At 42.5% G+C, this 142,361-nt stretch overlaps 3 protein-coding genes across 5 annotated transcripts; all 3 read left to right on the forward strand.

Moving 5' to 3' along the window:
- Positions 1-18,518: 18,518 nt before the first annotated feature.
- Positions 18,519-76,139, forward strand: SMG1 (SMG1 nonsense mediated mRNA decay associated PI3K related kinase). Its single transcript, XM_062503849.1, has 63 exons — positions 18,519-18,607; positions 27,425-27,588; positions 30,534-30,689; positions 33,233-33,369; positions 35,598-35,656; positions 36,287-36,500; positions 37,251-37,376; positions 37,470-37,542; positions 38,189-38,286; positions 39,747-39,920; positions 40,885-41,109; positions 41,215-41,316; positions 41,734-42,003; positions 42,561-42,691; positions 43,391-43,552; positions 44,021-44,139; positions 44,558-44,645; positions 44,728-44,829; positions 45,390-45,530; positions 45,822-46,021; positions 46,258-46,454; positions 47,131-47,298; positions 48,075-48,229; positions 48,616-48,761; positions 49,411-49,612; positions 50,554-50,663; positions 51,045-51,192; positions 51,553-51,712; positions 52,336-52,456; positions 53,087-53,335; positions 53,614-53,898; positions 54,228-54,372; positions 54,642-54,780; positions 55,053-55,283; positions 55,382-55,559; positions 56,156-56,317; positions 56,594-56,811; positions 56,982-57,136; positions 58,042-58,264; positions 59,214-59,460; positions 60,042-60,271; positions 60,812-61,060; positions 61,440-61,578; positions 61,666-61,775; positions 62,370-62,588; positions 63,002-63,192; positions 63,788-63,960; positions 64,338-64,617; positions 65,342-65,614; positions 65,731-65,965; positions 67,427-67,653; positions 68,331-68,481; positions 68,574-68,763; positions 68,999-69,468; positions 70,476-70,613; positions 71,453-71,605; positions 71,939-72,118; positions 72,335-72,562; positions 72,988-73,199; positions 73,396-73,502; positions 73,828-74,007; positions 74,123-74,229; positions 74,888-76,139. Exons 1-63 carry the CDS (start codon positions 18,519-18,521, stop codon positions 74,963-74,965), a joined length of 10,989 nt encoding a protein of 3,662 aa, XP_062359833.1. The 3' UTR covers positions 74,966-76,139.
- A 5,131-nt stretch (positions 76,140-81,270) lies between these two features.
- Positions 81,271-87,695, forward strand: ARL6IP1 (ADP ribosylation factor like GTPase 6 interacting protein 1). 3 transcript variants are annotated; one of them, XM_062503225.1, is made up of 7 exons: positions 81,271-81,330; positions 82,843-82,976; positions 84,595-84,714; positions 85,554-85,671; positions 86,318-86,402; positions 86,619-86,768; positions 86,870-87,695. In XM_062503225.1, exons 1-6 carry the CDS (start codon positions 81,295-81,297, stop codon positions 86,735-86,737), a joined length of 612 nt encoding a protein of 203 aa, XP_062359209.1. In that variant the 5' UTR covers positions 81,271-81,294; the 3' UTR covers positions 86,738-86,768; positions 86,870-87,695. The 3 variants fall into 3 exon arrangements, with proteins under 3 accessions (XP_062359209.1, XP_062359208.1, XP_062359210.1); XM_062503224.1 differs by having other exon boundaries at positions 86,619-87,695; XM_062503226.1 differs by having other exon boundaries at positions 84,595-84,711; positions 86,619-87,695.
- A 555-nt stretch (positions 87,696-88,250) lies between these two features.
- On the forward strand, positions 88,251-92,583 carry RPS15A (ribosomal protein S15a). The gene is made up of 5 exons (XM_062503227.1): positions 88,251-88,283; positions 89,357-89,494; positions 89,643-89,722; positions 91,173-91,258; positions 92,448-92,583. The coding sequence occupies exons 2-5, from the start codon at positions 89,362-89,364 to the stop codon at positions 92,539-92,541; spliced, it is 393 nt and encodes a 130-aa protein (XP_062359211.1). The 5' UTR covers positions 88,251-88,283; positions 89,357-89,361; the 3' UTR covers positions 92,542-92,583.
- The last annotated feature ends 49,778 nt before the right edge of the window (positions 92,584-142,361 follow it).

A 142,361-nucleotide genomic window follows, 5' to 3' on the forward strand; every position in this document is an offset into this window, starting at 1 on the left:
TGTGCCCATTGGGTGCACATGGGAATAGGCCCGATGGATGCACATGGGAACAGGTCTGACAGATGGATGCACACGGGAACGAGCCCGATGGATGCACACGTGTGGAGATTTCCTGCGGGTTCCTCCCAGTGAACCTCACAGCTCCCAGTGGTGAGGGGCAGGGGTTTCTGCCCCAGGTGCTGATGCCTCCTGTCTGTATCAGTGACAACCCTCCGGAAGGTTCCTGCATGCCCTGCCCTGCACTCACCCCTTGGCAAGCAGACCTTTCTCTCTGGCTTTGCTCTGTTTTGGAACAGACATCAAAAAAGGGCTTGGGCTCAAAACACGCCCCTGTGGAAATCCTGAATCCACAGCCGAGGAAACACAGTGCAATAAACCTTGGCAGGATGCTTTGTTTACTCTTTGGTGAGCCATTTTACTTTCAGATGATCTGTTTTCTCTGACATAATGTAGAATTGCATGTGTCTAAAGTTGCCTACCAGGATTGCTGGTGTCTGAGAGGGGATTTATGTTTGTCGTAAAGTCAGTGATACCCTCAGTTAGAATTAGCGTTCTCAGAAGACAAAAGCAACTATTTTCTTGAATTCAAAACTCTGGTACTTAAATTGCATCTGCTTACACTGATCAAATCAGATTGCTGAGATACAGATAAGTCTGTAAATACATTAAGCTGAAGAAAGATTTATTTTAAGTCTCCATGCCCTGGCAAGCTCCTTTTTAAAGCAAGAAAATCCTGAAATTAATTACTGTAGGTACAAATACAATACACACACAGGACTTTAAGGGAGTGGTTTCCAAAATGGCAGGACCCAAGCTGATGCACAATTGTAAGCATGTCCCATAATCTGATAAATCTGAAAAATTAGGCTGAGGCTGTTCGTGAATTTTGGGGCACATCCTATTCCTGTCTGCTCAGCACCCTCCAGGACATGCTGCACCTCCTGTTCCTGCACATGCATCCCCTCATCATGTGTGACCAGACATGTGAGGGAGTGTGTCCAAGCTGGAGAGTGGTGATGCAGAGCCACAGGGCTTTGAGCACAGGCAAAGGAGGTTCTGGGAAAAGGAAGGAAGCAAGGGTGTGCAGGGAGGGCTGTTGGAGTGGGAAACTCTTTGATCTGGGCAGCTGAGGGAGGACTGGAGGTCTAGAAGCTCCTTGACAGCCCACTGCCTGGTTATCAGGGAGGGGTGTGTTACTGCAAGGACAGAAGCTATTTCAGGAGGATGCTGCTTGTGAGACAGAAAGTCTCTATCAGACACTGGGGCTGGAACACTGATGGCAGGGAAGGGTTTCTGCTCTGTGTCAGAAGCTGCCAGGAGGAGTCCAGCAGCATCTGAACCAGAGACTGGATTTCTGCTCAAGGGTAATGATCGCTGATTATCACACCCTGTTTAGTCTGGAGTAAGTTATCCTGCTGTGTTTTACACCCAGGATCCCATCTGGAGCATCTTCACACCCCTCCCAGGCTGTGGGTAGGGGATAAGAGGTGTGAGCACTATCATTCAGAATGAAAGCCCTCTGTGCATACCTGTAGTCTTATTGATTTAGCATAAAGGGCAGAAATTAAATATCATTTCAGCCTTATTTGCCAGCTTGGTCCCCAGATCATACATTTTTAGAAAGCCATCCTACCTTCTTTCTGTAAGTGAGAGTTATAGGCGGCCACTGTTGGTAAGTTACAGAACCACAGAATCACAGAATCACTGGGTTGGAAGAGACTTTCAAGATCATCAAGTCCAACCCATGCCCCAACACCTCAACTAGACCATGGCACCGAGTGCCATATCCAGTCTTTTCCTAAACACATCCAGGGATGGTGACTCCACCACCTCCCCAGGCAGACCATTCCAGTACTTTATTATTTTTCATGTGAAAAACTTTTTCCTAATATCCAATCTATATTTCCCTTGGTGCAGCTTGAGACTGTGTCCTCTGATTCTGTCGGTGCTGCCTGGAGAAAGAGACCAACCCCACCTGACCACAACCACTTTTCATAGAGTTGTAGAGAGTCACCTCTGAGTCTCCTTTTCTCCAGGATAAACATCCCCAGCTCCCTCAGCCGTTCCTCACAGGGTTTGTGTTCCAGACCCCTCACCAGCCTTGTTCCCTCCTCTGGATGTGCTCCAGCATCTCAATCTCCTTCCTAAACTGAGGGGACAGAACTGGACACAGCACTCGAGGTGTGCCCTCACCAGTGCTGAGTACAGGGGAAGAATGACCTCCCTGCTCCTGCTGGCCACACTATTCCTGGTACAGGCCAGGAGCTATTGGCCTTCTTGGCCACCAGGGCACACTGCTGGCTCATGTTCAGTCATCTGTTCACCAGTACCCCCAGGTCCCTTTCTGTCTGGGTGGTGTCCAGCCACACTGTCCCCAGTCTATAACACTGGAGGGGGTTATTGTGGCCAAAATGCAGGACTTGGCACTTGGACTTATTAAACTTCAGTGTCAGCCAAAAATTAAGTAGTGTGTGAGAATGGGGCAGTCATGCGTTTCCTGCAGTTGATGGTGACACCAAGGATCTTCCCAGTAACTCGTGCTACTACCCAGCTTGCTGGCAAGTTAGCACAGAGCTCAAACAGTCTGAGGAATAGTAAAATCCATTGCTACACAAGTAATACACAAAGAGGCATTTTTGCTTTGGTTATGTTTGGCACCCTGGAGTTGTCTTTAATCACATTAAGATGAAATGGCAATTTCTGAGCTACTGTCTGTAGTGTCAGCCAGTGTCCTGGCTGAATCAACCCAGTGTATGCCCGACTGCACAGGCATGCCCTGAGGCAGTGCTGGAAAGGTAATCCCTTGTCTTTTTTCTCCTGTTTGTCACACTAGCACTTGTGCCCATATTGATTATCTTCAGCCATTCTGCAATGCTAAAGTGTGCAGGTAAAGCCCCTTCCTCTATCCTTGTGAGATACTGAGAGTACGGCTTTGTGTGCTTTCCTTCAAAACAGCTAAAATCATGAACATGTGCCTTTGCCTACCCAACCCCTCTCTGGGCCTTTTGATGTGTTTAATGAAACACTTTCTGTATTCAAATTCCAGATGCTTCTAGCACTGCCACTTGCTGCCAGCTGCTGCTGACCTAGGTTTGCTCCAGCTGGATCTGGACCTTGAGGGCTTTTTCTATACTGTAAAATAAATTTAAAATAAGAAATAAGGTTTACGTGGTTTAGGACAAGGCTTTAACCTACTACTTGTTTGCTTAAGGCTCTTCACTTTGGAAAGCATGTCAGGAATGGGAAAGGAAATTTGTCACACATTTAGTAATGTTGCATATAGAAAGGTAAATGCCAAGTGTACATATGCCATTTTATAAATAAATGCTGGCAAGGAAAGGCGATTTCTACTCAATTATGTGCCCTTTTGGATGTAAATGTTATGTATATGTGGTAATATTTGGCCATCTGCTGCTGACAGCAAGAATTGCACGGGCATGGCAGGAGGGAGCCCCTTCACACTGGCTCCTGCAGGAGCTGTAGCCAGGAGGGGGGACGCGGGGGACCCCAACACTCTGAGAGGTGCTCCACATGGTGGGAGGGAGCTGACAGCCTCATCTGGGCTTCCTGACATCTAAAGAAACCTACATCCAGGTTGGAGCTCACCATCTTGTTCTGTAATTGTATCTGTGAGTGGCAACCAGCGGCTGCCCCTGGCAAGCTCTCCAGGCTACGGGGAAAGTTTGTGTCTTTCAGTGGCTGGAGGTGTTTGTAGGAATGCAATTGCCTGATGTCTGTGACCTACAGGGTCATGGACCACACCCAGGAGCAAAACCAGGGCACAATGCCTGGGCCAGAGAGGAAAAGGAGAGGTGTGAGGAGAAAGAAGGGGAAATGAAAAAAGCACACAGTGTGGGAAAGGTCTAAATTAAAAGAAGGTGGGAAAGTTGGTATTGTGCTTTGCAAAAACAATTCTGTAAGGGCACGTGATTTTGCAGCGTGCCCAAAGGAAGGCACTCAGGTGAGCTCTGACAATATCTGAGTGTCTGATCCTCCTCCCATCAGAGGGAGCTCTCAGAAGCTCATCCCTGGCATCCCACTGAGGTGGTGTTTTAGGTGGTTAAAATAGAGGGCATGGATTTTAAACCCACACAAACATAGTGAGTCAGCGAAGGTTTCTAGAAGAGAGATAAAAAAGTAGCACAGACATTTTCTTTTGATCTTTCCTAAACATGTTTGTTGCATCTCTTTCTGCTCAATTAACCATGAATTTTCCCAGCACAGCCAGAGTTCTACCCTGCAAGCCCATGCTCAACACAGGCAGCTGAATTGTTGATCTGTATCCACCTGTATCAACCTGAGTCTCCAATGTGTGTTGTGAGCTGGGAGATGTCCCATAGCTAGAGCTATTGGGTAAGAGGTGACAAATGCATTGCAGGGATGCTGAATCAATGGAGGTCAATAGCAGTGGAGTCCCCTGGCTGCCAGTGCCAAGACCCTCCAGCATGCAGAACAGTCCTCAGGGTGTGCTTGCTGCTGCTCTGGTCTTCCTGGGGGAGAAGGGTAAATTTTCATCTGTCAAAAGTTATCACCTGAAACCCCCAGCCCCTGGTTCAGCCCTGCAGTCATTCTACTGCTGCAATGGATTTGTGTCAGGTAGGGACCTTGACTGCATCTCTAAAAAAGATGCATTTTTAAAATTTACTTTCAGCTGTCATCACTTTGAAAATCACTTCTATATGTGACAGGAAACGTACTGATTCACTTCTGCTCATTTGCTTTCCAACTCAGTTTTTTAATTCACATTTCTCACCTGAAACCGTTCAAGTCTGTGCTCTCTCTGTGACAGGGCACATCCTCACACTCAACAGTTTTGGGCTACATTTTGGACAAGAGATGTATGCCACAAAGCTTTGCTTTTTATAAAGACCTAAACAATTTGCAAAATCTAGACCCAGCTGCTGTTTTGAACAAATGAAGCCCAGACTTGCAGAGCTTGAGTACAGTGTTGTCACTGTTTTGTTGCAGCGCTAGATTTTTGTTTCAGTTCAGGGTGAAAAATAGACCTTCAGGAATTGGCAGAGGTGTCCTGTAGAAGGGTAAGGTATTTTTCTTAGAGGTATGGGGACAAATTCCCTGTTCCAGGGCCCTGTAGGGGAGTACCTTCCTTTGACCAAAAATCCTGCGCAATTAATTTTCACCCTGCTAAGTGAAAAACTTTGTGCTTACTCTTATCTCAGTCCTTAATTGTAAGTGAAAATCTTTCCACACATGGCTGAGATCTGTCTAGAATAGCAATTGTACTCAAATTTCCTCTCTTATTTGATAGTTTAATAATATCCTAAGTAGCATTTAATGCTACTCTTACTCTTGCCACATCTGGTACAAAACGAATATTGATCCCTTACAAAGCTGGAGACTGGGATATTCATGAACACTTTCTTTTATGCTGAGTTTGATGTTATTATATTTAGGATTACTCTTTCAAATCTGTTTCTATTAAAGAAAAAACCCAAACCTCTGAGAAGCAAAGGAAGGAGAAAAGAAAACTTCACGTTAGTGTTCCCAATGTTCACCCTCTTGCCCTGCTTACCTGAAGTCAGCTGAGACATAGAGCCCCTACCACTGTGTCAGCCTGGGCCATATTCACCTTTATGTATGGAATTCCCTAACTTCAGGGAGAATATTTGACCTCTAAGGGGCCTGAGCCACTCCCAGAGCCTGGCATGGTAGAGTTGCACTCTGTGTGTTTGCCTTGAGAATCTGCTGAGCTGTATTTCAGGCTGTTATTCCCTGCTCCAGAACTGGCTGTGTTGCAGCAAAAGATACCCCAGCATGGTGACCTGCAAGGCTGGACCAAAGCAGACACAGAATCATGTCTTGCCACAAGACATAAGTGGTATATCTTCATGGTATTACTCACACAATGTGAGCAAGATCTATGTCTGGACATCTGAAGACTGTCAGCTTTGCCCACATGCATAAAAGGCATTAAGGAAACCTCCCTGGTTATTTTAGATGTGTTGTGTTTTCTGGGCCTGACCCCATGTGTGGGGCTGTGTTCTCACACCAAGTGTTCTGAGCTCTCTTCAAGCCCTGTGGATTTAATTGGCTTCCTAGGCAGGCACCTCACACCACGGTCTGTCTTGTTGGCAGCCTTGGAGATATTTTGTCATTGTTCTTTATCACTTGGCACACAAGTGTCTGCACACAGTGTCCAGAGTAGCCAGGTCCAAGTGACTGATAACATCGTGGTCTCGGGAATAAAAACTTCCTCAGGGAGTAGGGCAGTGTGTGCAGCTTTGGGCTAAGTACAATAAAAATCTGCTGTTTTGTGTAGAAAATGAAAAATATGCTCAGAAAGATTACAGGGAGTAATAAGCTGACTGCTAGCAGAAAATGTGCTGGGTGAGCTCAAAGTCAGTGTGGCTGTACTTCATTCTGTTCCAGCAGTCACACGTGTAGGATGAGCCCAGCTCTCAGCAAATGGATCCTTGTGCCTTGGTGGCCCTTTCCCTCTCTCAGGGGTGAACTGTGGTCCAGAAGGACCTGCCAGGATTGAGCAGCAGCTGACCTAAGGGAAGGGATGGCTCCTCAGCAAGCCTTCTGTCTGAGGAACCTGTCACTTCAGGACTAGAGCATGCTGAGCCCCAGGTACTCATTGTAGTTTCCCTTTTCCTTCTTCTTCTTTCTTTACTTTTTTAAAAGCTGAATGCTGGCAGCAAACTGTAAAGTCCTCTCTGCTGACATTGCTGCAGGAGAATTCACGGGCTTTTCCTGGTTTCCAGGGAATATTGCAAACCCCAAGGCAAGGAAGAGTCAACAAGGAGGCAGGGAGGAGGAACATGGCCAGAGCTATTCAATGGTCCTGGGAGATTTGCATCTGTCAGCTAATAAATGCAGTAGGATAACAATGGAATTAATTTTAAATCACCTAAACAATCAAAGAGCAATTACTTCATTTAATTATAAGCAAGAGGAGGGAAACAATAGGATTTAATTTCAATAATACCTCTGCTAACTCAACTATGATTTTAATTTAATTTAAAGTGACAGATTTTCCTGTGTTGCAATATTTGCCTGAAAATACCATGCTTTACCTTCACCATACAATCAATAAACCATTGTATGGAGTTTGCTTAATATTCAGCACCTGATTGAAAAAGAAAACGGGGCCCAACACTTTGTTTTAAAATTCCATTCCCATGTCTGTGCAGCAATATCTGTTATGGGTGCCAAAATTGGCTGGGAGAACCCAGCACTAAACTGAATGATTACCTGCTTGTTTGGGTGTTACTTAATTAAGAATATTTTTTAGATTCCCCCCCTAAGTACTGTAGTTCCTCTACAGAGCACACAGACATCTCAGGATCTCCCTGAAGGGGCTGAGAACTCAACAAGATGTGAGGGGAGTCTTCCAGTAGTCTAAGGCTGGAGTAATGTATCAAAATCTGGGTGAATAGAAAGAGACATGAGAGCAGAAGTAACAACTGGATTTGTTGGCTGCAGGCAAGCTGGTGAGTGGCACAGCTGGAGAAATTTTGGCTTGCTGTCTCCTGCTTTTTGCCTTTGTAGCTGCAGGTTTTTCGGTTGCTGGGTTTTTTGCTCATATTTTTAGCATTATTCCAGTTTGATAGCATTTCATTTTGTTGCTGTAAGAACTGCACAGAAATTGTCATGAGGGAATTTATTCTATCTTTGTGAGTATATTTGCACTGCATGAAATAAAGAAGGCCTGAGGCAAGCCATTGAAGAACAAGGAAAAGACAAAATATTGACTCAACAATTCAGTGAGCATCACTCTGCCCACTGTGCTGAGCAAGACATGGGTCCTACAAGAGAAATCTCCTGATCATGTTATTAAAGAACATCTGAAAGGCAAAGAGATGGGAGAACCAGAGGCAGCTGCATGGCCTAGAAGAAGAGTGATAATTTTTAAATACTTGACTTCACAGCATATGAATATATAAAATTCATACATGATTCATATAGGTATGTATATGAACTGATATACCCAGACATATACTTCTAACTCATGTAAATCATTGTTAATGGTTTAATTTATTCTTGTCTTAGTGCTTGTTGCTTTTATTAAGATCGGCTCCTTCTGATGTCCTGAGTCACTTCAGAGAGAAGAACATGAGGATCCAGCTTTAGCTCCTCCAGGCAGCTCTCTCTCCAGTCCCATGCCTGGCTTGTTGTCAAGGAGACACATCTCTGGCATACATCTTCTCAGTGGTTTCTCCTCTTAGTATGCTCTTCCATTGCTATGGAGACTATCACAAACTCATTTAGCAACTCCCCAGTGCCCCACGAGGAATGTGTATTTCATAACTCACTCCTCAGAACAAGGAGTGCTGTTTAATTTTTGGCTGCTCACCTGCATGTCCAGCCTGGCTATGCCAGGGACTCTGTGCTGAGCCCTCATGAGCTGACACAGCATGGCTCTAAGGGCAGGGCTACACAAAAGTGTCTTCAGTGGGGACTGTTTGGAAGCTGAGACAAGCTTTGCATGTGGGAAGTAGCCAAATTCTTGCCCTGGCTACTTGGCATGGCTCTCCAAGTCCAAACCCCTCTCATTCTCCAGGTCTCCAGCTGGCATTCTGCTGAGTTCTGAACACAGGTGAAACCAAGAAAAATGCGTAACTCTAATAGTACAAAGGAGAGGGAAAATGAACCACTGTGCTGGCCTTCGTTCCAGGGCATAGGAGAGGGAATAGAGCAGCAGGGCTAGCAGGGTGCAGGGAAGCAGGGAGAGAGGATCTGTGGCTGGGTTTGATCAGCTCCAAGCTGACCAGCTTGTCAGCCTCCTGCTGCTGCAGATGGGCTGCAGCTCCTCAGGGCAACACCTGAGTTTGTGTCAGTCAAGCAGTGGCACTCTGGCCCCTAGAGAGCTGTGGGGCAGCAGCCCAGGAGACAGCAGCAGCCCAGCAGTAGAAGTGGCACCAGCAGCCTGGTGGAGCCCAAGTGTGTGCACTCAAACCACTTTGGCCAGCACAGAAGTATAGGCTTTATTGAGAAAACCATAAAGACATAAGAGAAGTTATCACTCAGTATTTACAACAGCTGCTGTACAGGAAAGTAGCCACTGCTGGCTGAAGGGTCTGCAGCAGAGGGTTTAAGCACACCAGAGTATCTTCCTTCTGAGACACAAGGGAGAAGGATCCTTGCAAAATGGTCCAGCAGGAACTTAATACCATGGAAAGGGCCCTTCCAAAATGGATACGAGTCAGCAGGCAAAAAGAAATAGGGCAGCCACAGAGCTGCAATAGAGCAGCTATAAAACAATCAAGTCCCATGTTCAAAGTGGGAACTAGAGCTCTGTGGGTCATGCTGAGATGGCAGCTGAAGCTGCAGTTCCCAGCTCCCTGCCCCGTTTCCCCACTGCAGTGCACAATCTGACATAATAACCGAATCCTCCACCCCAGTTTGCATTAATATGTCAGGCTATGCCCTGCAGTACCTCAGGAGCACCTAGGCTGTCATTTGGCTGCTGGGGCAGGAAGGCCATAGCAGGGCTCTGAGATGGGGACAGTGACTCCGTTACCTTCCCTGTGTAACTCGGAGTCCATCTGTACCCAGAAATCTGTAAGTAGCCAGACAGTCTCCAAATCTCTACCTTAGTGCTACACAGGGCCATAAATATTCAACAGCTAGAACTAGGAACAGCTGAACCCAGCTAATAGAATATAATTAAATAAATAGATAAAATTAAATAATTAATTAATTCAGTAAATTAACAAAAATGTACAAATTTACATGTTTTACTAAGGCACATGATTTCTAATGAAGTAGGGTTTGGGAAATCCAAAGGATTCACACATACCCTGTCACTTATGCAAATCACTCTCTGTTCACTGATTTATAACATCAGTTGGCTGCACATGAAATTGCTTTAAAATGCTGATGTGCATCTCCCTGGTATGTATTGGGCTGTTTCCATGTGCTGCACTGTGGCTGGCTCAGCACAACCCAGAGCTGGGCTGGTGTAGGATATGCACCCCAAAACCCCCCTCTGCATTAGAGCCAGCACACTGCAGCCAACACACAGGCAGTGGAGAAGGAAAAGAGGAGGGAAATGCATTAGAAATCTACCCTGAGCAGTTCATTTCAGTGTGTCTCAGCAGTGATGTGTTGTTTTGTAATTTGCTTCAGTGCCATTTTTAATCTTGTGAAGTTCAAAAGGTAAAAGATGTATTTCACTCAAACTCAGATTTGTTGTTTTCAACTCAGATCCCAGATTTGAAGGAAGTAGACTATGTTGATCCAGTTAGTATTCATAGAAATGTATGTATGATGCATGTACCCACCAGACATGGGATTGCATTTCATAAGGGTATCTGTACCCAAACAGCAATTCCATGTGCAGCTCTGGTTCATATGGATGCATTTCTCAGAGGCACTTTTTTGTCTCATCATGGGCTTTCTTCTGAGTGTTTAAAGGCTTGACTTGTTCTTCACCTGTGTGTTGGTGAAAGCTTACAGACAGGATTTATGGATTTGCAAAGATGTCATTAAGGGGTTGGTGGACTGGGTCTGCATGCTTGGAGCTAAATTCCATTTATCTGGAGAGTTAACTAATGGCATATCAGACATAGAATAAATGCAGGGCAGCTTCTAGTGTCAGTGTTTAACAAAAACATCTGAATGAATGAGCTGAGAGAACAAAACATCGACTGTTTTTATATTCAGTGAGCAGAAATAATAAGAAAAATCACCATGATTAAGCACTATCTTTGTGCATCAGTGATTATTGCAAGGTTAATTTTATTCATTCTGAAGTATCGCCATGTCTGTAAGACTGTGGAACAACAAGTTCAAGAAACTGAAAGAACCAAATAATTGCAAATCATATGTTGAAAACAACCTAATTAATATCTCAAATAAGAATTTAAAGGAATTTATGTGAAAGAAAACAGTAAATTCATGTAACATTTCTAGCTGAATGAAAGGTTGATCATGTTTGTTAAGAGGGCTGTAATGCTCTGAGTGTATTGGCTGCACGAGCTGTGGGTAAGGAGAATGGTGGTGCTACAGGGAACTGGGAAAAAGTGTAGCATAAATGTGGTCAAGGAAAATAATGAAAAAGACAAGGAGAGAGATGTGCTCTGTTTAAGGCCTCATTCTGCTTCAGATGATGAAGCTCTTCTATAGCAGAATTATTAGACAGTAATATGTCATGTTATGCTTCAAGATGCCAACCTGATCAAGGTCTGACTATTCTAAATATAAGAAAAATGTATTTTCTCTCTAGAAAACTTTGAGATATACTGCAGTTTAGAGAATATGTTTTCATGTGAGAAATCACAAGTACTGGGGACTAAGAAGTATGACAAAATAAAAATTTGAAAAAAAATGCCAGTAAAGCTTGATCAGATCTGCTTCCTTTCTTTTGCTTATTTCTGAGTAAATCCTTGGAGTTTTCACTGTAAGCATGCAAAAAAAAAAAAAAAAAAGGAATTAAAAGAACTTTATGAAGGCTGAAAAGAGCAAAACTTGAAAATCAGAGAAGAAGTTAGAAATTGGGTTGATTGGGAATAATGTGTGCTTTTCATGCACAAAGCCATATGCTATTTTTTCACCCTGGCCTGGAGATGAGTCAAAGCTGCTTTTGAAGGAAGCTGTGGTTTGTAAGGCTGTTGTTAGAGAAGCTGCAAATTGTAGTGATTTATACAGGGCACTACAGGGAGATGATTTGGTGGTTACAATGCATGTATGTTATTTAGGAAATCAGATTCTCTTTTACATAATGCTAGACAGCTCTCCCACACCAAGCTTTTCATAGGCTCAAAGGAATGCTGAGTCCTTGCACTGCGTGTATCTGGCAGTAAAAGGCAATTTATCCTCCTTTGATTCAGATTGAATTGTGTCATTATTCAGACATGGACACAGGCTTTCTCACAAAAATAACATGCAATAACAACTATGCAGGTGAGATTTCAACCAAGCAGTGCCTGGGGCCTCAATTCCCCTTGTGGAGACTTAGAGAACCCTCCTGGTTCTACTCTATCTAGTGGCAGTGACTGCTGTCACAGGGATGCCTGTCTTCTGCAGTGCCCTTCATGCCAAAGAACCAGAGAGATGGCTGTTGCTCCCTGTTTTTACCCCAATTTTATCCTCATCCCACAAGTCTATCCAACTCAATTTGTTTTCTGCTGTTGAGTATTTTCCCACCCTCTTAGCATATAATCATGCAAGCATCCAGAGATGTGAAAGATTTTGTCTTTTTAGCCGGTTTTGTATGAAAGCAGAGCTTACATGGTCCCTTGGCTAGCAGATGAGTCATGGATCTACTAGGAATTACTTTTGGTCCCATTGCCAGCTTTGTGGTTGGACACCTCAACTTGTGAGTTTCCATAAAAATGCCCTTCAGAAGGGCTGTGAGAGACCCTGAGTGGTGCTTGAAAAATGTGTGCAAAATTAACAGATAATTTGGTTTTACAGCACACATAAAATTAGTCCCACAGAACACTGCCTGGGTCAGAGCACTGAACTCTGAGAGATAAGGACCTGCTGCTAAATCTCTCTTTCTGGACTCATGGCTTCTCTCTTTCATGCTCTGTTACTGTGTTTTTTTCTCATAAAGGCTGGTTATCGAGCTGTCTCACGAAGTATGACTCAAGTGACATCTCTGCTGATCTCATCAAAGTCTTTTCCAGAGGCTTCAAGGAAAGACGGAGAGATAAGGACTTGGTAATGCTGAGATCTGGAACACATTAAAAAAACAGGTAGGAAAATAAGCCTTGAAAAAGCAATTAAAATTAGAGAAGATTAAAGGATAAATACCTTGGGGGAGTTTACCGTGTGTTTCACTTCTATTTGTACTGCACCTTTTAGACCAATTTTTCTTTTCATTTTCATAGCACTCCACTATCAGCAGAAGCACCAAACTGAGCTAAATTAACAAGTTGGATTCATTATGCCATTCAAACAAATTTCCCTGGGCTTATTATGCCTAAAGGCTTAATACTTTCCTGGCAGTCTCTTTCAAATTACCCTTTCAACAAACATGACATAAACTTGGGTCTGCAGAGCATGAAAATTTATGTGCGAGAGCAGTTATTTTAACAGGTGGAAATTCTCAGATTCACCAGAAAGGTGAAGCATCAAGTACACCATTATTTTTTCAAAAGGGCTTCACGGCATAATAGTCTTGTACTATTGGCATCCGTGGTGAGAGATAACTGCTTCTTGCTGCAACTCTGCCTTTCTCTGCAGTGCAGCACAGTGCACGCCAGCTCTGCTCCACCACTGTGCAGCATTTCGTAACGTGCTCATGAGCCCCGATTCAGCTTTTCCGTCTTGCAGGGTGCAGCACTTCTCAGGCTCCTACCCAGGCTCTCAGGAATAATGCAAGCAGCACAAATCTCCCCACAGCTGCCTGAACAGCCAACTCTTGCAGCGCCATGAACTGATCTGCAGCCATGCTTGGCTTGCAGGTAACAACACACCTCAGGCAGGACAGCACTGTCTCACTGAGCAGAGGAGAGGGAGCTGCTGCTCGTGGAGCACCTTGCAGTTGGTGTGAGTAAAAGCGTGCTTGATTCTCAGCCAGCTCTGTCTACACATCAGAGGTTCAGCTGCTCCACGAAGTTTGATTTTCTGAGACATTGAAAGATTTTTGTAACTGAGTTGTTACAACTCTGTCAATTTAACTATGTAACACACTGTAGGCAGACTGTGAGTCTCCTCTAAGGAGCTCTGTGCGGATCCCAGAACTCAGAAAAGGATTGATTGCTGCAGTTCCCACTCTCGTGAGAGCAGCATGGACACGGGTTACCTCACCATTTTTCACCTTGGCTGAAATTTAACAGATATGACTGCTTGTATCAGCAAAAAAATTACTCTCCTACTATTTTTTCCTTGGACTTTCAGGACCTAATTATTTCAAGACATGAAACTGGTTTGGCTTATGTATTTGTCGGGTTTTTGAAATTATTGCAACACCTACTCGTTTAGAAACCTGTCACTTAAATGGAAGTGCTCAGTTTGTATGTTATATATGAATGTTGTTGGTAATATGTAAATAACATCTAGGACATTTAAGGAAGTATACACTTAATAAACAGAAAAACATACTGTTACTAAACCGAATATGAAGAAACAGCTTATACACACAAACAAGGACTAATGTAGCTCACAATGTAATAATTATATGACAGAATGGTGTCTGTGACAGGAACTCAGATATTTACTCACATACTATACATAATGCTAGGAGATGTACATCTCACCTAGGATATGTAAAAGATGTAAGAATCATAAGGAAATTCAGAAGAGCAAATTTAAAAAAAAATAATGTTTTATATTTGTTGCTCTGTTGTAGAGGAATACTGTTCAGGAAAATATATCCTCTAAAAGACCTTGAGGAAATGGAGCAGATGGTTGCATGTGCTATCCCACTTAAATTCAAAGTAGCTTTATAAATACTCAGAAAAAACAAAACTATGTTTCCTTGGCTTTTTATGCACATAAAAGAACGTAAAAAAATATTTTCATTGGTATTCAAATTGTAATTCCAAAACAAAAGATTGACTGTTTTACATTAGAATGATTTTCAATGGTTCAATATGCATTGTTATTAGAATTATTTGTGCACTGGATTTCTGTATCAATACACCTCATAGGATAAGGAAAAATTCCAGCTTGGGATGAGACAAAGTATGTCTCAAGAGGGGCTGTAGGATTTGTTGCTGACAGACAGTGTCGCTGCTGGGCAGAGACCTCGGTAGGTCCTTGTACCTGCCCACGTTTTTAATGAAGAACACAGTGGGAGTGCTGGGGGAGCTCCTGGGCACTCGTGGGGGCTGTGCCTGAGCTGTGAGTACAGCGTGTTCCTGACACCCCATGCTCTCAGTGCCTGCACAGATTGGCCACGCATCACATGTGCTCTGAGGCTGCTATGCCCAGAAATTAGTCTGTGGGGCCATTCAACTGAAAATTTGGTTGATTATTGATAGAAACTGGACTCTGCCATCAAAACAGTAGAACTGGCAGGTACAGAGACCAACTCCACTAGGAATCCTTTCTAATTTTTAGGAGGCACAGATTTCAGAATCTCGGTGACTCGTACTTCTCTAGTTTAATACTGTTTTGCTCCTTGGCTTCTGTCCTATTTTGACAAGAGGAAATGGCATCTCTTTCCCTCTCATGGTTGGTGATTGTTTATCTCTCAATCTGTAGCTTTATTATGGATCAGAGGGAGCCAAGGGCCAGGAGTGACTTGCAATCCTCAGCACATGGTGGTTTCTTCAGACACACTGTTTAGTAAGGAAATAAATTAGCAATGGGTAAAAGACACAATATGGTGCTTACCACCCTATTTCGGCATATTAAATACATACAATCTGCACTACATTCCAGCTAAAAATAACACTCAGATTAATGCAGCTTTCCTTGATATATTCAGTCAAGAAATCATTAGCATTATTTATAAAGCAGGAAAAGTGTGGTTCTCAGTGTCTGTCACTCCAGAATTGTGCATTAGGATGGATGTGGGCAGTTTGATGGAGTGGTCTGAGCATACACCCAGGAGTGACACAGGGCACGTCTCTCCACAAGTGTCATCAATTCTTTCTGAAATTCAATGCAGGTATTTTAAGTACATATATTTATATTTTGCGAGGGTCCATATTTAAACACTATTTTTTAGTGAGACTTCAGAATGTACAGCTCCTACTGATGTCTGTGCTGGCTACTCAGTACTCAAGTTCCAAATTTGAGGACTGAAATTTAGAAGGCAGTTTTGAAAATCCTGGCCTCAGCTTCCCTTGGTTTCTTAATTCCTAGTGTGATATCTGAATGGCCTTATCCATCTTTGGCTGATTTAAATCTGCTACTGAGAAAATGCTATAGGAATAATTATTGCTCTATCTCATAAATCTTGATGAGCTTTTTAACTAATACCTTTAATACTATTTAAATTTCACAATATAATAATGTTTGTAGAAACAAATCTAGAATATCTTTTATTTTGGCTGCTATATAATATTTTACAGTGTTAAGGCTGTGCGCAAAAGCAGTTGAAAGAGCTGAACATCACTGATCTATTTTACAAATGGAGACAACTGCACTCTGAAGAGGGATCTGCATTAGACCACACAGACTGCAGCAAATTCACCACTAGAATGCAGGATTTCTGATACAGAATTTACTCTACTGAACACTACACCAGTGGTTCTTAAACTCTTGGCGGAGGCAGGCAGTTTTTGGTCATAGTAGCCAAGTTGCTTTCTCACCTCCCCTTGTGCAATTAATTTGCAGTGCCGTTAAAAATACATTGCAACTATTACCTTGTCCCTCAAGTGATACTTGTTACCACTGGGATGCTACTCAGTAATGAAACGGAAAGAATCACCTGCAGCATCACTGGGGCAGGGAATCTGCTAGTCTCAATCGGGAAGGGTCAGCAAATTTGCAGCAGCTATTGTTGCTATACTTACAGAAAATAATTATTGTGTAATTCTGGATGTCCATCTCAATTATAAAGGATGAGAAAAAAAATCTGTTATGGCTCATGGGGCTGATTGGTTTTGCAAAACTAATTCACTTAAGATACGCAAATATACATCAGAAACTCAGACTGATGGGTGGGAGTCATTGCATGAAAGTGGCATTTTATTGTAATGAAGCCTTGTAGTACAATTTTGTTTTCTTTTTGTCCTGAAATTAATTTTGAAATCTCTGTGTCTTGCAGGCATTGGTAACTGACTTCAAGGCGACAGGACAGGATGAGGGCTGCCCAGCAGAGTCCGAGGGAGGCAGCAGGATGCCATCTGTCTGAGTGAGGACTCCAACAGAACCGTGGCATATTAGGAGGATTTCTAATATGGAAATAGGCACGGGAGAATTTCAGAAGTCTCCTCAGGTCTTGCACTGGTCTCAAGCCTTGGATACTGCAATTAAAAAGAGATTTAATGTACTCATGTCTCTGCTGAATATCTGACCAAACTATTTTGATTTTTCATGACTAAGGAATATTCTGCTGTCAGGAATTTGACTTAACAGATCAGCTAATGTAAGTTTCCAGGTCTTGCAGGGGAAATAGAAATATGCTAGAGACTGTGCACACACCATTTTTTGGGGGGGAAATGTCATTAGAATATCTCACAAATGGAGGCGACCTTTTTTCTCTCCTCAGAGTTGTCTGCATAACTGGTAACAGAAAAGCTTTGCCAACAGCACACATCAAATGCCCTTGCAGCAAGTGTAAAGACAGCTTTGGAGGATAGCATGGATAACCATGGAGATACATGAAACGCATCCAGGCTTACAAAGACACTAGTTTGCTTATGAAATCCATTTTAGAAGCTTCCTGTGAGGAAAATGGGGAAACCTTAGGGATTCAGTTAGTGTTTAATGTGGGCCTGGTCAGATTTCTGCTGATGGCTGCTGAACATCAGCCTCCCTGTCACTCATGCACCGGCAATGTGTCCTAATGGGGAGAAGCGTGAGGATAGGGATGCTCCATTCGGAGGGACACAGCTCCCTGCAGATTCCAGCGAGGCGTGGGGCAGCGCAGACAGACCCGTGCAGAGGGAAGGGGGAAGATGGCAGCAGAGCAGAGTCCGCCCTCCAGTCCCGCTCAGCTCCTGACAGCCCCGGCTGCCTCCGGGGCTCAAGGGCCCCAGGATCCACTCACGCCTTGGAAACTTCGGCCGCGCAGCTCCGGGGGCCGAGGCTTCCCTCAGGGCTCGGGGTCCGGGATCCCCCGGCTCCCCTCAGGGCTCGGGGTCCGGGATCCCCCGGCTCCCCTCAGGGCTCGGGGTCCCCCGGCTCCCGACGTGGGGCTCCTCAGGGTGCCAAGGCGTCCTCGGGGCCCGGGATACCCTTATCCTCAGGATGGGAGGACATCGTCTTAAGCTGTGCCCAGGGAAGATTTAAATTGGATATTAGGAAGGATTAGACGCTGAAATGGGCTGCTCAGGGAGACGGTGGAGTCACCGTCCCCGGAGGTGTTTAAAGGAAGACCGGACGTGGCACTCGGTGTCATGGTACAGTTGACGTGGTGGTGTTCGCAGAGAGGTTGGACTCGATGATCTCAGAGGTCTCTTCCAGCCCCAGGGATTCCGCCATCCCTTCACCCTGGTGGCGTTGGGACGCCCTGGCCGCCCTCTCGCACAGGCTCCCCGGGCAGCTGAGGGTCTGTCACCGACTCCCCCGCAGGGCCGGCACCTGACGCCCCTCTCACCGCCCGGGTCGGCGCCGCCGCCGGCCGGCCGCTCCCGGGGGAGTCGCTGGCGGCGAGCAGCGGGGACCCCCCCCGGGCGGGGATCCCGTCCCGCGGCTGCCGGAGGCGGAGCCGCCGCCCCCGCGCCCCGTGCCCGCCCTCCCGGCGTGCCCCGCGGAGGGGCGGGCGGCTCATGTCCGCCATCCCGGCGTGCCGCGCGCCCGGGCAGCAGCCGGAGCAGCCGCGGCGGCCGCGTCCCCTCCCTGCGCTGTGAGACAGCAGCACCGCCTGCGGAGCGCGAGTGAGGAGCCGCCGCCCGCGCCTCTCCCCCCGCGTCCTCCTGCTCCTGCTGCTCCTCCGCCCTGTCCCGCGCCGCTGCCCGGCCGGCCATGCCGTCTCGGGCAAGGTAATGAGCCGCAGAGCCCCGGGGTCTCGGCTGAGCGGCACCGGCAGCAGGCAGCACTACCACCCGCGGGGCTGGAATGACTGGCAACCCAGGTGGGCAGGGCTGGGGCCGGGGGCGCGGGGTCGGGGCTGTGGGAGCGGGGCGGGCGGCTCGGCCGGGCCCCGCCGCCGGGCCTGGGGCAGCGGGGCGGCGGCGGATCCACTTCCTGGCGGCCGGGCCTAGCGCGGGAGGGCGGGCGGGCCCAGGCGGCGGGACGGGGCCGCGTCTGCCGGCGCTCGGCGGGGTGGGAGCGCGCCGAGCTCCCCCCGGAGCCCGCTCCCGCGGCCTGTAACGCGGGCGGCCGGTGGCCGGTGTGGGGCTGCGGGCAGCGCGTCCCTCCCTGGTGGCCGCGGGGGAGCGGGTGTGGGCTCGGGTCCCGTATCTTCAGCCTGTTTTTCAGCTGGAACACAGCCAGGGAAGAACTGAGGCTGCAGGAGTACTCGTAGTTTTTTTGAGGGTTAGCATCGTACTATATATGTTTATTTTGTTGGATTTTTTATTTATTTTTTTTTTTTTAAATCTGAGGAGAATAGTTATTCTATATAAGCTCACACCCAAGCCTACTTAAAATGTGTTGTAAGGCTTTGGATGTGTTTGCATCTGGCACTTTTTAGTGAAATTCAGACTCTGTTGACTTTTGTAAGATGTAGAGAGGTTATTTCAAGTCTTAATTATTTCTAATGTATCTCATGCCAATGTATTTGCTTTATTGCTCAGCTTTGCTGTTTTCAGCATCAGAATTGTAATGTAGAAATCCTAAATAAACTTGGAGTTTAATAGATGTTTTAAAAAATACGTGGATTTGAGGCTTTTTAAAAGTGTTTTTGGAAGTTTAACACAACATGGGTCACTACTTACAAACTTTCTAGTAGAGAACAGAGTGACACATGCTTGGGAATATATTTACTGACAGGTGATGGTCCCAGTCTCATTCAGTTTGGACTAGAAAAACTGGGTGGATGTGAAGGTCGCTTTAACATTTATTGTGAAAGAAGCTTTCATTTTGCTTTTGCTTGAACAGCCAGCAGCGCAGCCTTTATGGCCAGTGCTTGAGGCTGTTCAATTCTTAATGATGTATGGACCATGGTTATTTAAATTCTAATTTATTCTGTGATTGAAATCCTTGGTCACATAGTTTACTGTTTTTTTCCTCACTCAACTTATGAACCTCATTGGTGACATTTTCTTAGAGCATCTAGGGTTTTTTTGGGAGAGAATTGAGAAGACTGGTCTCTTACTCCTTACCTACTTCTTCACTTCTGTTTTCTGGGCTGCAGTCTGTATTTCTGGGCCCTAACTTGTGACCTTTCCACCTGGAAAAAATTGGATGTGTCTTTGCAGTGGATGACTTCTGTAAATGCATTTTGGTTGGATATATGAATTTGTCATGAGTTCTATCTTTTAATCTAAAAAATGCATCTTATGAGGGTTGGGAAGCTGATTTTATCCAATGTAGTATTGCCTGCAGGGATTCAGTAGTGTTAGGAGTGAAAGTAAGAATGTAGCTGCAGAAATGTTTTCCTGGTAATAAGGCAGGTTTAAGAAGTTACCTGCATGTGTGGTTCTGGTGTATTCCCTGTAGTCTCGTGCCTCTTTAGCTCTCCAGTACAGCTGTGTGACCTGGGTTGCTACAATAAGTGTCCACAAAGTCACAGCAGTGCCAAAGCTCTGAGAGCACCAGAGAAAGTGTGGCAGCCTAAGAGAGCCTCAGCATGGATAGGGCTGTTTCCATCTGTTTCCATCACACTGTGTGATCAAGAGCTTCTGCTAAGAAGAACCCAACACCTCTACACTGTCCTGACACTTTTCAGAATTTATCTTTATCCTTTCCTTTAAATATTACTTTTTTTAATGGTGGGGGCTACCAGGAATCAGAAACATTCACACAGTCCCAAACGCAGCACATTTTCATTTGCATGCAGTGCTCCATTTTTTAACATGTCAGAAAGTTTGATGATGGGAAACCCGAGTCTACACTATGAATTTAAGGATAGTGCAGAGATTAAATCAGTCTGATTGTGTTAACTGATTTTTAAAAGTGATTAACATGCACGGTTGAAAGGAGATCTGTTACATAAAATTGACAGTCTGTCTTTCTTTCATAATTTGAAATACGATCTTGGACAAACCCCACAACACAAAAATAGCCACATACTCTTTCCTTCCCCTTTCTGCTGGCTGTTAGTTTCATTTACTTCAGGTGATACTGCCGGTAAATGCTTTCTTGCAGGGCGTGGAAGAGGTGAAGGAAGTGGCCCAAGTAGGGAAAGCCGTAGTAACTGTAGTTGTTACAAGTTCCTAAAGGCAAAAAAAGGAACTGCTAATACATGGGTGTACCATCAGATGGATTGTTTTCAAATGCACCTTTTTTTGTGTGTAAAAGTGATTAGATTGATTTTCATTAGTAGGTCCAGATTCCTCTTGGTTTTTAGTAATGCTAATCAGCACTGGGGCTTGTGGTGAAGAGAATGTGAAACTGAAAGTTGGATTGCAGAGTTTTTTTTAAGGAAAAGTAATTTTTAATTAAAGTTAGATTTTTTTTTTGTGTGTGTGTGGATGCAGTCATACATCAGATGCAAATGGACTGCTGTTCTAGCAGTGTGTGTGTACAGATAGAGCTGTCTGTTTGTTACAGAGGGAGAAGTTGTCCTGATGTATAGAGGCATATTAGTTTGTGCACTGCCATGTACCAGACTCAATTAATAGCAACTCAAAAACTTTGTAGGCAGATGTTGGATGGATGTGACAGAGAACAGTGAAGGGTTTTTTAAGAAGGCTTGATAAGATCTTGTTACCCCTTCTCCTAATCTTTGCAGCTGTCTAGACCTTTGCTTCTTGCTTCCTTTTCTTGTTGTTTAACAGATCTCACTGCATTTTCCCTGTTACAACTCTGGGGCAAAAAAAAAAACATTTCACTGCTCAGTCCTTGTGTGTGAAGAGAGTTAATTTGTTAGCATGCTGAGGGCTAATTAAGTACTGCCCTTTGGGAGGAAATGCAGGAGTGTGAGTGCAGGGTAGCAGGTTAGCAAGAGCAGAATGCACCATGGCATTCTTAGGTGAAAATGTGAAAAGGAAGGTAAGATTTTAATTAACAGCACCTCTCTCTCTCCTATCATAAAGGTAGGTTAGCAGGGGATGATGTGAAAAAGTGTAAAAAAAAAATCTTTCACCTCTGAGCAAATTTCCAGAAGTGTCCTATTAGGTTTTAGTACTGAAGTAATGAAAATGGTGTATGTCCTCCTCCTGTAACGTAAGTCAGTGTTATGGGTTACTAATTTCTGTTAGCATGGTGCTTGCCAGACCAAGTTACTGCCTGGTCCTCATGGATCTAGACTTGATGAGGCAGGACAGTAAAATATGGTCTCCTTCCAGGTGTCTTGTGACCTAAGCAGGAGAGCATATTGTCTGGAAGTTTGTAACTGAGGACAAGTAAGTACCCTGACTTTAATTCAGACAGATTGGGAGATATTGGCAGGGAGCAAGGAAACCTATTAGACCAAATGGCCCAGGAAAGTGCTGTTCAGAGCAATGCTTTTCAAATGGCTGTGAAGGGCAGAGGCATGTCTTTTGCAGAAAGCAAGCACTCGCTGTGGAAATTGTCTGATCATAATGCTGGATCCAGGCAGTGAATGACAAACAGGTGATAGCAGGTGCTGTGTAGAAGGAAAGTTGAAACAGAGACTTTCTTTTGTGCTTGCATGTACAACAAGGTACCTGTAAAATGTTTATTAGAAATAGGCTGAAACCTTGGTTTGCACAGGTGAGAAACCTGTAAGTTGGCAACGTAGAGGTGTTTGAGGATATTGCTGTGATCACCTAAGAACGGGTGTGGAGTCACATAGGGTGAAAGTGGGTAAGACTTCTGTCTCTTCAGGAGTAGCTTAGAGAGAGGAGACCAAGGACAGATTGGAAGGGAGAGAGAAAAGTAGTCAGTGATGTTGAAGGCAGCTTAAAGAATGAGACGTAGGATCAGTTGTAAGGTGCCATTGTGAAAACATCAATGGAAACCTTGGGTAGAGATTCAAAGGACTGCATGTGGGAGATGCTGAACAGAAATGGTTTCAGTTCTGGAGCTGCAGCCATAACTCTTGATCTCCTTTTCCATTTGTGTTAAACATGCTGATAAGCTTGGGGAGGTGTGAGATCAAAGAGATTTTTGGGGTTTTGGTGTAATGGAGGAGCTGAAATTTGTAGTGTAAAAACCTTTGTTTTTAATGTGAAGACAGAGCAGAATGAGATGTGAGAAAAATTAAAGAAAATGGAAGTGTGTCAATGGGAAGCAGAAGAAACTTGGAGTGCAGATCATTTTCCATACAAGAGCAGTCATACTAAATCAAACCAAGGGTCTAGCTAGCCTAGCATCCTGTACCCCAAAATGTCTGTTGGAATGTACCTGTGGAAAAAGAGGAGGATGTGTATATGTGATACCTTTCCCTGTCATTCCCTTCTAATAATGCCCATTGTGGAACAGAATGAAACTGGTGAGCTACTGTCTAAGCAGGGAGTAACACAGAATCAAGAAGTGATTTAAAATGCTACTGTGATGGCAGGAAGATGTCCAGCAATGAAGATTGCAGAACTGCAGTAGGAAGATAGTTAATTAGTTATTTAATGAATGGAAAACACAGCCACTTGTATTTTCTCAACACAGGAGAAGAAGCAAAAGTAGGCTTTGGGGTGGGCTCAGCCAGGCTGTGGCTTGACAGGCTGGACCAAGTGATGAGAAGATCATGGCAGAAGGAAGCTCTGCATGCCAGCAGCAGAACAGTCAAAAACATAGTGGAAAGCTGTTAATTTGGGTGAATGCAGTGACTCTTACGTCTTAAATATTTTACTGATAAAGAATTCCAGTAATGAAGAATTTATCTGCGTTAGAGCAAATAAACTTGGTAAGTAGAGAAAATAAGCAACTAAAATCAACTGACTTGAACAGTAATAGAGCTCACACAGTAGAGTTGTCTTGGAGTAAATCTTTCATGTAGGTCCTGTACTTGGAAATAAAATCAAATAGAGTAATTAAGTGACTTTTGTCTCAAAATAATGTCCATATGGCAGGGTTGAGGGTTGTTCTGTAAAAGCTGCACATAATGAATAGTATACACCAGATTATGGCAAGTTTCTTGGACAAAAATTCTTAAGGCTTCCATGTAACTAAAGTAACAATATCTTTTTGATTAATCTATTTTTCTTTTTTTCTAGATAAAGATTTTGGTTTTTAAACTGGCTGCTCTCAGCCATGCTCTCTTCAGTCAGACAAATTGGCTAGTCAAATAATACTCATACTTTTGATGGAATGAGATAGACTTATTTTTGAAACACCTGTTTCCTTTTGTATGCCAAAAGAAAATACGCAGTCTTTTTGGAGAGGGAGGACACACTAGTGGCCATTTCTGCTTATTTAGGTGCGTGAACTATTTTCTTTTTTTTGATGGCCCAAAGGCAGGTTTAAAATCACCCTGCAGAAAACTGAATGCTCTATCTTCTGTTTGAATGGTATTGCTAAAACAGTGTCTGCAGCCAGTTGGTGGTGATGGGCAATCTTCCACCAGAACCAGACACAGATGAAAACTCTCAGGTGAGCTCTTGAAGTACTTTGCTTAGTCTCAATCTGTGAGCTTTTCAGGTAGAAGTAATACAGTGTGGTCTCTCATAAAGTGCCAAAAAGCTTTGGAAGCTACAGTATAAGCTAATCATAGTCATGTTCATCCTTGCAATTTCCCATTTTGACTTTGTCTAGTACAGCATTTGTATTTTTACTGCTGTTTACCTGTTGCTAACATTGTACATTGGGACTCTCTTAATATATGGTGTTTGTTAGGTCTGTGGCAGTGTCAATGTATATAACTTAAATTTGTTGTTACGTTAGATAATACTGAGCATTAGGTCTGTCATGTAACCTGCCACCTGCTAGGTGCAATTTAAGTGGAAATACCACCATGTGAGCAGGAACGGTGCCCTCCTGAAATGCAGGGATGAGCTGAGGTAACCAGCAGTACAGTTCTGCCCATTGCCCAGTGGAATGGCTGGAGGGAGGCTGAAAAAGTAATTATTTGTAAGAATTTGGCAAGTATCTGAACACAGAGTGCCTGCCTCTGAGTTCTGAGGAGCTGTCTTTCAAAATCATAACCACATCCTGACATGAGAAATGGTGTCTTTCAGAAATGGATTTGGAAATTCAGTGTCTTTGCCTGTGTAGGCTGTGAGTGTGCACAGCAGTGCCCACGTGTCTGGGTTCCTGGGTCAGGGAGCACAGGGGCAGGTGACATGTGCTGGGGTCACAGCCCCAGCTCTTGATGAGCCCATGCCCCAAGTTCCCAGAGTGGTGTTGTAGGAGCCTACAGAACAGCTCTGAAATTCCCTTCCCACCTAAAAGTGGTGTGTGTCACTGGGCAGCTGGAAGTGCACAGGTCCATCAGGTCTTTGGCTGCTTCTGCTGTGCATCTCCTGGTGAGCTCCTTCCCATCTGAAATCCTCTTTCCAAGCAATATGGGCCATAGCAGTCAGCTGGGTCACAGGACATCAGAATCTTTCTAGGATATTTTTTGTCTCTGATACATAAAGATACCCAGGAGTTTCTATCCTATCTAAGCAACACATTTATTATAGTTGAAACAATGTTGTTAAGTGGGCATTATTGTCTCTTAAATTGATATATCGGACAACAGTTACTGAAATTTGACTTGCCTTTTACTTGGTGATAAAGTGTGAGGAGGTTAGCTTGCAGATAGTTGTTCCAGAAGCCAGAATGAAGTGAGTGTGTGGGTTTTCCCTGGGAAACAATAGGCTCATGTATTTTACCACAATGGAAGATTTTACAAAGCATTCAAAGGATGTCCTGTGGGACGTGGGGTTAGCTGAGAACATGTGGAGCCCTTCACTTGATAGGGATACACAGAGCAGTGTTAAAAATTGTACATTTATTCAGCTTTTCTTCAGACACAGGAATTTCAGCCTTAATGGCTGACAATTGGAGATGATTCAGTTTACAGCACGTTGCCTTAAAAAAACCTATGCCCTTTGGGAAGGTAAATATAAGTACTTAAATTTGCCAGCTGAAAATTTGTCAGCCTGTTTCATTGGTAGGCAAACATAATTGTTCAAAGTCAGCTGGGAGGGAGCAGGGGTCAAATCTGGGGTCTCTGTGTAAGTCTGGAAATTTGCACATGATTTGGGCACATTTAAAGTTGATACCATGTGAAGGGACAGTGTAGAACTTACCTGTTCAGCATAGCTTAGGTGAATAATGATGGCATGATTGTATAAAGATTTTTACAATCCTAAATAACTGTCATGAATAAGAGTAGCATACCCTATTTTTTAAATAGTCCAAGAAAGTGCCCAACAAAGCAGTAGATGTGATGGCACAGTGAATACTGAATGAGGAAAAGTGTCTTGCTGTCTGTGTCTAAAAATGAACTTGCTTTCTGTGCAAAAGGGAATAATACCTGCCAAGCAAATCTAATATCAGCTTGCACTGTGAGAACAGGGAAAAAACATAATTTTCTTATTGTTCCAATTTGATAATATAATGTCTTTTAACATTCTCAGAAGAATAAAACATGTCTCTAATTTCAGTTGGTTTTGCAAGTGTCAGGGCTCATGGTGTTCCTCTTCCACTTGTACTGAAGCCGAGCTGTACTGGACACTAGGAGGCCTTTAGTACTGCTTAAGCAACAACTGCTTATCAAAAAGCTTACCTGTGTTTTTCCCTTTTGGCCTTGAGATGTATTTTACTCCATTTTCCCCAAATTTGTCTACTGATTCTAATCAGAGCGTTCTCTTGAAAAAGAAAAATTAAAGACTTTTTCTTTAAAAGCATGTGGTGTTTATCCTTAACACAAATTGTAGTTAATTTACAGGAATGATCTGTCCTCTTTTTTGTTAAATTATCAAAGGAGCTATCCAAAACTAAGCAAAAATAGTAGCTCATTAGAGTTTGTGTAGGGAAAACTTGCTGTAAATAATCTGAATAATCTGATTCCAAATACACTTGAACTGAGCAAAATTCTGCTGATTCTCCCTTTGGATGGGTATTGCTTTATTTGTTTTAATGTCAACCCCCCATCATTGCATGTAAGAGTGCATTTGAAGTGATTGGTTGTGTTTACATTCTGAAGTCTCATGCACACAAGTTTTTTAAAGTCCTGTATTTTTTAAAATTAAACCACTTATAGGGAGAAGAGTTGATTTTGTAATTTTAATATTTTTTTCTTAAAAGTTTTGTCTGGGCTATATCAGTTTTCTGATGAGAGTGGTTTAAACCTAATGCAGATTTTTTTTTAACTTGCCTTTCTGCAGACTTTTACACTGAACGTTCACAGCTCCTAATTTACCTTTCAGCTTTTTCACAGTAAAGCCTGCTTCACTGCTTTGCAGTTGTTATTTGTAAAACCTTAGGATGTGATTTTTGGGCTAATCATCAGTTACATTCTTCCATCTAATAAGAGGGTTTATGAAGGCCCGTGGCAGATTACATAACTATTCATCTGTGATTAGTGATGACTTTCACAAGTAGTAGGCACTGTATCATCCAACTTCGGTACATACCTGGACCTAGTTGCATTTTATTTGTCACCACTGGAAAGTAATTTTTACCTTGTATAGACATCCAACTGAAAGGAGACTTGAGAAGGACGTCTGAAAAGGCACTGGCACACTAGAATGCATTTCCTTTGCATGTTGCTGTGATAATTAGTCAGTTGCCATCCCAGTGTGAATTTAAGGTCACTTTTTAAGCAACAGGTTAGACAACTTTTTTGACACAGGGAAACACATTTGGGATTGTCATTTAAATATGTTGCATTTGTAAGTGAATGTGAATCGCACTCCTGTTATATCCCTACATAAAAAAAATATTTTTCTCTTTGTAGAACTGACAGTGCATCAGCTGACCAGGACAATTTAAAATATTCTTCATCCAGAGATCGGGGCAGTTCTGCCTCCTATGGATTACAACCCTCAAATTCAGCTGTGGTGTCTCGGCAAAGACATGATGATATCAGAGTCCACACTGACATACAGAATGAAGAAAAAGGTACACAGATTGCTTTTCATGTATGCTTATAAGGGGACAGTTAGAGAAAGGCAGTAAATTGAAACGGTGGAGAAAATTTTATTTTGATTTTTCTTTTCCCCTCCCCCCCAGAAAAGGCAGCAAACTGATTTGTCACAGTATCACTGTTTTGGGAGATCTGTCGGGGATGAAAGCAATGTTGTGGTTGATACGAATACTGAGAAAAATATGCAGTTCTTTTAGGAGAAGAATGCAAGAGAAGACTTGATGCATTAACAGAATAAGTAATTTTTTCTGAAGAATAGTATTCTGGATGTTTCTGGTCTTCAGGCTGCAGTTTCTTCCTGAATAGTCTCCAGTACTTCTGGTATTGGATTAAACAGGCTACTAGACTGATCTATTGCCTGTTGTAGCTTTACTGCACCAAACTAGAATCTTTGTTTAGTAATCAGATCTATATTTTTATCATTAATGGCACTTTCTACTTTCATATACCTCAGTCTGACTTCATATAAATGATGTGATGTGTGATTCATACTTTTTTACTGGTTTTGGTAGTTTTTTTAAATTATTATTTTTAGCACTGAAATGCTATCTCTAGAAAATAGCTAGAGAGTCAGAGTAATGTCTTTTCTGTATTTGTGAAAAATCTATATTCTGATTATTTTCTTTCTTTAATTGCCAAATACAGATAGCAAATTGGGGGATTTCTTACTTGCAGAGTGAGTTTTAGACTATGTAAATCCTCAGGCAGGCCAGACTCAAAAAATATCTCTCAGGAACAGTAGTGTGGGAGTTTTTGTTCAGCAACCTAAAAAGTATTTGAACTTGTTCCATTTCTCTAGCCTGTAACTGACTGTAAATAATTGCTGTATCTTAGGAGAAGTTACAGCTGGATGCAAATTAATTTTTTTATAAGTCAAAGGTAGTGTTAGTAGGTGGCAGAAGCATGAAGCATGTGTATTGGTATAGCTTGAGAACCTTAAGATGGGTTTTACTTCAGTAGAGAAACTGCTTAGAAAGGGGGTGTATTTGTCTGTCTGCTGATATGGGATGTTGTACTGTGTTTAACACAGACTGGCATAGGAGGTTGTTCTTATAATTTGAAGGGTGCTAGTATTTAAAGAATGTACTGACAGTGCAGTGAAATAGTAAGTCTTGGACAAATTCAGAAAGGTAGTTTGTGAAGTTGCTGGGAAAGCACCATTTGAGAAGAAAAATGTTCCTGGCTCTCTCTCCAGTACTGTGTCTTGCAGGGCATGTCTCTGCTAGCTCAGCACTTTGTGCTATTCTGTTCAGGTGTGACTTGAAAAAAGGTGATTAGGATATTCTAACTATAAAACCAAGTTCCTGGTATCTCTAGTTCATTTTTATTATTGGAGGAATTTGTGAGCTTACAGATGCAGAATAGTTTTCGTTTACTAAGATTTTTCAATTCATCAGTTGGAGTCTGCCAGCATGGAATTTTCATTTGAGATTTTCTGTCCTGGCTTCCATACAGCCCCTACCTACCTCTCTCCAGTTTCTGGTGTTGATAATAAAAATTGCTTACAAATTGAGACTACCTGGAAGTTTTTCATGTTTGAAAACCTCCAAGGATGTGACTCTTATATTCAGGCTCAAATGCATTAATTGTTGTTTGAAGTTGCTTCCTTCATAGGACAGTATTGGTTTGTTCTGGCAAAATAATGTCAAGGTGGCATGCTTGCTAGTTTATGTTTAAAAACGAAGCTGTAAAAAAAAATTGTTGTAAATCTACATAGACACAAACAGTCTTTACTGTAATTGTAGTTAACTAATTACAAGTGAGACTTTGCACAGGGTTTTCTGTAATGGTAGGGTAGCCCCATGTGTATATGAATGCACAAATGTATACTGGTAGTTAATATCTGCTTTTTATCAAAAGTTTTGCCTTAAAGAAGCATTCTTTACATCTACTAAGATCCAGGTTCACCTCAGCATTTGAACTTATTCTTTTATCACTCCTTTAGTCTCAGTAGGAAGCCTCTTACAGGGAGCCAGCTCTCCTTTTCCCCAGACCTTTCACACATTGAACCAGGTGGACTTGTGGAAATCTCTTTTCTGAAAGAAATCTTGCATATTTTTTGTTGTTCTGAGTTTAATTGTTTAATTTTATGAGTTGATTCTTTCCTGCCTTTGACAGGGAAGGCACTTTAGAAATCTTCCTTGGAAGTGAGCTCTAGTACCTTGAAGGATTGGGCAGGCTCAGGGGATAGTTTCACTTCTCTACAGTATTGAGGGGAAGAACCTGCCCCTCAGAGTGGTGTGGCAGGCTGGCAAATTTCCAGTCTCAACATTTGAGTATGTTTATTCTTGTGGATCTAGGAGTAAGATCAATTTAATTACTCAAAATGATGCTTTTATTTTGATTTTATGTTGTTACCAAAGCTGTAGCTTAAGTGGGAGAATGTAGGATTGAGTTTAATTACGGATAATACCAATATTAGTGAAAATATTGACCTTTTTATGTTTAAGGAGATATTTGTCTTTTCAAAAACTCTTTTCTTTGGCCATTTTACTTAGTCTGTGTGGTAGATTCATAGCAAAAACAGGATGGAGATTTCATGTGCATAAGGAGCAAGTAAGTGAAAGTATCTAACCACGTGTACTAGTAGTTTCACCTTGTATTTTACAAAGTCTTTCATGTCAAAGTAATAATAAGAAAATGTGAAATGCAACAAAATTGATGTTAAACTTCATGGCAATAGCGATTTTTTTTTTTCATTTGCTTCAAAAACCAGACAGATGAGATTCTAAATCTGTGACCTGGAAACTTAAGGGATATAACAAAACATTGATGCATGTGGAAGTGAAAAAGGAAGCTAAAGAAGGTGGTGGAGCATAGAGATGCTAATTTGCATATGAATTGAATAACTCACAACTCACCACCCTGCTAAATATGTGGTCTGTGAACCTGTTTTAATGTCACATTGGTTTGTCCACAGGTGGCTACAGTGTCAATGGAGGATCTGGGGAAAATACTTATGGTCGGAAGTCGTTGGGGCAAGAGCTGAGAGTTAACAATGTGACCAATCCTGATTTTACCAGTGTTCCGCATGGGAATCGTGCTTTAGCCACAAAAGACATGAGGAAATCACAGGGTAAGGACATGACTGATTTTCAGGAAGAGGGTATCTCTTTTGGCAACATTTCTTGTGTTCAGAATAGGAAAAGAAGTTCGCTATGGTTAGGCAGTCTGTATGGGTTTTATTTTTTGTGATATATGGTTAGATGGTGTTGATGTAAACCTGGTTTTATTGTTTTGTCATCTTCTTTTACTGTTCCTTGTGCTGAGGCTTCCTCCGTTGGTTTGGCAGATCTCTCAACTACCTGTCTTAGGCTGTCAGTCTTTTAATTTCCTTTAAATGGCTTTTGAACCCTTACTTAGGTTAGCCAGATTTGGCAAAAACATCTCTAAGAAAGACAACTTGTTTTGGATTTGTTGCAAATTGATGCCTGAGTAAAAAGTCGGTAATTAATGGGCCGTAGTGTGGGAAGAGCAGCAATGGTTGGGAGCAGCTCAGCCATTCCCTGTTCTCCCTGGGCTGCAGGACAGGCAGTGATCACATCCTGCCTGCTCAGTCACTGTGTGTGTCCTCCTGGGCCTGCCAGTGCTAGTGCTCCCTCTTGCTCAGCTGAGGAATAGAGGCCAGGGAGGAGCTGCAAGCATCCTAAGAATGTGGGCAAGGTCTTGGGAGATGCAGCAAGAGCAAATTTGGAGTTTCAAGAGGGTGCAGGAATGCTGGGCTTGTGTTTTTGAGGAAGAAGGCTTTACTCTTCCCACTATTTGAGGTTTGAGTCATAGTTTTAAAAAAAGCAGAAAGAAGTTATTCCAAGCATTTTTGAATGAAAATAGAAACTTTGACTAAGCACTGTCACTTATTGCATCACTTAGTATAAGTAGTAGTTGAGCTGCTGGTAAAACCTGCATACTTTATGCCAGGCACGTTATAAACATGAGGACACTCTGTTTCTTCTCAAGGTTTAATATTTCAGAAGAGGAAAAAAAAATGTTCAGTGTGCTTTGCAAGTGGAAGAACTGAGGTGTAATTGGTGACATGACTGTTTAAAAAATGTGATTTTAGGAATAGGTTAAACTCAGACTTGGTAATCCCATTTTTATATCTACGTAGAAGAAGTAGAAAACTCTTCAAATAAAAAGAACTGTCTGCCAGTACTCAATAATAGTTAATTCAGACTGTTCTCTTGGGTAGGTGAGTATCTTTTTAATCCTTAAAAGGATAGGATATATAATTTTTGGATGACTGAAGTTGCTGCCTATGACTTATATGTTTTCTCTCCTTGAGATGTCAGATTTCAAGAGTTTCTCCTTTTGAACTTGGCTGTCTTTGATTGTTGTAGGTTTCAGGAAATCATTTTGGTTTTTCGTGTCTGCTTTAAAATACAATGGGATTATGTTGCAACAGGATTTTGGGTTTTAAATTCTTCGATGTTTTCTTGGTAGTATATTTATTAAACAATTTTAAAAAATAGTCTTCTGTGGGTTAGCATGTGGCTGAGACCTTGCTGAATTTTCACAAAGTGGATGTCACAGGTGTCTGTTAACTAGTGCTTTGATTAGTGTAGCTTCAGTCACATTCTTAGTGCTTTTTGGTTGTTTATTTTTTTTTTTCTTCAAGTTGTGATTGTGACTTGACAATTAGCTGACACTCTTGGGGAGTAATGGCAATGTAGATTAGCTATTAACTGAATAAAGACAAAGCTGCTTTAGTCACATCAGATGACTGATGTCTAGCAGAGCAGAGCAAAAAGCTGTCTGTAGCTGTCTTGGATTTTCTCACTAAAGTCATGTTGACTAAGAAAACCTCATCATGTTCCATGAATCCTCTGATTTGAAACCACCACCATGAAACATCTAATGTTAAATTTATTGAAATAAATTTTGTTTCCTTTCTAGAGATGAGGGAAATTAATTATTTGTATTAATTCATAGGTAATTTGTCCCTAAAGTGTGTAAGCTGCATTGTGACCCTTCTCTGGTCTTGTGTGTTATTGGCCAAGTTTAATGAAGTGCTTTCTTAGGAAGGTGTTCATTCTCCCCCATTATGATCTCCTTAAGTGAACAGCCAGGTCCCTCTTCACACTGAGGGACTTTGTTCCTCAACAATGGAAGAGCAGATCTATTTTCCTTTTTGAAGCAGAGCCCTGCTACCTATCAGAAAGAAAATATTATTTCTTTGTAGTTGCTTGAACTTAAATCTGGTTCTTTGCTTCAGGAAGCAGCTTGTTTCTTCCATAAGGCTTTCTCAAAATATTATTTGTTGAATTAGTTTTGTTTATTCAATCAGAAGTCTAAGTTAATCTTACCCCATGCCATTTTTTTTTAGTCCCATTTATGTAGAAGGGAACTAAGTGCAGGTTTTTATGTAGAAATAAGACAGTTCTGCTTAGTTCTGAATGAGTTCAAAACAGGTACTGGGCTATTCATATGAAGAAATGAAAGATTTCAATAGCTAAATTAGATTTTACATTTAATTTTTTATGGAAGGTTAAAACACTCAGGATTTATTTTTGTTTTCTCAAATGACTGTTATCACTTACTGATTTCACACATGCATGTATTGGACAATACAGGTACTGTTGTTAACTGCTGTAGGAAAAAAGAAATAATTGTGTTTTTCAGAGCGACCGTTGTCTTATTCTGACGAGTCTCGACTGTCAAATCTTCTTCGGAGGATTACTCGGGAAGACGACAGAGACCGAAGACTGGCTACTGTAAAGCAACTGAAAGAATTCATTCAGCAACCAGAAAACAAACTGGTCAGTAAGTCTTCCTTTTCCATAGCATTGGGTATTTCTTGATTTATAAAACTGTGGTTTTCAAATATGAATATTGGATATGTCCGCAAGGATTATCTTGTATACGAAGAATTTCATTCCACAAAAAAGGAGAGTGTATTCCTGGATTGTCTGTCTTGTTTCCATAGTTCAGGAAATGTTTTATGGGAATGTATTGCATTAAACCAAATTGCTGAATGCCTGAACTGTAGGAATTAACATGGCATTCGTGTGGCTTTCTTTGCACTTAGGAATAGCCTCTGGATCCCTCAGAAAGCAGGCAGAGGGAAAGGGAAGTAAAGTGCTGTTGCCTTGTTCAAGAACTTTGTAAATTAAAAATGCACAGGTGTTTAGTCTTTAGTCATCTTAGAGCTACTCAGCTTTCCAACTAAACATCTCTATGTGGATTCCCTTCCATGAGAAGAGAACTAAGTAAATCTTTGTCTTCATTACGTCGTTAGGATTTTTGGTGGTTTGCTGAAGTCTCTAATGTCCTCAAGTGATTTTTAAGCATGTGGGGATGGGAAGTATCCCACTGTGGGTATCAATTTTTAACGTTACGTGTTTTGAAATCAAATACTAAGAGCATATTGTCTGATACATCTCCCCCACTGTTTTGGAAAGCTTCAGAGTTCTCCAAGTACTGAAAAAGCAGGAAGTGCTGGTTTAATATCCTGACACTCATTTCCAAGCACTTCTCTGATACTTTAGCGATGGGATCTGTGTCTATCCTTATTTATAAGAAATTGGTTTATTTTCTCATTGTATGTTAAGTGACCAGTGATAATTGTGCTCTTTTCCAAAGGACATGAGACTGGAATATGGGGAGTATTCTAGTCTGTGCATCTAGGTGTAAGCAGCCCCTGTGCAAGCCTAGTTAACTCTTCAGCTTTCCTCTTGTTTCTACAAGGGTTTAGGAAGTAAATGCTTTCCACAGTTATTCTGAGGTTGTTTTTTTTCAGTTACTTCCATTATTCTCCATGATGTTTTCTGCGCTTCAAAATTTTGTTTTGTAACTGCTTTTTATTTAGATTTATTGGTATCTCAGAATGTACTGAAATTGCTATTCTTATGTCTAACTCAGCAATGACAAACTTTGTTAGTGGTCAGAATATTAAAAGTCTGTCAATGAGAAACTTCTGGTGAAGTTTCTCTGACTCACTAATGAGAATAAGATCAGATGTCAAGTGATACCAAGGCCAAAACTTCATAATGGATGGTGTTAAACCTAGTGGTACTTCCTGCAAGCCTTGGCACTACTTAGTGTAGTTTAACTGAGTTCTTTACATCTTCAGGGTTGAAATAAGAGTTCAAAGTAAAGTAGTAGAAGTCAGTAGACACTTGTCATCTAATGGAGTCCTGCTGTAGCTTCTCAATTATATAGATGCCTTTTCCTTTTTAGCCTCTCTCTCAGGTACCAGACGTTTTCAAAATGCCCTTAGGAGTTCTGAGGGGTCAAGTGTGTGGATCTCTGTCCCTCCATCCTCAAAAGCATGATGTTGCTCAAAACTAATCACAAAAACTGGGTGCCCTCCACTGTTTTAAAGAGGAATGTCTTTCTGAAGAAAAGAGAATAAACCTTTTTATTAACTTGTCAAGAAAAGTTCCTGTTGATATGTTATGCAATTGCAGCTAATGTGTGATTTTTTTTTTTTTTTAAATCAGATCACTAGTATGGCAGGGGTTTAGTGCATATTAGGAAAATATGTTTTTCTGGTTATGTTTACTGAGAAGCACTGGTTCATCAATAATGCTTCATCACCAAAATTGTATTCCATTTTACTGAAATGCAGGGTTGCCCAAGTAGAAACTTTTATATTTCAGATTGTGTTCCATTAAATTTTCCAGTGATAGAATTTATTTATTAGTATTACAGATTTGGTCTTTAGTGGATGCTACGCATCAGCTGTGTGATGTCTTCCATGGTGACGTAATGTTATCAGCAAGAACTAAACTTGGAACAGACCTTGCTAGCAGGCTGCCAGTATTTTCATGGCTACTGCAAATAAATATCAAATACAACATCTAGGATAATATTGCAGTGTTGTTTAATATAGTTCATGCTAGTCTGCAGTGGCCATGGATAATGGCATTTTCTTGGCAAGGAGAACTGGCAGTGTTGTCTTTAATGTGGGTATAAACAGGTCCTATTGTGGAGGCAGTATTGGGCAATTACTGTGCTTATGCCTTTTATCTATCTTATATTACAGGTACTCGTTAAACAACTGGATAATATCCTGACTGCCATTCATGATGTGCTCAATGAAAGGTAAGCTGGAAAAAAGGTGTAAAGGGGAAAAATAATGACAGCATTGGGTTTGAAAGAGAAAGGGGAAAGGTTGAGAGAAATTTATCTGCTTGTTTTGAATGGGTGTCCCATTGCAGGTGCAGAATGAAATTAGGGGGGAGTAAAGACTCTTAGGCAGACCAACAACACTGTTGGGCTGTCCAGAGTACACCTCCCTTGGAGAGAATGTGAAGGCACAAGTGTGGCTTTGATGCTGTAGGTAGTGTGGAGTCTGTCTCGGGTGTGTTCAGTCAGCTGCTGTGGTGGTGTAGCTTCCAAAATGAGTAAGTTTTTTACAAAAAACTCATTTGCATCCAGTGTATATAGAGGATGCTGAGGTTTGTGTGGGCTTAGGACTATTCCTATTGAATAGTGTGTTGCAAGTAGAGCAGCACGTTTGCATACTTTGATTCAAGTTGACTTACTCCGTAGAAATAATATTCCTTAAAATTTTATTTTGGCTTCACCACTGCTGCCGTTAAGTAGGAGAGAAGCAGCTTCATTTCTGCATATATTTTCTTTTGTTTTAGAAAATGTTTTATTTTGTTCATGCTTCTGTTCTGCTGTCATGACTGGAGATCCCAAGTTATTTTTTTCTCTCCAAAAATACAGTAGCAAATTGCTTCAGGAATTGAGACAGGAAGGAGCTTGCTGTCTTGGCCTTCTTTGTGCTTCTCTGAGCTATGAGGCTGAGAAGATCTTTAAATGGATTTTTAGCAAATTCAGTTCATCCACAAAAGATGAAGTTAAACTTCTTTATTTGTGTGCAACCTATAAAGCACTAGAGACTGTAGGAGAAAAGAAAGCGTTTTCATCTTTAATGCAGGTAAGACTACAAGTTAAAACATGATTATTAATGATTTTCTGAGTCTAATGCTTGAATGAACTTTTTAAATTGGAATGAACAGCAATGCTATATTGAGATAAGAAGTAAATATTATGATTGGGAGGGAACTTTGACTGGGTTTCTTGGATTCTGGTTACATTAGGAAAGAATGACAAGTCTTTGTAGGGTGATATATATGTTGATGCAACTTCCTAGTATTTATGCCAGATCCAAGAAGAATCTTGTTGAGACCAAAAAGAGTTCTTAAGTAGAGTGGTACACAAAATCCAACCTTTTGATTGTTTTGTGCTTACCTCCTATATACAATTTCTAACTTGTGGAATTGTGGATCTGAGGAGGAGTAGGATGTGTGCAGACAAGATGAGGTCCTCTTGTCCAAGTTTTTGGTTTCTTATTTTGAGTGTAGAACAGCTGTGGCCAGGTCTGTGCTCCAGTTTATTAGTTACTTTACAGAGCAAAAATCCTTTAGCACGAGAAATAGGACTTAAAACAACTCACAGTTGTTCTGTGGCTAAAGAACTAAAGGAAAAGTGTTCACTGGCTCTGCCTGTATCAAGCAAATGCCCCCTTGAAGTGATTATTTTCATGCAGTGTATGTGATACTTTTTACATTTTGTTCCTGTAGAAGGAGTAGAGTTTTGTTGATTGAATCAAAGTAGTTTGTTGGAATGTGTTCTCTCTCATGTTTTAATTAAGTGAAATGTCTGGTGGCTTTGCTTTACTTTTCAGCTTGTAATGACCAGCCTGCAGTCCATCCTAGAAAATGTTGATACACCAGAGTTACTGTGCAAGTGTGTCAAGTGCATCCTTTTGGTGTCTAGATGCTACCCACACATTTTCAGCACCAATTTTAGGGTAAGTTTCTTTGTGATTTGTCTTTTCTTTCTACAACAGAAATGTTGGTGCAGCAAATTGGATAATGACTCTGTTTTCACAATTGCTTTCCAGGACACAGTGGACATACTGGTTGGGTGGCACATAGATCACACTCAGAAACCTTCTTTGACACAACAGGTCTCTGGTAAGTGTGGCCAGAGTAGCTCCTGGAGAGTCTCAGAGCCTGCTCTGGCTTGCAGATGTTGGGGGTTACTTACATGAGTTTAGTTCTACTAGCATGGAAGTTGACATAGAATTAAACTGAGTTGCTGGCTGCAGAGCAAGGTACTTTGTTCCTAACTTTTTAGTGAATTGGCATTTGCCATTTTATGCTAATTCTAGAAAAATGAGATGCTTTATTCAGGGTGCAATTTTAGAACAATCTTCAATAAATTTATAAGTCTTAGTATATCCTCTGTGAAGGGATTTATTTTTTCCTAAGTACTTTCAGAAGATCTTTGTGGTAAAGATACTATACTGGCATTAAAAAAATGGGGAAAGTTTTTCCAATAGCTTTATTAGTTTCCTTGTCAGTATTCACAGCAAGTTTATTATGTTTCTTGTGTCATAGTCCTAGATTGTATCCTTGGTGTTTAACTGCTGTGGGGCAGAGCTGAACTGTAAAATCATTTTCGCAAAAGGACAGAGGAGGGAGATACAATTTATTTTAGAAACACTTATTGTTAGTATTTTCATGTAGATGACCTCTGCTGACCTTAGTTCAGCAACTTTTCCCTTAGCAATATGCAACTAAAATTTAATGATTGTATTAACTGGCTTGGTATTTACAGGATGGCTGCAGAGCTTGGAACCCTTTTGGGTGGCTGATCTAACTTTTTCTACCACACTCTTGGGTCAATTTTTGGAAGATATGGAAGCTTACGCTGAGGTAAACAAGACTTTATGGTATATACCAGAGTTAACTGTTACTGTTTCTTAATAAATCCTCAGCTGTGATTTTTATGACTTTATTACTTTTGTAGAAAGTAAAATTACATGGCTTTCCTGGGGAAAAGAGAACCAAATTATGGAGTAATACTTTAGTCAGGTACAATGACCAACTGCACAAATACTCATGAACTATTTAATTAGTATCACAACCAGGTCTTTAGCCATTGTTGATTGAGAATATCATGTTGTAATAAAGCTATGAACAACTGACCCCACAGGAATGCCTTTATTTTTAAAGAGCTGATGTGAAGACAATTAATGGTCTTTCTTTGGTGTTTTTTTCAATTGTCTAGCCTCAGTGTGTTTCAGAACTAATAACTGTTAGGGGGAGAGAGGAAGTCTTAATAGTTCAAAAGACTAATGATAAATCTAGCTTTTTAAAATAAAACAGTGGATTATAATGTGCAGGAAACAGTGCAGCAGGAACTGATGGAAAACTAGATTATATTCAATTAATGTACTTCACTGTAACTTTTTAACCTTTGCTTAGTTCACAGGGCCTAGAGTTTATCTGATGCTATCATTAAAGGAGGAGCTTTGGGATTGAGGGGGAGTGCTGTGTTCGAAGGTGTATGTGCTCAGACTTACAGGCAGATTATGCAGGTCCTATAGGTAAAATTGCACTTGGAGCATAATTTGTTTCACTCAAAGCAGAATCAGTAATTTGGTCAGTGCCCTTCTCTGTACACCAGGACCTTTGCTGGGACAGCTTTAGGATTCACAGGGCAGAGCAGTAAATCACTGCTTATCAAGCTGGCTGCTGCTCTGGTCAATGTGTGTATTCTTAGTCACTGAAGAGTTTTAAGATAATGTGTGCTAACATGGAGGAGGTGCTTCCAGCCAGTGTGTTTATCTCACAGTGGGGTAGACCAAGGCTACAGCTCTGCTAATGAGATCAGCACTTCTGGGAATGTTCCCAGGCACTGGTGCCAGCTGGCCTGGAGTAGTCTGTTAGTGAACTCTTGGTCTCCAGATCAACATAGTTTGCATGTGTCATGGGAATGGCCAGTCAAATATCTCGACTCCAGTTTGGGCATGGGAATTTTTTTGGAAGAGCGGTAAAGTGCGCAGACAACTTTTAACAGTGCAGCAATACAGATGGTCATGTTCCAGAGACCAGGAACTTCATAAGCCTCAGGTTTAATTTACAAGATACAATCTGAGTACTTTCTCAGTGGCTAAACTCATTGGCACTCCATGACTTCTCATTTTCTTTGTGTGCCTATATCCCACTTCGTATGTGTGCGTAACGAAGAGATCTTGGGTAAATACATCTATAATTGGTTTGTACGGTTTAATGTCTGGTAAAGAGATGAAGTATTTTCAACCTCACATTTTGATATTTTACCCACGTGTAAGTTAATGATGTGTGTGGTATGTAAACCTTGTGTGCTGCAGGACCTCAGCCACGTGGCTTCTGGGGAGTCTGTAGATGAGGACATTCCTCCTCCTTCGGTGTCGCTGCCCAAGCTGGCCGCACTGCTGCGGGTGTTCAGCACTGTGGTGAGGAGCATTGGGGAGCGCTTCAGCCCCATCAGAGGACCACCAATTACAGAAGCTTATGTAACTGATGTAAGAGCTCCATTTGCTTTGGTTTTCTTTGTTGCTCATCTGTTTTGTCACCATATAGCAATGCAACTGAGTGAGTTTATTTGGGTTTTATGAATGCTACATTAATATGTATATTGTCAGTTTTGAGTAAATCTGTTTGTTCCAAGAAATATGCTATAATTTTATTAAATCTATATCGTGGTAGTGGCACATGAGAATCGTATCAGCAGGTAACTGTTTTAGGCATTTTAACTTCATGTAGCTGGGTTTGCTTGGTATCTTCAAAACCATATTACTGTTTATGCAGATAACTATGCCACTATAGAAACTCAAATTCTAAGTATGAGTTTGATTTTATAAAATGTGATGGTTTTTATTCCTGTTGAAATTGTGTCTATTAAATCTGATAGCAAACTTCTCTAGCTCTATAATATAGGACAGCGTAAACTCAGAATAAATATGTAATATGCTAAAGAGCTGCTATAGTTCTGTAACAGGTGAGGAGATTAGATCAAAATACCTGCAGTCAAAGTCTTGTGGTTGCTGGATGACCTGCAGCTGGAATTTATGCCCTTGCAGAATTTTTCGAGGGACACAACTTCTTGGGTAAACAAGTGAATGGATTTCCCAGTGTAAGACAAGAGAGTTATGTAACTTCTGTCCTAATCTGCAGAGGATTTTTATGACAAGAGCTCAAGAAACGTGTCTGTCTTTTGCAAGGGGAGTTCTGTTGACGTTTGTTGGAACTGAACAGAAGTGTGAATAATGAACTTAGGTTTTGCAGGTCTCTAACTGAACTGGGAATCAAGCAGTTGAAAGGGTTTTTTCTTGCACTTCTGAACTGTAATGCCAAGATGAAATTATTCAGAATAGAGTTGACCAAGCTGCAGAGTAGGTGATGGGACAGGATATCAAATGGGTGTGAATGCAATTAAATAGTACCTTTTTAATGGAGTTTAACTCAGTTGTATTTTTAATTTTGCAGGTTCTGTACAGAGTAATGAGATGTGTGACTGCAGCAAACCAAGTGTTCTTTTCTGAAGCTGTGCTTACAGCTGCCAATGAGTGTGTTGGGGTTTTACTTGGCAGCCTGGATCCCAGTATGACCATACACTGCGACATGGTTATCACCTATGGATTAGATCAAATGGAAAATTGTCAGACTTGTGGCACTGACTATGTCATTTCAGTCCTGAATCTATTGACACTGGTTTGTACATGCTTTTATCGTTGTGGGGGACTAGAAAAACAGTATTTTTGATTAATCATTAGTAAAAATTCAGGTAAAGTTACTTATTTTGTTTTTTATCCTCAGATTGTTGAACAAATAAATACAAAACTACCATCATCATTTGTAGAGAAGTTATTTATACCAGAGTCTAAACTACTTGTTCTTCGTTATCATAAGGAGAAAGAGGTAAGACTAAGTAACTTCTACAGGTGTATTCCACAGCCTTCATACACTACCTAGAAGATATTAAACTGTAGAACTTAGCTCATCGCATATGATTTTTAGTCTAACTGAATATCTGAAACTTCTGGAAAGGCAGGTATAGGTGCTACTTGGTTTTGGCATTTGGATTTGATAAAATATTGGTAAGTTTGCCATCATTCAAGGTGGAGAAGTTCTTAGTTCATCTGGCTTTGATACTCAGTGTGTTAGATGGATGTCCCAGGCAATAATTAGTAGATTCTGTAAGTTAGAGGTATGGAAAACTGAAGGAATGTGTATCAGACTAAGCTATTCATAGATAGTGATTTTAAATTCTTTGCTGCTGATCGTTATATTTTATGATTTGTTCTAATCAGTTATTGCTGTAATTATGTTCTCAAGGTTGTTGCAGCAGCCCTTGCTGTATACCAAGCTGTATTGAGCCTGAAGAACATTCCTGTTCTGGAGACTGCTTACAGGTTGATTCTAGGAGAAATGACCTGTGCTTTAAATAGTCTTCTCCATAGTTTACATCTTCCTGAGGCCTGTTCAGAAATCCAGCATGACTCTTTCAAGAAGCTCATATCCAGTGTGGATAATGCCAAGTTTGTTGTTATATTTGACCTCAGTGCTCTAAGTACTATTGGAAATGCTAAAAACTCGTTAATTGGGGTGAGTAAAAACTCAGACAGTTCATGCAATAAGTGTAAAAAAATAGTTGATTACTTAAAATCAATATATTAAACCTATAGGGCACATGTGTATAACTAAAATTATATTTGTTTCTGAACTTCCTAAGTTTTTGAAGAACTTCCAGTACTAAAACTTAGGGGAAACAGTGGGTGGATTGTATCTCTGGTCGGTGCATAATGAAAAGTAGTTTCTAGGGAAGAGCATCTTATCAAGGTTATTAAAGGTTTAATGCTAAGATCATCATAGTAATTGCTTTTGAAACTCAAGACAGATAAAAGCAGCTGCAGTGTGTTGTTTGGTAGTATATCAGCCATATGAAAACACTTTCCAGATCTTTGCATATAAAGACATGAACTACTTTTAACAGACTTCTAAAAAATAGGAAAGAAAATAGTTAATCAGAAAATAATATAATATTAAAACAATTATTTCCTGTGGGAAGAAAGGAAAATACATTCATTAATGGTATGAACATTTCAGTTATAAGTAGATCCTAATTTTTATGTTTCTGTGCTTGTGTTGCGATTGTTTTATAGATGTGGGCCCTTTCACCAACTGTGTTTGCACTGCTGAGTAAAAACCTGATGATTGTGCATGGTGACATAGCAGTTCACTTCCCTGCTGTCCAGTATGCAGTGCTCTATACATTGTACTCTCACTGCTCCAGGTAGGAGGTTTCATAATTCAGTATTTTAAGAGCGCTAGGATGGACTGATCTGAATAGAATGCAATATAGAGTTGGAGGGATGAAAGTAAATAGGCTGTTACAATGAAGCTGTACCCAAACTTCCTTAATTAGTATTTCTTTCATTAATTGCAGACAAACTGTATTTCAGCCAGGAAAGCATAGCCTGGCTTAAAATTGGCCTTTTATTCAAAGGCAGATTAGAAATCTTATGTTTGAATAGAGATAACTAAGGGAGAACTCCACTGAATGTAAATGAGGAAAGATTATTTACTCTTTTGCTTACTGAGAGGTCTAGGAGAGGTAATGAGATGTAAACAACAGATCTAAATACATTTTAGACCTCATTAATATAAACTGTTGTTGAAGTAGGGGAATATACCGCTTTAGCTGTTACTCTTTACGTTCTTAGCTGTGGTGATTTTTCACTAAGCTTTGGATACCAGACACAGTTAAGAACAGGTTACTGGCCTTCATGGACTGATGGCAAATTGTAGCTTTGTTCTTTTAGGCTAGGCATCAAAATATTTGGATTTTGACATAGTGTGGTTTGTGTGTGTGTGTATGTGTTCGTTTAACTTTTGTTGCTGATTGTTGATGTTTTCTTTCCTCCTGTAAACTTTAGGGAAGTATCTCTCATCTTGGGGTAGTTTTACAGTTTGTTTTTCCTTGCCTTTTCAGGCACGACCATTTCATATCCAGTAGCCTCAGTTCTTCTTCTCCCTCTCTGTTTGATGGAGCAGTTATAAGTACTGTAACTACAGCAACAAAAAAACATTTCTCAATCATACTGAACCTTTTGGGGCTACTGCTTAAGAAGGACAACCTTACTCAAGATACCAGGTAAAGAAAATTTTCTTAGAAATTGGGATTTTTTTTCTTTTTTTTGGTCCAGTAGAAAATATTCAGAAACCAGGGTAATTTGAATTTATAAAACTTGGGGTAAATTTAACCGGTAAAATATTTGGGTTTTTTTAAACATTATTAGTGAAATTGTAGAAAAAAGTAGCTGCTTGTTTTCATACATGAAAACTAGAAAAGCTTAAACCATTCTAAGATCTATCCAGTAGAAGTAGAGGTATCAAACTTTACTGAAATAAAGGGTTTGCTTACTGAAAGTAGCCTTTTGCAATAGTTGCCATCCTGTATTACCGAAATGCTGTGAAAGCTGGGGACATCTTTAGAGTTAAGAAATACCTTGTTTAAAAAGTATGAGCTATGGTGTGATACTGATGTGCAACGTGAAGTAGTCAGTGTCAGAAGGCACCTTTCTGTAACTGTGTGGAGTGACTGAACTCTTGGTTTTTGAAGGAAACTACTTACAACATGGGCTTTGGAAGTGGCTCTTCTGATGAAGAAATCAGAAACATACACACCGTTGTTTTCTCTCCCATCTTTTCATAAGTTTTGCAAAGGACTTTTAGCAAACAGTAAGATATTGCATGTTTTTACTTAACTTTTACATTTCAAAATTAAATATGTAAATAGCCTTGTCCCACTGATAGTAGCAACTGTACTTGTTTCATTTACTTTAATGGTGCTTTAAGGTTGTGTTGTGCAAGAACTAACACTTTTTATGTTTCTTTTTTTAAAGTGGATCTCTGCCTGTTACTTAAACAGTTTTCTTAGAATAAATTGCAATCTTAAGGGATTTGACACTTCACTGACATTTTTGGTAGACCAATTTCCCAGTCACAAGTCATTATTTATCAAAAGCACTGGAACAGTTCTGCGATGTATTCAATTCTAGAATCTAAATAATATGGGAACAAATGCAGAGTAGTGCAGAAGTTACTCTTGCTGGAATTAGGTAACTTTTTTTTTTCTTCTTTCACCTCCTTAATTCAGCACTATTGGAAGATGTGAACATTTGTCTGCAAGCATGCAGTAGCCTCCACGCCCTGTCTTCCTCCCTTCCAGATGACCTTTTACAGAGGTACTTGCACAGAGTTCTGTATGTTATTTGAATTTTGCTGATAATGGTGGTATTAACACCTCTTTCCTTTTTGGTTTTGCAGGTGTGTTGATGTGTGTCGTGTTCAACTAGTCCATAGTGGGGCTCGTGTGAGACAAGCTTTTGGGAAACTTCTGAAGTCAATTCCTTTAGATGTTGTGTTGAGGTGAGTTGCTCAGACAGCTTCAGTGTAAGCAATGGTTTAAGTTTCTTCAGAGACACTTAACCTGAAAAATAATGCCAGTGGACTGTCATCATATTGTCTTAGTTCAAAATCAAAAAACATGAGCTTACAATGGTAGTTCTGGGTTGATGGCTGGGCTTGATGATCTTAAAGGTCTCATCCAACCCTTTGTATTCTAAGTGTCTTGCTTTCTCTCCTGTGCTTTTACGGGTCTAAGAACAGTATGTAGTAAGCACACAAAGTAATTGATAAGTAATTGATAATTGATAAGCTGTGCATCACTTCCTGAAGCAAACACTGAATTACCTGTAAGGGCCATGTCATCCAGAACTTCAGCAATATTATGTCCTATATTTTGCCTTGAAGACCTGAGCTCTGAAAGCATGTGGTATTAATACCAAAGTGTCTAATTAGTTTTAGTCTATATATATATATATATATATATATATATATATGTATCTCTAGTGTGTGTTTAACTCTTACACAACGTTTTTTGGTTTAAGTACATTATAACATGGGCTGTTTTCCCTGTCTTCCTGCAGTAACCGTACCCACACTGAAATACAAGAAATTTCATTGGCTATAAGAAGTCACATGAGCAAAGCTCCAAGTAACACATTCCACCCACAGGATTTCTCTGATGTCATTAGTTTTATTTTGTATGGAAACCTCCACCGAACTGGGTAAGAATTCCTTGTAGAACTGGAATCTGTGAATGTTGAATTTATAGTAAACACATCCAAGTTACATTTAGTTAAAAATTTGTAATTGTCATTGCAAACTACATTGCTTTACTTTCAAACTTGTATACCATTAAGTATTTATAAACACGTTTTGGTGTCGTTTCCTATATACATTGCTGCTTGGAATTTGATTTTGTGAGAGATTTGTTTGTGAACAATGGGGACATGAAGTGTGTACAGTGTAAACTTGTTACCACATGAGCTTGTTAAAGCACTGATGTTTTCTTTCAGGAAGGATAATTGGTTAGAAAGGTTATTCTACAGCTGTCAAAGACTAGATAAGAGAGATCAGCCAACCATCCCTCGGAACCTGTTGAAGACTGATGCTGTGCTGTGGCAATGGGCTGTCTGGGAAGCAGCTCAGTTCACTGTTCTTTCAAAGCTGCGAACGCCTCTGGGGAGAGCCCAGGATACCTTTCAAACAATCGAAGGTAAAGTAAAATATACACTGTATTTTAATGAGATTTTTGGTAACGTTGTGAAGCCAAGGCATTAATGTCTAAGGCACAATGGCTTTATTTTTCAGTGCTTATAAATTTTAAGATGCTGCATAATTACTGCTGACTTGTGATAGATTTTGAGAAATAGCATTGCTGTCCTCTTGCACATTTAAATACAATACCATCTGGTAACTCTTTCTTTCCCTGTGTTTTGGTAAAATGTGTAGGTATTATTAGGAGTCTTGCAGCCCACACGTTAAACCCTGATCAAGATGTCAGCCAGTGGACTACTGCAGACAATGATGAAGGACACAGTAGCAACCAGCTCAGGCTTGTTCTCCTTCTGCAGTATTTGGAAAACTTGGAAAAATTGATGTACAATGCATATGAAGGATGTGCCAATGCCCTTACCTCTCCCCCCAAGGTTTGTCTGGCAGTGCTGATGTTGCTTGGAAGAGTCTGTTGAATGAATTGTGTTTACAGGATTGTTCAGTTCTTAGCCGTGGAATTTCAGAAAAACTTAATGAAGTTTGAGACTCTTAAAAAACTCTGGCTTTGTCTCTCTATCAAAACTTTGACTGGTTTTGTTCTGTAGGTGTAGTCCTACAGAACATGTAGGACTTTGTTTCTGGTACCAGCTTGTATAGTGGTACAAATCCAGCAAGCCTGTAGTACCTCTGATTTATAGAAGTTGTTTATTTGTAGATTGTCAGCAATCCTTTCATGAAGCAACACAGCTATTTAAAGCTTTAATTGCTTTTTAGGGAATGTAGTCATTATTTATAAGCAGCATACCCTGTTGTGTAGTTGTAAGTGCAGAACATTCTTCACTGTTGAAATAAGCTGTTTAATTACCAGACTTTGATGTGACAGTAAAACATAATTTATAGTCAGTTCATATTAAGACTTCTGACTTGCTAGTGTGCCTGGCCAGGTGCATGCTACATGTGATTTCAGATCATTTACATTAATAAAATTAAAGATTAATTGAAAACCAGAGAAAATAAACCCTTCCTGCTTTTGATATCTATCTTAAGTAGTTAACTATTTTGGTTTGTGCAGAACAGTGTTGTTGTGAAACTTCTTTCCTGTTTCTGAAGGTTATCAGGACATTCTTTTATACCAATCGCCAGACGTGCCAGGATTGGCTGACAAGGATTAGACTTTCCATCATGAGAGTTGGATTGCTGGCTGGCCAGCCCGCTGTGACAGTCAGGCATGGATTTGATTTACTCACAGAAATGAAAACTAATAATAGTATCTCTCAGGTACTCTATTTTCAAACTCTAGACTATTGCAGTAATATTCACAATGACATTCTAAAATAACTAAGCTAAGGCAATCAACAGTTACTAAACCAAGTGTTATGTAAATAATGAGTTAAAGCCGCATTTTTAATTTGTATGTTTATATTGTGGTTGTGATACTGTGCATTGGATGTTAGGATGTTCAGGATGTTCAGAAGTGGTCAAATACTACACAGGAATGAATGCTATAGTTAATTCACAGTTTCAGTGGAGCAATTTCTAATTTAGTGGGAACCCTGTGAAACTGGTGCTGCATTAGTGTGAAGCCATCCCAAGCTTCTGGTAGTGTGATGTCTGCTTACCTGTGGGTATGAGGAGAAGTAGGACTGTGTCATGGGGGTATCCTTCCTCTAACTAGCAGCAAAGTGCAGGGGTGGCATGGGTGGATAAAGCTGTTAAACTCTTCTTGAAAAGGTTGAATAGTTTCTTCAGTACACGAACTTGATTTGCTTAAATGTTTTACCAAAGGTGGTTTGATAGATTTACTTTGTGCTCCCATGTGAATTCTCAAAACCACCACGTAGCAATTGCTAACCATAGATGTACAGGCTGTGAATTTACAACACAAACTCTTCCCTTGGCTCCCCTGCTTTTCCAAAAGCAGTGCAGTGGATGGATGTGACAAGCACTTGTGTATAATGAAATATTGCTTCATAATTTTCTGAGTATTTACCCACAGATACGTGTCTCCTGCATTAGATGAGTTTTTTGAATTAACACTTTTGGTCTGGATTTAGGGAAATGAATTGGAAGTGACAATTATGATGCTGGTAGAAGCATTATGTGAACTTCACTGTCCTGAAGCTATTCAGGGTATAGCTGTCTGGTCATCTGCTGTAGTTGGGAAGAGCCTCTCGTGGATCAATTCCGTAGCTCAGCAAGCAGAAGGACGGTAAGGTTTCACTCATAGTTGGATACTACACACTTGGACATATTTTACTTCTATGGCAAGTTCTGCTTCTGAATCTTTGAGACTGCAGCACTAGTCAAGGCTGCTGCTGAATTTCTGTATCAATTATAGTCGGTGAATCTTTTCAGAGATATGAAATATGATATGAGATACTCATTCAGATTAAAATTGTGACAGTCAAATATAAAACTTATTTCCTTCTGTCTCTACATGATTTGAGATATCCTATCTTAATGCCTATATTTTGCTGAAGGTGATACAAGCTTTTTGAGTATAGGGAATAAAATAATGTTCATAATCTAGTCTATTTACAAAAAAACCCCAGCCTGGTTCTTTAAGATGCTGACAGAAATATTCAACTGTTTTAGGTTTGAAAAAGCGACTGTGGAGTACCAGGAGCACCTCTGCTCCATGACTGGAGTGGATTGCTGTATAACAGGCTTTGACAAGACTGTTCTGAAGTTAGCCAATTCAAACAGTGTGAACAGTGCCAGCCCAAAGCATTCCTTGAATGGTCAGTGTTTGTTTTCTTTTTAAGAGAAATACAACTGTGTAAATGTACGTGCATAAAATGGGAGTATTCAGTGGTGGAGTCATGGTAATGTCTGACTCAAATCCAGTTTCTGTCTGCAGTTAAACTGAACCACTTAATGCCCTTGAAACCAATATTATGTGTATATAGGAGGGTTTGCAGTACTGAGGTCTAGCTGAATGAAACTAAATGTAATAGGTAAAATATTTTGTAACTTACTAACTTAAATCTAGTTTATTTTAGATCATCTTAACTTAAACCTTAGTGTTTATGACATAATTATATCATAAATGCACTAGTTACTCAGAGGTTTCTAACTACTAAGACTTGGTTGCAGTATTCTGTTTCATCTTTGAAAATGAACCTCCTTTGTTCCTATTTTAGTTGTTCTGTTTTTCTGTTTTGATGCTCCTTTACAGATATAAACTAAATTTTTTCAAAACTGCCTTTGAAAAGGTTTTTTTTTCCCTTCAAAAGTGTCAGTGGAAGAATACTGTAAAAGCTGTGTAACTACTTGATTTTTTTAAAATAGTTTTCCTTGACAAAGGACGTAGAAATAATTGAATAATATTAGAACTGCTATTTGAAAGTATATATTTGTGTGTTTATATAGTTTTTTTTCATTTCACAGGAGAAACTAGAAAAACTGTTCTGACTAAGCCAAGTGACTCTTCACCTGAAGTGATAAACTACCTGGGTAACAAGGCATGTGAATGTTACATTTCCATTGCTGACTGGTCTGCTGTTCAGGAGTGGCAAAACATGGTCCATGAACTGAAGAAAAGCAATAGTAATACCTCAATCAATCTGAAAGCAGATTTTAACTACATAAAGTAAGGGTATAATTAACTTATTCAACTGTACCATAAAGTTTATTGTTTTACAACTGAAATATTAAAGTTTTAATGGATTTTAAAAATTGGATGTCAGTTTCCAAGTAGAGGCATGCAAAGAAGAAAGGTATGTTCTTGGGAGGGTGAAAATTCTGCCATGGCATTTACAGATGAGTGAAGAGGTAACATTCTAAATAGCTACTGTAGCTTTCTGGCTGCTGAGGCTGCGTAGTATTCAAGAAAAAAAATCTTTTATTGGAAAAGAAAAAAACCCCAAATTTATTCTGCTTTAATCAGCAGAAAATGAATCCTTTTGCAAAGCTTAAATAAAATGTATTTCAGCAGTTCTTAAAAATATCTTAATTTACTAATTTAATGGAAAAAGTGTATGGAAGAAGTGGTCTTAGCTGCTGAATTTTTAAACTTTGTTTCTTTAAATGAAATTTAGAATTGTAGCTTATGCATTGATTTTCTGACCTTTGATATTTTTCTGGTTCATGAAAAAATACTTGTGACATTGAGTAGACCTTCAAAGTTAAAGGATAGGTTTTTCTTTTTTTTTTTTTTTTTGACAAGTTGATTGCTTTCCATTCCTGCATGATTGTGATAAACATAGTGAAATCCTTTTGGCTGAAATTTCTTGACTTGAAAATAAAAGCACAGAAGGAAGCAGTGAAATAAAATCTTGCAGTCTGAAAAGGTGACTGCTTCTGTCACAGAAAGGGGCTCTTTTCCTTTTGTACTGGATTAATTGATTTGGTGCAGAACTAGTGTCTTTTTTTGATGTATGTGGTAATTGAGATTTTTTGCTTAGAATTAATCATAAGTGCTCTGTAGGATTTGGAGTTAGTCTTGAGTCTTTTCTCTTTGCTGTGTAATATACTTAGCAAGTGGAGTGAAGTAAGAAATATGAAAATAAAACTATAAATGTTGAATTGCAGATCTTTGAGCAGCTTTGAGTCTGGACAACTTACTGAATGCACTGAACAACTAGAATTATTACCAGGAGAAAATATCAACCTGCTTGCAGGGGGATCCAAAGAAAAAATAGGTATAATTGCATAAATTAGCATTTTCTTCAAATGCAAAAGTAAATATTTCTTCATGTATCTGTCTCCATAAACGACAGACAGACTTCTGAATGCAGTTTGCTGTGTTCAGTGGATTGACCATAACTTTATGAATGAAGCTTCAAAATGATTGGCAGTGGTCATCCTAAATGTTGATGCAAATGTGTTTTGTGGAGTTACTGTGACTGTTTATAAGTAATCTGTGATGAATTTCTATTATGAATACATACACATATAAAAATAAATGTATTTTTAAGAGTTTTTCCCCTACATTCCTTTATGTCAAAAATGCATTCTCTGATGGTGAAACATGATAAAATTTGACAGTTCTAGTTGGTTTCAATTGTTTAATCTCCATGTAGACATGAAGAAGCTCCTTCCTAATATGCTAAGTCCTGATCCAAGAGAACTTCAAAAAGCAGTTGAAGTACAGCTTTTGAGAAGTTCAGTATGTCTGGCAACAGCTGTAAACCACATAGATCAGGAGCAAAAGTGGCAGTCAATATCTGAGTAAGTTGAAATGTGCTATGAATTAATGTAATACACTGTGAAACCCTGTTTTAGTTTCCTAAACATAACTGTGTAAAAATTCAGCATCCATGGTAGTTTTAGCTGTTGTGAGTTATAAGCTTACTGAGGAAAAACAAGATGAAATCTTAACTTGGAGGTCATATAATTTATGAAGTACTTGTGTTGATACTTGTGTGTCAACTTAATCAAGTATTGTAACATAACTTGTTTGATCTTGCAACACTTAATCATAATCCTTTTAAAGATACTGAATTTGTTTTTATTTCAGTAATTTTGATGTTACTGTTTACTCTTAAAGTCTAGCTAAGAAAAATGACTGTCCTGATCCTTTAATTTCAGAAATCTTATTAAGTACTTAAAGCAAACATCCCGCATTGCTATTGGGCCTTTGAGACTTTCCACACTCACCGTGTCTCAGTCTTTACCAGTGCTGAGCACTCTTCAGTTGTACTGTTCTTCTGCTTTGGAAAGCACTGTATGCAACAGGCTGACATCAGAGGTAATTCTGTGTGTTTCAAACCCAAATTTGGATAATGTCTTTTGCCAAGTCATGTTGTGGAGTATTGAATATAAAACATACATTAGTTCTTTTATTGTTAATCATACTATAAAAAGACCTAATTTAATTTTCTAGTGTGCCTTGACCCAAGTTTTTATAAGTTTACATCCCAATTGGACTTCTCTCTATGGTTATAAATATACCTCCCTTTCAATGACACTTATAGTATTTGTGAAGTGTTATCAATAGTTGCCTTTTAGAGTGTTGGTATTTCTTCTCTGAATACATTGTAACACGCACTACGTTTACTTTCAAAGCAACTCAAAAATATTCTCATAAAAATCATTTTGGCAATTAAAAGCTCAGACTTCAACTACTATGGATGTTCTAGATGTAATTTGTAATCACATTGTTCAGAAGACAATTCTGCTTGATTTTGAGCAGTTCTTAGTGTTGTCCTCTCAAAATCAACCATAAAATATATTTCTCTTAGTTAATGATAGTGTGGCTACTAATACAGATAAGAATGCTTGCTCTAAAAATCATCTTTGATTTTAATTAATGAAAATGCATTGTAGTAAAGTTTTCTCATGACAACTATGCAACATCTGTGCCTCTTCTAGGACTGTCTTATACCTCTCTTCAATGAAGCATTGAGGTCATGCAAGCAGCACGATGTAAGGCCATGGATGCATGCCCTGAGGTACACAGTGTACCAGAATCAACTGATGGAAAAGCTTAAAGGTGTGTAAGCACTCCTTATGGTGTTATGGAAAGCAAATGCAGAATTTGAACTTCAGCTGTTGGCTGAAAGCAGCAACTGTGTCTTTTTCTGTTATTTAGATGGAGTACGTTTTAAAAGCCAAGTTTTTTCTATCAGTTGTCTTGCTTTACTACTCATTGTCTTGATTAGTGCTGTGATGTTGACAGTGTCAAAAAGAAAAACAGCTCACTGAAGCGTTTAGCAGTTGTATACTCCTCTCCTAATAACCCTTTACTTGCTCATCACTTCATACTTTGCCTGCTTTCACTTTTGAACACATAACATTATGAATAATGGGTCTTCACAGTCATGAAAGCCATTTAAATGTGCAGTATGATAAGAAATAATGGGAGAAAAAGGTTCTGTCAGGGGACAAGTAGGTTTAATAGCTACAAATGGTTATAGTGGGGAAAAAAATCTTTTGCCCAGCAGATAATCGTGGGTATAATTTTTGTTTGAGATGGGGTATACAAATATTCTAGGCAGAAATTAAGTCATCTAAATTTCTGAATTTTACCGATGGCCATTTACACAATACATTAGGCAGAAGTTCTGTGTGTTAGACAGTTTTTTAACACTTCTGTTTACAATGTCTTGCCTCCCATCTTTAGAACCGACAGTCTCAATTAAAAGCCATCTAATGGAACTGGGCTTAACAGCAGCAAAATTTGCACGGAAACGAGGAAACATCGCCCTGGCTACGCGACTGCTCGCCCAGTGCAGTGAAGTTCAGCTGGGGAAAACCACCACTGCACAGGACTTAGTCCAGCACTTTAAAAAACTGTCTGCACCAGGTCAGATAGATGAAAAATGGGGTCCTGAACTAGATATTGAGAAAACAAAGTTGTTGTACACAGCAGGTGAGTGTTATATTGTAGTGACTTAAGTTTTTTTTCCTTATAACCAGGCTAATTCCCCTCACCTTAAAGTCATCACAATAGGGGCAATATTATTAGGGACTGATTTAATCCCATTAGCTGTTGTCTGTCTGAAAGTGTTTTCACAAGTTTTTTCATTCTTCAAAAGAAAATTTTCTGTGTAAAAATATATTGCTACAAGCTGTATCTGAGTGTGCTGCATTTCAGAATTGTTTTGAATAATAGTAGTGTACTGAAGATCTGCTTTTCATTATATGCAGGTCAGTCAACACATGCCATGGAAATGCTGAGTTCTTGTGCCATAACTTTCTGCAAATCTGCCAAAGCTGAATATGCAGTCGCTAAATCTATTCTCACATTGGCTAAATGGATTCAAGCAGAATGGAAGGAGATCTCAGGACAGTTGAAACAAGTATATAGAGCTCGACAGCAGCAGAATCACACTGGCCTGTCTACCTTGTCTAAGAACATATATAACTTGATTGATCTGCCAGCTGTTAATACACTAGAAGATGAATATCCTAGGATTGAAAGTGAATCTACAGGTACATTTGTTGTCATTGTTCTTTCATAAAATTAGTTACTGATAATTATACTGAGGGGTAACACCAGTCATGAGTTCCTTGCCTCAGTTCCACCTCTCTGAAAGAGGAAGGAATTGCAGAGTATCAACAGTGGTTGTTGGCAAATAGGAGCTGGGCTTTATTTTGAAGCAGTGTCGGAACTAAAAAAATAATTGCATTTTGGAAAATTTTACACTGTTGGGTACTCATTTTACTTAATACTGCATACCCATTATTTTTTTGTGTTATTTCCTGCGTTAAGGAAATAGATTTTACACTAACACATACTACTCTTATTTCTCCCATCACAGTAAACATTGGAGTTGGAGAACCAGACTTCATCTTGGGCCAGCTGTATCACTTGTCTTCAGTACAGGCACCTGAAGTAGCCAAGTCTTGGGCAGCCCTGGCTAGCTGGGCTTACAGATGGGGCCGCAAAGTAGTTGATAATGCCAGGTAAATACAGCCTAATGCTTGAGTTTTTACAGCACAATTGGTTTTCTTAAGATAAACCTTTTCTGTGGATTTATGGTTACTATTGTATGTGGTCTGAAGTTTCACAAGCAGAGAAATTAATATTCTCTTGGTTACTTGCCCTCTGTAAAACAAAGCTAACTTAATTCTGACACAAAAATGATTTCTTCCTTGAAAAAGTTTTATATAGACTTGCAATAGCTCTACAAATACTCATGTAATGGGGATCAATAATTCATTAAATGTTACAGTCAGGGAGAAGGTGTTCGGCTGCTCCCCCGGGAGAAATCAGAGGTTCAGAACTTGCTTCCAGACAACATCGCAGAGGAGGATAAAGAGAAAATTTATGGGATTCTTGGGCAGGCAGTGTGTCGACCAGCTGGGATTCAAGTAAGTGTAGATTTATTTGCTAAAAATAGTGTTCAGCTTCAGCATGAACTTTATTTTCCTCTTCTTGTAGTTCATGTTAACTCTAAGTGTCTTAAAGTTAAAATTCTGACAGTACAAGCCAAGTGGTCACACACCTGTTGGATGAACTATGGTAATGTGATCAAGTAATGCAGTTGCCTGAGTTGCTAGACAAACTGACTTGGGAAATAAGATTGCTTGTAGAAACTGTTGGAGGCCTTAATCAAATCTGCTTTCCCTTTATTTGCATTTAGGATGAAGATATGACTCTACAGATCACTGAAAATGAAGACAATGAAGAAGATGATATGGTGGATGTGATATGGCGTCAGTTATTAACAAGTTGTCCCTGGCTTTCAGATCTTGATGAAAACGCAACAGAAGGATTAATTAAAGTCTGGAGGAAAGTTGTAGACAGAATCTTCAGTCTTTATAAACTGTCCTGCAGTGCATACTTCACTTTCCTCAAACTCAATGCTGGTCAGGTTAGTGTTCATATCGATGTGGAAACCAAGTTACAAACTTTTCTAAATGATGATATGAACTATATACTGAACTTAGAAGAATATTTCTTTGTTTCAAGGTTCCACTTGATGAAGAAGATCCCAGGCTGCACTTAAGAAACACCTCTGAGCAGAGCACTGATGATGTAATTGTGATGGCAACCCTGAGACTGTTGCGACTGCTTGTGAAACATGCTGGAGAACTTAGACAGTATCTAGAGCATGGGCTAGAAACTACACCAACTGCTCCTTGGAGAGGCAAGTATATGTTATCTAGCTGTTAAAATTGATTTGGAGGCATTTTCTCTGAATGCAGGAAGCTGTTCATTGCACTTCAATACAATTTTTATTTAAGTGTGAGGAAGTGAGACTGTCTTTTGCTAAATGATGTCGTTGAAGATGTTGAAGTCTGCCATATGCTCTGATTGTAAAGTAGATAGGTAGCACAGATTTTGATCCCCTCCATCCCCCACTTGAAGACATAAGCAAGAGACAGGAGATATGGTTTGTGAAGTATTGTGCCATATGACCACTCTAGGAAAGAAATGAGAAGTTTTTCCTAGCTGTAGTTGAGAAAGATGTGTGACTAAAGCCACACATTTCAGAAGTAGTTGTTTGTCACTAGACTGGTTCTGGTTGCTCAGCTTTCCCTCTGAAATTACGGAGTTAGTGTGGGAGGCAAACACCTATAGTAAAACTGCACTTCCTTTTGGACTTTTTTGTAAATTAGTACTTCTTTGATTTATGTTCTCCCTATGCAAAAAAAAAAAAAGAGATGCTTTTAAAAATGAAGTTCTTTCGCATTTGAAGAGGAATGAGGTGAATCAGCACATTTCCTTTTCCCCTTTCTGCAGGCATTATTCCCCAGCTTTTCTCCCGCCTGAATCACCCAGAAGTGTACGTTCGTCAGAGCATTTGCAACTTGCTCTGTCGAGTTGCTCAGGATTCTCCTCATCTCATCCTCTATCCTGCAATAGTGGGAACCATTTCACTTAGCAGTGAATCCCAGACTTCAGGTATGGAGAAGAGGAAAAAGTGTTCAAATCAACTTAAGCCACTGTATTTTTATATACTGGCTAGGATGACACTGATGTTTTTTTTGTTTCCTCAGTTTTGATCTTAAGAATGTTTTTATTATGGGATCTCACTGATACCCTTAATCTGGCTTGTTTACCAGAGTTTGCATATTTTCCTTATACTTCACTAGTACTTAACGGGGACCTGATGCTAAATCAAGTGTGGAGTGAAATATCTTACTGTAGCTAATATTTTATTGTCTGTTTTTAATTTAGGAAACAAGCTGCCTTCTGCCATCCCTACTTTGCTAGGTAATATTCAAGGAGAAGAACTGTTGGGTGGTGAATGTGATGGAGGGAGTACTCCAGCTTCCCAAGAAAGTAGTAAAGATGATACAAAAGCTGGATTAAATGAAGATCAAGCAATGATGCAAGATTGCTACAGCAAAATTGTGGAGAAACTCTCTGCTGCAAATCCAACAATGGTGTTGCAGGTAAATAATCCAAATGTATGTTACTAGGGTACTTGAACAAAAAAATGTAATTTGTATGTTTTGGGTGTTGGCCTACGGAAAGTTTGCTGTGTCTTTATTTCCAACTTGTTCATCTACTGAAACAAATGTGTATTTTAGTTCTTTTTAAAAGTGAATCTTGCTTTATCCAGGTTCAGATGCTCGTGGCTGAGCTGCGCAGAGTTACAGTGCTCTGGGATGAACTTTGGTTGGGAGTTCTACTGCAGCAGCACATGTACGTCCTCAGACGGATTCAACAGCTGGAAGATGAAGTCAAGAGGGTCCAAAACAACAACACTTTACGGAAGTATGTGTGTTTTAATAATACAAGGGATAATCATAACAAATCTTTGTTCTTGGGGAAGTACACAGTCAAATGAATCAACAGTGCTGGTGTTCCTGAATCTGTACTATCCCAGCTGCTGCTTTGTAAGTGTGGGACCTTATTTTAGGAACATTTTATGCTACAGCTACTACTCCAGTCAAATGAGAGGAACAGTCTGCCTGTGAACCCTTGTGATTTTCTTTAGTAATAATGTGTTAGAACCCAATGTAAATTGTACTATTGATGATGAGATCCTATAGGTCTCGATTTCCAAGGTAGATGAAATGAGTGTAAGCACATTGAAGGGTGTAATCTATTAAGAGATCACTGTAAATGCAGGTATTTGGAGCAAATGGAATGTCTTAATCTAATTTTAGTTTTCAGTGTTGAGCAAGTCCTTTTCTCTCACCCGGGTTCTCCTGTGAACAGAGCAGTGGAAGAGCAGATCCATTCACTGGGCACCCGGCTAAACTAAAGAATGCCTCTTGTCAGTCCTGACTATAGAACACATGGAATGGAGGAACAGAATGATCTGAATGTATCTTCTTCTTTATAGTGTGGTGCATCCTCAACAAATAGTAGTAAAAAAGTCCATGATTAAAGGAAATCAGTTGCTCAAAGTGATTTCTGTTCAGAGCTTCTAATCAGGGTTTCTGGTGGTGAACAATGCATTTCATTTTTTTTTTTTTTTTAAAGTGGTTCAGGGGAACACTTATTCAATGTGGAATGAAATACTCTTCATTTTAATATGATCATAACTGAAGACCTCATTTTAGAGAAGTAATTTTTGTGAATTCTTCAATATCTCATTTGTTGATTAATGATGTCATAATGAGAGCTTGTTTCTGTGGCACTAAGAGGAAGTTTATGTGTGTTTTTTGTAACAGAGAGGAGAAAATAGCAATCATGCGTGAAAAGCACACAGCTCTGATGAAGCCCATTGTGTTTGCTTTGGAACATGTGAGGAGCATCACTGCAGCTCCTGCAGAAACTCCTCACGAGAAGTGGTTTCAGGATAACTATGGAGATGCAATTGAAAATGCACTAGAGAAACTTAAGAATCCTTTGAACCCTGCTAAACCTGGAAGCAGCTGGCTCCCATTTAAAGAGGTATTACATGCAAGAGGAAGAGTTCAATGTGGAGACACTTGCTGCTCTTGCTGCACCATGTGCTTGACCCTCTCTTTCTCTTGCTGTTCTTTTACTGTATCAAAATTGCAGCCTGAGACTTTGTCTTGCCAGCAGTCAGCACAGGCAAACTGGGCACTAAAGCACCATAATTTTTACTTCTAGCCTGTCCTGTTGATTGTCTGTTATTGTATTTCTGCCCGCTGAAATTACATTTTTCAAGTCTTGCATCTTCTGCCATCTGGGCTGCTGTCAGCTTTGGGAGCAGAGGGCTTTATTTCTTTTAAATACTGTCTTTCTGAAACTCTGGTATTTGAGTTTAGTTGATTTAAATTTTCACAAGCTAATTCTCTGTTTATCTAAATGTAGTCCTTGGGCTGTGCAGCAGCCTTCCAATGATCAACCCTTCACAGAGGTCCTTTGTCAATTGTGTCATCTTCTCTTAGTTTGTGGGTCTAAACAGAAACAAAATATTCATTTGTCTATCCAGAGCAAACCTGGTGTTTTTAAAACCTTGCTAGACAGAAGAGGTTTTATATGCAAATACACCTTTCTTCCTTGTGCTGCATCTTCTACTTTGTGGAACAAACATTCAGATACGTAAGCAGGAAGCTGCTGAATGCTGCTGCCTTTAACAACTGCTCAGATATTTATAAATACAGGAGCAAACCTCTTGAGGAGCATGATTTGTTGTGACTTTGGTTCTTATCACTGCACAGGATATATTTGCTGCATTGAGGATGTTTTGTTTTTGTAACCTGCATCCTAAACTGTATCTGGATTAGCTTGGCAAGGGTGCAAGGGAGTTTCAGAAAAATCTTTGTTTTCTGGAAGATGACTACCATTAAGTCCAGTTTGATGGTGTTTCTGTTCTTGCTGCTAACTGTTAAGGTGAATGTCAACTTAAAAGAAAAACATTTCTTTGGAATAGGTAATGCTGAGTTTGCAGCAAAGGGCACAGAAACGGGCCAGTTACCTCTTACGACTTGAAGAAATCAGTCCTTGGCTGGCTGCCATGATGAACACTGAAATAGCACTTCCTGGAGAGGTGTCCACCAGGGACACAGTCACCATCCACAGTGTGGGTAGCACCATCACCATCCTGCCGACCAAAACCAAACCTAAAAAACTGCTTTTCCTGGGTTCGGATGGGAAGAACTATCCCTACCTGTTCAAAGGTAAATAATAGAATTTTTCTCATAGCAGGTGCTGTCTCTTTTTATAAATTAGATTGTATTAAAGTTAGGAAGATTGCATGTAGCAACTCTAGTTTTATTTGCCTGAATAATATGGAGAAAGAGGAGTTGCAGGAAGCATTTGCCTTCTCTTCCCTCCCTCCCACTTCACCATATATTTTTCAAGGAATTCTGCCTTGTGAAACTGTAAGTCAAATCTGTTTATGACAAGGCTTTCATCAGAAGCAATGCTCTGTTTGCATATTGATAGAATTAGCTGGATGCAATTTTCCAGTACCTTAAGGTAGCCCCTAAAGGAGAACTTCAGAGTCTTGTTTTCCTTGCAGGGGAAAGACCAATTTGTTATGTTGTAACTATTGTGTGTACTGCTCACACAGCAATTGGCAGGTAAATGCCATGTAAACGCTTTGGTTTAAGCCAAACAACTCATCTTTCATCTTCATATTTTAAAGATATTCATAGCCTGAAATGTAGTAGGTTTTAAAAAATGCTGTATTTTGAGCTTTAGGATATTTTTTTTTTTTTTCCACGAAGAAGCTAAATTTTAAACACATTTACTGCAGGTTTGGAAGACTTGCATCTAGATGAGAGAATCATGCAGTTCTTATCCATTGTGAATACCATGTTTGCCACGATCAACCGGCAAGAGACGCCGCGGTTCCACGCGAGGCACTACTCGGTGACACCTCTGGGGACAAGGTCAGGCCTCATCCAGTGGGTGGATGGAGCCACACCTTTGTTTGGGCTTTACAAGCGCTGGCAGCAGCGGGAAGCTGCTCTGCAGGCACAAAAGGTAACGGCTCTGCTCTGTGCTAAGTGGAACAAGGCAGAAGAGAAATGCTGCTTTTGATTTGCTTTGTAATTCTGAGTCGCGTGGTCTTAAAAGGATTGTGTTTTGTTCATAATAGTGCAGGAAGGTTTTGTGTATTTCTGTCTCTTGGGGCTTCACCAGAAGTCAACTAAATTGCATCTCTGTTCTTACAGTATGTAACATAAAAATGCTGTTCTGGCATGATAATTCAAGAGAACTTTTTTTTTTGCAAATAGAATTAACCTTGATTGAAATTATTTTAGTTCCATATATTGTTTACTCATTCTCATCTCATTCTAAATACAGTTTTTGCAGTTCTATTTGAGATCTGCTTTGAGAATTAGGCCAAAACAATGTGTTTTCAGTTTATTTGGACCTTAACTACTGAATTTTGAAAGTAGTCTCTGAGCTGTGGAAGTCATGCTCATTCAAGGCATTGATTTAATATTTTATTCTCACCAAAACTGAATTTGGGATATGTTTCTGTGCTAATACTTCAGCTACCATTTTTATGTCTTCTAGGCTCAGGACTCTTACCAGACCCCTCAGAACCCTGGAATAGTTCCTAGACCTAGTGAACTTTACTACAGTAAAATTGGACCTGCTTTAAAGGCAGTGGGGCTTAGTCTCGATGTGTCACGTCGTGACTGGCCCTTGAATGTCATGAGGGCTGTTCTGGAAGAGCTGATGGAAGCAACTCCCCCGAATCTCCTTGCTAAGGAGCTCTGGTCATCATGTACCACACCAGATGAGTGGTGGAGAGTTACACAGGTGAGTTACAATAACTGTTTTACATAGGAGAGACTGTGGTTTTAATGGGATGAGGGGCAACAAATGCCTGAGGTGTAGTACTTGTGAGTTTGGAGAGCTAGTGCTGCTGTGAGTTTAATGAAATGTTGGCAGTTGTACCATCTGGAATTAAAACATGGGTATAGATCAGATAAGTCTATGTTATTATACTAGAATTATCATCCTAAAAATGAAAATACTTGTAAGATACCATCAAACAACAAATAGAAAACTGCTTGAAATAAGTTGGGCTTGATTTGTTTTACAATTACATTTAAAATAATGTTTTAAGATGGTAGTCAGTCCAATGTGTTGGCAGAGGATTCCCACAAATAATTTTTTCCTGAAACTCTCTTTTAAGTCGTATGCAAGATCCACTGCAGTTATGTCCATGGTTGGCTACATCATTGGTCTTGGAGACAGACACCTGGATAATGTTCTTATAGATATGACTACAGGAGAAGTTGTCCACATAGATTATAACGTTTGCTTTGAAAAAGGTAATTTAAAAAATGCTCTATGTTATTCAAATAAAAGGTTTTCTTTCTTGCTAGTTAAAAGAAACAACTTAATTTTTTATCTTAAAGGGAAGAGCCTTAGGGTCCCGGAGAAGGTTCCGTTCCGAATGACACACAACATTGAAACTGCACTGGGAGTGACAGGAGTGGAAGGGGTGTTCAGGCTTTCTTGTGAACAGGTATGGTAGGAGATTTGAAAACTGAGGACCACCACTAGCCACATACTATCTTAGAACTTTTCTATTCTACATTCTGTTGCTGCTTTATAGAGCCTTCACCTTTCTGCTGTGATTTTAATTGGACTACTTTAGCTATGTCCAGGTATTTAAGAAACATGAAATGTCTGATAAAAGCACATGCAAGTAGTGGTACAACTAAAATTTAGGGTGAAAGGGGGACTTTTGGTTATAGATTAAAATACTATGTTTTTCCTGAATTTTTTTTTTTGGAGATCTTTTGCTTGTCCTCTTCCTTTGGGACTCATCCTGTATAAACATGACAGATATGTTTTTAAAAAGACAAATGCTCTGAAGAAGGGAGATTTTTCCTCCTTAAGTGTCTGGCTTGTGCATAGAGTTTGTGTGGAAGGCTAGATCTTCCTAGAGGCTTAGCTGCAAATGCAGTACCCACTGTGGTGTTCTTCCTGTCTCTGTAGTAGTTAGGGATACATTACAGATTTCTGTACCTACTCAAGTACAGTATTTTGCATCTAAGTTTCCACTAGTCTACCAGGATAACAGCATCAGAATGAGTCTGTTTAAAATATGATGCAGGTGCTTCATATTATGCGGCGTGGGAGAGAGACTTTGCTTACACTGCTGGAAGCTTTTGTTTATGATCCACTGGTGGACTGGACAGCTGGAGGCGAGGCAGGATTTGCTGGGGCTGTCTATGGTGGTGGTGGCCAGCAGGCTGAAAACAAACAGAGCAAAAGGGAAATGGAAAGGGATATTACACGGAGTCTCTTTTCCTCGAGGGTGGCTGAGATAAAGGTGAGTTTACTGCAGTAGTTTGTAGTTTGCTCTGTGCTTTAATTTATTTGCATTTTGGGAATAGGGGAAGATATGGTTATATATCAGCAATAGTTCATTAATTTTATTGTGATAAATTGAGTTTGTATGAAGGGAAGTGTTTATATTGAACTCCCAAATATTTAATTTTCAGTTTCTGCATGCTTAATTTTAAAACATGTTATAGTGTTTTACCTGAATTTGGGTTAAGACAATAAAAGTTAGAGAGCATTTTAAATAAAGAATGATTAAGATCCTATTAAGACTTGACAGTTGTAGCAGTAGAAGCAGTGTTAGATGAATGGCATTGTTGAAGGGGTAAGTTCTTCCATGTCTTGCTTTGTCTTGCCAGTTTCATTTAGTGCAGTTCAGTAACATCTGTGTCTTGATTGCAGGTTAACTGGTTTAAGAACAGAGATGAAATGCTTGCTGTGCTGCCAAAACTGGATAGTAGTTTAGAAGAGTACCTGAACCTCCAGGAGCAGTTAACAGAGGTAGAAAAGTTGCAAGGAAAACTACTGGAAGAGATAGAATTTCTGGAAGGTGCAGAAGGAGTGGATCATCCCTCCCACACACTTCAGCACAGGTATAGAGGAGCCAGGAATTTTGTCAGAAGTCTCACAGTTCAATACAGATGGTGTTTTAGCAATGTACTCATGAGTTAAATGTTAGATGTCTGTTTCTGAGTGAATAGCTGGGTAAAAGCTGCTATTGCAATAAGCAGATCACTCTTGTACAGAAGAACTGCTGAAACCTTTTCCTACTGAATAATCCTGCACCTCATACTCCATCAGTATAACCTGTGCTAGTCCAAGTTCCACACTTGACCCTCAAGGCAAGAGAGGGAGTGTTCTGAATGTGGTAGTCCCATCATAATAATCCACATAAGGGTGCTATTGATAAATAGTGCAAAAATCTTCTAAGTTTCTAATTCTTTAAGTTAATCTTAAAGGTTATTTGCAATTAATTATGTATGTCAGAATTGCATGAATAGGTACAGACATTAATTATTTTGTAGGAAAACAACTAATAAAGCAACCTTGTTAGTTTTTATGTAATTGGTGAGAACATGTTCATTTCCTGGTTACCAGTTGTATTGTTCAATATTCTTCTATATTCTATAATGTTAAGTATTTTCTTTCTTGTAGTACTTACTTGATTCTGTGGCTTGAATAATTCAGGTATTCTGAGCACACACAGTTGCAGTCTCAACAAAGAGCTGTCCAGGAAGCCATCCAGGTGAAGCTGAATGAGTTTGAGCAGTGGATAACCCATTACCAAACTGCCTTCAGTAATTTAGAGGCAACGCAACTTGCAAGTCTGCTCCAAGAAATTAGCACACAAATGGACCTAGGTACAAAACAGTATTTCTGGGGGTGGTTTTAATGGTTTGAAAATAACTTGAGTTTAATATAAGGAGGCATTGAGTGTCCTCTAACTTAAAGGCAATGATCTGTATGTAATAAATTAAAACAGTTTTCTTCAAAGGGTGATTTAGAGCACTTCAAGGTTTCAGTGCCAAGCTGTCTAAAGGAACTTGTCTGTCTTATCCTACCTGGACATGAGATTCTCTTACCTTGTGCTCGAAATTCTCAGTATGAATTCTCTATGCTTCTTTATAGCAAGTAAAAAAAAAAAAAAAAAAATTGAAAATATGTTAATGCTCAATATTTGTGTGATATAAAATGTGATTTCAGACATGCCTTTATTTTTAACCTTCTTCCTTAAAAGGTCCTCCAAGTTATGTACCAGCAACAGCATTTCTGCAAAATGCAGGCCAGGCACATCTAATCAGTCAGTGTGAACAACTGGAAGGAGAGGTTGGTGCTCTTCTGCAGCAGAGAAGATCGGTGTTACGTGGCTGCCTGGAACAATTGCACAACTATGCAACAGTAGCTCTGCAGTATCCAAAAGCTGTGTTTCAGAAGCACCGGATAGAGCAGTGGAAAACCTGGATGGAAGAACTCATTTGTAACATGACAATAGAGCGTTGTCAGGATATCTTTAGGAAGTAAGTGGGCAGAATAGTAACTTGTTCAAAGAACATAATTTTCAAGCTACTACCCTAATTTTATCATTAAAATAAATACTTTTGTAAGGACCTATCTAATTATAAAGGTAACTAACAATAAGTTGTAATTCTAGAAATTGAGTAAATACGAAAAACTGCTTTAGAAATACCGTTCCAGAGTTTAGTCTGTGTACTTCAACAGGAAAGTCAAGTAATATTGTCCTGTAATGAAGAAAGGGAGAATTCACCTTTGTGGCTTCAGGGTAGTGTTAATTTGGGGTTTGGAAACTTCTTCTAGTATTTAAAAATCATTAAGAAAATACTTTTTTTTTAATCTAGTAGATTTTCAAGGAGTTTCTAGTTCTCTTTTTCTTCTGAAGTCAGGCTATTTCAACAGTATTATGGCTTGTCTTAAAAGATATAGATTATATTTGAGCATTTCCTCAAAAATCTACTTCCTTTTTATCTTCTAGTCATTCTTTTTCTCAAGGACAGTTATCTTCTATCTTTGCAAATAGGTGTGGAATATGGTGCATTTTAGGACCTTATAAAAGCATTGTTAGGGTAGTCACCAACCTCTTAGGGTATTTAGAGTTAAGAAGGAGTAGGCGATACAGGAATGAACGGTTGGAACACTGCTGCTTTTCCCACCTAGAGAGCGGAATGCATTTGTTACCATGTGAGAAGGGGAAATACATGTAGTCATTGTGCTGGTGCTTTCCAGGTATGAAATGCAGTACGCTCCTCAGCCGCCGCCCGGCACGTGCCAGTTCATCACGGCCACCGAGATGACGCTGCAGCGCTACGCGGCCGACATCAACAGCAGGCTGATCAGGCAGGTGGAGCGGCTGAAGCAGGAGGCAGTCACCGTGCCCGTGTGCGAGGAGCAGCTCAAGGAGATCGAGCGCTGCATCAAAGTGTTCCTCCACGAGAACGGCGAGGAGGGCTCGCTGAGCCTGGCGAGCGTCATCATCTCCGCTCTGTGCGCCCTGACCAGGTGAGCGCCCCCCTGTGCCGTTTGCTGCTGGGGACCGCGTCCCAGGAGCGTTCGGGGGTGTAGTTGTGTGAAGAGCGAACGGCAGGCACGTTGTCTGAGTGTCCCCGTTCGTCTAGGCGAAACCTGATGATGGAAGGTGCGGCGTCCAGTGCTGGAGAGCAGCTGGTTGATTTGACTTCCAGAGACGGGGCCTGGTTCCTGGAGGAGCTTTGCAGCATGAGTGGGAATGTCACGTGCCTTGTGCAGCTCCTGAAGCAGTGTCATCTTGTACCCCAGGACTTAGATATTCCAAACCCCATGGAAGCATCAGAAGCTGTTCACTTAGCCAATGGAGTATATATCTCACTTCAGGTGATTCTTTTTTGTTACTTCCCCCCCCCCTCATCCTTAAAGGCTTCACCGAAGTCATTCTTTATAGATTCTTCCTTAATAGACTAAATGTTTGTTTTTGATGCTGCTGAGATTTTTTCGTAAGTCTTGCTCCTGATTGCTGTATTTGATTGAGCTGAACAGGCATTTGTTTCTGTAACTTATATTTTTATTGGTTGAAAGAAACCCTTTCAATCTCTACATGGCAAACTGTAAAAACTGCTGTCAAGTGAGTAACCAGGAGGAAGAGATTGGTATCAGTTTTATATGCACATCAGTTTCCTGTCTTCTCATTTTCTGTTCTGTTGCTGGCAGTCTAAAACAACTTCCAAACTGTTCAAACTCTGTTCTGTTTTCTGCTCCTGCTAAGCTTTACTTATTTTCACCTGAACCAAATAGTTTCAAATAAGCTCAGAAAATCTTTTGTACAGGCCCCTGTCTCCAATACTGGAAAGGAGAAAAATGCATTTATAACTTTGTGGTTCAGAAATGTTTTCACATTAATAAAAAACCTCTGAAGGGCAGTATGTATGAAATATCTGCTGAAGACTGATGTGGTTACAAACTGTGGCTGGTTAAATAGGTTTTTGAGGCTTTTCATTCCATTGTATTGTATTTGAGAAATATTTTCCTATCAAGCTGCATTAAGTGCATTTGGATTTTCATCACTATTTTTTTTTTCCTTCTTTGAAGTTGCAACATTTCAGAACTGTTTCAGAAATGTGCATGACAGCAGTTTCCCTGCATTGCAGTGGGGATCTTTCACCCACATGTTGTTCTCCTCCCTGTGAGCTCTTAGATAAGATGTACTCACTGAGCCCACTGCTCACTGGGCAGTCAAGATAACCAGTCTTTTTGGTGTGTTTCATCTCCTTTTGGAGAACAGAGCACATTGGTTCTTTCTGTAGCTGCCTTTAACCTCCTGCATTCTGCTTGGAGGAAGTTGCTCTGTGCCATTTAAGGTACTTTTGCTTTTCTCTGCATTGATTTCTGTGGCAGAATTATCACTGTCTGGCAAGTTTTTGCTACTTTTTCTTCATCTAGTTCAATCAGTTTAGCAAATCGTAAATTCAGTAAATAGTTTAATTTGCTCAACTTTATGCAATAGAAAAGAAAAGCTGACATTGAAACCAATTCACAAATTATGAACTCTGCCTCCAGCCTCTGCTGAGGATGGCTGTCAGGTGTTGCTGCTGGTGCTGTGGAGATGGTTGTTGCTACTTTGCTACAGATTCAAACCTTTGGCTTTGTACAGGGTTTAGTGTATTCCTGATTTCTTCTAAGTTAATCAAAGAGTAGACTTTTGACTCTTGGCTGACCACTGTCATGTTATGTTTTAGATAATGTCTGCTGCATGGTGGTGTAGTACTAAAATGACAAAAGATGTTTCATGTGATACTTCTTGGGAGGGAAAATTTCTTACTTTTTCATACTTCCCAACAGGAATTGAACTCAAACTTCCGACAGATCATTTTCCCTGAAGCACTTAGGTGCTTAATGAAAGGAGAGTATACTTTAGAAAGTATGCTCCATGAATTGGATAATCTTATAGAGCAAACAACTGATGGAGTCCCTTTGCAAACGTTGGTTGAATCTCTTCAAGCCTACTTACGAAATGCTGCTATGGGTATAGAGGAGGAGACACACACTCATTACATTGATGTTGCAAGGTAAATCACCTTTTTTTTTTTCAGTTTAGGTGTGAGAGAGAGTGAAGACTGAAGAACATTAGTTTTTCTAAAATTTTTTTTGGTCTGATATACAGGCTTTTCTTGCCCAAGATTACATTAAGCAGAGTGTAAAGTGTGTGCTTTTTATCTCTCTGCATTTGTGTGTTTATCCACATGCATGCACAGAAATATGGAGCTGTGGCAGTTTACACTTCTATCTGCTTAATGCTGATTTTTGGTAGTCAGCTTCTTCCAAAATATGTAGTTGTGATTTGATCTTTGAAGTTAAAGGATGCTAAAAACAGGAACTAGCTAATTAGTTTGTGGGAGTAACCTGTGAAAGGGAGAGCTTGTGTAACCACGGCACTCCTCATCAGGAGGTTTGATGAGCAGCTTTTGCTTAATGAGTCAGTAACGATTAAAAAAGCAAAATGAGACAAAACACTGAGCAAATAAAGAGTTGTGCGTCTTGTAACGTGGGACAGTACTTTCCTGAGTAAGTGCTTGGTACAACAAACCAATTCAGAATCTTCAAGTGGTGTTTTGCTTGAGCCAGTTGTGGTGGCTCCATCAGTGGTACAGTGAATCTGTGGAATCAGTCAGTTTTATTAAACTCTGTTTATTGTGGACTAAACGAAACCATGTAAATTTTCTGCCTTTTTTTTTTTCCTTTTTAGAGTACTTCATGCTCAGTATGGTGAACTGATTCAGCCAAGAAATGGTTCAGTTGATGAAACTCCCAAAATGTCAGCTGGTCAGATGCTTTTGGTAGCTTTTGATGGAATGTTTGCTCAAGTGGAAACTGCATTTGGTTTATTGATTGAAAAGGTATGGATTTGTTCTTTTGGGACTACTGTTCGAGTCAGAATTTGGAAACCTTCAAGAAAACCAAACTAATCAATTTCCTTTACTTTGCTCAGCTAAACAAGATGGAGATACCTCTTGCTTGGCGTAAGATTGACATAATTAGGGAAGCCCGCAGCACCCAAGTTAACTTCTTTGATGATGACAATAATCGGCAAGTTCTGGAGGAAATTTTCTTTCTGAAGAGACTGCAAACAATTAAAGAATTTTTCAGGCTCTGTGGTACCTTTTCTAAGACACTGTCAGGTAAATAAATGTTATCAAATATTCAGTATGCCTTTATCCACTTATCATGCTATTCAGAAGAATTGTAAAATGGTCACTCTGGCTGTAATTTGCCCTTGATGTGTGGTAAGATAAGGAAGCAGAAACTGAAAATTAATTCCTGTGCTTTTGCTGGGATTTTAAGCCGGGTCTTATTCTTCTGGATGTATCAAACATTTCGTTTATAACAAAAATACTATTTCTTTCTCTCTAAAAGGAATCAGTTCACTTGAAGACCAGAATGCAGTAAATGGACCTGTCCAAATTGTTAATGTGAAAGCCCTTTACAGGAACTCTTGTTTTAGTGAAGATCAAATGGCCAAGCCAATTAAAGCTTTTACAGCAGACTTTGTGAGGCAGCTTTTAATTGGCCTTCCAAATCAAGCTTTGGGACTGACCTTGTGCAGTTTCATCAGCGCTCTGGGTGTTGATATCATTGCTCAGGTAGAGGCTAAAGACTTTGGAGCAGAAAGCAAAGTTTCTGTGGATGACCTGTGCAAGAAAGCAGTGGAGCACAACATCCAGATTGGCAGGTTCTCCCAGCTGGTGATGAACAGGGCCACAGTCCTGGCCAGTTCCTACGACACGGCCTGGAAGAAGCACGATCTGGTGCGCAGACTGGAAACCAGCATTTCCTCCTGCAAGACCAGCCTGCAGAGAGTGCAGCTGCACATTGCCATGTTCCAGGTGAGAGCCCCCCTGCACAGGCTGGGGATTTCCAGACTGGGTCTAGGAAAAATGAGCGTGAGTTAGTGTCTGAACACAACAAACATGGTACTTTGTTGAGTAAGTCCTAAGGTATTTTAATGGACTTCAAGGTATTTTGGTTTTAATTATGCTGTAAATATATAAGGAACAGTGTTATTGCTAGCCTTTTTTGAAGACTAGCTGCTTTACAAGAAGCAAATTGTGCAATGTATAGATTTTTTTGAATCAATATGTGTAATTTTTTTCAATAGCCATTAAGTTGCTTTTTAAAAAATAGGTCGTTCACTGGCTTTCTTACCAGCAATGCTGTCCTGTTCTCCCCCTTTTTCCTCAAACAGATTGACTTTAAGGAAGGAGATGGCTTAGAACAGAGGGGACGAGTTGCTGAATGTCATTTTGTACCTTTCCTTCAAAGTTTTAATGCACTGACTGTCTCCTTGCTCCATTTTTTGCTTCACTAAAAATACAAATAGCAGCAGTATCAGTCCTGAAAAATGCTCTTCTGAGGCTTTAGATAAATGTCCCTGTGTGCTTTTACATGGGTATCCAGTTGTGTTGTACTATCAGTGATCTTTATTTTATAGTGATTTGTAGGTTAAGGGACAAGGCTTTCCCCAGGTTAGTTAATAAACCATTTCATAGACTGGTAAGCAAAATTGTCTTGGTTTTAATGTATCACAAATGAATTGTTTCTGAATATTGATGATTTTCCTTTAGATAAAAAAAAAAAAGTGTGTAAATCACTTCTAGTAAGTTAGTGGACTTATAGCATATAATGGTATAAACATCCAAGCCAGCAAAACATAATTTGCAACTACTTGTGTAACTTAATGCTCTTGAATGATATAGAACTTAGAGCTGTCTGACATGCAGCCCTTTTAAGTGCTCTTACTTATAAAGTGTCCCAGAGCACTGGAATTGCTGCTTGTGATGTATTTTGTGCTGAGCAATATTGATAATCAAGTGTTGCTGTTACTTTCTTAAAGTGGCAGCATGAAGATCTCCTCATCAGTCGCCCCCAGGCTATTTCTGTCACTCCCCCACCTCGTTCAGCAATTTTAGCCAGCATGAAAAAGAAACTTCACACTCTCAGTCAGATTGAAGCTTCCATTGCAACGGTCCAGGTATGACTGTTTTGGGGAGGGTTGTTCAGCAGCACGTGGAAATGTGACTAACACAAACTGCAAAATCAGCTGCCACCTTCAAGTTGCATTATCTGGCTTGCTGTATTACACAAGTGTGGGGGGATTGACACTGATCTCTTTCAGTATGTCTGTTGGATACTGTTATATTGTTTTCTTTTGCTATCTCATCCCAAATGTTCTCTTTGGAATAGCAGTAAATGTCCCTGAAAAACAAATCTGTGAAAGTATCTTTCAGTCTGAAGGCTCCTTTTCTTTAAGTTTGTCTGCCTTAGATCATCCTTGCTGTCGTTTTTGCTAGCTAAATGTCAGAAGCTCCTTTTGTAGAAATGGCAAATTAATTCCTCTGTGTGGTAAGGTTTGTGTGCTGTGGCTTTGCTCAGTATTTTAGATTTCTTTGGTGGCAGTAATATAGAATGCTTAATTGTTTATTAAATACTGCTTAGCTTCCTGAATTTTAATTTCCTTTTTTAGTTGCGAAGGTACTGTTTATAGTAATTTCTTGAATTGTTTGCAAAATAAGGGAGGGACTCCTATGATATTATATATTCTTAGTCTAGAAATCTGATTACTTTGGAGTTTTTTTTGGTGAGTTAAAATCTAGACAGACTTTCAAATCCATTTGTGATGTGTACTGGAAATAAACTTCTGAACAGCATAAACTAACATTTGTCAATCATGAATGCCACAGTATTTTATATATATGGGCATTAGAAAGTGCCTGCCTGTGTTGTATAGGCATAATTTATTTAAAGTAAGGCTTAGAATGGTGTTCATCAGTTTGAATTACCTGTATGGGTTTTTTTTCTTCCCCAATGCAGGAGAAACTAGCAGCACTTGAAGCAAGTATTGAGCAGCGTTTAAAATGGGCAGGAGGTGCTAATCCTGCACTGGCCCCAGTCTTGCAAGATTTTGATGCCACTATTGCTGAAAGAAGAAACCTTGTACTGAAAGAAAGTCAGAGAGCAAGTCAGGTAATACAGATAAGTCCAGTACTCATGACTCCATGAGTGTGTTCATTTCCTACTCAAGGTTTATGTAGAATATATTTTTCTGCTCTGCATCTAAAGAGCACACATAGATAACCAGATACTTCTGGGAATCCCACTTGAAAGCAATAGTAATAATCTGTGAGAATTGCTGCAGGGTTGGATGACCCCGGGATGATACTGCTACTGTACCAGAGAAGTATCTGTGTGTTTAAAATCCTCACTTCAAAGCACAGGGGGAAAAAAAAAAAAAGTTGTTTGTCTATTAATAGACAGTTGAAGTGGAATAGTTTTTCTCACTCTTGCTTTGATTTTCAGGTCACTTTCCTTTGCAGTAACATCATTCATTTTGAAAGTTTACGTACGAGAACAGCAGAAGCCCTAAATCTTGATGCTGCACTGTTTGAACTCCTCAAACGTTGTCAACAAATGTGCTCCTTTGCATCCCAGTTCAACAGCTCAGTGTCTGACCTGGAGCTTCGCCTGCTGCAGAGAGTGGTAAGCACAGCACAAAGCAAAACGTGAAACATTTCAGAATCACTGCAGGGAGTTCTCAGTTTTGTCTTCCATTGTCAGTGTTATGTAGATCTTCAGATGGAGTGTGGCTCTGTAGCCTCTGTTTATGCTGTCCGTTAAACACTTGGCAGTGCCCTCTGCACAGCAAGAGAATTTTATCTGTGGGTACAGATAAAGAAATGTTTCTGTTATTTTTAGGGCACTGGTCTTGAACATCCTATTGGCAGCTCTGAATGGCTTCACTCAGCTCACAAGCAGTTGACCCAGGAGATATCTACACAGAGAACAGTACAGACAGAAAGAGAACAGCAAATAGAAACAGTTTGTGAAACAATTCAGAATCTGGTGGATAATATTAAAACTGTGCTCACAGGTCATAACAGACAGCTTGGAGATGTCAAACACCTACTGAAAGCTATGGCAAAGGTATGTCTGAAACATCCTTGGATTTATACCTCAAACCTATGTAAAGTTTCAGAAAAATAACAGTTGTAGCTTTGTGCTTTGTAAAATATCTAGAAACAGTAAAATGTTTGTGGATATGGAGTTTGAGACAAAGTTCATCTTTAAGAATTCATAAAACTTTTAAGCATTAGCCTTAGCAGGCTTTGGTTGAATGGAACCTTTTCTCTTGGCAGTTGAAATATTGTGCTTATAAGTCCTTTTGGTTCTTGATCTTTAAAAAAACTATAATTTTAAAATTTATTTCTTCATATATAACTACTGAAAATTATAGTTATTTGTAATCAGATAATCAAATGACAAACTGAAGGGCTGAAAGGGCTAAGACATGCTTTCCTTTATTTTAGCCAAAATATAGCAGTTGACCTTTTTGCACATCTTGGTTACAGGATGAAGAAGCAGCTTTGGCAGATGGTGAAGATGTTCCCTATGAGAACAGTGTTAGGCAGTTCCTGGGTGAATATAAATCGTGGCAAGATAATATTCAGACAGTTCTGTTTACATTAGTTCAGGTTATGGGTCAAGTCCGCAGTCAGGAACATGTTGAAATGCTGCAGGAAATAACTCCCACCTTGAAAGAACTTAAAGCACAGAGCCAAAGGTAAGAGAGTTACCTTGTCTCAGGTGAGAAAAGGTATTTTGTGTGCCTATTTTCATGTAGCAGGAGCACATCATGGGGCAAATGATGATTTTCTTAGAACTCAGAAATCTTGCAAAATTTGAATTAATTTAGTTTTTGGGTTTTTAGTAAGTCAAGTAGTTGCATGAGTATTTATCAACTCCATTATGTTTCCCAGTGTCTACAATAACCTGGTGGGGTTTGCATCACCCTTAGTCACGGATACAGCAAATGAATGCTCCAGCCCAACTTCAGCTGCTACATATCAGCCAACCTTTGCTGCAGGTAATACTTGCAAAAGTACAAACATGAAACCACCAGGAACTGATATTAGAGAGGGGGTCATAGCTCTTACTGAACTTTGAAATGCAGACAATTTGCTTAATGTAAATAAATTCTTAGCAGTGGAATAAAACTTCTTGTTTATGAAGCAAAAGAAATTAGAAAATGGAGAGATTGAAAACTGGTGCAGAATTTAAAAGGCAGATTTTAAATGTATTTGTACTGAAACTGATAGCTCTATTTGATATGCATTTAATTGTGTTTTTTGTTGCCTCTATAATATGCTATTAGTTTGAAGACTTTAAGCACTTTTAAACTTTCTTTACAGCTGTACGTAGCAATACAGGGCAGAAAACTCAGCCAGAGGTGATGTCACAGAATGCAAAAAAGCTAATTCAGAAAAATCTTGCAACATCAGCAGATACTCCTCCAAACACAGTCCCAGGAACTGGCAAAAGTGTTGCTTGTAGTCCCAAAAAGACAGCCAGGGACCCTAAAACAGGAAAAGGTAAATACAAACCTGATAAAAACCAACAACCCTACCACTGACAGCAACAAAAAAATAACCTCTGGGTTTCTGTGCAGGAATGTCAGATTGCATTAACTTTATTTTGTACCTGTAGCTGTGCAGGAGAGGAATTCCTACGCAGTTAGCGTGTGGAAGCGGGTCAAAGCCAAGTTAGAGGGCCGAGATGTGGATCCCAACAGGAGAATGTCTGTGGCTGAACAGGTGAGTTGAAACTCAAGTTCAATACTGATCCTTGCTTTAAATACATGCGAATTAGGAGGTGTGTTTGCTGAAGTGTGCCTTCAGGGCTGAAATCCTATTATAAATGGGGGGTTCCTTTGGGGGTGGGAGCTATTGCAGTGCAAGTCATGGTTGCCGCTGCCTTGTATTGCCCTTTTTTTTTTTTTCCTGTCACATGCTTTTGTTTTTTCATACGGGAGGTTTATGTAAAACCAAGAATTAGATAAAACTGCCTTTTGTCTGTCAGTAAGCTAACATTTGTTCCACAGCTGCTGATAGCCAGGGAGAACAGGAGATCTGTACAGCTGCCCAAGGGACAGAACTTGTCTCTGTTCACTAACACAACAAAACCACTCCTGTCTCTGGGCAACGGAGTCAGGGGACACAGTTGTCCACGTCCATTTGAGAATACTTTCAGATCAGGGCTGTGAATGAGATTATATGTGATTTATTTATTTATTTTTTTTTTTTTGCAGTACAGCTTCCCATTTCTTATGTGGACTGCATGAAGTTTGCAGTTACTTGAAATTTTTTTCAGTGAAATATTTGCAAGTGGCATTCGACAGTAAATTCTAAGATCACTTAAAACACTTTTAAAATTCTAGCTTATTTTTAATTCCTTGTTTGGCCTTTTTAATAGGTTGACTTTGTGATTAAGGAAGCAACTAATCTAGATAACTTGGCTCAGCTGTATGAAGGTTGGACTGCCTGGGTATGAGTAGGGAGACAGCAGCTCGGTCTGGTTCAGCGAGGTCAGACATCCACCAGAATCAACTCGGCCTCAGGCATCCGTAGCCGCACCACAGTCGGTGGTGATGCATACTGGGGCTTAATCTGAGGAAACCTAGGAAATCTCGGTGCACTGGGAAGTGAATCCTGCAGGATAGCTGCACTCAGGGATACGCTAAACACAATGGTCTGCAACCCCCACGGTCAAGGGTGAAAGCTCACCGCTTGAGCAACACGGTTTGTCTTTCTGCTACGGAACAACTGCAAACGTGTCTGGGGGTCAGCTGCAGAAAGAAATCAGGATGCTACAAACGGCAGAGTGATTTGGAACTCAATTCCACCTGACCCTGTGAACAATTCAGGAAACACCGAACCCTGTTCAAAGAAAAAAAACAGAAAAATGGGGCCATGAAGAAATCACAGCAAGGGCAGATTTGATGCATTCAGATTCTTGTTCCTCTTGTTACGTGGCAGCAGTGCTGGTTGAGTTGACCAGTTAGTACGGGAAAAGGCTACAAAATGTTAACTTCAGAAATGGACTGAAAGCAAAGAGCTGTACATCAGATACACGCTGCATTGGAAGAACTTCTGAGATAGAAGAAAAAGCCTTTGTTCTCTTCCCCCTTTCCTCCTTCCTTTCACTCCTCTCTCCCAGCCTCTCCTTGCATACACCTCTCTTGGCTTATTCTTGTAGGTTAGGCGTACTTCCAATATTTTTTATTTCAATCTTTCTACTTCACAGTTTAGTCAAATTAACAACTTAAATTCTGTTTGGTAAATAATTTTTCCAGAAGGTCTGAAAATACAGAACATCAATGATTATTTATGAGTTGGATGGTCAAATGCAAAATGTAATTTTGGTTATTTAAAAGTCATTTTTGTGATTCTATTATGTACAGTTTCTCAAAATTGTCACTGTGCATTTAAAAGTATTGATTCCTACTGGCATTTGATTTAATGTGCACTTCCCTCTGCTTGCAGTGTACACTTTTTTGTAATTCAAATTGTCCCTCCAATCTCATTCTACTGTGATTGCTGTAGTTTCTTTCGTACTAAGTAGCTAATCCAATGTAATCTTTACCTTTTTAAAAACCAGAATAGAGTATCTAGTAGAGTTTTACATTGTTGATGACAGATAAACAATAAAGTGATGTTCTGGTGGAGGTAGAGTGATACGCTTTTTACTTCATTTTCCTAATCCTTTTAGTTCACACTTGTAAATTCTAATGCTTCACTTCACAGGGGTATACATATAATCCAAGAAATGAAGGACTCTCAAATTTTTGTTCAGCTAGATCTGTAAAGATTTCTGCAAAGCAGTTTTCCTTTGCCATGTTTCTTCTATAGGTGGTTGTTCAGTAATGCATCCATAGGGAATCTTCCACCAAGGTTTTTTTAATCAGTTCTCAAAGTGTGATTATGGTCAGAAAAGTCTCTCTAAAAATGGCATCATCTTCCTTAGATCAAGGTCCTGCTTGTCTGCTGGTTGTCTAAAAGACTTCTTGCTTCATTTTTTAAGTAGGACATTTCTAGGAAAAGGCAACTTCCTTTTCTTAGAGCAAAGAACCCCCACAGGATTCAGCTACGATTGCAGAATTGTAAAGATGCTTATAGCTAAAGCAGAAATGCACCCTGGGGTTCTGAACCCAGATAAATTTGTTGTAGCTCTGTATAAAAATCAGTTTTGTAAACTTGGTGAATATATTATGCACAGTTGCTGAAAAATGTGGGAAGATCCTTAATGCCATTTTAGTTACTTTTCAGAGTAAAACCACACTTTCAATACAACATTTTTTCTGTCAAAATCCAAGTATTAAAAGATTTGAGCCAAGCCCACTACTGCCATAAAATTAATTTAACTGAAAGGGTTTGCAGCAGTTCATCTGAGTGGGGAGCTTGGCTGGTGATTTTTGGATAATGCCAGCAAACTTCTGTTCCTTTCAGTATTTGCACTATGCTGACTGCTCTGCCTCCGCAGTAGGTCTTACGATTCACTTTCTCTTCTGTTGCCAATTTTTTTTGTGGACATGCACTTTGAAGTGTAAGAGTTTTCAACAGTCATATGGCCTTCCTTGCACTCTGATTGCCTGATTACCTCTAGGGAAGTCACAGGCTTTGCATCTAACAGTACCCGTGCAAACGCATTCCACTGCCACTGCTTCCTGACCCTCTGCCACGCACGTCGCAGGAAAAGCTGTCGGAATGTTGCAGTGAAGAACCTTCATATGCAGAACAAGACACTTGACACTGTTGGTCCTTTTCATTTTTCTCCAGTTAAAAATCACCTTATGAACAATCTGTTGGAGAAGTGTAGTGACAGGAGTGTGTTGTACCTGCTGTTTTGTTTCTTGGAAGCTGGAGGGAAGGGAGGGGTTATGCACTCACCTATGGCTCATGTATTATACCTCTGCCATCCAGAAATGAAACACTTGTGTGGAGATGGGTTCTTACTGCGTAATTTAATAAAGTTTTAAAAAATAAAAAAGAACATGTATTTTTATTTTCCTTCTATGCAACTGTGTGGTTGTGAAAATGACAGGGAAGAATACAAACAAATACAAACCAAACCCCAAATTAGAGCAGGATTCTCCTGACACTTACATTTGCATAACTAATGCAAAGGAGACAGCTCAGATGTGCAGGAGTTAGTGGGATTGTCATTGTTGACTTGTGTGCTGATGCATTTTTCTTGGAAATGTTAACAGTGTGGAAGGTTGGTGCAGTCTCGGTGAAACCTAAAATTCGGATTCTGCTCACACATTCTGCATAGCAAATAAGACTGTGTTAGTTACATTCACTTAAAAGATGCTTCTTACAAAGACTTAAGGGTATTTCCTTTATTTTCAGTAAAACTGATTTTTATTTTCTCTGCAGTGAGGCACACCTAGAATAATGCAAGTCTAGAATCATGTCTCTAAATACATACAAACCAGCTGAAGCTATAGAAGTCAAACAGTTCAACTGATGGCAATTTTTTGCCTGCTGCTTACCTGAAAATATTAACCAGGAGACCATGCTATAAAGTAATTTCTCAAAGCCAAATTCCACATATGTTCAGCAGTTTTGTTACCCCCTCACAGTTCTATAGGCTTGTGCTTGGGATGCCCTTTGAAAATCGATTTGCTTGTTTGCCTCTCTTCCTTCTCCCCATTTGTAAAGAAGCCAGGATGTGAACGTGGCTCTGCCAAACAGCTTGCTGGAATGTGTTAAACTGGAGCCATTAGTGGTGTCCTAAAATATCTTGGTAGGATAATGGCACTGTCAAGACAACAAATTGAAAATGCAGCAGATCTATACAGTTAACAGAAATTAGTTTTGTACTTTGTAGGAATTTCATGGTCTGGTTTTGCTTTGCAACAATTAGTTTTGTCCTCAAGGATTATTCTATTTAAATAGTAAAATTTTGTCTAATTTTTCAAATGTCTGTAAAAGACTAGTTCCCCCAAGCTGAAGCTCTCTTTTTCTAAGTGCTGTAGTGTTTAATTTACTTCAGTTATTCATCTATATGTTCTGTGCCTAGTATATTAGCCATTCCGTTTTATTGCACTCAAGTACTTCAAAGGTTTCTTTGCTTTCTTTTTTCCTTTCTATTTTTTTCGGTCAAGCTTTTCCTAAAAGTAGCAGACACACTTTATGCAACAAAGAATTTGACCAGGAAAAAAGTTCGAGATGACACCTGCCATCTGTGTGTTTGTTAATGTGGTCCCAAATTATAAAATACATTTTTTTTTTCTTTAGTGGAGAAGTTGTGAGCATACTGTTCACATTTTAGCTAAAGAATTTCACAGAAATTGCAGATATTAGCTACAACTACTACTGTGTACATAAATACATAGCTGTTTAGAGAAATTTTCATTCACCAGGCTTATTTTTTATTAATAATGCAGAATAAATGTGTATTAGGTACGCTGGAAGGAGAGTGGAGGCTTGACATGTAAACTTTGTGTGCCTGTTCTAAGTGCACAGAGCAATTGCACTCTCCCTTTTAAAGGTGCTTTGAAGCCAGCTTGGGGCTTTAATTTTCTGTCCATCTGCTAAGACAGAATCTTGGTGCAGGAAGCATTGATCCCATTGCAGCACGGTCTGTGCCATGCAGAGGCAGGCAGAACAGTTGAGTGTAGCTCAGGTAATGTACAGGAGGTGCTGAGCTACTGCTGATCCTCTGGCTCCTGCACCATGGCTGAGATTTTAACAATGGAATTCATAAATACATGTAGGCACACATTTTTTAAATTTGATGTGGTGCCTCACAAGCCCTGGCTGCTCAGCAAGGGAGGGGTGGGCAGGTGGCAGGGCCCTGCCCTGTCCTGTGTTCTGCAGTGCAGTGGGCCCCCTCAGGCATTTCTGGACTTGAGGGCACCCAGCAACACTCATCTGTCCCTCTGCCCCTCTGAGTGATGGAGCAACACTTAATAGGATGGAAAGGCACCTTTGCAGGCCCTCTGGGATGGAGAAAAGCTGCAAGAACACCTGATTGCGGAGCTGGCATTTGAAAGACTGGCTGGAAGATGGAGAATGTGACAGGCTGCAGATGATGGCAATGATGCCTGCTTTTTCCAGTGGTAAGTGCTTGGGGGTTTTGTGCTGAGAATCACATAAATGGATGTAACCAGGAGCTGGCTGATGGTATCTCATAGGCAGAGCAGTGTTGCTGCAGGGCACTGCAAATATCTGTAGAAACTGTAATGCATCACAGAATCACACAGTGGTGAGGGGTTGGAATGGACCTTAAACACCAGCTAGTCCCAGCCCCCCTGCCATGGCTGGGACATCTCCCAGGATTGAATCTCCCTGGGCAAACAGGTTCTCGCCACCCTCAGTAAAGAATTTCCTCCTAACGTCTAACCCAAATTTCCCCTCTCAGTTTGTAGCCATTACTACTTGTCCTGTCACTACAGTTGAAGAATCCCTCTCCTTGTAGCCCCCCTTTAGACACTGGAAGGTTGCTATGAGGTCATGTTTCTGTATGGCTCTGTGCTCTTTTAAAATACTAGCAAAATTATTGCTGACATCACTTCCTTATGAAATCACCTCTTGTGTGAGCATAGCTGTGGTAACACTACAGATCTTGACAGTGAACTGCACCATTTATAAGTGTAAAATGTTACATGAAAATACTGTTTAGCTTTTAGCAGCATGTGAATGAATTTGAAAGTTATTCAGTTCTTTACATATATTCTAGGGTGAGTGAGAAGCACCCTGTGAAAGACCAAACCGTTCAGGACAGACATATGTTTGCTTTTACAGTGTCCTCCTTAGTCCTTCTCTTTTTTTGTCTCCATCAAGTTGGTGCCAGAGCAGTTTTAGTGCCCGAGATGTTTTCTTTGCTCTCATAGCCTTGCACTGCATCCTGGGCACGGTGATTACGCTCATTAACACACGTGCCTGAAGCATTTAGAAAGCTGAGTCATAAACAGTATTTATATCCCAGTGCCTTTCTCCTGTATTTATTCCCATGCTGCCACAAGTTCTGAAGGAAATAAAACACATTGCTGGGCTTTGATGTCACCAACAGAATTTGCCCAGTGCCGGGAACTGATGAGGCCACACCTCGGGTGCTGTGTCCAGTTCAGGGCCCCTCAGTTCAGAAGGGACATTGAGGGGCTGGAGCCAGTGCAGAGCAGGGCACTGGAGCTGGGGAGGGGCTGGAGCACAGGTGAGCTGAGGGAGCTGGGGAGGGGCTGGAGCACAGGTGAGCTGAGGGAGCTGGGGAGGGGCTGGAGCACAGGTGAGCTGAGGGAGCTGGGGGTGTTTATTCGGGACAAAAGAAGGCTCAGAGCTGACCTTAGGAAGCTGGTCCAAAGGAGGCTGGAGCTGGTTGGGCGTCGGGCTCTGCTCCCAGGAAACAAGTGACAGGACAAGGGGTCTTAAACTGAGCCTGGGGAGGTTTAGGTTGGATATTATGAAGAATTTCTTCAAAGAGTGATTAGATGTTGGATCGGGCGGCACAAAGAGGTGTTAGTCACGGGCTCCGGAGGTGTTCCAAGGAAAGATTCGATGTGTGTCACTCAGTGCCATGGCGCAGTCGCCAAAGCGGCGCTCGGTCACAGGCTGGACTGAGAAGTCTTTCCCACCCCATCTGATGCCGTGACATTCCCGCGGGGTCCCCGCTCTCCCGGCACCGCCTCAGCCGCACTGCGGCGCGGGGGGCCGGGGCGCGCGCACGCGCGGCGCCGTTCGAATCCCAGCAGCCAACCGGCTGCCAGCGGGGCGCCGGGGCTGGCCAATCACAGCTCTCAGGCAGCCTGCGGAGGCTATAAAAGGCGGCGACGCGGCGTGGTGAGAAGGGCGTGGCCGGCGGTGTGGGAGCGGCGCAAGATGGCGGAGGGGGACAACAACAGCGTCTACCAGCTGGTGAGGGCTGGCGGCCGCTCGGGCCTGCTGGGGGCGGCGGCGGAGCCGGGCCCGCCCTGCCCTGCCCTACCCGCAGCGGTGTGTGGCGAGGGCCGCTCGGCCCCGCGCCGTGTGACGCGGTTTGGCGCCGGGGGTTGGTGTGGGAGCGGCTCGGGGCGGGCGCAGGCCCGGGGCGCGGGAGCGGCGGCTGCGCTGCTGCTCGTGGGCCGGAGCCCCCACGAACGCTTGGCGTTAGCTGATCGGCGGGGGCTACCCCGGCTGCGTCTGTCTGTGGCAGTCTGTCAGTCTGTGTCTGAGTGTCCGTGTGTGTCTGTTTGTTTGTGTGTGTGCAGCCTCCTGCTGCGGGACCGAACGCCGCAGCGATACGGGAGAGTGGCAGGCGATGGGTGATCGGCTTAACGAAACGTGCCAAGATGGGCTTGAATAGTTAAATAAGCACAAGTAGATATACATATATAGTTATGCCTGGATTGGTAAGTGGCTGCCGTGGGAAATGAGAAAATCGCTGTAAAAGCCTGTGAAGGGGCAGAGGCTGAGCGCTGCGGTGCTGCAGACCCGGGCTGGGCACCGGGAACAGCTCCAAGAGCTCAGAGCTTGGAGGGAGGCTCCGGAGTTTGTAGAAAGTCCACGGAACTGTGTTGTCCTTGTTATTCTAGTGGCGTCGGAGTTCTCATTGGCATTAAGTGTAGCACATAGCTGAGCGTGAAACCTGTTCTGTTACCTCCGCGCAGCAGACGTGTATGTCTTCACCTCTTATAGCTCGGGCAGCAGTCGGTTCTGTTCACGGTTTACCTGAGTGTTGCAATCTCTGAGATACAATCTCCCACTGAGGGGAGACTGTTAATCTCTGTTAAATATGGAACACCTCAGGTGAACTGCTTGACAAGCTGATGGCAGAGCAGGTGGGCCCTCCTTGCAGGAGAGTGTAGGGAGGAATGTAGGAACCACATAGGAAGTGGAGTTTAAAGGCTGTCTTTGGGCAGCTTGTGGGATAACTTGCTGTCCAAATGTGATCAGTTGGATAACTTCACCGTGGATTCTGAGTCTTTATCCATCCTTCTCATAATAAACTGGTGTTGGCTAGCAGCTAGTAGGCTTCAGTTTAATCTGGTAGAGTTGCTTTGGAAAATACATTTATTTTTAAACAGTTCTCTTATTGCAGTTTTCCAGTCATTGACACTGAAAACTTGGGAGGCTTTAGCTAGGCTTTAAAACCTGACTTTCTACTAATTTGTGTGGCTGGGAAATGATAAGTGGGAGATTAGGGGGAAACACCTTGGCAAAATCTGGAAGGAGGTATTGTTTGGCCTACACATGCTGCTAGCATCTTGACTATTGGTACAACTTCAAAACTTAGTACTAAACTAACTTATTATTACTAATTTAATTACTCAGAAAGATATGTGGCTGGGATCTTTAATAATTGCACTGGGGTGTTTTTTAGCTACTTCAATGTGGGAATTAATTTGATACTCTGGTTAGTTAAAGGAGTTTTCTTCTCTTTGTGTGTAGGCTTCTGAAACTGCAAGTTTGGAAGAGCAGTTGCAAGGATGGGGAGAAGTGATTTTGATGACGGATAAAGTTCTTCGCTGGGAGCGAGCCTGGTTTCCTCTGGCACTGATGAGTGTTGTTTCCTTTTCTTTCCTGTAAGTACCTTCTGGAGGGAGCTTGCAACATCATTGTATCTTCGTGGCTGGTACCCAACCTGTTATGAAAATCAGTAGGACATCTGGAGAAGTCTAATAGAAAGGCTTTTACTCCAGTTTCCGTTTCTTAAAACATGTGAGCTTTGTTGGAATTCAGAAACAGAAATAGTGAAAACAGGAAGTAATGTATATCATATCCTGCTCAGAATGGTTTCTGCAAAAGCTGTTTGCCAGCAGTAGTTGCTGGGGTTTTTACTGTGCTCAGCTGAATGTTCTGCAGTGGTGCATTCATGTTCTGCCCTCATTCTTTGTACCCTGCTTCTTAGTCAGATCTCATGATCTCCTTTAGTTTTCCCCCACCCCACACCAACAGCAGTATCATTACAGAAAGTTGTTTCCATAGGGAAAAATATCCTATTCTGCCTTTTTGCTGTGGTGTTTAGGATAAGTTCAGGGGTTTTTGCACAGGTAAGTTTTTTTTTATATTCTCTACCATGTCTTTTGAGAAAGGAAAAAAAAAGACTGCAGGTAGCTTCCACTCAGCAGGATGGGAGAATGTTGCCTGTCTGATTGGAGGTGCTGGAGGCACTTGGGTCTGCCTTTATGTAACGTGGTAGTAAAGATGGCCTGGTTGCCTTGCACAGACAGCTGTTTGTGCCAGCTGTGCAGTTTGCCAGTTGTATCTGTTCCTGCAATAAGGGGAGAAATTACAAAAATAAACGTTGAACTAGGTGAGGTCGAGAAAATTGTTCTTTTGGCTAATACAAATTTTTTTGTTGTTTTCAGAGAAGATGAGGAAAATCAATTGGAATCTGAAAAGTAACTTTTAAAAGAAGTAACTGTGTGAAGTTGAGGGTATTCTGTTACAAATTCTGTGATTATAGGAGGAAGGATCTTGTCCTGGATAATGCTTTGTGGAACTGCAGAACTACTTCAGGTTCTGAACTCATCAAAATGACCTTGAACAACATCCAGCACAGTAGCACTGTGCAGATGTACAGAACAGCCCCACTGTGCACTGGGTCATTTCTTTGCTTTTACTGTTTCAGTTTTCAGGAAGTTCTGTGAAGTACAGTTGAATAGCACAGGGCCCAGCATAGTGTTATCAGACACTCAGGAGATCAGCTGGTTCTTACCCAGTTGCCCTTCTGCTGTGTTTGAGCAATGGCAGACTGAATATGGAAAATGCAGCACTGCTTGAAGTGGAGATTGATGTCCTCTTGTCCAGAACAGGTTTGGCTGGCTCTCCCAGGAGAGACAGAGCAAATGACAACCTCTAGTGGATGTGTGACTTGAACAACAAAATTAGAGCTTTTACTCTACCTGATTATTCCATATGTTCACTCACTCATCCTCATCCCTCAATCAATATTAAGTTCACTGTGTGTCAGTTTCTGAGAGAATAGTAATGATGAATTTTTACTTCTACTGAACTTTGTACCTTATTTTGCTTACTTGGTATATTAAGAGAAAAAGGCATTTTTTTGTAATTTTGTTTGAGGTTAGGCAAGAGAGTAGGTCTGCTGTTGGAAGGTCTGAACCAGTGTGAAGGAGTGGCCAGGCATGTCTAGTACTTAGCAGTTTGAGCACTCAGATAAAATTTCTCTTCTTTCTGCAGGATGATCTACTATTTGGACCCATCAGTTCTCTCAGGTGTCTCCTGTTTCGTTATGTTCCTGTGTTTGGCTGATTACCTGGTTCCTGCTCTTGCTCCTCGAATCTTTGGCTCTAATAAGTGGTGAGGAAAGCTTCAATTGAAACAGTTTCTTGAATGTAATTGTGATCTTTTATCAAAATGGATATCTGGTTTGCAGATATCAAATGTTTACTTTGTAGAGTCATTGTAGTGAGAAATCTGCAGTCTGTAATAGATGAAGTGAGGACAGTAGCATCATGTTCTTGATTCTTTTTCTGGAAGATGACTACTACAACATACCTTTATTGTTCCCTTTCTTCTGAAAAATCAGGTTTTTTTTAAGAAGTAGGCACATTCTTTTCATTCCATTAAGCATGCTAGTTAGTTCTGCTAGACTAGTTTTTAGTAATTAATGGATAATAGGTAGTAAGAAGTAAAATTATGTGGAAGAGTACTGTTTGTATGTTTAAAAAAGGCAGTAGTAAATGTGATGAAAAAGAGTGATTAAGAGAGTATGAATGCAATTGAAACATTTTGAAAAGGCAATGCCTGTATAAAAGCAGTAACTTGAAAAAGAGCCAAATTTGAACAAAATTTGGAGTTAGAGGTGAATTTTAGTGTATCTGCTTTAGGATGACTAATGGATAAATGTCCTTGTGTAGATAGGCATTATTTGTGTGTATCACACTGGTATCAGTTGAAGGTCACTAGCCTTTGAATGTGGTTGCTCTTTGGGAGTCAATTTAACAGAGTCAGCATACAGGAAAATTACAAGGGCACTTCCATTGCAGTGCTCAATAGGGTATCAAGCAAAGCAAATGCCAGGATAAGCACTGGGTACATTTTTACTGCTGGAAAAATGCCATGGGAGATTAAAAAAAAAAATAAATATTGAATTCTTATTTCTGGCTTCTTTTTCCCCTCACTCCCTTTAATAAAAGGACCACGGAACAGCAGCAAAGATTTCATGAGATTTGCAGCAATTTGGTGAAATCTCGTCGCCGGATTGTTGGCTGGTGGAAGCGCCTCTTCACTCTGAAGGAGGAAAAGCCTAAAATGGTATTGAGTTCTCAGAATTAATCTCTATTGTCTTAAGACTTTTTCTGATTCAGCTTTGTCTGAAGTATTTTGGCACAGCACGTGCCTGAATGAACTGGTATTCCAAACCAGCAGCTCACAGCTCTGGGTGTGACTTGACACTGGTCACACATTTATTCAGACCTGGAGTGGTAAGATACAAGACTTAAAAACTTGTAGTTCTGTGTAGTTTAGGAGTATATCCTTGATAATAAAGACTGGATTCCTCTGGATAGGTAAATTTTAGGAAACAAGCTGTTCCAGTGTGAGCAAACTGTCTGAAGAACTGGATCTTTAGTAGTGTGTCAGCTGGTACATGAGCTACTGAGCCTCTGTCCCAAAAGCAGCTTTGGGTGCAGCACTGGGTAGGGCACAGTCTGGCACTAAGGGATATCTGGGCAGAAAAGAACTGCTGCCCTGTCCAGCTGATGGTCTGAAAATAGATTTTTAGAGTTTTAAAAAGATTACAGATCCTGTAATCTCAATTTTAACACACCTCCGCAGAGGTATCACATGTGGGAGAGTCAGAAAGCTTCACATTAGTTTTAAATGTTGAAGTATTGCCAAATACTGAAGGGAAGGGAGATTCTTAACAGGTCTGTGGTAACTCTTCCCTTTTCACTTTCAGTACTTTATGACCATGGTCTTCACTCTTGCTGTGGTTGCCTGGATTGGACAGCAGGTTCACAATCTCTTTCTGACTTACCTTATTGGTAAGTGTGGGCATGCAAAACACAAGGGACTCTTGTTAGCTGCCTGAAATGGCTTGAGACTGGTAGAAGTAATTTTTGAGTAGTGTGGTGGGGTGTGTTTGTTGCAGAGTTATGTTTTTTTCAAGCAATTAATGGGGCTTAAGGGAAGCAAAGAATTGCAGTGACAGAAACTTGTTCAGGGAGTATTAATTATTTTTTTTTTTTTCTCCTCTCTAGTAAGCTTCTTGTTACTGTTTCCTGGACTAAACCAACATGGGATCATCACAAAGTACATTGGAATGGCAAAAAGGGAGATCAACAAACTTCTCAAGCACAAGGAAAAGAAAAATGAATGAAGACTTTAACTGCTATTCACTCTAGTAAAAGGTTTTCTTGGGAACAGTTTTGAGCATTAATGTATAATTAAGACAATAGAAGTTGTATTGCTCACTGACTTTTTTTTTTTTTTTATTGGCTCCCTGATGAAGTGAAAAAGTCACTCCAGCAACTGCTGTGGGTTTGTCTGTTGCTGTGCTGGGTAGGATTCTGCAGCCTGGAGCTGATCCTGTCTGAGAGATCCTCTACTTTGATGAATGGAGCTTGTTAATTGTCTTCATCAAACTGAGAGACCCTATGCATAACTACCCCAACAGCAGAGCTGTAATGCCTGATAGTATTTCTGTAACTGTGTTAGTTTTGCTGATCATTAACTGTGGCTACAGCAAGTGTGAGAGGCAGTTCTGAAGGCATATGCTTCTTGGAGGTTTGTTACTACTGATCCTTGTGGCAGGAGGACAATTAACTGAGTGAGAATGGCCATGGCTGAGGGTGCACATCCCAAATGGAGGCACAAGGTGGTTCCATGGTCTCACTGAATCTGTTTGTGTCTTTTGGCTGCATGTACCTGAGAATGTGTTGAGTAGGGATCTGGAATATATAAATTTGTAGTTCAGTTATTTAGCTGTAGTGTAAACTCATTGCACTGAGACTGTAGAAAATGAGTGAGGGTGTGTGTAACCTTAACAGCTGATTGTTCTGGAAACTACTGTTGTCATGGAGCCTTGTAGCACATTTGGTTTTATGAATGTTTGTCTGTATACAAAATCACTCTGAATATGCTGAGTCTGACTGTAAATAAGCCTGAATTGTTTGTGCTTTTCTATGATCTCTTCCCTCCTTTTTTAAAACTGAACATTTTTTCTTTAAAAAGCTAAAACCTGTGTTAATGTTTTAAAAGTTTACCGTTTTAAAGTGAACTCTCTTCAGTGTCTATTGTAACTGTTGAATAGGTAAATACAGACTAAAGAGAAACTACTTGAAGACTTGCTCCTTGTCAATGTACAGAAAAGGGTATCAGTGCAATTTTTAGTTAAGCAGGAGATGTGGGAAGGGTTGAGGAAGTGCCGTGCTGAACCAGCACGGCGTGTCCATGGGAGAGATCCTGGATGTGTGAAGCCAGGTGACGACACGGCGCAGTGTTCCAGAACTGTGTTCCTGAGAGTTGGAGAGTTCACGGACACCGGGTTAGGGGCTGCACGTCTGCTGACACAGCACCGAGTATCTCTCTTGAGTTCGAACTCAGTAGAGACACGGCGCACCCATCAGCCGGGTCTTTGCTCATCGCAGTCCCGTGTCCCCGCGTCGGGGGCTCAGCCTCCGGGCAGCGCGCTCTGCCCGGCGGAGCGCAGCTTTCTGTCCCTCGCGAGCCGCCGTACGCGCGCGAAGCGTTCCCGTTCCCATGGAAGCCCGGAGGCGGCGTCGCTCCGGAAGTACGGCGCACGGCCTCAGCCAATGGCGAGGCCTAGGCTTGAGGCGCGAAGTCTCGCGATATCTGCTTCCGCCGCTGGCCCTCCCATCACCCCGCGCGGCCCAGGCTCTTCCTTTTCCGCCATCACGCTCGCGGTGAGTGGGGTCGGAGCCGCGTTCGCGCCGCATCCGTCCCGTCCCGGCGCCATCCGTGCCCCGCGCCCGCCCCGCCCGCGCCGCCGGGAGCAGCGGGCACCGCCCCACCTGCCTGGCCCTGTTTGAGCCGCGGACACCGGCACTGGCGCCGCCCGGAGTTCCCGGAATGCGGGGTGGGGGCGGCACCTCCCGCCCTTGGCCCAGCGATGCGCGGCGGGAAACCGGGGCGGCGGCCGGGCCTGGGCCGGGTCTGGCGCGGGACAGCCGCGGAGCTGGTGCACTGTAGGGTGTGCGGATCGTGCGGCGAGGCCGGGGAGGAGGTAGCGCAGCGCGGGGGAGCGGGCGCCGTCGGGGCCCGGCGCGGGGGGCTGGCGGCTCTCGCCCGGGGGCGGGAGTTGGCTCGCGCGGTGTTGGTGTCTCAGTGGTGAAAGTCCTCGCGTGCTGCAGGATGTGCCCCAATGCCCGGGGCAGGGACACCTCTGGGGACGCTGCTGGCAGCGCCCGGGCTCTGTCAGAGAGGGGTGGCAGTGCCAAGTCATCGCTGCTGTGCTGAGGGTGCTCCGAGCCTCCTTTTCGCGAGCATCTGAGACCTGCTGCCGGGTTTCCTTTCGGAAGTGTTGTGTTGTGTTTGTACATCTTGCAGGTTTTTTGCAGATCAGTGAGCCGAGCAGCATCTGTTGATTTAATACCACGTAGGATCTAGTTATTGCAGCGGACTGATACTGTGCAGTTGGGTTTTAATTGGGTTTCAAAGCCAAGCTGATTTACCTGGCGTCATGTCAAACTGCTGACATGGTGTCTGGATGGTGGTTTTGAAATCGTGTGTGTGCTTTGATAAAGCCAAGTTTAACTGTCAGATTTCCTGAGGTGTTATGGTAGCGGTGACTCCTCTTGATCACAGCTGAACGTGTGCCTTGGTTTGCTTATTTACCTTGAGAGTTCTTTTTAAGGTTTAATGCAACGTTGAGCATGTCAGTGTTGGATCTTCGAGATCTAAAACTGGCCTTGACAGAAGCGCTGCTCAGTATTCCTGTGCTGAAAAGGTGGTGCAATAACTGCTGCCCTCCCCGCAGGCACCATGGTGCGGATGAACGTTCTGGCCGATGCTCTCAAAAGCATCAACAATGCCGAGAAGCGTGGGAAACGCCAGGTGCTCATCCGGCCGTGCTCCAAAGTGATCGTCCGCTTCTTGACCGTGATGATGAAGCACGGTGAGTCCCGGCCCTGCTCCCCCAGGGTTTATGGGGGTGCTGCTATGGTAAAAGAAGTAAATTGAGGTCCTTGAAGTAGTTTAGTGCAACACAGTTAATTGTGTTATTGTAGCTAAGTGTTATCTGTGTTTCTGCTGGTCTCCTGCAGGTTATATTGGTGAATTTGAGATAATTGATGACCACAGAGCTGGAAAGATTGTTGTCAATCTCACAGGCAGACTCAACAAGGTAGGATTTGTGTTCCTGAATTCAGTTCTCTAAAGAGGTGTTTAAATGAGACTTTTTTTTCTTTAATTTTATGTTTGCTCCATTTCCAAAATTTGCTTGTAAAGAAGGTGGTATTTGTTGAATCCGTGTAAATAAGAGTAGCATGGATGTTATCAGTTGAAAGGATGGTTAATTTGTCTGGATTCAAAGTGATGCTGATCACTAATTACGTTTCTTTTAAACTGAATATGTAAGATATGTTTTCACGGAAGTCTGCTTGCAAGTGCTGTGTATTTCTCTCTTCAAAGGCTTTCTGGCTACCTAGTGCTTCCTCAGGTTCTTTGATATTTAAATTATCTGGAAGACCTGTCTTAAGAAATAGGAGCTGAGTTGGTTTCCAGCTGATGTTTGATACCTGCAGATGTGGAGAAGACAAACCTTTCTCCTGCTGCCGGGTGGGCTTCACTTGCAGTGAGGGAAAGTTGAATGTTACATTAATTGGTGCTTGTGGAGTTCCTGGTGCATATGAGACATTCATGTGTGTTTTGGGAATTTTTAAATGCTTATGTCTCAAACTGCTGAGCTGTGTAGTTCTCTGGTGACTTGCTGTGCATCACTGTTTACAGTTAAGCTCTTCAAGTGAGGGTTGGGTCTTCAGTAAAGAAATAAAAAACTTACTTGGTCCAACTACATTTGGGCTGTTCTCCTGATGAGTAAATATGCAATCTAAAAATTACATGGGTGTATAAGACAGATAATCCTGACACCTCCAAATTACTGTAGTAATTACAGCATTATGTGTCTAATAAAAGTGATGTAGGTCAGGTTTGAGGGTAGTGTTCCTTGAATTCTTCCAGGATGATTTTGTAATGGATCTTCCAGGCTAGTGGATGTAATGTTTCTCTCAGTCATTGCAATGAGGGAACAGTTGTTCAGTTCAGAAAAATGTGCATAGTGCAGGAAGGTGTGTGCCTCTGGTTTGGTGTTGGATAGTTGTTAAGATAATTGGAGGCAGTGAGGTAACTGGTGGTTGTGCTGATGGTCTTGCTCAGTAACATGATGACCTTGAAAATTCTAATAACTTCTCTGCATGTTAATTTCTTCCTGGTTAAAATCTACTTTTTTTGCTAACTGTGTGTGATGGGTAGAAGTAGAGTATCCCTGACAAATCCTAGGAGTTTTGCTGTTGCTACAGTGTGCTCTTGTGCTTCCCCAGGTGTGGGCATTACATGAGTAGTGCATGCTCACCAGCAGTTGGAGGCTGTTGAGGTGTGGAGGAGGGAGTGAGTCAGGGGTGTGGAGTTCTGGGTGTGAGGGTCCTGGCTGGGAGGGAGCACCGCTGGTGCTGAGGGTCTCTGAATGTGTGTGACAGCCCTACAGTGCTTGATGAAGTCCTTCAGGCAGGGAGCTGGCATCACAGATGTGCAAATCCGCAAAGTTCTTCAGTTTGTAATGGAATCCTCTTTTGCAGTGTGGTGTAATCAGTCCCAGATTTGATGTGCAGCTGAAGGATTTGGAAAAGTGGCAGAACAACCTGCTGCCTTCCCGTCAGTTTGGGTGAGTATGAGGAGGGGTCAGGTGTGTGTTGTGTGTAAAAATGTTACACTTGCTAACTACCTGAGTTAGACTCACCTGGCGCCTTTCCTCTGATCAGCCTGGAGTTAAATTCCAGTCTAAAAATCCTTTCCCCATATAAATGCCCTTTTAAATCAGTTTTAAAGGGGCACTGCTAAGCAAGGATTTGTTTCTGCTTGTGGCTTTGGTAAAATCCTTGTTTCACCATTTCACAGTTTAATAGAAAATAGGACTTTTCTCGTACTTGTTTCTGTTTTATGAATGGCCATTTTTAAATGGGGAAGGAGTTAAGTAAGTCACCAGGTCATTGGAAGTAGATTGTACTACTTGAATTCACATGTCCTGATTATGTGCAAATTAATCAGATATGAAGTGATGAGGGACTTGGAGCCTCTGTTGAACAAACCTCTGCAAAACAGGAATTATTACTATTATGCAGTGTGTCTTTTCTTCACAAAGCCTATGGAATTGAGAGCTGTAAATCTCAGTGCACCAGGATGGCAGAGCTGGAAGAGTCTCCAGGGCCTTGGCCAGTCTGTCTTATGAAAGGAAGGGTTAACAGTTCTGTGCTCTTTCTGTTCTTAAAGCTCCAGCAGTAACTCCTGCTTCAGCTGGCCCTGTGTAGCTCTACTCTGTGTTGTCACTGGGAGGTTTAAGAGTATTTATGGGTGGGACCAGAGGTTCTCAGACATGGAGCTGTGTGGGTGAGGTGTGTTGGTAATGCAGATGTTGGCATTAGCAGTGACAGCTGCTGCAGATGCAGATCCTGCCCTGCACCAGGCAGTGTTCAGCACTGAGGCAGAGATCCCAGCTGAGGAGATCCCAGCTGCCTGCCTCTGTGGCACCTCTGCCTGCACTGGGGAGCAGCATCTGTGGAGGATAAAAGTAGTCTTGGTCTAGAAACCTCGGAATTCCTGTTGCTGCAGCAGCTGGACAGGGACTTCCCAGTGGGAATACACAAGGAAAGGGGCAAGTAGTTGGAGAGCAGAATTGTGTCCTGTGTGTGCTGCAGAGCTGTGCTCCTGGGAGGAGCTGCTTTTGCAGTGTTGATAATCAGACCTCACTACATAAGGACAGGCCTCACTGTTGTAACACAGATGAAGTTGGTGCTGTCAGCTCTGCAGCAGCCTGAAGCTGGGAGATAAACTGAATATTTGCTCTCTCTTGCCAGGTACATTGTACTGACAACCTCAGCTGGCATCATGGACCATGAAGAGGCGAGACGAAAACACACAGGAGGCAAAATCCTGGGATTCTTTTTCTAAAACTTGTAAAAAAAGAGGAAGCTAATAAATTGTTCAAATGGACTCTGGTGTTTCCAGTCGGTATTTTAATGACTTCGAACACTGCCTGTGATAGTGCTGGTAGCAGCTCTTCAAAAGTGCTCAAGTTCCAGCTTCACTTCAAATGATACTTGGGTTCCACACCATCCCTGGTCACAGTTCTGTTTCTGTTAATGGTATAATGTACTTCTAAAAGTTACCACTGGAGTGGTAGTTTGGGGTCACTGTACAGGAGAGCCTCAGCAGGGGAGCTCTAATGCTAAACTAATGCTAATCCCAGCTGTCCTGCATGGGCTCTCCTCGCAGGTGTTCAATACATTTGTCTCCACTGTTAACCTGTGTGTCACTCTAGAGTTTCATCTTTTGGCTCAATAATAGAAGATGCCTTGCCAGAAGGTATTTCCTGTTGATGGTTAAAAAAGTTGTGGGATTCTGGAATAATTAAAATGGCTGAAGCTTTTATTTCAGATCACAAACTTGTTCCGCATCATACAGTGAATGGAGTAAGTAACTGAGGTTGAGAGGGGAATAATAATTATTTTCATTCGAATTTCTACTTTGCAAGTGTTTTGAAAGAAACACCAGAATTTGGGGTAGAGTAGTTCCTGTGCAGCTTTGTATGTTGACACAAAGAAACAACTGTTTGGGATTTCTTTGTTTTCAGAGTAAGGAAGTAAGGTTGTCTGAACCTATAGGTAGGGAATACTTAGTATTGAACGACTTGGTGTTTGCTTCAGGCATACAGCAACACAGTGTTCTTGATGCAGAGCAGTCAAATGTGTTTCAAGGCAGTACATGGAGCATTACAACTTGGTAGAGGATGGGAGACAAGCTGAGCTGATGGTATTATCCTCCAGCTGGAACTGCCCTGCCTTGTTTCACTTTGGAATCTTACCGGGAAGGAGCCTTTGGAAATGTAGCAGTGTTTCAACACACTAAAACAGCTGGTGAATCTCTGGTTCTGATACATACAGTTGGAAACCAAGTTTTCCTTCTCGGTGATAGATTCCCATGGCCACTATGTACATTTGCTTTAGCTGGAAGTGTCAGTGTCTTGGAGGTGATAATTCATCACAAACCTTGGCATGGAAGTGACTCTTCAGGCACAAAGTCTGAACTCAGTAACTCTGTAACCTCTCTTGGTTCAGTCTGTTACTCTATATGGAGAAAGGGAGAAGGTGGCATTTATGAGAAATGGGTTTGTAAAGAGTTTTTAAAGCTTGTTTAGAAGTTTACACATACACACACACACACACACACAAATTTCCAACAGACACTAAGCAAAAGGTCTTTACTCTGGAGAGACACCGCAGTATTGCTGGGTGTGGTGCTTCCCCAGGAGCATGAGAGCCAGCGGAGCTCTGAAAGTGCTTACAGTGGCACCAGCATCCTGACTTGAGCCTGTCTGAGAAGAGCAGGGGAACAGGCTAAAGCTGGGTCACAGTTAAGGTCACAAATTGTGGATTGCAGATAGCATCGAAACATTCAAATGGCATTCTCAGTTTTGACTGGAAACAAATTGCTTAGCTGAAGATGTGCACAACTGAATTAGAGCAGCTACAAAGTCAAGAGTGTTTCAAGCCGTATTTTGTTGTCAAATCGAGCTATCTAGTCACAGGTGGGGTTTTTCCTATCCTTAATGTATTCCATTCTGCTGTACCAAGCACTGACACCTGATATTTTGTACTTCTTGCTCAGAGTAACCCTGAAGATTGTATCAAGATTTCACTATTCTTTTTTTATACAATATTGATTTTTATCAAGTCTAGAATAGAACATGTTTCTTATACCTAGTGGAAGAAGGCCAATGACAGTTTCAAGGCTTCCTTTAGATGAATTGACTATGGCAAGTTTCCTGCTAGTTTGACAGTTGTGTTTTAAATAGGTTTTACACAGGACATGGTAGTTTTTCTGACCTAGCTTAGTTCTGTGTGTCCTTTCCTCCCACAGAGACTCCCGAGGTAACAATTTCTGATGTTCTCAGCTGACAGATCAGTTGGAAGTGTAAATTTATTCCACAAGCCAGCCCAGCAGCTTCTATAGAATTATTAAATAGAAATTAGATCTCTGCTGTAACAAGAATGAGTTGGAGGAAAGGAAGCAGCAGCAGAAGCACCTTTTCCACAGGATATCTACAAAAGTAACTACATCCAGGCTTACCACGTGGAAGCTGATGTGGCTGATTTGAGTCCATTAGATGATCTCTGAGCTTGCATCTCACTGGTGAGAGCTTTCCTCCTCAGCTGCTGGTTGAAAGTAATGAAATTTGGAAGGTGGGCTTGGGAGCTGACAGGGGAGATCATGACAACACAACAGCTTTAAATGGGTTTGCAGGAATTCTTACTCCCGGGTGTTTAAAATCTGAAAGTGGTATATTTTTTTTTAACCTTGGTGCTGTTTAGTGGGCTGAGGGCATGTATATGCCTTGGGCAAGCAGTCTGTAGGTAGAAGCATTTTGAGTAAGAAAAGGATTGATAGAGGTGAGAGGGGAAAAGGCAGAAAGCTGAAAGTGCAGTGTGGATTGCAACAGGAGATCAGGGACAAGTGTTAGTTCAGAAAAGGGTTTGGTACCTGTGGGAGAGGGAGCAGTAGTGATGGAGGAGTCCCCTGTGGGACAGAGGCAGCTGACCTTCACTGGGGGAGAACTGGCAGGGTGGGTGTTCCCTGAGGAAGGCCCTGAGTTCCCAAGCTTTGCCCTGGTGCTGTCCTGGCTCCCCTGTGGTCTCACACTGTATTGGAAGTGATGGAGCTGCCCTGTGCAGCCCCTTCCTGCTGCTCAGCTGGTCACAGGCAGGTGTCAACAGCAGTAGTCCAGTCCCAGGGGGTAGAATGGGCTCAGAACTTAATTTACTTGTGAAAAGGAGTAAATTGGAAGTAGGTGGGAGAGGGTTGGTGACGTCTCTGCGAGACCCAGCCCAATCTCACCTCTGTGCTCAGATCACCATTTTGGGGTGCTCTTTATTGCCATGGCTTAAGAAGAGGATGAAGGATGTCCAAACTGACTGCCCGCCGTGGAGCCAGAGAAACATCAATTTACTGGTGCATGAGAAGGTGTCAACAGAGGGCAGCATCCGACCTGCAATCACTGGAGATTGAGGGGACCGGCGTGAGGAGTATCCTGATTTCTGTGCCCTGGTCCACAATGAGAGTTTTTTCTTTGATGCTTTGAGCATTTAAGGTAATATTGGAGGTGAGAATAAGTGTGGATCTTCAAAACACTGCAGCAGGCTTAGAAGCCTGGTGTGTGACAGTGGCTTCACTGGAAATGCACCTTTTCCTCCACATCCTTTTGTCTGATGCTAGTTAGCTAATTTGGATTTAAGACAAGGTTATGTCTTACTGCCTATTAATATAAGTATCCATGTCAGTAAATATCTGGATGGATTTAACCACAGTTTAGTCTGGAGAATAATTCTAGTGAAGTCAAGTGGTTTTGGATGCTGGTGGCCTCCATTCTTGCTCATGCCTCTGATGTTTGCTCAGGTGCTGCTTTTGTATTAATGCAGTAATGTGCTGTAATTTTCCTGATCCTCAGGACAGCCCATCTGATCAGGCATGTGATGCTGTTGGTACGTTTGTGCTGGGGCAGGATTCAAGTTCCTAGTCTAGTTTAGTTGCATTTTATTAAGGTGCTGCTGGTGCTGCACTTAATTATTGTGTATGCATTTCTGTGACATTGTCTGCTCTTGGACAAGGTTCTCTAGTAGGGTATGTGACCTCCCTCCTCCCCGCAACTTTCAGACTGCTTTTTTTAACAGGTTTGGGATAATTCTCTGTGAGGGTGATGGAAATGGAGAGCATTCCTGCTACTTTGTAATCCATTGCTATTTCCTCTTGGACCGGAGTAATTTATGACTAGGGGTTGATTTCTTCATATTTAATTAACTTGATTTATTGTTCCCACTCTGTGAACAAACCATGCTACACATTCTCCAGAAAAGTCTTTTTCCAGGAGCTTGCAATCCCCTGCCTTTCATCTCCAGATGTCTCTCTTGCCTTAATATAAGAAAATATGAAAAAGGCAAAGGTACCAAAATATTTGGTATGTGATCTTGGATAGAAATGTGTGTGTGCAACACTCCTCCATCTTCACCTCCCCAGCTAGATGAGGGTGGGATTGGCCCCTTCATTTGTGGAGAAGAAATGAAGCACAACCATTCTTGTTGTCCTCCACTGATGCGAGTTAACTCTGATTTCAGCTGGACCATGCTGTAAGCAGGAAGAGGCAAGGATTACATCTGGGACTTGGGAAAAGTAGGGGATGGGTGATGTTAAAAGGAAAGCTGCTCCTGAAGCCCACCTCTGGGCGCTGTCCTAGTCTCATTAGCTCCATAGGTGGAGCTCAGTTGGTGTTCGGTCCACTGTTCTATTTGTGCCAGTTTAAAAAGCAAAGTCCAGGAATGACAATAACAACTTTAGGTTTTCAGTATCTCTACAGATCAGGCCTTTAACCATAAGAATGAAAAAAAAAAAAAAAAGGGGGGGAGAAATTAAAGGTTATTTTTTCCTTTTCTTTCTGCACCTCTGCAATTCACATGAACGCTTGTCTCCTCACTTGCAGGAACATGCCCAGCTGTATTCTTGCATAACAGGATCCTCCACACGTTATCCACATGCCTGTGTGGGCTGGTAATTAGTGCTGGCTCTCCTTCAGTCCTTGGGATTCCTTCCTTAGGGCAGCAACATTAGCCCCTCATTTAAGCATCTGCACTCCTCAAGTTTGAAACCATTTTTTCCTCACTGAGGCAGGCTGTGGGTGTCTGAACTGACTGCACACCTTGCTGTGTTCATGCTGGGACCTGTGTTTGTTCTGTTCAGGATGGGCTCATGGATCTGTCCCTCTTGGGCAGAAGCCAAAGCCTTGCTTCTTTTCCAAGACTGGTGGTGATTTTTGACTTGGTTCTCTTTCCAGTTTAACATTCTAGTCCAGCCCAGGTAGCAGTAGTTGGGGTTTTACGTGAAGCCTTATGTAGTGTTACATCAGGTGAAAGAGGAGATGTGTATCATAGGACCACTGGATTCATCTGCAGGCAGGTGTTTGCTCTGGGAGGGAAGCAAATATCAGGAGACTATTTTTAGCTCTGAAATACTTTTCTTGAATGACATTCAGTCCTTGCCAGCCTTTGATGAGCAGACAAATAATCCCTGAAGGGAAGAGCTGGAGGTGGCTGGATCTGTGCTGGGCTGGCAGCTCCTGGTGTGGCTCTGGGAGCGCTGGGACAGCTCCTGGGACAGCAGCCACCTGCAGCCACCACCTAATGCACTGGCTGAGGGCAAAGTGTTGGAGTGCAGGAAGATGTCTGAGCGTGAACAAAAATGATTCTGAGCACATTTTCCTGAGAGACACCTTGTCCTGTGGAGCAGGACATGAGGCTGAGAATCACAAGCCCATGGCACATCAGGAGTCAGCCCCGTGCCCAGGCCAGAGAACCCATCTTGCAAATTGCTGAATTACAAACCCAGTGCTCGTAGGTGGTGGCTCCAGAAATAGATACAGAGATAACACATAATGCTCCCTGATAGCTGAAATAAAAAGAATCAAACTGTACAAAAGTGTGCATTAATTGCTAACTCTCTCCTGTCTGCTTAAATCACTAGAAATAAAGGTCTCCTCTTTAGTGATGAGCAGTTCCAGGCAGAACAGACGTGATGGGGGAAACATGTTTGGAATAAATACTGATGTGAATGACACTTATTAGCTACAGTGTGGCATATTTATTTCTCTGTAGTTAGCATAATAGCACAGCTTGAAATGAGAAGGGTTCTTTACTTGTGTCTGTGTGTGCGTGCACGAAAATAACAATGGGTTGTTCTGGGCAGAATGCAGATGATTCTGCTGTCTCTGCAATTAGCACTGGTGTTTGGGTGGTGTCAGCTGCTGTGGCAGGGAGTGAGGGGCCCAGGCACGGCTGTGCTTTGGGCAAACCTTCCCTTCCTTGTGTCAAACCTTCCCTTCCTTGTGTCAAACCTTCCCTTCCTGGTGTCCAACGGGACAAAAGCCAGAGCAGCACGAGTGGCTGGCTGGCTCTTCTCCTGTTCAGTGCCCAACAGTCGCCTGCCCGTGGTGGCTCTGCTCTGCTTTTGGGTGCTGCAGAGCTCCTACAAGGGCAAAACATCCCTTGCCAGGACCCCAACAGCCTTAACTGGAGTTGTGGCTGGAGTGAGAGCGGAAACATTCTGCTTATTTCACAGGAATTCAGCCCCAGATGTGAGGGTGACTGGGTGAAAGCTTTATTGTCTCCTGAGCATCCAGGTGTAGATAAGGTTGTGTGCTGGAATGTGCAGGTTACCTTCCCTCCTGCTCATGGGAACCTGCCCATCCTAGCCTTGTCCTGCTGTTGTGTGGTTCCAGGTGTGAGGGCAGGGATGGTGCTGGGCTCTGCAGGGAGGTGCTGGGTGGTGCTGCCTGTGCCAGGGTCTGGCAGCCCCGTCCCTTCTCCTTTCCATGGGGTTTGGCATTTCTCACCCTCAGGGAGTAAGGCCCTGCAGGGATTTTCAGAGCATTGACCAGTTCAGTGAGGACATCACACACTGTTGCTGCCTCCCCAAGATCCTGGAACAGGGAGGGAGGGAAAGCTTTGCTGAGTCTGTGTTGGGCAGACACTACCAGCCAGCACAGGGAGAAGGGTCCCCTTGCAGGAGCTTCTGGACAAATCTGGCATGTGAGTGCTTTGGTGGGCATCATCTTTGCATTGTTGCTTTGAAACAGCAATTTCTCATCTCTTCTGCACATATTTTAATGTAAGAACACGCGGATATGGACAGTCTTGGACCTCTACTGTCCTGCTTCAAATCTGACTGAAGGTATCTGGTGGATTATACTGCTGGTCAGGGAAGGGAAGACAACAGGGTGGACAGACAGGGGGACTGCTAGAGCCCTTGTTCCTTAAGAAAAGTCATGAGGCATTTCAGATAAGAAGGCAAGGTGCTCTCAGGTGGGCTGTGAATGCTGAGCACTGTCTCAGGAGCCATCTCACAAGCCTTTTTGTTGAGGGGAATAATTATACTGTGGTAGAAATATTTACTTGCTAGGTATTTGCCTGCCTTATTGTACTGTGTTCTTCCATTGCTGAAATGTAAGATGAAAAACCTGGGAGTAACAAACTTTCCATTCTAAGCCCCTTGATTGAGTGCTTGGTTCTGAAGTACCATAAAAGTGCCAGACCTGGGCTTGAAATATCTCATTACCAGGTGTCAGGCTGCTTATAACTTCCACTCTGGGATCGTTGAAGACTTTTTTTCCTGTTGGTCTTTTAATGAAAATGCCAAAGGGGGAAAAACTATTACAAAAAATAAAAAATGCTGCTTTGATTGAAAATAAAAATGCTGAGGCAGCAGCAACTTTCAGTAGTGCTTGCTCTGTTGCATCGCCCTGACAGATTATTTCCCAAACCTGGGGGATGTTGTGAGGGTCTGGTATGGGCACAGTTCTGCTGGCTTTTGGTGTGTGGGAGGTTCAGAGCTGAGGGATGAGCAGGCAGTTAATGTCTGCAGAGGGAGATGACAAGCTGGCAGGGAGGAAAAGCTCCGATGCTGAGGCTGCAGTGCTGGCTTGGCTGAAGTCAGACAAGTTTCTCCTGCAGAGCATGGGCAGCATGGCCAGTTGAGGGAACCTTGCTGGATCTTTTGTGGCTGCTGGTGACCTGTGACAATGTGAGCACGCTGCTTCCCTGCCCGTGCCTTTTCCCACAGGGCTGGCTGCTCTCCCAGCTCCGGGTGCCAGGGCAGTCAGAGGTGAGGGAGCTCATGGCACTGCCAGGCTCTGTGTGTCAGAGCTGTCAGGCTGCTGGGGACCTGACACAGGTGGCTGAGGAAGCAGCTGAGGACAGGTGCTCTGAAGCATGAGTGGTGCTAGGAAAGAATCGTGGGCAAGGCTACCACAGAGTGCTGCTGGAGAACTGGGGAGGGCATCTCTGTCTGGAAGGAGGAAGAGGATGCTTAGAGTTGGAGATTCATGTGGTACCTCAATAAACCTCCTGGGGTGGAGAAAATGATGCTCTAGAAGGATAGTCTTGGCCAGATCCAGTTCATACTGACTTTGGGTGTCAGCAGTGCCTTTAGTCCTGGGTTCAGCAGTGCTTCTCTGCTGCCTGGGCATTTTTCCAGTGGGGTGGAGGATCTCCATTTCATGTTGGAGAACATGCTGTCAAGGATGGAGGTGTCACAGCTTGTGTTCCAGCGCTGGAACCTGCTGGCTGCTGGGAGCCTGTGATCCCCTTGCTGTCTGTCAGGAGCCGTGCCCCGGCACAGGAGGGTCCCTCCTGCCTGGGACACACAAGCAGAGGTGCTGGAGGACACCAGGAAACCACCTGGGGAGGTCACGGTGCCCCACAGCAGCCTGCATTGCATTTGTGGGGGGTTTCTGTGGTCCTCTCCAAGCTTGAACAGATTGCTCCTTTGGGCCTGCCAGAAGCTGCAATCCCTTCCTTTTAGGAATGCTGGCACTTTCCACAGCAGGGGAAGGGAAACTTGGAGACGTGGCAAACAATTTGCAACAGTTAAAGCTCCACGAAAAGCATCTTGCATGGAAAATCAGACAGAGCAGGAAAAACAGCATTTACCGTCAATATAACGCAGCTGAAATCTCTTTCTTGGAGATAATCATCTCTGACTCCAGCAGTAAAAATAAAGGACAGAAACAAGAAGAAGCCAGAAAACATGGTCGTGGGAGTGCATCTCAGTGAAATGAAAATTAAAAACACAATGAAAAGCATAGAATTGCCTTAAGTAAAGCCAGCCGCCTGCCCAGAACAAAAATCCCTGGGATTATTTGGGAAGTTCAGGGGGTGGGGAGGGGGCTGAGCTGGGGTTGCAGCTGGGGAGAGCATAGGGGCAGAGCAAAGGGCCCCTGCCCAGGCTGTAGAAAGATGGAGATTTCAGGTTTCCCTTGCAGCCTAGGAGACATTCGGGTCCTTGCCTTTAGCACCCAGCCTGGGGGATAAAGCAATTTATGGCCAGTCTGAAGGACGAGGGCTGGCCCTGGCTCCTGCCTGGGGACTCTCATCCCCCAGTGCTGCTCTTCCCTGTGCAGCTTGTGCTGCCCTGGCCTCCCTCAGCAGATCTCCACACATTTTAGGGCTGTGCAAGCCAGTCCCCATGTACGGCTCCAACAGTGGAAGGGAAGATTTCTGCTGGCACAGCTCCAGCCCTGCCAGGCTCGGCTGGCTCAGAGAGGCTCTGCTGCCAGCTGGGCTGAGTTAAGAGCAGCCCATGGCTGTTATTGTCCCTGCTATGTGGGAGCATGGACTTATGCAAATCAGAGCCACAAAATGGGGCTCTTTATGCTGTTTCCTCCTTCATTTAAGAGCAGGTATCACTTTTTAAATGCTACAAGAGATGCCCAGCCTTTTATCAAAGGATGTCAGTGTCTGGTGTGAATATGTATGTCTTTCGACTATTTCAGGCTGACCTTGATGTGTTTGTTATGCTAAGCGTCATAAAAATCAAACTGCTAAATTAACTAGCTGCTATTTCCACAACACCAAGGAAGCACCTGGGGCCCTTTTGCTCCCTGTAGACAATGGCTGAGCCAGGCTTATGCAACTCCTGCTCTGCTGGTGGCTTCTCTCTTCCAGGGCTGGCATGGTATTTTTAGATGCAAAGGAGAAGTGTCTCCTAACTATATGCTAATCACATTTTCAAAGCTTCAGCTGATATTAAAATGATTCAGCCGTGTCCTGAATTCACATACTTTTGTTTGTTGCCTTTTGTATGCTCTGTGTAGCTTTTCATATGACTGTGCCTATTTTCAACCAAAATCATGGTTTGGGAGCTGCTGTATGACAAAGGATGTTTTTTATCCTTTTTTGAAGATCTTCTGCGTTATCCTTAGCCCCAGCTATCTGAAATACAGACTCATGCATATATATTCTCTCTGCAGGCAAAGAACAGAGGCAGGAGTAGACTTTACAGCTGTGATTCTCAAATTTTATTAAAGGGCTGCCTGACCTTCAGGGGAAAGGAAAGTATTTGAGAACCATCATATCTGATGCTGCAAACCTGATGTTCATTTATGGCCAAATAACTTCCTGATAGGATTTTTTTATTAGTTTTTCTTGCCCTTTTGTGTACTCTCTTGCCTGATGGGAATGTGCTCAATAAATGTCTTTGTGTGTGCCTCCCATGGCACCCTCAGGCCCATGCTGAACACAGGTCTGCAGCCCTCGTGGCCTCTGCCCCATCAATCTGATGCGGGGTGTGCCAAGCTGAGGGAAAAAGTCACTTTACTGCAGATAGTCTGATAAATTAGTTCTTTTTTTATCAAAAATGTGCCACGTACTCAGCCCAGGACATTGGTGCTCAGGAAGTGTCCTCAAGTTCAGTCCAGCCCACAATGAAGTCACCAAGTCCTGATACAAACAGGGACAACAGCAAGAGAGTGCTACAGCTTTTCCTGATGAGGACTGCAGCTCAGAGCTGGGTCCTTACTGGTGGGGTCATTGGGAGTGAAGGGGAGGTGATGGGAAGACTCAGCTGGGCTTCACTGCTGTTCCTGAACCCAGCTGGGCTTTACTGGTGCTTCCAGGCTCAGCTGGTGGGGCAGAGAAGAGCCATGAGCAGCTGCCTACAGAGGTCGGTGATGCTTTGGGGATCCCAACATGGAATGGTGCTTCCAAAACTTTGAAAATGGCCTTTCTGTGGCCAAGAAGCACCTGGGTTTGGTGGTCCAGCACAGCTCCTGGCCCACCCAAAGTTTAAGAGGCTGCAGGCAGGACCCCACAGCCCTGCCCAGCTGGAGCTCCCCCATTCCCTCTGTCCCAGCTCTCCCATTCCCTCTGTCCCAGTTCCCCCATTCCCACTGTCCCAGCTCTCCATTCCCACTGTCCCAGTTCTCCCATTCCCTGTGTCCCAGCTCCCCCATTCCCACTTTCCAGCTCCCCCATTCCCACTGTCCCAGCTCCCCCATTCCCACTTTCCAGCTCCCCCATTCCCACTGTCCCAGCTCCCCCATTCCCACTGTGCCAGCTCCCCTCCCCATTCCCACTGTCCCAGCTCCCCCATTCCCACTGTCCCAGTTCCCCCATTCCCTCTGTCCCAGTTCCCCCATTCCCACTGTCCCAGTTCCCCCATTCCCACTGTCCCAGCTCTCCATTCCCACTGTCCCAGCTCCCCCATTCCCACTTTCCAGCTCCCCCATTCCCACTGTCCCAGCTCCCCCATTCCCACTGTCCCAGCTCCCCCATTCCCACTGTCCCAGTTCCCCATTCCCTCTGTCCCAGCTCCCCTCCCCGTTCCTGTGTCCCAGCTCCCCCATTCCCACTGTCCCACTTCCTGCTCTCCCTGTAACTGAGGATCTGTGCTGTGCCCCCTCTCTTCCCTGCACCACTCTTTCCCCCATTCTCCTCTTTTAATCCCTGTCTTGCTTGGATTCCACCTTTTTTATCCTCATCTTCAAGGACCAATGCAACACACTTCCAACAGTTCAGGAAGCCAGTCAGATTTGCATTTAGCATATTTAAATATTTAACATATTTAGGGTTGGATTAAAGCAAAGGGAGACAAAATTTGGAACAGACTGAAGAATGTGTGCGTGCATGTAGGGAGGAATAAAGGTGATGTGTGCAGATACACAGGGGGAAAATAAAACATGGGAAAGGAGACAGAGAGAGCCTGGTCCTTCTTTGTTGTTGTATCTGTGCACACTGTGACTAATGGTGATAAATTCCCATACCCCCCTCACCCCCAGTAGCATAATAGAAGAAAAAAACTTATTGTCATCTGGCACCCACTGTTTGTAAAGCAGCTTCTCTTAAATGGTTCTTATGTATTGAGTTCAGCTGTCAAAAGGAGCAACTTTTTTTCATGGTCTGCAGAATGCATTTCAGTATGAACACAGCTCGATGCAAAGGTCACCCCATCAAAAATGCTTCCCTCAGTAGTGAGCATAATGGCAAAACCCAGCATTTTGCAACCTATTCTCACCATTTTACTTGATATTTCTTAAATGTTAGACAGCTGGAGATTAAATTCTCTTTGATGGGTGGAATTTGGGGAGAATGTTTTGTAGCATACTTTGGGTTCCCCCTCCTCTCTGCCACGCTGTGGTATGAGCTCTTTAATAGCTACTTATGACAGGTAGTATGAGCCATAAAGAGAGCAGGAGACAGAGGAAAATTGCCTATTGTTCTTCAGATTGGTTATCCTTCCTTAGGATATCACCACGTGCTCCTGTGTGCCAGTGTTTTACTGGTAGTTTGGATTCCAGATGCTTAAATTACTCTCCCCATCAGTCAAAGTTTCCATTCACTTGAATGTTCCAAAATGAAAATACTTTGAGGGACAGCCTACAGTGTCCCCCAGAGGGAGAACAAAACAGTAAATGTCACTGGACACAGAAGGCAGGGGTCACACAGCAGCAGAGGGATGCTTACAGTTCCCCAGGAGCTGGGGTTAGGCACATGAAAGTTAAAATTACAGGGGTGCTTGCTCTGTGTGTGTACTCTCCCACATAACCTGGCAGGGAAAAATAAGACATGGTCAGACTGTCTTCTCCTGGAGCTCTGAAAGTAGATGTTCCATCTTCAAGGATATAACTTGCATGTTTCACCCATGTTTTTACAAAAAACTTCGCAATGTTATTGAGTTGTGGAGGGGGAAGATTGGAAAAGGTTTTATTTGTCCCCAGAGGGAATGTTTCCTGCTGTTGTTCTGCCTGGATTAACCTGTGGTGACTCTTGCCCAAAGGACTTGTGTGTACACTTGTGTGTAGACCATGAAAACAGTGCCCTACATCACCTCCTACCAAATATGTGTCGAGTGATCTTGTTGGAACAGCTTCTGAGGCAGCAGGCAGAGCTGAGATAATGCCAACAGCACCTTCTCTGCAGGAGATACCACCCTGAACAAACTCTAGTGGTACAGGTGTTGTGTTTTCTCAGCCATGTATCAGGATTGAAAACTTCACATCTCTCCTCTTGTAAATGTGAGATTTCCCTTTTTTAAAGGGCAACTGTACCACATGTAAAAAAAATCTTACTTACAAGCATGCTTTGAATGCAGCAAAACCTGCTTTGTTCTGTTGAATAAACTGGCCTGGAATTAGGCAGAGGCTATTTTTCAAGGGTGTTCCAGCTGGGGAAAACTACAGCCTGGTCTCTTTTTGCTTCCATACCACCATGCAGCCCAGAGAGCTCCTTTTCTTTAAGCTGTGTTGTTCATGGCTGAGTGACAGGGTGTGGAGTTCTTACCTGGTCTCGGGGCCCCTGTGCAGGTGACAGTGCCACGAGGTGGCAGTGGCCACCACGTGATGTCTGGCCAGAAGCAGGATGTCCAGGCAATGCATTTGTTGTCTTTGCTCCGTGATTTAAGAGTGGGAGCACAATCCAGCCCCTGAATACCAGCTGAAGCACTGCTCTACCTTATACTTGTCCTTTGACTTTTAAATAGACCCAAATTTCAATTTCTTCATTCCCATGATTCTGAGCACCTCATCCAAGTCAGGGTGAGATCAAATTCTTGATGACCTGTGCATTGCTTTACTGTGTGCACCCTTCAGAGCCTTGCTGCTCCTGGAGGGCTCGCTCCTATTCAGGCTGCACATTCCCTGCAGGATTATTTTGGGTATTTAATATAATTATGCTGTTATCCTTTTCCCAAGATATTCCATTCCTGGCTGACATTTTTCTTTCCTGTGCCTGGGCTGCCTGGGATGGACAGTGGGAATTGCAGAGCAGGTAAAAGCTACATCACTTGAGTGATGGTGGCTCCACTGCCTTCTCACAGGTCTCTGGTGTCTGAAGGGGCAGAGAAGTTTTCCTGCAGTTTGCTGGGATGGAATTTTAGAGTAATAGAATCTTTCAGGATGGACAGAATTTTTAAGACAATTGAGTCCTACCATTAATCCAGCACTGCCAAGTCCAGCACTAAACCATATCTCCCACACACCTTTTAAATGACTTCAGAGATGGTGACTCCACCATTTTCATGGGCATCCTGTTCCAATGCTTGACAACACTTTCAGTGAGGAGATTTTGTCCAGCCTAAAACTCCCTTGGTGCAAGGTGGTCAATAGAGACATCTTTACCATTCAGTTGATATTTTTTTGTTATTTTTGGTGTAACCAGTGCAAAGCAAGAGCCAGTCTCTCCAAGGAGAACACCTAAGAAGGACAGGATGGCTTTTGCATTCTGAAGTCAAGTTACTGAATAATCTGTAGGCAGGCCTGGAAGGTGGGTAGAAGGCAGGAATCACCTCTAGTCAGTTTTTCTGCTGATAAAGCAAGCACAAGAGCGCAAAACTCTATAAAGCATTGTGACATTTTAGGTAGAATGTTGCACATGGGTTAAACGAGTTCCCTGGCTGTGATGGGAGGCCTCACTTCCCAACAAGGGACTCTGCTGCTGGGACATCAGAGGGGCTGGTAGATCCTGCGTGCCATGGATTTCTGTAGGCACACGCCCCACTCCATTTTCCTCTCTGTGAAATGGGTTTTGCTTCACCCAGCAGGGGTGATGTGAGGATATGTTTGTTGATGTTCTTGGGGTCCTCATCTATTATTGGGAGAGCGCCGTGAAGCACTTGAATGGCAAATTCTTCCTGTCAGAGCATACCCATAATTAAACCGGTCTGTTTATTCCTGACAGACAGGCTTATTATTGTTTTTTCTAACCTTGATCTAACAAATTGTGCAATGTGGTCTGCCACACATCTGCTGCTCTGTGCCTGCTGAGGAGGCTGGACACCTGGTGTCAGTGGAGAAAGAGCAATGGAGTGGAAACAGTGGCCTCACTGGGAATTTCCTTGGAAAGTAAAAGCCCTGCATGGCTATTTGTGAAACGCTGCAGCATGGGTAGGTTTGTTGTCGGGCAAGAGACACTGTAAAAGCAAATAACTGCAAATTGGCCAAGTGCTGGATGAGGATCTGTGAGTTGTGACAGGTGAGCTCATCTGGCAGCAGCCCTGGCTGTGTCACACGCTGGTGGCTGCTCGTCAGAGACACCTTGGTGCACGTGTTGCTGCTCCTCAGTGCAAACATGGGCTGCTTCTGTCACATTGTCTGTGGGACAGACAGGAAAGTGGCACATGTGCAAGGATCATGACTGGCTCTGCTCTCCAGAAGCTGAAGGGAGAAAGGGGAATGTCCCCTTGTGGACAGAGCTGGGTAGGAAGGGGAAGCAACTGGTTGGAAGAAAGGTGGATGCCAGAGCACTGCATCTGCCAGCATGGACACTTGAGCCTTTGCAATGTATAAATCATGGAAAATGTGTGTGCTTTTCTCATTGCGTCAGAGTCAGAAAGCCCTGACCCAGCTGGAGGAAAATAACAATTTGAACAGAGATGTCATCAAGCAAGATGTTCCAGCTCATTAGAATATAACCTACAGCATGCTTGAAAGGCGCCTGCAATGCATGAAAACAAACGGCTCACTCTTGCACTGGAAAATCTAAAGCAGAATAGGCAGATATGACCTCATCTCTTCATGCTGGAAAATTTCTGCTTCTTAACTTGATGTTCTTGCCATCCTAAAGCAGTTACTGGGAAGTCAATGATTTAGGTGCAAGAGTAAATGTGGCTCAGTTGCTTATCTAGTTGGAGCAGTCTCTTGATCGTAAGTATGTGTAATGAATGGAAAATAATTGAACAAGCAATATTGTCCCCCTTTTTTGCTGGCTCTTCCAGGTGTCTAGAATGCTTGGAAGGGGAGAATTTGAAGTGAACTGTGTTTCCTGAGCCTTGCATTGAAGGCAACTATGGTCTTGCTATCCAGAGTACAAACTTCTGCTTGGGTACCCTTACAGTTCACCTGGGAAGCAGATTCCCAGGGACAGACACTGCCACAGTGTTTAGGAAAATCAGCCAGTTCCATGATGCAGGCACAGTGCACATTTTGGGGATGATCTAAGTGGTCTAGCAACAGATGGCACAGATGGCTGTATCTGCCTGTCCTCCCCCTGTGCCAGTGCAGAGTACCAGGTTTTGCTTTGACTGCAGAGCTGGGGCAGATGTGCAGGTGTGCTCTGCTCACAGGCTGTGTGCAGCTGGCAGGGGACATCACCTCTCTGTGGTGGGCTGTCATTTTGGAGGCCTTTTGGCTGGAATATGACCTCTGGGAGATGACCCCGTTCTCCCTATGGCCTCCATTTCACAACAATTAGCTTTGCCACTGAATTGGTTTTTGTCAACATGAGAAAATTCCCAGCTAGAAAATGTCTTCAGGCTTGGTGAGGTTTCAGCAAAGTGGGATAAAGGAACTGCTCTCTCTCCTTTGGCTGGGCTTTTTCTGCCTGTCAAGGGAAAGGTGTGGATGGGAATATGGAGGGGAAGCTGTGTCTGATGCCCACCATGAGGCATGAGGGCACAGCTGGGAAGGCACGGATTGGAGGTGTGAGGTTTTATTGGCACTTCCAGAGAAGAGCTACAGAATTTGGTTCAAGGCAAACATCTATTATGGGCAGGCTGTGCTGTGGTCCAGAGGAGCCACCTGTGGTTTTGATGAATAATTCCCCTTTGCTATAAACTCCCTTTTATTTGGCAACATGCAGCAAGAATTGGTGAGCCTCTTGAAAACTCTCTGAAGATGGGTAGCATGCCCAGGAGTTGGTGTTTAAGCAAAGGTTAAATTAATGTATCTGCCCCCTGTGCAGTGTAATTCACATGGGCAAAATCTAGGGGGACTGGAGAAGGCCAGCTTAGCCAGAAGACTCAGTTTGCAGATGAGAGTAGTGAATGCCTGAGGTAATCAAACCAAGCTGGAATGAAATATAGGTCTTGTTGTTCCCACCTGCTCCACATCTCTACTGTCTGCAGTGTCTGAGTCTCACTAAAGCTGCTGGGGTTTCAATGAAGTTCTTGGCCATATGCATAGCTTCTCTTTTCTCAGATTCAGGAGGGACTTGTGAGATTTAGGAGGGAATGTGAGATCTTTCATCAGGAATAAAAGATACAGAAATCCGAAGCAGAAGGCAGGGTATCATTTTTTTACATAGCTTATATTTTCCTGTTTAAATACAAATATTTGTCCTTCACACCCTGCTTGAGGACAAATATAGTGATTGCCCCTTATGGCTGTGCTGATTTTCTCATTTGAGTCTGCTGCTATAATGGCAGTCAGATTTAAAAAAAAAAAAACAAAAGGGCAGACAATTGGGTGGAGATGGGATGTTAAATGTTGTGGAGAGCATGGAAACCTTGTGTCAGCCCAGAACTTTTAAAGGGAAAACCATCTCTTGGCAGAGACAGCTTAATAGCTTGTAAAGTCTGGCACCATCAAAACCACAATTTGGGTTTTATCATTGCATGGCAGTGGAGCCTGGAGAAATGACAGCTGTATTATCTGTCTTCAGATCATTCTGAAAGCAACATCAGGAACAGGCTGGAAACAGTTCAGGAAATCATTTTATACTGAGGGTTTGCTGGGGGCAGAAATGTATAGGGAAAATTGAAATGAAAGAATTAATAACAGTATCAATAACCTTCCTACCACAGCTATCAGATGTGACATGAAAATGACTTGAAAGTTGTCATCTACTGTGTGTTTTATTCCCATCAGAAAGATATGAGGGATGAGAGGATAATCCAAACAAGGCAATTAGAAGACTGCAGCATGTTGAGGAAGGAAGAAATGACTAGTGTGGAGAACTTTTGAATGCAATTTTCCCTGCCAGACCCAGAGGCTGGGCCAGATTCTGACGTAGCGGAGCAAGCGTTGGAGTGTGCAGGTTTATGGAGTGGCAGCAGGGACTGCAGGGTCAGCTGTGTGCACAAGGGTGGTCTGTGCAAATGCTGATTGTTGCTGCAGAAGACATAATGCAGCTTTTCCTCGAGGTGGATCCCGGAGGCTGAAGATTCTAGCTAGGGTTTCTCACTCACCACCAAAATGATTTAAAATCACTGGAGTCATTGCCAAGATTTCCAGTACTTTTTCTGGGCCGTGGATCAATCCTGCTTAGTGCAGTCCAGTTTGTGTGAGTGTAGGGGATGGTTAAATGTCCCACTTATTTTCTATCACTGTCTGTTGACACTGAGCCATTTGTACTTGTTCTTTTGCTCCAAGATGACTTGACTCTCAGCCAGGAGTTGAGTGTACTTGTCTCTAGCTTTTGGACTCTGGACCTAAACTGAAATTGTCCATAGCTACTGGAAAAGAGAGCCCAGCACGTAGGTTAAACCACTTATAAATGATGGCATAACGGAGGCAGCCAAGCTCTATTTCTACAAGTGACATAGTCACCTAAGAAATGAAACCGCACTGGAAACGCTGCCCTTCCTGCGGTCCAAATGCTTTTCAGACATTACCTAAGCCATGAGGCTGTGATGGGACAGACTGCAGTGATCCCATTTGCCAGTTCCAGGTCATTAATGTGCAGAGGAGAAGAGATTCAAGACTTTCAGACTTTCCCAGAGACAGCAAGTTTCTACTGGAGTTTATCTTCAAATTTAACCTGGAAATAATCCAGAATCAATGTTGTTTTTTTGACCTATATTTAGGTATACTTTTTGCCACGTAGCTGGCCAAATGTGGTGTTTCTGAGGGAAAGGGGAGAAGTGAAGCCTGCAGTCTCCATTTTCTGAATTACCAATTGTATGTCTGAGAGGAGCTAGTGAAGAAGAGAAACCACTTGCAGGAATGATGGTAATGCCAAGGCACAGGCTCAGTATCACAGGGCTGAGAATACAACAGTCTTTATATACAGAAGAGAAAAATTATAGCATGCTTGTCACTTTAGCAAGCTGGTCATTGCTTTCTTTTTTTGTTCCCAGAGCAGTCTCTCTAAAGTGAATTGGTTATTCCTTAGTAATGGAGACAGATAAGAAGTTTATGCTATCAGGCAGAGCACGGGCACTGAGCTGAAGAGCAGCTCCTGTCTCTGCTGCAGGAGATGGGCTAAGGGCTGCCAGGCAGCTGGAAGTCACTGGGGAAGCAGGGGAGCAGTTTGACAGCTGGAGGAAGTTTGGACACCTGTCTGCAGCTCAGTCCTGTGCTGCAGTGGTGACAGCACCTTGGGGTGCACTGGTGAGAGCACTTGGGGTACACTGGTGACAACACTTGGGGTACACTGGTGACAACACTTGGGGTACACTGGTGACAACACTTGAGCTGTCCAGCCCCAGCCCTGGCCCAGGTGTGGGAGGTGCTGGTGCCCAGAGCTCTGTTATGCACAGACAACTCCGAAGGATATCTGTGCTGCTGTAGAGCTGGAGCTGCTCACAGGGAGAATATGGTGCTCTAAAACAGAACAGGGCTTTCTCCGTGTCTATTCCTGCTCCTGTAAGCCTGGCACAGAAAAGAAAATGCCTTTGCAAGGGAAAGTACTCAGTGTATTCACTGGTCACAGTGTTTGGTGGGCTCATTTGCCAAAGTAATCCATGCATGCCCAGAGTAAGAAAAGACTGCTGTGGCATTGAGTCTGTGATTCTAGGTCCTTTCTCTCTTTGAACATTTGCTTTTCTTCTGCAATCTGTAGTTGGTTGGGACTTATTCAAAGGTAGCTTCAAAAGATCAAAGACAGATGAAGTCTTTATAGCATTCATGCCTCTGCCATTCAGTTAATGCAGATATTAATGAGGTGTGTTTTATATGGCCTGACATTCATGTCTTTCTTTTACCCTAATGAGATTGTTCTGCTGTCCCTCTTGTTTTAATAAGCAACAGAGTCTCTAAGATCAAATTCTAAAAAGATATTTTTCCACTTAAAGATTATCAGGAACAAAACTAGGAATGATAATTTTAAAAAGCATAAACCACCAGGATCTTCTGTCTGATGCCTTCAAAGCAGTGCATTCTCCTCTGCCTTGCCTAGTCTGAATTATCACAGGTTTCAGGCTCACACATAAATTTCTTGGCCTTTTATCTCTCTAATTGTTTTCACAAGTTCATTAATGATTTTGAAAAAGCTGTAGTGAAACTAAATGACATGCTCATAAACCTTTAAAGGAGAATATACCCGTCTGATGATGGGAAAAGTCTCATTAGTCCTTTCAAATTGCTCCCAGCAGGTTTTTCTGGGGATTCAAACTTGTTAGGTGCATAAATATGCTTCTCTAATTCAATTTGCTTCGCTGATTGTGTGACAATTGAAGTTTGCTCCACTTTTAAGTAGCCACCAAAATCACCTTTCTAAGGCAGATGTTTTGAGAGTCAGAACTGTTCTGAAATCTGATGAGTTTTTTTTTAATCTGTGGAAGTTCTTGAGCTACTGATGTCATCTATGCTTTTGTTCCAAGAAAATCCTATGCTAGCTTTTTGGAAGAACACTGGGTTTCTCACTGAGCTGGGAATATTGAGGCGATGATGATGATGATGATAAAACTTTTGCAATATATCTTTAGGGCTGAAGATGGTGCAGGTTTTTTGCTGGGACAAGGAGTAAGTGATGTGTTATTAATCACCAGGTGATAAGTGAGATGCTTTGTGGTCTCTGCAGGTTCTGACACGTGTGGCAGCAGGGAGAGAAGAGCTGGGTGTGATCAAAGGCAGCTGCAGCACTTGTGGGGAAACGTGCAGGGTGTCCCAGGGGAGACAGCCCAAACCTCAGCAGCAGGACCCCAGCAGGGAGAGTCATGAAATTAAAGGTCTTTCTCAGAGGTGCTGCTCTGCAGGGCTTTGGGCACGGTCAGTGCTGGGAGGGACAGCCTGATGGAGCAGGGTCAGCACAACTGGGGCCAAGGGGCAAGGGGGGAGGGCTGGCCTTAGCCCGGGAGCAGGAGAAGGAGAGGAACACTCTGGGTGCAGGTAAGCCCAGGGGAACCCAGGCCAGAAGGCTCAGTGCTCCTGCAAAGCACTGGGGACACCCTGAACTGCTGGATCTCCAACCTCCCTCCACTCAAATCTGTTCTTTCTGTGCTGAGATAAAGAATTACAATGATTTTCAAGTCTTGACAGTGCTTTCCTCTGAGCTCATTTAGATGAGGATATTTCTACCACACAAATCTTAATTGAAGTATTTGATTTCACTTTTGTATGTGGAGTTAATTTATGGGACATGATTAAAATACATGCTATTTATACAATAGAAACATAGAACTGGAATAGATGATTAAAATAACTGAACAGCCTCTTCTGAAATCCTAACTATGCTTCCTTTGATAGGATATTGTAGTTGAGCATTTTTGAAAGTTAAGTTAAATATAAGGATGCATTTTAGTTAAGTACATTACCATGCAAGCTGTATTTTATTCCTGACACTAGAGGTCTCAAAAATTTTGATTGGTGTAAGAAGAGGATACGGATACAAGTTTTGGGCCTTATTGCTCACAGTTGCCTGAATGCAGTTGAACTGTCCAGTAGTGTTACTTCAAAGGGGTGAATCCCCCTCTGGCTGTGCTCCTTGTGTGTTGTGTTGTCACCTCTCCATGTAAAGCTACTCAACACCACCCTGGCATTCTCACATCAGAAGGTGAGGAGACCTTGGTGACACAGAGGAAAACAAACCTCTTTCCTTAAGGAAGCAAAATAGTCACGTCCAAGCTCAAAACTAGAAAGCAAAACGCATTGAGTCAGGTTTGTGTCACCACCAGTGACAGTGCTCAGCAAGTAGCTGAGAAATCTGTTTTCAGTAGCAGGGAGCAAAGCTGTTATTGTACCTGTGTCATAGAGGCCTCTATTGGAAGGGGGATTCAGCTGAAGCTCTCTTTAAGGCGTCACTTTGTGTGAGACTTTGCTGGAGTTGTAAAGGCTATTTTTGGTGGCTATAACCAGCAGCTGCTGTCACCTGCACTCCTGCACAGCACTCTGTGGATCACAGTGAAGTGCAGCCGTCAGCCTGGGCTAGCCCAGAAACCCAGACACATCTATTCCTGCTTAACCTCACTTTACTGCAAAAGACAAAGCCTTTCCTGGGGTTAATTGCTGGGCTGAAACGTTTTGGGCTGGATGCTGCCTGTGCAGGGCTGTCCTGGCCATGGGGAGCTGAGCAGTGGGGCTGCAGGTGACCTGCAACCTGCACCCATCTTCTGCAGGGGGTGGGCAGGAGGGCTGGGCTGGGCTGGCACAGCTGGGCTGGCACAGCTGGGCTTCTCCTGCTCTTCAGGGCTCACCGTGCTGCTGTCCCCCACTGTCCTGCTGTCCCCCTTGTCCTGCTGTCCCCTCCTGTCCTGCTGTCCCCCTTGTCCTGCTGTCCCCCACTGTCCTGCTGTCCCCCTTGTCCTGCTGTCCCCTCCTGTCCTGCTGTCCCACCTTGTCCTGCTGTCCCCCCATGTCCTGCTGTCCCCCATGTCCTGCTGTCCCCCCATGTCCTGCTGTCCCCCACTGTCCTGCTGTCCCCCCATGTCCTGCTGTCCCCCACTGTCCTACTGTCCCCCATGTCCTGCTGTCCCCCCTGTCCTGCTGTCCCCCCCATGCTGTCCCCACGGCTGCCCTGACACACCACAGCTGTGGCCGTGCTCACCCCCACACATCCCAGCTCAGTTCCATCAGCTGGGTGGGTCTGGTTGTGCTCTATTTCTCTGGAAGCACAGTAGGAACTCCGTGTTTTTCAGAAAGGGAGGTCACAGGGAAACACTGGTTTTTGCAAGTCTCCCAAACCAGATTTTGCTGGGGATTGTCTGGAACTGCAGGAACAGAATTCCAAGTTTTCTTTTAAAAATATGTTTGGCAAATCTGCTTGATTCTGCAATAGAACATTCAGGATAGTTGATGACACTCCTGAAAGCTTGTTGGTGTTGTTTGTTTGTTTGTTTTTTTGTGAAAATGTTGAAATCTTGACCTGACTTCTTGGGATGAACTAGGGAATGCAAAATATCTTTGTCTTTTTAATTTTTTTTCCCCTTGCAGGACAAGAAATGTTTCCCCCATAAATATTTTGAGCTCTCATTAATTTCAAAGTCACGATTTCCAGTTGCTCTTTTCGTTTCATATTTTAGTTACTTTTTAGTGCTGATCTTTGGTTCACTGTTTTCAGTTTCTATAACAGAACAAGTTTCTTCTTTCTGTCAGTGTAGTTGTGCTGTTGCATTGCTGTGTGCAAAGCATTCTGAAACCTTTGAATAGGAGATACAGCTCAGTGGAAAGTCTTTCTGTTAGACATGAGAAATTACTTTGCAATTAATTAAGTGGTTGGATGAATTCCTCTTTTGTTCTGTCTGAAAATGGCCTGTGAGCAGATTGCTGAATTCTCAAAAAATTAATTGCAACAAATAATTTCTTCCCTAAATAATTCCAGGTCTGACCAGAGCAAACAGTCCATGATGTGAAAGTGAAAGTCATAATTTCTTAGTTTCTTGAGTGGCTAATATATGGACCAAGGTTCCCCAGTCAGTGTAAACTGCAGGTAGCACAAGACAGGACTCAAAACTTGCTTTTAATCTATGCTTTAATACTGAGATATTGGGTTGTGACTTGAGTTTTCATTAAGTGGAGGGACTGAGCCCAAAGAGTAGAGGGGTGTGCTGTTTAAAACTTGCCTTCAGGTGGATATTTGCAGAGGGCAGGTGGCTGCCTGTGAAAAGGGTCAATGTACTGGGATTTCAGGAGGGTGGGATTAGTCTCTGACAAGACATAATTTTAAAACTCCCAAATATTACAAGAGGAAAGGAAAAAAAACGGACATATTCTTTGGTGGAGGAGGGGAAAAGAGCAAATGAGAAGGGCTGTGTGGCTGGGAGCTGAGGCAGCCTGGGGACAGGGAGCTGGATGAGAAGCCAGGACAGACTGGCCACGTAGCTTGTGTCTGGTAGTGCTGGTAGAGGTTGTGTGGCAGAGCCCTCAAATGCCAAGTCATCACCCAGCCTGTCCAGCTAGTAAATATTAGAGAAGCTGAAAAAATGAATGGGATCATAACAGCAAATGTCACCAAGTGTGCCAGCAGCTGAAAGGGCTGGACTCAGCGCTGTGATGCTGGCAGCCCCTTCTGCCACTGCTGCAGTCACAGCTCCTCCGTGCTCCTTGCAGGCAGCTGTCAGATAGCTCCGTCTGCTTTCCTTCACTCCTGGTATTCGGAACCACCCCAGCATGTTCAAAACGACTCCCCACTTTCTGCTTTATTGCACTGTGTCCCTTTCTGCCTGCGGAGGTTTTGTTGCCTAACTTGCTATGAAGGCTGGCACTACCATTTTCTCTGCTGTGCTCTGCATTTTGTTTTCATAGCCCTGCTCTTGTTCTTCCTCCAAAGAGTTGCATGTGGCCCCTGCCTGGCTCGGGATGGGCCGTTCACAGCGAAGTGAGCAGAGCTAGTGAAGATGGAAGTGGCGCCTCTGTCCCCGACAGAACCAGCTCGGGAGCACATGTCCCACCTTGTCGGAACATCGGCTGTCCTTTGGACTGGGGCAGCTCCCAGACCGACTGCTCCGGCATCACCTAGCAGTTCGTTCCGCTTCTGTTAATCAAAGTACGCTGAGGGTGTTGCACGTTATGGTGGCTTTCAAAAGCACGGGGCCATAGCTGTGTTTGTCCGCCTGTTCCCGCAGCCGATCCCTGCTGACTGGTTTGCGCTGCATCTGCGCTGTGCTTGCTGAATCTGGAGGGCAACAGGAGCAAAAATTAGTGAAACGCAGAAGATTTCCTGCCTCTCTCCCGTCTCCTGCGTCCGCCGCGTCCCGGTGAAGCTCCGGAGCTCGGGAATTGTCGCTGCCGGAGGGGAGCGGAGTCAGCAGATGGCACTGTCAGACCTGCGGGCAGGGACGGCTCCGGACCTGCGGCTGTGCTCGGGCTTCGCTTCTCCCCCGGGCAGACGGGCTGTAAAGGACAGCTGGAGCTTTTGTCCCCTTAGTCTGTGCTGCCAGACTCCGGTGGCCGGGCTGGGAGAGCAGCGGCTGCGTGTGCCAGGGCACCCCTCGGACGGGCGCAGCCCCTGCAGAGCTCCGCACCTCCCTGCTCGGGCGCTGGGTCAGGGCAGCCCTGGCTCCGGACACATCTCAGAGTGTCCCGCACGGGATGGGAGCGCCCCACGGGCTTCGCGAGGGCCAGCTGCTGTTCCAGTTCTGACTTCTCTGAGGGTCCCTGGGGGTTTCCCGGGAGCCAGAGGCTGTGTGTTCTGGACAGCAGCTCTGGGCTTTTCTGTGTGAGCCTGTTCAGAGTGCCAGTAGCTCTCCAGTACTTCAAAACTGCAATATGGCTTTACAGAGTAGCCAGTTCTGCACTGCTGCTGAGATAGCCTCATTTCCTAAGGGATGATTCCTAGAAAACTATCTAGCACTGCTGTGAAATGAGGATTTGTGGTTTAATAGCTATCATGGGAGCAGCTCCAGGAATCCCTCTGCTGCACAGTCACCATCCTGCGCAGGCTTCTGTTCTCCATGCAGTGCTTTTCTTTCAGCTTCTGGAGTAGACAGGGAGCTTGACATCATGTTCATCTGACCATGTACCATAATATTGCCGGTGACATTCAGTACTTCAGGGATTTTTGGTTGCTGACTTTCAATGACATTAGGAGCAATCTCCATAGCCAGTGTGAGATCCTCCTCTGTGCTGAAGAATATAAAAGAGACTATTGCATTTGATATATTGGAGTACATGAGACACAGCAGCAGTTTGTGTGATTTATTGGGTAGGCAAAAACGCACCATAGCATGATCTGTAAATAGAAGCACAAACATATCATGCTACATCCCACTGTAAATTTCCTTTACGGCTAAAATGTTTAAATTAATGTATGCAGGAATAATGGATTATTTCAAACAATAGGTTCTGTCACAAGCTACTTGGTCATTAACATGGAAACACACTCGACTGTCCTGCCAAGGACTTCAGCTGATGGTGACATGGAACAAAGCAACACATCCCTTTAGGGTATGGCCTGATGCCTTTGAGCCTGCCAGAGGTGGTTAGTCCTGAGGAGACTGGGGAAGGGCTGCCTTGGTTTCTGTGCTGTAGACCACCCCTCTCAACCACTTCAGCATCTTACAGAAAGGACTAACTTGCATCTCTCACAGGATACCCTCCCTTCACCTCACATTTTTAATGTGTATCAGACCCAAGACAAGTGATTCCTGTGTTACAGTGTCTGAATCCTTCTCATACTGGATTCTTAAGTGCTTCTGATCTCTTTTAATCTGGAGCTTGGGAAGAGATAATTGCTTTCAGTTTCTTTGGACAGATTCCCAAAAAGGAAGAAAGAAATAGGTAAATACATAAATTTTTAAAAACAGCAATAATTTTTACTTGTGATGAGGCTGACAGGAGCTGGCTGATGCTGGGAGGCAGTGTGGCATGTCTGTTATCATATCTCATATGAAGTTAGATGGAGCCAGCTGGCAAATACCAGCAACTCTCCTGAGTTAATAGCTCACCCTGTTTGTGTTGACATTTCTGGCAAGGAAAGGTAAAGAGTTATCCCAGCTGCAATAACCAGTGAGCTCTCCCTGTGTATTTCTCTTAATTTGAATGAAATGAAAGTCTCACTCAGCAGGAGTGAATCAAGTGCCAGAATTTGCCACCGTGATTTCTTGGCTGGGAGACCTGCAGGATCAGGGATGCAGTGGGAGATGGCACCTGTGGAGATCCAGTCCCAGATCCAGAACTGCTCACCAGTAGCCTCACAGATCTCACCTTCCTTCCTTTCCTCCCTCTTAAAACCTGACTTTGCTGTCACCTGCCTCCCTGCGAGCGCAGCACAGAGCTGGTGTGAGGTGCTGCAGCCCCAGGGGAGCAGCAGGAGCCCTGAGCCCTGTCCTGCTGCTGGAGAGGCAGATCAGATGCACACACATTGCTGTGCTGGACTGCACCAGTGCAAGGGTTCCCAGGGACAGACACACGTGTGAGCACCTGATGGACCATGCAGGGAGCTGTGCTTAACCACTGCTGGACAGACACCTTGTGAAACCTTTGTTCTCTCTGATAAGCAAACAAAAATACTTTCATATGCTTAAAATACTTACATATGACTGTTTGCCTTCAAAGGGAGGAGAGCAAATTAAAAAATTAAAGGAAACCCGAATGACTTGACTCTCATTCCAGCATCCTATGTTTCCTTAGGCTTTGCTGCAGTGTTTGATTTGTCTGTACTGTTAATAACACTGTGTTTCCCTGGAAATTGGCTTATTTTTTATTTCTGCCCCTTTTAAAAAAATTGACCTTTAACATTTGAGCTTTCAAAATTGCTGTTAATCTGTTCAATAAGGAAAAATAATAGAAAAGGCAAAAATTGTAACCTGGTCTGTCTGTGCTCAGTCTTTGACTACTCTTTTCTCTGTAAGACATATTCCCTCCACCCTTGGGCATGCTAGCCCCTGCCTGGAGGACTGCTGGGAACACATGGCTTCTGCCTGCATCCACTGCAGCCTTGTGGAGAGGCAAACATGCTGCCTCTTGTTTTGCATTATTCCTTCCTGTCCTGCCCTTCCCATTGCCTTTTTGACCTGGTATTTGTATTGAGTAGCCCCAGACATTGCCCAGGTCAACCTCCCGAACCCAAGAGAACACTGTCACATATTCCCTGGAGATGTGCCTGGGGTGCAGCTTTCTTATTTAAAACCTCAGGTGCAAGATGGTATTCCTGTGATCAAAGCTGGCCCTTAACCAGCTTGTACTTTGTTATATGGTTTACAACTTGAGAGTTTTAAGTGACAGATATTTGGGTGATGGGAAATTGATTTTTCAACCCTTTTCAAGTAGTTTCACTCTGTCATTGTGCTTTTCCTGAGCTGGATCGAGACCAGTCCCTGTCCACTACTTGTCCTCTTCAGAAACACCTCATATGGTACAAAGTGAACAAACGTTGAGGAGAAAGCTGGAGGCCAGAAAATAATTCCTTTCCTCTCATTTTAGCCATGTATAATATAAAAGAATCTTTCCAGCACCTGATGCTTGAATAATCCTCCCCTTTAATGCCTGAAAGCTCTGCTCACCTTTTCCTTGTTGGCTGACTGAACTCACACTGCCTGCTTCTCCTTCCAGGATGACAGCCAGGAAATTATTACAGTGCAATTTAAAGACCATAAAATGCAGGATGAGCAGATGGCAGGTCACGTCTCCTTGCCGTGAATAGCCCCTGTCACCGTGGCACTGCCTCAGCGTGCGCTGAGCTGCGCTCACCGAGCCCAAACAAGAAGCAGCACCAGCGCTGATGTCTGTCAAGGCAACATCCCAGACCTTACGACTGTGGCAAAGGACTCGGGCATTGGCAAGAAGCTTTAGTGACAATGAGCTTTAAATACCTGCTGTTAAGATAATCACAATAATCTGTCTGCCAGCTTTTTCCTAATGTGCATTTTCTAATTCATTGTGGGAGGCAAAATCCTTTGACTGGTGGAATGAAGACATGGCACTGTGACTATAATTTACATTGTTAAATAAGTGGAAGGAGCAACTATCAAAAGCTGAGATCCTACCCAAAGCAGGATCGCTGCTTTCACAGACTAATTTCTTTTTTTTTAAAGACAAGAAATTAGTGTTTTCATAGAAAGGAATTCCTGATGGGAGGAATCCTCAGCTCTGTGAAAGAGATTAAAAAAGTGAATACTGTAGTTGCAGGATTTGCTGAGGTCCTGGTCTTTTAGAGTCTGCCCTTGGAGCAGGGCATCTTAGCCTCTGTTTCTCATTTCCTGCTCTGTTGACTGCTGTGCTGCATTGGAACAAGAGGCTGAAATAGCCATTATGGTCATTCCTGTCATCCCAAAGAGGATATTTTTGAGAAAATTAATTTCTCTTCTATCTAATTGGGAAACTCAAACAGAGATCTGTCATGTATTGGCCCTTGGTGCAGCAGTCGGGTTGATCCCCCTTTTCCTTTCAGCATTAATTACAAAACACCTGTGCTCCTGTGAGCAGCACTTTGTCCCAGAAGCCTGTGTGCTCCCTATTAATCAGCAGCACAGCTGGGCATGTTTGATGCACAGGGACACACCACAGTGTCAATGTCATCCCTCCTTTACTACTCGTGGTGCTAGAACAAAAGACAGATCAGGGATTCGCAGAGAATGGAGTAGAGTGGAGTTAGAGTTTTGTTAGGAAAGTATCTTCTCAAAAAAACAATAGAGGAAAACACTACATCTAAATGAAGCACTGAGCCTGCACAGCAGGGCCAGCAGGTAAGTAATGTGTTCTGAGAGAAGCATGACTATCCAGAAATCACTCCTTATACTCTTTGTTTTCAGTTAATGAAGATGATTGGTTTTTTACCTTTCACACTCAAAGCCCTCTCTTCTTTTCCTCCCCCCAAGGTGAGTGAGGGTGGCAGGGAGTGAGGAACAACTTCTCACCCTGCTGCCCAGGTTTCAGCTCAGGTCCTTGGTCCACCAGTGGTGCCTGAGATCTTCTCATGCAGGTTTGGCTAGACCCTGAAAAGCACCTTTCCTTTGTTCCCCTTAGGTGAAATCTGCTGTAACCTCACCCCGTTCCCTGGTGAGCACATCTGTGCCCTGCCAAGGCTACATTTGACACTCTTGTGGGCAAAACCCTGGGAGAAGCAGACATTTATGGAGCTGGGACTTGCAACTCCCTGATCACCTCTAGAAATGGCTCTTTCAAGGACATTTTCCAAGCAGGTTTGCAGAGGCTTGCATTGCTGCTACTCTGTTCATGCTGAGGAATAAATTGGATTTGACTATCTGCAGCTGCTTTTGACACCTTTCACTAGTGCAGAAATTCCTGTTGTGATCTGTGAAAAAAGAACCACCAAAAATCCTTAATTTTATAAGTGGTATTCCTGGGGAAAACATGTCACTTTTCATATGGGCTGGCTAAAAGTAGCCAGTTGTGCTGTTTATTCAACAGGGAGCATTATAGTTCACATTTTGCATCTCTAAGAATTGAATTTGCTAAGTGGAACACTTCCCACTGATAGAGCTGGAGTTGAGCTCTGCTCTTTTTTTTTTTTTCTTTTCCTTGCAACTGGAAACCATTTTTACTTGTATCACAGAGTTCTGAGCCCTGTTGAATCTGGCTTAGTGTTTCTCAAGGGACAGAGGCAGGATTACTAATAGCTTTCCAACCCACTTTAGTCTCTCTCTTCATAACACAAACTCTCAGCAAAGCAGACTTGAGCAAGGTCTTTGTCCTGGGTGACTTTTTGCTAAATAAGTTAGCAATGCTCTAGTTAGCAAAATCTCTTATCCCCTGTGGATGGGTTCAGACTTGCTGGTAGACTGCAGCAGGGCTGGGACAAAGGTAATGTGAGCAGTGCTGAGAGAAAAGCTGTGGCACATTTAAACCTTAATGCAGCCAATACCCAGCGTGTGGCCTCAGACCTGCTGGGGAGATAAAGAAATATTTTGATCTGAATCAGAAAAATCTGTCATTTTCTCACAGAGAATCTGGAACAGGTCCCTCTTTTTCTCTCTTTTACAGATGGACAAACAGAGTAAGCTGTCCACCTTCAGAGCATGAATTGACTTTGCATTTCAAGAAGAACATTTGTTTCTTCTACATGAAATTTATAAATGTGTTTTTCACAGCAATCTTAGTTCCTAAAAATATGTATCCTAGGGTTTGTTTGTTCTATGGAAGTTGAATGCTATAGGATCATGCAAAAAGGAGCAAGTACATGTGGAAACTTATTGTGGATTCTTCCAGAGTAGACTATTTAATGACAAAAAAATAAAGAAAAAGCTTTTTCTTATTCCCATCATTCAGTGAAATGGATCTTTAGATGACAGATACTGGACTCTGACAGGTATCTCATCTTGTATTGTGGCTAGTGACAGTCTGAAAGAAATTGCTCATCTGAGTCAACAGCCTTCTCTGCCTGTGTTTGTATTCAGTACTAATTTCATTTCTTTGCTCTGTTTTCCTGGAATCTGGGCACGCACACTGACCTGATAAATAACTGGAGCCAGCAATAAAGATAAAGGAAAGTTCTACACTTCAGAGGTCAAGCTAGCCTCCAAATCATATTTACCCTAATGGAGAACAAATTCAACACTACCAAAAGTCAAATGAATGTTTAGTCACCTGAGAAAATACCATTATAAGCTGAAATGAGCTCTCATTATTTTTTCCATTTTATTTCTTTAATTTCTCCTTGGCTTCTGCTACAAAACTAAAAATAGGGGCATTAGTCACAGGGTACTTCAGAGGCACCCTCAAGGCAGAGGCAAGGTTCTAAGGTAAATCACAGCTGGTGACCCTTAAAATGGATGAAATCACTTGCATTAGGCCTTCAGGATGCATATTTTCATTTACTTGATTTATTCCTGTTGTTTAAGCTGAGATGTGAAGTGGCACAGGCACGATGGAGCCAGGCTGATGAGGAACTTTATAGTGAGCTGTCAGGGCAGAAAATCCCATTGTGAAGAGATCCTTTCCTCAGGGCTGTTTGTGAGGATGGTGCAGCAGAAAGCTGAGAGAATGATTTAAAAGGGGAAAGAAAAAGAACAGAGGATGGGGAAATAGGCAGGTAAATTACCTGACATGCTGCTGGCACCAAGGCACAGGACCACCTTGGTGGAAAGAGCTGCAGAGCTGGGCAGAATCAGGCCCAGGTTATCCCTTTCAGGAGGTGAGGAGGATGTCTCAGCCTCTGTTCTGCCCTTCACAGCAGCTGATTTGTCTCCAGAGATTTTCCTGTCCCACCCGAGCTGGCCCTTCCCTCTCTGCCCAGCCTGGGAGATGACGCTGACTTGTTTCCCAGTTGTGTTTACAAACCTCCCTCTGCCTTCTTACATCCTTTGAGTGTGTGAATGTGAAGGCTGGGAGCTGTCTAATGCGGTATTTCTGACAGCCAAACCTGTTTGTTTTGGAGCCCAAAAGGAAAATTAGTAAATATCTTTTTTTTTCTGTTGTTGCTGATGCCATCAAGTCGCATTCTATGCCATTGTATCAGCAGCATCCTGGAAAGAACCTCCTGGGTAAGGCATCTTGGCAATAATAAGGTCTTATATTGATAAATATATTTCCTTCTGGAGAAATAATAGAGCCAGCAGGGCCAAACAGTACCTTAATGACATGTCCAAGACTTCCTCTTGCAATTTATGTCTTGGAAATTCCTTAAATCACCTTTATTTTGTGAAATGTTGCAAAAGAGAGTAAGGAGTTACTGTGGAAGTAGATATTAGCAGGGACTGGGGGAAAGCAGAGAACCTTTTATGTATCCCACTGTGCCCCTGTAAGATCTCAGCTCTGTCTTACCTCACTTGATATATATTTTGTGGGCATACAAATCTTAAGTCGTTATGAGAACTTCTCTACTCAGTTTAAGTGCAGTTGTGAAATTCATCAAGGGCACCTGCAGAGCTAAAGTCTTCACACAAAGGATGGAATATTTTGTGTGTTTGTGGGCGTCAATTATTTATTATAGAAATATCTTTGTAATGAAACTTCATCTGATTTGTTCATGATAGAAAAAGTGGTTCTGGATTTTGGACTTGCATGTTAATGTGGCACATTAAAAGCGTGGACACATCAGCAATGTTGGAGTTTCTGTGCTACAAAACATATGTACACCATAAGAGAGCTGTCAGCAAGCTGTAATGAAGTTGACTTTACTTAAATTGATCTTTTTCACCCATGCAAGATAGTGTGTGGGTTTTATAGTAAGTTGGATCAGCTAAGTGAGGGCTGTCTTAGTGTATTTTGTGGCTTTTGTTCACTCATTTGCTCTGCCTTTGTAATGGGAATTCATTTGGTAGAACTTTCCTGTAAATTGCAAATGTAAAATCCTCAAACTAAATCCCCAAGCAACTTGTTGCTCCTCCTTCCACAAAATAGAAATAAATTCGGAAGAAAAATTTTATTTTAATAACAATTATTTTTTGTTCAGGAAGAAAAGTCCAGGTGATATCACGGTTTGCTTCAGGTACTGATTTATCAGACATCTTAGTTTTTGGCCAGCTGTATACCAAGGGCAGCAAGAGTTGTGGGTTTTTTCCTGTTTCCCCCATGAAGGGGTCAAAGACAGCTCCATGAAATCATGTGACTTTCTAACAAAATGTATCCTTAAGGAAAAAAAGGACAAATTCCTTTTTGGACAGGCAGGCTGGATGATTTTCAGTTGTAATGACATATTTATTTCAGGGCTAAATTTGGCCAAGTGTTTACAAGTGCACACCACATCACAGATGTAAATGCAATGTATATTGTTTGGCTGGGGGAGGAGGAGTGCTGCTCCTGGCATAAAAACAACTAAGGAGATGACTCTGGGAGTTAATTTGCTATCCTGGGCACTTCTCCATATATCAGTAGAAGGAAGAGTACTAAAAAGGCTGCTTCTCAGATTTTAATAAGAAGGTCTGTGAAGATTGCATTTTGGCTTATCGTACAATATTTCATTTTCCTCAGTTCTTTAGAATCTTTTCCAATCATGCATCCCTGTGTACATTTTTATGGTCACAAACATGTTTTAGGTCACTCAGTCAAGTGACATTAAAAGAAAAACTGCTAAAAACAAATCTAAAATGTTGCTGGTTATATGGGTGCAATAGCTCATCTGGTAAACAAGCTGTTACTGAAAAAATGTTTCTGCTACTGTGGATGACAATTATGGCAGCTGAAAATGTTAGTTCAGCTCCATGTCACCAGTGCCATCAGGTGGCAGATGGCTTCGAGGTAATCCCAGTCTGACTGGCCATGTCTGTTCCAACAGCAAAGACAGAGTTGTTGTTCCTGTCCCTGTGTTCAGCACAGCCCAACACCATTCCAACAGCCTGCTGATAATTGGTAATGAATCTCAAAAACTCAACCATCCAGATCAGATCCTTAGCTCTCACCCAGCGCTCTTTCTTGGTCTTAGAATTTTCCTGAATCTCAGAATGGATCTGTGTTAAGTGCTGGGCTCTTATTCCAGCCATGCAGTAGAACCAGATTTCCTGGAAGCTGAAGGCAAGAGAAATTCTTCAGCGGTGTTGGTTTTAATTTTCTTCCCAATATTCTGATCCTGGCTGATCAAGTATTCACTGCATCAGTGTGGTGTTTCCTGGAAAATATTTGCAGTGGTGGGAAAATACTCTATCAATACTTGACCTTAGCAGCACCACCTGTGTCAACACTCCCACTTGGGTAAGAATGGTGCATTCTCTGCTAGCAGGAGGCAGGACAGGCAACCCAGCAAGTGCAAACTGCATCCCTGAAAAGTTCTGTCACTCTGTCTGGGGTAGCAAAGAGGGACTTTATTCTCTTGAACTGGAAGCTCAGAGCTGGCCGTTGCTGCTTTAACTCAGAGTGTGCAGAATTGAGTAGAAAATGTCATTACTTTTATGTTAAGTGAGTAGAAAAGTGAGAATAACAGAATATACAGCAGTTTTTAAACTCCCTTGAGGAAAAATAGATCTGTATAAGCTCTGCTGTAACTTATTTGCTGGTGAGGCCAAATTTCATTAAAAAAATAGCTCACAGAAATTATTTAAATTTAATTATTTTAAACTCCTCTAAAGGATCTGTCCAAAGTTTTTGTGCTGACACGTTCACTATAAACAGTTCCATGGAAAGGTGGCTCAGAAAAAAACTAGTTGGTGGGTAGAATTATGGATTTAATATCTTCAACACCATTAATTGTATCTGTTGTTTTACAGGGTCAAATCATCATCCTAACTGGTTTATGCATCACTTAAATTCTTTTATACTTTCTAATCTTGAAGCAGGACACTGAAATGATACACCACATGTTACCCAGAAAGTCAGAGGCAGCAAGGCTGGTCCCATAGTCACCAGAGGCACCTGGAGACTTGTTCATCCTCCATTTTACTTTCATGGACACCTCTATGGCTAAAGTTTAATTTAGGTAATTTTTCAAGAAAATACAAACTGTTTCTGTGAGTCTAATGAAAGAGAATACACATAAAGGACAACCAGAAATGATTTTAGGATGAATCAGAAATGTTCAATTCCACTGGGAGAATTGACACTGAACAGCCACTGTCACACAGAGGTAAACTCAGAGCAGCAAACAGCCACCAACACTTTGGCTTCTCTTTATATCCACCTTGGGAGTTGCCTGCATTCTTGAGTATATTAAGCAGCTGTGAGTAATGAACAAACATGCAAAAATGAATACTTTTTGGGGAGGGACAGTTAATGAGCAGAAGGGCTAAATTTATTGAATAAGTAATTTATTTGATGAAGAGTTTGACTCAAAATATGATACCTTTGTTGTAGCTTGTAGGTGGACCTAAAGTTCTTTTTATATTTTACTCTGGTATAAACTGCCTCCTGTATATTTTAGTGCTGCAGCAGCCTTCTGGTCTTTTCAGCAGAATGTGAACAGTTAGATAATGACAGCAAGCAGAGTGGAAACAGTGGGGCTAAGTTCTGGAGCAGCACCACTGCAGCCAAGACACATAAAGAATAAAAAAGAGATTGAACTAGTAATTGCAGTAGCAAAAACATCCTGAAGGCTGATGGAAGGAACCTCATGTGCTGTAAATGAAACTTTATTAGTGGCTCAGGTGAAGCTGTTTTGGCATGAGAACATGAGCTCCTGTGTCCAGCTGAGGCTGTCCTAGATGGATCTGGAGCTGCTGCTGTCCTGTGGCTGGATTTGTGCAAGCCACAGGCTTGGCACATTTGCTCCTTGCAGACACTTCCAGAGCAGCCATGGTGCAGACAGGAATAGCAGAGTGTGCTGGGGAGGCAGCTTGCCTGTTCTCATGACAGCTTGTTAATAATTAGCTTTTCCCCAGGTGTCTGGGGCTGGTCAGCAAATGCTTGACTTGGCTGGTGAATCCCATACAGTAATTCCTATGCAGTTTTCAGCCTTTCTTAAAAATAGATATTCTGGGAGAAAAATCTAGATTTCAGTATGTCTGCTGATGCCTGCAGTGGTGTTTCAAAGGAAATGGCTGACCATAACTCGCACGTACAAACCAGGCAGAGCAAATCCACAAATAAGCTGTGTGATATTGTGCCAAGGAAGCCACCTCCTCAATCTGCAGTGTGTGGGCAAGGGGGTACAGCACTGCTGTCTCACAGCCACGGGAATGCTTGCTCCAAGTTAGTAAACAGGACTAATGAATGATTGTTTTGTGGATTAAAAACACGTAGGGTTTGTGGACTGTTGAGAGAATCAGGTGCCAAGATGAAAATGAACAGGCGTGCTTTCAGCCCTGAGTGGAGGTGCAGCCTTTGGAACTGGGAAAAGATATGGTAAAGAGTAGAAAACAGGTCGATAAGGGGCTCTTGGGGAGGAATGTTTGGTGCTGGTTAAATGGTCAGCCTGGGGGGAGCTGCAGAAGAAAAGCTGTATGCAGAAGGATGAGGACAGCTGCTACAAGAAAGAGGGATTTAGCTGTTAAAAGCAGGACCATACCCGAATCAAATTTTTTTAATATTAAAAAAAAAAGGAAAAAGAAAACCCAGAGTGACTAAAGCATCAATTTTCCTACATTTTAAATGAGATCTAAAAAAGAACTCAGTAATGGTATTGGTTGCCATGGTGTTTAAAGGTGCAGCTCCACAGACACTTCAAATAACAGGAGATGCTTTTATCTGTCTATGTGGCTGAGTTAATTTTCATCTGCTGGAATTATTCATTTAGCTTGCTTTAATTATTCCATATTGGCAGTACCATAAAAGTGCCTGATGCTGCCATCTTAATACAGACAGTACTCTTTCTGACTCCAAAGGAAGAAAGAAGGATTAGATGCAAGCTGAATTACTCGGGAGATGCAAATGGTAATACTGTGGCTCTGGGTTTGCAGAGATGCCCCAGAGGTCTGTTTATACAGTGGTTAAGGCAGAACTGGGCAGGGAAACACTGTCCAGGCTCTGGGGTGTGAAGGTGCATGGAAAATCCACAGAAGACATGCTGTGTCCTGTAAGCCACAGGCACTGATGCTCTCCTAGGTCTGTTCTGGGGGACTATGGGGTTAGAAAATTCTTTCTTGTGTCCTGGCAGGTCTTGCCCCTGTTTTGCTAGAGCAATAATGTCCCCAGCTGGGCCAGGGGACCTTGGTGAAGTTCACAAACTTGTCCCTTGCTTTACTCACCTCCAATCCTGCCCCAGCCAGGCTTTCTGAGCTCACTCCTTTTGCGTGTCTTCTGTGGCACTGGCATTGTTTATTGACCAAACAAAAAGGCTACTAGTTATACTGAAATCCCTGAATTGCTGTCAGATTGCCAAATCCCTAGGCTTTGGTTTGAGTTTTGAGGTGCCAAGCACTTGACTTCTCCCTTGGCCTCCTGCCTTGGTACCTGCTGGGAGGTTGTTGATAGCAGCAGCACTTGGGTGAAGGCTGAAATCCCTGCTCCTGCACTCTGACTGCAGCAGCATCTCTGTGCCCACAAGGAGCCTGCCACTTGTTTCAGATCTTGGCCATATACTGAATGTATTGATCCTGTGCCTTACCACCTTCTTACCACCAGCTTAGCTCCCTCTGTCCCCTTGTCTTTTGGCTAAGAACAGCCATCAGTACTGGCATTGCATCTCTAAACACAAGTACCTGTTTCCTGTTCTTGGCTTTGCTTAAAAAAAAGGAATGACCCAAAGGAGAAGTTAGAAACTGATGATGTGAGATGATGCAGCCCTGTGTAACTATAATATGGCCATTGTTTGAAACAGGATATCAATAAATACATTTACAGTATTTTTTTCTCACAATAATAGTTGTCACATAATTTGCAGTGAAATGGCATTCAGAGTCTCAAGATCTTTTCCAGCACCCTGTCTTTGCTTTATTTTATTGATGTTTTCCCTTGTTCCCCTTAGAAGAATGAGTCAGGAACCCTGTGTTACTGAAAGCAGTCCCAGTTGCACATACCTTTCATTTCCTTTGGATTACATTAATTGCCTGACAGCTAAAAGTGAGCTGGGTTTTTTCAGTCTTCAGCTCTGGACCACAAGAAATATTTACCAGCTACAGCAGATTTATAAAGATGCCACCAAGATGCCTTGAGACTAACAATCAGAAAACACAGCAGCAAAACAACACAATTTTTCAAGGTTAAACGCTCAGAATGCTAAAAAAGGAATTGCACATAATATAGGCAAGCAAAGATTTGGATTCAGCCCATATTTTTCTCTACTTTTGTCACACAAAAACAAATGTGCCAGTGGTTTAAAAATGATTGCACAGCATCATGCAACAATTATAAATTTAATAAGGGAGCTTTAATTTTAATTCAGTTTTGGTTTTGTAGTTCAACAGTCTGTTAGTGTCCACCCCCTCCCTCTATTGCAGTCATTTCCTTGTCATGCATGCCTGGCTCTGTCTTTATAAGACTCGTTCAGCTGAGAATGGCCGGGTGATGCTATGTGAAGACCAGCTAATGTGAAGGAGGGGTTGACCAGGCTGATGTTGGCAACCTGGTGTAAAGTGCAGGTACTAGCACTCCTCCTGGGAGGATCACTGCTTTGGGAGGTGCTCAGGCACTCTGGCAACAGAACCGGGAGAGGGTTTTGGACAGAGCAAAGACCCAGTAGATGTATGCTGGGAAGGCAGTGATACCAAATTTGCAGGCTGAAATTAATCATCAACTTTGCAGCTTTGTTTCAGTGACAAAAAACAGGCCTGATCCTCATTCAGCCACAGCCACCACTTCTGGTGTATAAAAGGACCCCTCTTAAGGCTCATCATTGCTGGCAGAGATGCTGCTCTTCGGCCATGGATGTATTTGGGTCTTTTTCCCTCCCTTGAAGCAGGGACTGGGGCTCCCATATAGACCATATGAAGATGTTCCCTGTCTTGAAGTGACTTCGTGTTTGCAAGTGGAAAAATGGAACTTCAACTTCAAGAAAGAGGTTTACTGATCTTGGTGTAATTTATAAGTCAAAATGCAATGCTTTGTCTACAAACACTATAGAATTGAACCGTTTAAAATTGGTCTGCAAAGGCAGTAATAGCCATTCTTTACTGATACCCAGTGAGAAAGGTGATGTAAAGTATTATGAATTCTTGTCTGAGCGACCTTGTAGCAATTGTTTGTGTTTGCCAGTGTTCCAGATAAATGCTGCACACTTACATCTTTATTAATTATTGTTATTTGAAGGGACAGGGCTTTCTTACAGGGGATGACACTTGAAGCAACACACCTGATCCATCCTGCAGTTCTGAGAACCAGGGAGAAGTGAACTACCTTGCAAGGTCAGTGGAGATTTTAAGTAACAGATGTGCCTACATCCTGGCTGTACTGGTCTTAATTTGGAGGCCATCAGCATAGACTGGCAGCAGCAGGCAAAACTGGAACTGGTAATTTTTTCTTCCCATCAACGCCTCACTCTGAACCTAAGAGAGTCTCTTGTGGACTGCCAAACTGGTCAGGTAAGCCATCTTCTTAGGATAGACAAAACTGCCCCCAAAGGCAGCTTAAGCTTCCTCAGTGGTGAGGAAATTGTTGAGCCTTTTGCTGGTCTCTGAACTACAACTCTGTAGCACCACAAGCCTGCACTGGGAGCAGTTTAGTGACCTGTCCCTCATCAGCTCAGTTTGGGTGACCTGTCCCTCATCAGCCCAGTTTGGGTGAGCTGTCCCTCATCAGCCCAGTTTGGGTGAGCTGTCCCTCATCAGCCCAGTTTGGGTGACCTGTCCCTCATCAGCCCAGTTTGGGTGAGCTGTCCCTCATCAGCCCAGTTTGGGTGACCTGTCCCTCATCAGCCCAGTTTGGGTGATCTGTCCCTCATCAGCCCAGTTTGGGTGAGCTGTCCCTCATCAGCTCAGTTTGGTGACCTGTCCCTCATCAGCCCAGTTTGGGTGACCTGTCCCTCATCAGCTCAGTTTGGGTGACCTGTCCCTCATCAGCCCAGTTTGGTGAGCTGTCCCTCATCAGCCCAGTTTGGGTGAGCTGTCCCTCATCAGCTCAGTTTGGGTGAGCTGTCCCTCATCAGCCCAGTTTGGGTGACCTGTCCCTCATCAGCCCAGTTTGGGTGAGCTGTCCCTCATCAGCCCAGTTTGGTGAGCTGTCCCTCATCAGCTCAGTTTGGTGACCTGTCCCTCATCAGCCCAGTTTGGGTGACCTGTCCCTCATCAGCTCAGTTTGGTGAGTTGTCCCTCATCAGCTCCCTGAAATTGGTTTGCCCAGGCAGGGGATGCAGGTGGTGCCAGCAGGGTGGAAAGCTGAGCTGAGGGATTCCTGCAGGTTGTTTGGAGCTCAGCACAGTGTGTGGATGGTGCTGGCAGCACTCAGAGCAGGGTCAGCCCTCACCTGTCACGGAGCAGTTCACAGGGACTTTTCACTCTGGTTAACATCCATGCCATCTGCCTCTGTGTGTGAGGATGGACCATACATCCCAGCTATTTTAAGGAAATACATAAGTACTATTAATTAGAAATTCCTACAGTGGCTTGAAAATTTGGCTTAAACTCTTGTATAAATTGCAGATTTTAGTAATTTTGTGTGGGTATGTCATGTTGTGACTCCAGGTTTATTCTTCTGTAATGAATATGGAAAGCAGATTTTCAGTTCTCAATGCACTAGGACATCACACCTGTTATTTTCTTATTTTCCTCCCTCTGCCTTTCAAGTTGGAATGAAGCCCTCTACCTTGGAAATATGTCTGTGTGGGCCTTCAAAGCCTAAGGCTGGCTGCAGTAATCCCGCTATATCAATTTTTTTAACCCCTTGAAAGAGCTAATCATGTGAATCATTGCTCATGTGAATCTGCAGTACTGATTTTTGTCATTGTTCTCAGGCTCAACCTTCTCTGCTTTTGATGATTCAACTCCAACTCTTATCACATGTTCACATTTAGGGAAAGGCTTTGGAGGACTTAAATTCTTCTTTAATCCTACCTCCAGCTAACAAAATACTCTGAACCTTTAGAACAGAGGAAAAGAGTGTGTGTGTGCATGTCTGTGCAGGCTGACCTGCTGGAGAGATCACTTCTTCAGGCTTTGCCTTATCTGCTTATCGATTCAGAAAGGCCAGAGAAGGATTATATCTAGTGATCTTTGGCTCCAAATCTTTAAGTCACCTCTAAACTGGGGATACCTTGGCAGTAAACAAGGGAATTGTACCATTGCTTTTGCAAATATGCTTAAAATGGTATATTTTCCACAGAATTCATTTTTAAAACAAATTGCTTTCTAGATCAGGAGCTCAGGAAGAGTATTTGTGTTTGTGGAGGTCTGCCCACGGGGACTTTCATTTTGGTATTTTTTGTTCACTTGTTCTGTTAACCTAAATCATCAGCTAAGTTGTTTAACCCCTGTGTATTGGGGTGGATGGGGAGGAAATGGTCTTTAAGTTTTGTACGGTAAATCATAAGTCTTCTGAGGTTTTGAAGAAATCCCTGACTTTGAGGTATCCTCCTCCTTCACCCTGCACACAAGCAGCAGAGCAGTCCAAGAAGTCAGCTCTGTGCTCTTGTCTTCTCAGCAGCCTCAGCAGCAGATCCTTGTGCTGTGGGAAAGGAGGGAGGAAAGGAGAAATCATTAAAAATGGGGGAGATGCCCAGGGGAGAGGGTGGGAATTTTCACCTCTGTGACAGCAGTGGGTGCAGCAATGAGCACAAGGAGCAGCAGCACCCTTGAGGAGCTGGGAGGAGTTCCACAAGCAAAAATACCAGTTGTTTATTCAGTACATTTTCTCTACTTTAAGAAAATTAGGAAAAGGTAAGAGATTAACTTACCTCCCTGTCTGGTAGGAACAATGCTCCAGGGAGAAGAGACTTAGTCTCCAGAGCAGCTCTGAGATATGAGGGCTGGTTCTGATCTTCCCATTAGGGTAAAGGAATCATCCTTCCCATTCTGAAGCAAACCAAATGAGCATCTCACTGAACAATTTGAAGCAAATAGCTAATAAAATCTAAAATAAATGAGATTACTGAATCAAATAATAGAATGCAAAATATTTGTGTAATTGTGTAATTCAAAGCTGTTGCAATATTAATGAATTTTATAATAGAATGATTAAACACAGGATTCATTTTCGTTTTGCAAATGCACTTAAGCCTTTAATCTAGCAGGGTATTACAACATAGGTAAACTTTGTTAAACCTTTCTGTGAAAGTATTTTATTTAAAATCCACAACAAAACTCTTCCTATTCAAAGCCCTCATCATCGCTCATTGTTTTCTTTAGACTCCTTCTCACTGTTTTATTTATTCTGCTTCTTCCCATGGTTTCTGGCTCGCCTACTGAAGATGAAATGAGGCAATATGCACCTGACACACTGAGCAGTGTAAAACCAAGGATACAGTTCAGCACAGCTGAAGTCCAGTTGCCTAAAGCACCCTCTTATTCAAATCCTGACTTTTTCCTATGGTCTGATATAGACTCTTGTATAAAGAGTTTTTTTCTCTGAATAATCTTGCTGTTCACCATGAACTGTTTCAGGAGCAAGGTCCTACTTCATGGCAGGAAGCATGGCAAAAAGTAGCCCCAGGAGAAACACAAAACTCTTAACACTCATTTATCTCAACCACTATTTATTTAAATTTTGCTGACACATGCTGAAGAGCCAAGCAAAAAGGCAAGCTGTGGGATTTTTTCCTATGAGGTTTTTTTGATCATCTTCTCTTCAATATGTTAAAAAATGATGCTCAAACGCTTTTGTGTTTCTTTTGAACTTGAGGAAAGTTCCAGAACTTCAGTCCAGACTGAGCAAAATTGATTGCTCCTATCTTCTGTGTGGTAACTACTGGAGCCTTGCTTTAAGTTGCCCCACAGATCTTTTGTGCTGCTGTAAATCACTGCTGTTGTCAAGATGGAGGAGTTTTGAGCTTTCATGCTCAGCAGTGCAAGGCTGCAGGCTTCTCTGAGCTCTGCTTGCTTGATCCCAGCAAGGAGAGGCACAGATTCCTTGAGTGCAGCATTTATGTAATCACATAACCACAGGCTGGGGTTTTATGCTCTGTGAGGGGGGTAAGGCTGAGGTTGTCCAGCCCTCTAAGTACCACTCCTACCATTTGTGTTTGACTCTGCTCCTGGCCAAACCACAAAACTGGAGCAGTGTGTGGAAGCATCTCTCCTGGTCACTGGAAAACCAGTGAAGGAGGAACAGGTGTATAAGGCCTGGAAATTTGTGTACATTTTTGTTGCCAGGGGAATTAATTATTTGAACAATTTACATTGGATTCACTGTTATGTGTAGTCCTTAAAACTGGGTGCTTTTTCTGAAAATCAGATTATCTGTGCTGAGATGGTGTCTAGTGAAGGACTTACTGAGGAAAATCCTGTCACATGCAAGGTGGAGAAAGCAGTGACCATTGTAGTCCCTTTTAGCACTAAAATTGATATGAGTCAGTGCTAGGAAGGTGTGTGAAGCTCTCCCACCCCTGGGCTACCCAGAAATGAACTGTGTGGTGTTACAATGATGGTGTGAGGTGTCTCTGTGCTTTTCCCTCCCCACACTCACACCCATCCTGTACAGCAGTACTGCTCCATCTCCACTCCTTTGTGTCTTCATACACCTACAAAGAAGGGCTTGGTTGTCCTTTTTATGTACTATTCCTCAAAAAATACTGTGTATCATAGAGATGACTAATATCATCCCATCCATCTTTATAACATTGCAGTCACTCCACCATCTTAGAAAGATGTGGGCACCTGTATTCAAGACAGGCTATATCATAATAATTCAAATAATACTCCCAGTGCTTTGATGCTGGAGGATAAAAACCTTCCTATAGCAGCTGTAATACTTGCTGGGAATGCCTTCTGTCATAATGGAAAGATAGCCCATTGTTTCAAATACCAGTAAGATGATGTGGTAGGATCCATTGTTTGCATGTTGATGAAAGGATCTGTTGAAATTACTTGCTTCCCAAAACAAATTGAGATATTTGTAGATCTAAGCTGTACATGGATCTGCATCTCCCCTTTCACTCCATACAGTAGCAGAGCAGAGGTAGCTGTCATTTTCTGTCATACACAAACAGGCTTTTGTGCATTCATTTGTAGATGTAAAACAGAATTTTGGTTCCTGGCTTGGAACCCTGAACATACCAGCCTGAGGTTGCTTGAAAGACTGGGTGCTATTACCATGCCTCTTACAAGGAAAACATTAAAAAAAATAATTCTGGGGGAAACGCAGGTAAAGTGAAACCTGACATCATTCCAACCCAGATGTTTTATTCAGCTTGAAATGAATAAGTAATTTTATTTTCAAATGATCTAAGCCTTTTACTTTTTGCTGTAAAAAAAGAAAAGAACAAAATTTCTGTGGAATGCAATATGAGTAATGAATCTTGAAAATATAAAGTAAGGCCAGCAGGCTTCTCTTTCTTTGATTAAGTGCTTGCTGAATTCAGTCCAAATTTGCAAAGTGTGAATGTGCTATTAATTCAGTTTTCTTTAGCCCAGCTTACAGCACTGAATTACAGGTAGTAGTAGCTCAATGCTTGCTACCAGCAGACAAGGAGGTGAGGAAGAGCGTGAGGTTGATCCTGGGTTTTGGGGACAGAATGCAGAGTGAGCTTGGCCACTGCAGAGGACCTTACTGGGCAGTAATAGCATCTTGTGCATCAGGTTTTAGGATCAGCCATGTGATTTTCTGCAGGTTTATGTTTAGCAAAGGTCAGGCAATGGATGTAAGGACTGTCCAAGCTGGGTGAGGTTTGACTGCACAATGATGCTTCATTTCCCTGTCCCATCCCTCAGAGACCATGGTAACAGCAAATTCAATTTCCTAATAATGACTTGCTGAAAAAAAAACTTTTTCTTTTTCCCCCCTCAACCTCAGTTTTGCACTAGAAATTACACAAACCTGTAAATGAGTTGCAGGAACAGATGGGGCTAATTGCACCTGTCTGCCAGTGCAAATTTTAGCTCTCTGAGCCTTCAAAAGGCTGTGGATCCAAATCACAGCCTGCAAAACAACTGATGGAAAAGCCTCTCTGAAAGTCAGGTGTTTACTGGGTATGACTGAGCTCTTCCTGAAGCTGTTAAATCAGTGACAGGTGATGAGCACTGCTGGAAATTAGGCTGTGAGAATTTATATGTCTTAGCTGTGGGAGCTGTTACAGAGAGGCCTCTGGAACAAGTAACCCAACCTCAAACACAGCCACCACCTTCTCAGTGCACAAATCCTCCATTTAGAGGTTTTCCTTTCCACACACATTTTGCATCAAAGAAGTATTTGAACATTCCTGTCATTTTTTTGCACTTTTCTTTATTGTGTATGCCACCTTCCCTCTGCAGTTCTGGTTGGGTGGGCTTTTTTTGTTGTTATTCTCTCCCAAACCAGCAAACCCCTTGGGTGGGGTGTGTGTGTCTCTTGTGCTGTTCAGCTGCAGCAGAGGAGGAAAAGTGAGGTGGGAGAAGAAATTGTGGAGATGTCAGCAGGAGGAGGGAACCCATGGTCTGAACGATTTCTCTTTGTGGCCAAAGTGATTCTCCAGAGTGGCCCCATCAGTATGGACACAGGAATGAGAGTGAGAGTGGATGGAACCTGTGACAGCAGGACAGAGCCTAGAGTGAAGACATGTGTGGTGAGCCTGAAACCTGGCAAGAGGGGAAAGGTGTGGAAAGTCACAGGTAAACAGAGCACTGAGGGTGTTAGGTGACATACTGGTGCATGGGGATCTTAGGGAAGGAAGAGGAAGAGTGATGTGATCAAATCATGAGGTAGCTGCCTACGGGGCCAAACTGAGAAGACCTTTTTGTTCCTGCATTGGCCATATCTAAGCTACTTTTCTGTGGTTTCCTGGTGAGGGGATGTGTTTCTCTTTTCCAATGGTTTGTGCAATCCTTGCTGAAGTACTCCTGGGCATCCTACTTAGCTGACACCATATTGTCCTAGCTTCGTGTGATCTCCACAGCTGGGAATACTGGACATAAATCACTGCTGGGTAAGTACTTGTTCTGTGTGTGATGTTGGAAGCCAAGTGAGGTTCAGCTGTGCCCAGCTGTGGTGAGGGGCTGTGGTGTGGCTGGAGCAGAAATGCAGGGAGGGAGAAAGAGCAGGAATGTTCAGAGCCTGCCATGCCATGTGAGCTCTCCTGTAGGCTCTGATGGATCCTGTGCCCGATGCTGGCTTGGGGCCAAACCGCCCATCCTGAGACTTGGCATCTGACACAGAATTTACATTTTCTCAGCATCTTGAAAGCATGTGCTCTAAGGATAAATGCAGTTTCACTGTAAATATGGCCCAGCCATCATTTTGAATGGGAATAGAGCACCTTCGGGATGAACTGCATTCTGCTGCCGCACTGAGGTGTTAAACTGTTTGGTGAGCATTTCGAAGCTGAATCTCTGCCATGGTTGGTACCTTTGCACATAGATTATGCACTGTGACTTGTCAGCAGGGCTGCCAGAGCTCCAACCACTCCTCACAGAGAATGACTCTTCCACCTCAAATTCCTCAACTTCCAGCTTCTTGCTTGGATTGCTTAGGCTTCAGCATGACTCTGCATTTGAGTGCTCAGTTTTGAGATGGCCTCTGATATTCAGACACACATCCTAATGTATTTACTCCCAAAGTGGTCTCATGGCTTTCTGGAAATTGAGCTGTTAGTATTTCCCAGACCTGGGAACTTCTAAGCACACAAGTCTCGCTGGAGAACACGTGCTCTCATCCAGCTTTCCCTGTAGTTATGCTAAAATAACTAATTAGTATTTCTTTAATCCCAAAGTTTTGAAAGAAGTTGCAATTAGTTTAGGAGGACCATGACTGTGCTCTCTGGTATGAGGGAGGGATTGCTTCCTGCTTGTGGTCTGTCAAAGCTGGAATAGCCTACAAGAGCTGGCAGGTTGGGGCAGAAGGGGAGCTCAGTGATGAGAAGGAGCAGTGACAGCCATCCAGCTCTCAGCCATCAGCAGAGGAGCAGTGAGATGCATTCTCCTTTTGTGAGGGAGAACAGGACAATGCCAGCAGCTGCTGGCATGGCCAGTGTGCTGTGAGAGAGGCACAGGACTGCCAGGTGGTGACACTGAACATGTGCTGCGGGGACAGTGCAGCCAGTGCCTCAAACTCGGCAGAGAACCATCAACCTGCTTCTGCAGAACTGCTCTGCTGCACTGGGCCAGCTCTCCTCCCTTGGAAGCACTTTGATTTTATTGACAGCACAGTGAGACCTAGCATCAGAAACACGCGGTCTGCCTCTCAGCCAGCCTTTTCCTAGTAGTGGAAGCAAGCATCTGTGAACTACCAAAATCTGGCTGTGGAAACCGTGACCTCATTTGAGATTGACAAAGCAGACACTGTGCCTTTCTCCATGGCAGCTCTAATTCCCCTGGAAATCCTGTCCCTCAGAGCTGGATTGCCTCTGCTCGGACTGTGAGCTGCCTGTTACAGCTGGATTTGCTGTGAGCATTTGTGTGATTGTTCCCTCATTTCCAGGCCCTGGCCCGAAGGCCGTCTTTGTCATCCACAGTCTCATTTGGCATGAAGATGCTTTCCTCTCAATTCCCTGGTCAGATATTTACCACTGTAAGTCTGGCCAGAGGAAGGCAGGATTAATGTTTCCTCTTGATGTTGCATCAGGGTATCACGTAGGAAGCAGAGAGTGAAAGGCTGGAAGGAGTCTCCAGAGACTTTCCAGCTCAAGGTGCTGCTCTGAGGAAGGATCAAGTCAGCCCACACAGCTCCCATGACAGATCACAGTTTAACTGCTCTCCACAGCTGCAGTGAGGGGATTTTTGCACATCCAAAGGCAGTGTATCTCAGTCCCCTACCACCTTAAGAAAATATTTTTCTTACTATCCCAAAAGAACCTTTGATGCTAATAAAGCCCTTTTTATTTCTTATCCTTTCTTCCTGCTTCCTCAGCCACTAGGGCAGAATATAACCTAGAATTCATCATCCTTTAATAGTGGTGTTTAACATATAGAAAGACTATCAAGCTGTCCCATTGGCTTTCTTTTTTGTAGATCAAACAAAGTGAAGCCACTCATTAGTGCTGATTTTTCCAAATCTTTCCCCATTTTGGGTTTTCCCAAAAAGCTTAAATCTTAGAGGATGATGAAAGGTGAATGAAAAATCTCTTCTCTTGGTTACTGGGTCCCATTCATTTAAACTAAGACTTCTTTTTCTTTTCATTTTGGGATTGTTGAACCTACAAATACAAAAGGGAAAATCTGGAAATGTGAAACTCTCACAAACTAAAGCCTGTCTGAATTAATATGAATTTTTGACAAGCAAAGTTTGAGCAGCTCATCTTCCCATGCTCCAGCTCTCTTTCAGACACAGCAAGAAAGTTACTTAAGGCAAGAGCTATTTTCTTAGTCAACTCACTTCTTTCTTGGAGCCTCCATCTGCAGGCAATGCTGTCTGCAAGCCTGATGTCTTCTTCAGCCTCGCTCTTTATTCTCAGCTCTGTCCCAGGCATTAACTGCCAAAACCACTTGTTTGTTTCTTCACATAATCCATACATGCTCTATTTGCCATGACAGTTTAAAAGCAAAGAACCACACCCTGGCTCTGGTAGAGGCACGATTTTAACATGATGGATACCATTTCTCATTCTATGTGGTGGTATTTCTTGAACATCCTCATCTGCAATGGAATCCTAAGAGATTTGCCAATGTGCTGCAAACACACTCCCTGCTTAGTGAGTGCAGTCTGGGGGTCCAATCCTTTTGAGTGACAGTGATGGATAACCTTATCAGTAATCCTCCCACTGCATCCCTGACTGGCTCAATGCACCACAGAGTAGTTAGAAAATTCTTTGCTGAACACAGAAACAATTATAAAGCATTCTTAGTACAGTGAATGGAATGTTTTTCACAGCTGGCAGTCCTTATTTATGACAAGTAATAATTGCCTCAGCTTAAAAAAGGCTCTGAAAATGAAAAAGAAGGTACTTTTAAAGGGAATTTGGTGCCCTTGGATTTGTAAGTTGGATTCTGCAGGTACTGGGTAGCTTCAAGCAAAAGAAGGCTGAGGGTGCTGAGGGGGAAGGACTGGGTCTGCAGTAAGGCACTGCCCCCAGACCTGGTACCAGCCCTACAGACAGGTGCAGCCATACCTTCACCAGATGAGGATGGAAATATGGAAATACTAGGATTTTTATTGTGTTCTGTTGGGTTTTTGTTGTTGTTGTTGTTGTTTTTGTTCTGTTTTTCTTTTTTTTGCGAGTTGGGGATGAGGGTTTTTGGGGTTGGGTCTCTTTAGAACATGTAGGCATGAAAGAGCACTTGCTATACAGTAGTGTATAGATCTCTAGGTTGCAGAGGATATAATTACAGAAATCCCCTCTGAATTTTAAAGAACTAGACACTAACATGATGCATTAGCTTCCAAACCTGTGTTTTCTGTTAAAAAAAATTATGAGGTGTATTTGCAGCTAATGGTCCTCACATCTTAGTCCCTCGTGTGTAAATATATGTTGGAATTCAAAAGATGTGAGCTCCTGTGGATTCACACAGATTTTTTTCCCAGCATCAATCCTTTAAACTACAATTTTCCTTAAGAAATTATAAGACTTAAAATATATCTGTAATGCTGTAAGATTATAAATATCATGGCCTTTGAATTTGGACTCAGCAGAGTAACTGTTTCTGTGTATTGTTTCTCAGTTGGATGGGTTCTGTGAGTACTGTTTAAAATATAACACATTTTAAAGTGTCCTGGCAGATACTCTTGTCAAAAAATTTCCCAATGAATCACCTGACAACACTTAGAGCCAACAATGAGCAAACAGGGAGATTGCTTTTCAGGGTGATTAACTTTCTCTAGTTCTTTTGCTGAACTTCCCTTAGTGGGAAGAGAAAATCTACCAAGGCATGTTTTCCATAGTATCTCTAACTCGTAAAGGTATTTTCCTTTCTGCTAAAGACTATTTTTTGTGCAGAGAAGGTTACATAGCCTATTTTAAATGGAAATCATACTTTTTGTATTTCTTTGCTGAATGGCAAGCACAGATTCCACATAACCTTGGCTGAGAAGAAGGATCCTCCTTCTCCTTGGCAAGGAAGACACAGAAGAACTGCCAGGATAATCCTGCAGATGTGGGAATGCTCAAGGAGTGCCTCTGCTCTGTGGCTGTGTTTCCAGGCACCACAATCTGACTTTCCTTCCAGTGTCCCCCCCATTCAAAGAAAAGATCAATGTTTCTTGCCTTGGCTGTGGCATCTGGGTTGATAACATCTGGGAGGTTGCTGGCAAAGTGTGAGCACCCAGTGAGGCATTTGGCTGGTCTTTCACTGAGGCTGTGAATATTCTAGCAGAGATCCTGAATCCTGTC

The sequence above is a fragment of the Cinclus cinclus genome, chromosome 16, assembly GCF_963662255.1.
Source record: "Cinclus cinclus chromosome 16, bCinCin1.1, whole genome shotgun sequence".
In the NCBI taxonomy this organism is placed as follows: Eukaryota; Metazoa; Chordata; class Aves; order Passeriformes; family Cinclidae; genus Cinclus; species Cinclus cinclus.

Excerpts from the sequence above, each read along its gene's own strand:
- SMG1 (XM_062503849.1), top strand. The coding sequence starts at position 18,519 with ATGAGCCGCAGAGCCCCGGGGTCTCGGCTGAGCGGCACCGGCAGCAGG. Across the intron at positions 39,921-40,884 it reads CAGAAGCTTATGTAACTGAT|GTTCTGTACAGAGTAATGAG; the intron begins GTAAGAGCTCCA and ends TTAATTTTGCAG. Across the intron at positions 41,317-41,733 it reads GTTATCATAAGGAGAAAGAG|GTTGTTGCAGCAGCCCTTGC; the intron begins GTAAGACTAAGT and ends TATGTTCTCAAG.
- ARL6IP1 (XM_062503224.1), top strand. The coding sequence starts at position 81,295 with ATGGCGGAGGGGGACAACAACAGCGTCTACCAGCTG. Across the intron at positions 82,977-84,594 it reads GTTGTTTCCTTTTCTTTCCT|GATGATCTACTATTTGGACC; the intron begins GTAAGTACCTTC and ends TTCTTTCTGCAG. Across the intron at positions 86,403-86,618 it reads CTTTCTGACTTACCTTATTG|TAAGCTTCTTGTTACTGTTT; the intron begins GTAAGTGTGGGC and ends TCTCCTCTCTAG.
- RPS15A (XM_062503227.1), top strand. The coding sequence starts at position 89,362 with ATGGTGCGGATGAACGTTCTGGCCGATGCTCTCAAAAGCATCAACAAT. Across the intron at positions 89,495-89,642 it reads GACCGTGATGATGAAGCACG|GTTATATTGGTGAATTTGAG; the intron begins GTGAGTCCCGGC and ends GGTCTCCTGCAG. Across the intron at positions 89,723-91,172 it reads TCACAGGCAGACTCAACAAG|TGTGGTGTAATCAGTCCCAG; the intron begins GTAGGATTTGTG and ends CCTCTTTTGCAG.